We start from the raw sequence: 143504 nt of genomic DNA, 5'->3' as shown, positions 1-143504 counted from the left end.
AGTGCCTTCCACTTCTGGTGTACGGCCGAGCACTGAGGCTTCACATGAGCAACCTTTGTGAAGGCTTCATCCTGTTTGTTCGTTTTAACTCATGTGTATGCACATATCTGTAATTTCTCTGGGATATTAATAGATAAGCTTTATTTCATTCAATGTATTGTGCTAACTACAATAAAGCATATACTTCACTAAGATGTGGTACTTCTGGACCAAACATTAATTTATCTTTACCCTCACGAAGATAAATGATCTTTCTTAGTGTCTACATCGTTTGAGTATTCAACTCATAATCTTTAATCCATATGGTTCTTTTAATATCATAGACATCATGGATAAGATTCGTGTTGGTAGATTGTTCGATCTGCAGCTCGAGACAATATTTCTCTCAACACTTTATAATCTTTCTTGACTCTTCAGGAGTCCCAATTTAATATCATCAACTCTTCAGGAGTTCTAATTTAATGTCATTGACTCTTGCAAGAGATTTTAGTATGTTGCAACAATATCATAATGATAGTACTCGCTAAGGTAATTTATACCATCCATTGGTATTGAGTAATAATTTATGCTTTACCCTTCGGGGGCTTACTTCAAGCAATTTGAATCCTTTAGGGATTTTCTACACTTCATGACACATTTTCCTTTGGAATTTATACAAAGCAATTTTCTCCCATGTATACTTGAGGGATTTACTTATGGAGATATGATGTGGGTGACTCACGACCTTTCGTATATAATTCTCCATTCATATGAACTTGTTTACAAGAGTATAATTTCAGGTTTCAATACCTTATGTCATATCATGTGAGTGTATTTCATTGTATTACAAATGCCTATATGTAACCTCATTGGTTCAACATAATTTGGCTATTCAAATATATATAGGTCCATTTTTTCCACGTTCTTACAAAATTGTAATGGAATTGTCTTTCTCCATTTTTTTGCCAATAATTTTGTTGACGAAAAAGAACGAGACTCAATATCAACACAGCTTATTGATGAATTTAGTAGCTACTTATAAAAACCAAAATTACCATTGGTTATCATCAATATGTGATCCCATATTCTCATGTGCATGCGCATGCATAAAAGCTTTTTATTTCTTTGGATATCCATTGCCTTTTCAAGGACATTACACTATCTTTTCCAGAATAGTCGTAATTTAGAGAATGCGGATCATAACCTCTTCTAGAGTGTTATAGAGCTTGGAATTTAATCTCCACTTCCGGGAGTTGAGTCATTGGAACCTATATGTCTATCATGCTCCATGCATGAGACATCAACATTCCCATGTTCACGGATTGTCCTTTCTGGGACGTATATCCATGTGGCGACTGTCATGCTTCTGGCATGCAACATTTATGTTTTGGGAATGCAATAGTTTAGTAGTGCCATATTCTTTTTCTTTCGAATGAATGAACCTTTTGAGTCTAAAGGTCTACCACGCTTCAGTCGTGCAACAGATAAATCATTTACTGCCATATTATTTTGTCCAACAGGGACATCAATTCTTGTAGGCACATTTGCAGCAAGTATATATGATTTGATCACTTTCGTTGCATCATTCAATTATTCTTCATTTTCATATTGATTGCTTCGTGAATCAAAATAAGACAAATTCTATTCGTTCTTCTGGAACGGTCTTTTCTTATCATTCTTATGGAATGATATTTTCTTATCGTTCTTCTGGAATAATGTTACTTTCTCCCCCTAATGGCGGGAAAACTGTCTTATCAAAATCATAGTCCGCAAATCATGTGGTAAATATATCCCCAGTCAAGGGTTCCAAATGTTGAATGATCAATGGTGGATAGAGTTCAACATCAATTCTCAGTTTGTATTGATGCCTTATTTTAGTACGTTGTGGCAGTCTTACAGGCACATAGATAACACAACCAAAAACTCGTAAATGTTAATGTTTGGCTGGTGCCCAAACACGAGTTGTACTAAGAAATATTGATGGTTGGCAACTAGCCTCCACCAAACTTAATAATGAATTATGTAAAATGACATGTCCCTATGTCAAAACTGGCAATTTCGTTTTCATGAGCAGAGCGTGGGTAATCAATTTCATCCGCTTAATAAATGCTTCTGCTAAACCATTTTGAGAATGGACATAAGGAACTTCTGGTTCTTAATAAATAGTCTATGGACTGAGACTCTTAGGACCTTTATTACAATTAAGTTGAGGCACTGCGGCACTTCAAACTTAAGGTACTTATCAAGAAACTTCATGTCCGATCTTGAGGATTTAGGGACTTCATGCCTGATCTTTTTGCATGATGGAACTTCGGGTCCAATCATTTTATGTGATGAGGATCAAGAAACTACAGGTTTTGATCTGATCAAGGAACTTCAGGTCCAGTATGTACTTATCGTAACAAAAATAAGTATAATAAATAAATTAAAGCAATAGGCAGTAATTCCAACCATAGTAAATAAATTGCATTTAAGTAAATCAAGCTTGTGACAAGGGCTTTAATTCAACACCATTCACATAAATCAAAACTTAAAGCAGTAGGTGGTAAAACCGTCCATGGTAAATAATTTCTTTAAAGTAAATAGAACTTGTGAAATGATTTTAAACCAACATCATTCACATAAATCAAAACTTAAAGCAGTAGGCGGTAAAACCGTCCATGATAAATAAATTGTTTTAAAGTAAATAAAACTTGTGAAAGTGTTTTAAACCAACACCATTCACATAAATAAATTTTTCTTTCTTTCTTTCTTTTCTAATGGTACAACACCATCCAAAAGCCTTTTTTTCAACAAGATTCCACCCTTTTTTTCATATAGCACCAAAACCCTTTTTATTAATTTATTATTTTTCATTCAAATGGTGCAGATGCATCATTAGAAACCTTTGTCCAAAAATTCCACTTTTCCAATTCCTTTTCACACGGTGCTTGAAACACCATTCCATAATCCCTCCTTCCTTTTTCTTATTTGTCTGTCTGTACTAGTCTCAAACCCAGGGCCATCTGGGTTGTTGTGGAGGTCACACAAAACCAATTCAATCCAATAAGGCTACCAAAGACTGGCGTTGTTCTTGCATGGCCCAGAGAACATGGCGTCGCAAAGCAAGAACTTCCCTATAGGGACATAGATGACAACGGAGTTGATGGAGGTACAAGAGAGGGAGGCATATGTGGAGTCAGTTCTGCCATCACAATCTTAGACAACTGAGTATTCATGGGAGTTCTCGAGATCCATAAAAAACGACGCGATCTGGGTTTCCAAGTCTGATGAGATTCTTCTGGATCTCTGGAAACCAATCGTCAAGTACGAGTTTTCTCATCTCATGACGACTTCAGGTCGTTGTAAATTTCAATTCTCATTGGAATTTGGTAGGGTGCTTCAGGCGCAGTGGGCGAGATAGAAAATGGACATACCTTTTATTCTGTGATATTTTGGCTAGCAGAGGTGAGAGGTAGGTAATGCTTCACCGAATTTATGGCGCTGTGCTTTCCACTAACATGAGAGCTTCTCGTGCTGTAAAATCGACGGTGGGTGCAGTGGAATAAATGAAACAAGACACAAAATTTACGAGGTTCCTCTACAGTCAGTGTGACTGGAGTACGTCATCGGGACAGTAGTGGTGCTTTCATTATAATTTAGAATAATAGGAGTACAAAGATAACTTTCTCTATTATCTCCTCTCCTCTTCCTCTCCTTTCTCTCTTCCTTTCTTCCTTCTTATCTCTCCGTGAGTCTCTCAAACTTCTTCACTTCTCATTAATTTTATAGACAAAAGAGAACATTATTCACTTTACAAATTTTCCACAAATGAATAGTGAAAATACTGTATATAAATAGTAACAAACTATTCATGTGGGTCATCCACATATTATTCACAACACAAATAGCAATATGTGAGAAATTTGGAAAGATAACCATTTTGAGAACCACCTAATGAAATATAGCCTATGTTTTCCATTGTTTTAAAATTAACCAAAATTGAAAGTGTAAAAGACTTAATTACTCTTCGGTTAAAACTCTCATCTCCTACCTCTGCTGTTCGTCTCCTACCGTCCCGGAGGTTGAAGAAAGAGAAATCATTCCTTTTTGCATTAGAATATCCCAAATCCAATCCAACACAACAGCAGATTGGTTGGTTGCCTCAATGCTAATCTCAATCCCTCAAATCGATTCCGAATCAAAACCTTCAATCGGTTGGTTGTCGAGAATCTGCACGCATGGAAAAGAATTGTAGACTATTTGGCTGCCGAGAAAACGCCAGAAAACAATAGGATTACAGTTACAATTTGAAAATCCAATCCAATCCAGTACCTACTGTATCCTGAAAGTTACGGGCCGGAGATGAAAAAGCAATACATGCTATAATCCTGAGCTGAATGCACTAGAATCCACTGACTACTAAATAGATTATCATAATCTAAATTATCTAATACTTAGTATTGTGTGGTAACGGAATTTGATCTGGAATTCAAGTAGATTCTAGTCAAATATATTGACTAGTTAATTAAGAATTGTTGGTTTCCTGAGCAAAATTCGTGCTAAAAAAACTAGGTTAATGTTGATGGACATGGTATCGCAACGGTATGTCTTAGGTGGTTTAAAGTATAACCAATGAGGGTGGTTTGTTTTTAAGTAGAATTATTAGAAACACAAAATAAAGATTAGAAGCAAATAGGTGTTAATTTTCCATTAATTTGGTATAGACTCTTAATGATCTTTCTTGTCTATGATATCTGAAATTCATTAGTCTTTAATATTATGTTGTAATTTTTTTTAACAAACGATATCATCTATACTAAGGGAGTGGAAGAGTGCGCTATGTCTTACGATGGGCTACCAATAATGTGCCTTTGACGAGAGGAAAAGAAATGTCACTAGACCGTAGTACTAAGTGACTAATATGGTGTTGTATTTAGATACAATAATATGATGGGTTAGTGGGAATTTTGGCACTTGGTTTCTCTTTTCTTTTTATTTTATATATTTGTTCTTTCTTTGTTTGGCTTTTTTTGATCAACACGATTTTTTATGGTTTATTTTGTTGTGTTTCGATTTAGTTTCGCGGTTCCATGATTTTTATGCCCACCTCTAGATGTGTATGTCTTGGACACAAGTAAACTCTTTTCTATATGAATTTTGAATTATCTGTTATTTTCTGCTTCATGTTTGATTGAGTATATTTGTTGAAATGGTCGTAAATCAGTTCTAGCTTGATTTGCTCCCTTACAGTATCACTCCAGTGGATGGAGCTGTCGGTTACAGCTGGGTCTTCACCTCCACCTGGATGTTGCCATACAGCTACCATGGTTGAGAAACGGTTGCTTGTTTATATTAGCAAGGGTAAAGTAGCATGCTTTCACTATGTTTATAATTGGGTTTCATAACAACTCTTCCTTTCGAGTTTGATTTTGTTTTAATTTTTAATACATATGATTGAAAGGAATGCTATTATTTAAAGAAAAAAGCGATAAGAAAATTGATATGATTGAAAGGAATGCTATTTTGTGAAAGGTTTTTCCCCCGTTGTTTAGTTGAAGTTGAGAAATAAAGACAACTAATTCTAAAGAGTCTTGTCCTAATTGACTCTGCTATTTTGATGTAATTTCTTTGATGGCTGTTTATTATTTTTATAGATTACTAGTCAGGATTTATGGAGAGCTTGCCCTCTGCTTTGTATTCTTTCATTTCCATTAAAGTTTCTTATCAGAACAAACTATCCTGCAATTTCTCATGCCCCATTAGACCAACCTAATTACTTAATTGGGGAACAATGAATTAATTGTTACTTTCATGCAAGTCCAATGTAACTCAGAAGACCCATCATCCCTACAGTGACGGAGTCAGCATGGGTCATTGGTTGATTTTTACTCCAATAACTCCAAAAAGCCCTTGTATATTTGTCTGTATATTATCTTTGATCCCTAAGGCAAACTAAATTTTAACCTCATCCTCCTACTTCTTCTATTTTCTTTAATTATGTGTCTTCATTTTCTCTCTTCTTGTATGAAATATTTTAGCTGAAACCCCCTGGTCATCTTCAACATTACTTCATAGTATCCTGCATCCACTCTCGACAAGCCTCTACAAAAAATAGTAGTTGTCGACATATGTTAGCATATATAAACTTTCGGCATATGTTGACAGGAATTGACAGATGTCTACTAGATGCTCGACGAAATGGCCAATGAATGATATTATGACCATATTATTTGAAAATCCTAGTTACGCCATTGCATCCCCAGAAAATCATTCCACACGTCTTCCCATGAAATGTACTTGGGAAGGCAGACCATTCTTTCCATACCCTTTGAAGATAATTTAAGTGCCTATTTTCTTGCATTAGCCATTCGTGGTTTTCCGTATTAAGTGATAATATTACTACATTGTGTCCGCAAGCATTTTGAATGCTTGAATTATTTGGTGTGACGAACTTCTACTGTCAACTGTTTAACTGGCCCCATGACTACCTGGAATCTTTTGGACTAAAGGACAAGGAGATACAAATTATCAATAGAAATCTAATCAGTGTTCAAAGTCCGCTGATTCTTTTTTTTTTTTTTTTTTTTTTTGTGTGTGTTTTCTTTCCTCCTTTCCCTTTCGTTTTTTTGTATTGGGTTTATTTATAGGGAACTTTAACGAAAAGCACCCGGTACTGTTCACTTTAACGAAAAACCACATTTTTACACTAAAAAGTCAATCTTGGTACTATTCACTTTACCCTTTATTTTGTCCTTATCATTAAAACTCAAAGTTTTCAAGCCCTTTTCATTAGTTTTCCTAATAAGCAATTGAGCTGACATGAATACTTGTCTTGACTTTCATAGGAGGTGAAGTTCCAATAATTGGTGATTTATGGGTTTTGAAGGGTCTAATCGAAGAAGGTTAGCAGTTTATCCCCTTTTTTTATGGTAGCTTACTATTTCGTCATGGCTTATCCTTTTGGTTTTACTTGGCTCTCACTTTTTTTTTTTATTATTTATTTTTAATTTCTCTATTTTGTCACATTATTTTATTACATTTTATGTTTCCTCTCTTGATAACTGGCGTGTTCCCTCTTCGAGCACTTGTCAAAGTGATGAGTATTCTCTTTCTAATGCCATCCAAATTACAATTAGTATTTTGCTGCATCTGTTTGCGCTGGCCAAATTGAGTTTTAGCGACCCAAAGATACAATCATCTTAGTTTTGTTATTAGCTCGGAGGCAATATTGACATTGTGTGCACCTGCACATGTGTTGGCTAACATTTTTCGTCTCTTTTGTTATTTTAGCTCGACATTTCTTCTTATCCATTGTTTTACTCAGATTCATGAGTTTAAGCTTCAAACATGTCGATTCAAAACTCATTATATATGTGTTTGTGTGTATATTATTACTTGTTTTTCAGTTGTTTAACTAAATTTTTTGATTGGTCTTTGTTGTGGAAGGTAGAGAATGAAACACCTGGGTGGACCCAACTGAAGCTTCCAGGACAAGCTCCTTCTGCTCGTTGGGGCCATACTAGACTTGGCATTCGTGTCGTGTTTTCCGTGTTCGTGTCGTTTTCGTGTCATACCCGATATCTTAACGGGTCGTGTCGTGTAACACCTGTTAAAATAAACGGGTAAAATGACCCGACCCGAAATCGACCCGATAATATTAACAGGTAATATGACCCGACCCGTTACCCATTAAGGAAAATATATTTTAAACCAATAAATAATCAAATGAAAAACATAATACTAAATAAGTATATACATTCCATATTATCACATCCAAAACATAAAAACGCAATTTTGTTTTAAGTATATTTTCGCTTACCTAAAGTCTTTAATAGTTTTTTAATTAATGTAGAAGTGTAAAAAAATATAGAAAAAATATATAAACACTCGTAATGATAAGCTTTTTTCAACGATCCAACCGTCAAACTTATTTGTACACATTCCAAGATTGCATACGTAAAAAATTGTAAAAAAACAAACATTCAGAGATTACGTAACGGAACAAAAGTTATCGACGGTTATAAACAAAAAATCACAATTTAACGGTTATTTTTGCTCTGATTTTGATGATTTTTTTACAGATACACTCCTCGACCCTATAAGAATGTAATGAATAAATTTGATCTTTAATTTAAAGTATTTACACTAGTAGATACCACAAAAACTTATTTTATACTTAATAGAAGTATAATATTAACTCTAAGTGTTTGTTTAATCTACTGTTTTGACGCAATATGCATTCTACGAAACTTTTTTCAACGATCCAACCGTCAAACTTATTTGTACACAGTCCGAGATCGCATACATAAAAAATCGTAAAAAAACAAACATTCAGAGATTACGTAACGGAACAAAAGTTTTCGACGGTTATAAACGAAAAATCACAATTTAACGGTTATTTTAGCTTCGATTTTGATGATTTTTTACAGATACACTCCTCGACCCTATAAGAATGTAATTAATAAATTTGATCTTTAATTTAAAGTATTTACACTAGTTGATACCACAAAACTTATTTTATACTTAATAGAAGTATAATATTAACTCTAAGTGTTTGTTTAATCTACTGTTTTGACGCAATATGCATTCTACGAAACTTTTTTTAACGATCCAACCGTCAAACATATTTGTACACATTCCAAGATTTCATACGTAAAAAATCGTAAAAAACAAACATTCAGAGATTACGTAACGGAACAAAAGTTATTGACGGTTATAAACAAAAAATCACAATTTAACGGTTCTTTTAGCTCCGATTTTGATGATTTTTTACAGATATACTCCTTGACCCTATAAGAATGTAATGAATAAATTTGATCTTTAATTTAAAGTATTTACAGTAGTGGATACCACAAAAACTTATTTTATACTTAATAGAAGTATAATATTAACTCTAAGTGTTTGTTTAATCTATTGTTTTGACACAATATGCATTCTACGAAACGTTTTTTAACAATCCAACCGTCAAACATATTTGTACACATTCCAAGATTTCATACGTAAAAAATCGTAAAAAAAAAAACATTCAAAGATTACGTAATGGAACAAAAGTTATCGACGGTTATAAACAAAAAATCACAATTTAACGGTTCTTTTAGCTCTGATTTTGATGATTTTTTACAGATACATTCCTCGACCCTATAAGAATGTAATGAATAAATTTGATCTTTAATTTAAAGTATTTACACTAGTGGATACCACAAAAACTTATTTTATACTTAATAGAAGTATAATATTAACTCTAAGTGTTTGTTTAATCTACCGTTTTGACGCAAAATGCATTCTACGAAACTTTTTTCAACGATCCAACCATCAAAATTATTTGTACACATTCCGAGATTGCATACGTAAAAAATCATAAAAAATAAAGATTAAGAGATTACGTAACGGAACAAAAGTTATCGACGGTTATAAACGAAAAATCACAATTTAACGGTTATTTTAGCTCCGATTTTGATGATTTTTTTATAGATACACTCCTCGACCCTATAAGAATGTAATGAATAAATTTGATCTTTAATTTAAAGTATTGACACTAGTGGATACCACAAAAACTTATTTTATACTTGATAGAAGTATAATATTAACTCTAAGTGTTTGTTTAATCTACTGTTTTGACGCAATATGCATTCTACGAAACTTTTTTCAACGATCCAACTGTCAAACTTATTTGTACACATTCCGAGATCGCATACGTAAAAAATCGTAAAAAACAAACATTCAGAGGTTACGTAACGGAACAAAAGTTTTCGACGGTTATAAACGAAAAATCACAATTTAACGGTTATTTTAGCTCCAATTTTAATGATTTTTTACAGATACACTCCTCGACCATATAAGAATGTAATGAATAAATTTGATCTTTAATTTAAAGTATTTACACTAGTGGATACCACAAATCTTTTTTTATACTTAATAGAAGTATAATATTAACTTTAAGTGTTTGTTTAATCTACTATTTTGACACAATATGCATTCTACGAAACTTTTTTTAACGATCCAACCGTCAAACTTATTTGTACACATTCCAAGATTGCATACGTAAAAAATCGTAAAAAAAAAACATTCAGAGATTACGTTACGGAACCAAAGTTATCAACGGTTATAAACGAAAAATCACAATTTAACGATTATTTTAGCTCCGATTTTGATGATTTTTTACAAATACACTCCTTGACCCTATAAGAATGTAATAAATAAATTTGATCTTTAATTTAAAGTATTTACACTAGTGGATACCACAAAAACTTATTTTATACTTAATAGAAGTATAATATTAACTCTAAGTGTTTGTTTAATCTACCGTTTTGATGCAATATGCATTCTACGAAACTTTTTTCAACGATCCAACCGTCAAACTTATTTGTACACATCCCGAGATTGCAAACGTAAAAAATCGTAAAAAACAAACATTCAGAGATTACGTAACGGAACAAAAGTTTTCGAATAAACGAAAAATCACAATTTAACTGTTATTTTAGCTCCGATTTTGATGATTTTGTACATATACACTCCTCGACCCTATAAGAATGTAATGAATAAATTTGATCTTTAATTTAAAGTATTTACATTTTTTATATATGAGTGATTGTATATATATATTTTTACATTTTTTACACTTCTACAATAATTATTATTAATTTTATTAATTTTTCCCTCAAATAAAAAACATTATTCATGAGGGTTTGAAGGATTTTAAGAATCTAAACGATAATATAAGTGTAACAATTATCTATTTGTGGAGGAATAATGATAAATCACGAGTGTTTATATATTTTTTCACATTTTTCATACTTGTATGTATGTATTCTTAGTTCTTGCATATACAAATACTATAATAGTATATTTTAATTTTGGACAAGAATATGTTATGTAAAATTTATCCTAGTAATGATAATAAGGAACTCTCATAATAAAAATAAATAATGACTAAAAATTTTCTTTATTTTTTTATAATTTATATAGAACAATAATACAAAACTATATATTTAATATATAATATATTGTATATATTAATATGACTATTGTATTTTATAATAAATCTTTTAGTAATTAAACTTTAAAATTATTAAAATAATTTTTTTCTTAACGGGTCGAAATGGGTTACCCACGTGTTACCCGCGTGTATACCTGTTAAGAACCCGTTATTAACGGGTTCTTAACGGGTCACCCGATAGTGACCCGATAAGTTATCGTGTTGACCCGAAACCCGTTATTTTCGTGTCGTTTTCGTGTCGTGTCACCGTGTCGTGTCAAAAACTGCCAAGTCTAGGCCATACTATTACATCTGGAGGGCACTATGTAATTGACATATCCATATTTTTTTATTAGTATCTTCAATATACTTTCTTCATGGACGACTTCTACTTCATTACAATTTAATATATTTATGTAATGTTGTTATTATGGACAACCTGGTTAGGGTAGATACCCTTGGTAACAGCATAAGGATCGTTCAAAGCTTGATTGTTAAGTCACATACATGTGATCTCAGCTTGGCATGTTTGATCATATAAGCCTTTTTTTTTTTCCACGGCGATAGATATCCCTACTAGAAAAAGTAATATCGAACTTTTCCTTAAGTAGCATATTTCATTTCTTGGCTATTTTTACAACTGTGTTGCATAAATTGAAAAAATAAGTACTCCAGTCCTGTATTGTAGGGTTCTTGATTACAAAAATCATATTTATATTGATGACAATGGAAATTATTATATCATATTATTTGTTTGTTTTTCTTTATCGTTCAATTTCACACTATTTTATTGATGCCCTTTTGAAGCTGTTGCTCTTTGGCGGCCATGGAACTGGTGGTGGTTGAGTCGTTATGGCATTTATCACAATGACTGCATTGTTCTTGACAGGGGTAATGCTGCCTTTTCTGTTGGACTATTGGATGAACTTTGCTGAATGCGCCTTGATAGTATTGTTGATAACTATAATATGTGCATGTGTGTGAGATGGTTAGGATGTATGTGAGGTAGTTAAGTTGGTTAAGAGTCTATGGTGTAAGGTTGTGACAAGTGTCAACATCTTAAGAGTCTTACGTTAGCTTAGTATCTAAGCAATGTAGCTAGATATATACACAATGTAATCAGTGTTAAAATGTTGTTGAAAAGAAAAGGAATAATACATATGTTTTCTTTCTCTCTCTATATCTCTTTCTTTCTCTCTGTTTACATGGTATCATTATCCTGAAAAGCTTCGGCTTGAAGGTTTCTCGATCTTGTTCTTCTGCTTCCGCTCTATACTCTGCATCAACGGTCTGTCTTCTTCTTCTCCGGGCCTTGATTGCTCTCTTTGTCTTCAACTGGGTGCATCTTTCTCTTTGCACACCAAGTGTTTGTTATAATTCCTCTAAGAAATTCTTCATTTAGGTTTCTTCCTTCTTCGTCTGCAATGGTGACTTCTGCTCAACTGCAGATTCTTCAATCTCCTATCACGTCTCTCATATCCACAATTTCTTCTTCTGTGACTGTCAAACTAGATGATTTCAATTATCTAACTTGGAATTTCCATATCGAATTGCTACTTGAAGGCCATGGCCTTATGGGTTTTGTAGATGGGTCTCATCCATGTCCTGCTCGATTCAATGTACCTATTTCTGAGGGTTCATCTGTCCCTTCAAGTGATGTTTCATCTTCGACTGAAAGTGATGAATTCAAGGTTTGGAAAATGCACGATCGGGCATTGATGCAATTACTCACAGCTACTTTATCTCCTTCAGCAGTTTCTTGTGCAATCGGTAGTTCCAGCGCTTATGATATGTGGCAGCGTCTCAAAGAACAATTTTCGATTGTCACTAGAGCAACAATCTTTCAGATGAAATCTGAATTACAAAACATCAAGAAAGGTTCGATTTCGATATATTTGCAACGCATTAAAGAAGCTCGTGATTATCTGTTTGTTGCTGGAGTTCAGTTCAATGATGATGATATTGTGATTTTGACCTTGAATGGTCTCTCATCTGAATATAATACTCTGAGATCTATTATTCGAGGCCGTGAAAATGTCACCTCCATGAAAGATCTATGATCTCAGTTACTTGCTGAGGAAGCAATGGTTGAAAACATTCCCATTACACCTTTCTTGTCTGCTATAGTTGCTTTAAATAATGGCAGTGTCTCTAAACCTGAGGGTCATTCAACTTATACTCCTTATGGTGGTTCTTCTCCGTCTACATTTTATTCATCTGGTCCTTCTGGGATCAGGCCAAACCACAGCAAGAACAAATACAAAGGGAAATTTCAGTACAATCCTCAGTCTCGCTTTGGAACTTCCAAGTCCACTTATGGAAATTATAATGTGAATTCAGCTCCTGGCCTCCTTGGTTCTTCTCTACCAAAGCAACAGGGTGTTTCTAGTAACTTTTGTCAAATTTGTGGCAAGTTTGGACACTTCGCTCCTACCTGCAGATTCCGAAATTCTGATAGTGCCATTTCTGAGGGTTGTCAAATATGTGGGAAGAAGAATCATAGTGCTAAATATTGCCATTTCAGAAACTCTAACCCTTATACTCAAGCTCCAACTGCTTTGCATGTTTCTTCATCACAACATCATCAGCCAAGTGCTCCTCCTCAACAATTTTGGCTCACTGATTCTGGAGCATCTTCCCATATGACAGCTGACTTGAGTAATATGTCCCTGGCATCTCCATACCCTGCCGATGAAACCATTCAGACTGCGAGTGGTGCAAGTTTATCAATATCTCATATTGGTTCCTCCACTCTTCATACTCCTTTAAAACCATTGCAATTGAATTCAGTTCTTTGTGTTCCTGGATTATCTCAGAACCTTTTATCTGTGCATAAATTGTGCTTAGATAATCATTGTTGGTTGATATATGATGCCTTTTGTTTTTGGATCCAGGACAAAGCCACAGGGAAGATTCTCTTTCAAGGCAAATGCAGTAATGGATTGTATCCCATACCACTTCCAACAAGAGTTCGAGTTATCTCTTCTCAGCCTCAAGCTGCCTATCTTGGCCGTCAAGTATCTTCTAGTCTTTGGCATAGTAGATTAGGTCACCCATCTAATTCTGTGATTTCTGTCATGTTAAAGAAGTGTAATCTGTCTGTCTCACCTGATTCCTTGCCTGTAATGTGTCATACATGTCTGGAAGGCAAGTTTTGTAAATTGCCCTTTGTTAAATCTGTGTCTAAGTCTCTCCACCCATTTGAAGTCATTCATAGTGATGTATAGGGTCCTTCTCCTTGTACTTCGATAGATGGTTTTCGGTACTATGTGACATTCATTGATGAATGTACTAGACATTGTTGGTTGTTTCCCATTCTTAATAAAAGTGATGTTTTCTCTACCTTTGTTGGTTTTTCTAATTTTGTCCCCAATCATTTTTCCACTTCCATTAAAACATTACAAAGTGATGGTGGAGGAGAATATCTTAGTAAACTCCTCTATATCAAACACACTGCTACAATCTCAGACTTGGCAAGCTACACTCTGAGATTGAGGGAGGATGATAACTATAATATGTGCATGTGTGTGAGATGGTTAGGATGTATGTGAGGTAGTTAAGTTGGTTAAGAGTTTATGGTGTAAGGTTGTGACAAGTGTCAACATCTTAAGAGTCTTATGTTAGCTTAGTATCTACGCAATGTAGCTAGATATATACACAATGTAATCAGTGTTAAAATGTTGTTGAAAAGAAAATGAATAATACATATGTTTTCTTTCTCTCTCTATATCTCTTTCTTTCTCTCTATTTACAATTGTAACTATTTATATTTACAATGTTAATACTCTCATTTAGTATTTATGTAGTAACTAATACAGAAACCATAGACCTACCATTCAATAGACCATAGTTGCCAGATACGGGTATGATTCGAGTTCGCAGTTCGGTTCGGATACAGGATTCGGTAGTAACATAAAATATCATTTGCCAGAGAGTAGCATAGACAGTACGGTTTTCAGTTTGATTCATTTTAAATTCGTTAAAGAATGTAAATTAGTTTGTATATAAAAATATTGATAATAATACATTTATAATTATACTTTATAATATTACTGAGCAATCATTTTTATTTTGTAGCATTGATGATTTGTAAGCAATTATTTGTAACATGGTTGGATGCATGGCAACGAACATGGTGGGATACAAGAATCCCAATAAAAACAAACATGGTTGGTAAATACCTCAAAATAATAAATAATAAAAACATGGTTTGTACATCCATCGAAACAAAAACAAAGAATATGATTGGATAAATGCATAAAAAATAATATGGTACATGTATCGAATGGTTAAGGTCCTTAGGCATAAGTATTACCAAATACATTTAACCTAATAAACAAATATGAGTATATATTTATGCACAATTGTTATTTAGAAAACATCAAATTGCAAAAAAATCCACACCAAATCCTGAAGAAAAAAAAAAGGATTTTGGCAAGGGAAAAATAGAGGAACCAGAAATATCCCAAAATGATATCAACTCATTCTCGTCCGACAGGAATGAAGAAGATGTAGAGATTCAAGAATCAAGGGAAATGCCAAGTCAACCTCAATCATCCAGGCAGACTCCACAACAAACTTCACTATCCGAAAATCGTAAAATAAAGGTGAAACCCTTGTTGGTCAGTGAAGTTACTTTTGAGACGTTGGGTAAGACAAAACAATGGAGATGCAAATACTGCAAGAATGCATGCAAATCATCCACTCACAAATTAGCTATCACCTCATAGGCACTATTATATTACTAAAATTACTAATTATTTATTTTTGTTGATTTTTTTTTTTTTTTTTTTTTTTACTTTAGGTCCTCCAGTCGGAAAAAGTGCAGATATTGCTCGTTGTGGTGTAGTTCAGAAAAAACTTTGAGTTACTTCAAAATTTGAGAAACAAAGAACGAGAGGAGGAAAAGATCAAAGGTGGTGGCAAAGGTAAAACAACAAACCCAATGGAAGAAGTGATGCAAACTATGGCTAGAAAATCAGTTGATATGAAGGTTATTAGAGCGTTTTGTGCTAATGGCATACCGTTCAATGTCTTGAGGAATCCACAATTCCATGAGATAGTCACTGCCATAAACAATAGACCTAAAGGGTACAAGGCTCCTGGGTATGAAAGAGGTAGAACCACTCTACTCGATGCATGCAAAACTGGTATTGAAAATGAGTTAAAACCTGTTAGAGAGACATAATTCACACACGGGGTATCCATCGTGTCAAATGTATGGTCAAACATGAAGCACAATTCACTCATTAATGTTGTTGCAATAAACAGTCGAGGATGCATGTTCTTGTATACGGATGATTTTTCAGGAGTAACAAAAAGTGGTAAAGAGATTGTTGATTATTTGCTTAAAGCAATTGAACAAGTGGGGGGAATCAATGTCATTCAAGTTGTAACAGATAATGCAAAGAATTGTGTTGCTGCGGGACAAGAAATTCGAAAGGTACACAAACATATCTTTTGGTCTCCATGTGTTGTTCATACATTGAATCTTATTTTTAAAGAAAATTTTGATTTGTTGCTAGACAAGATAGGTTGCATGCTCCTAAGCCAATCAAAATTTTCTGCTAGATCTTTAAAATTGAGATTCAATGTATGAACAACACATGGAGACCAAAAGATATGTTTGTGCACTTTTCGAATTTCTTGTCTAGCAGCAACACAATTCTTTGCATTATCGGTTACAACTTGAATGACATTGATTCCCCCCACTTGTTCAATTGCTTTAAGCAAATAATCAGCAATCACTTTACCACTTTTTGTTACTCCTGAAAAATCATCCGCATACAAGAACATGCATCCTCAACTATTTACTGCAACAACATTAATGGGTGGATTGTGCTTCATGTTTAACCATACATCTGACACGATGGATACCCCGTGTGTGAGCCATGTCTCTCTAACAGGTTTTAACTCATTTTCAATACCAGTTTTGCATGCATCGAGTAGAATGGTTCTACCTCTTTCATACCCAGGAGCCTTGTACCCTTTAGGTCCATTGTTTATGGTAGTGACCATCTCATGGAATTGTGGATTCCTCAAGACATTGAATGGTATGCCAATAGCGCAAAACGCTCTAATAACCTTCATATCAACTGCTTCTCTAGCCATAGTTTGCATCGCTTCTTCAATCCGGTTTGTTGTTTTACCTTTGCTACCACCTTTGATCTTTTCCTCTTCTCGTGCTTTGTTTCTCAAATTTAGAAGTAACTCAAAGTTTTTCTGAACTACACCACAATGAGCAATATCTGCACCTTTTTCGACTGGAGGACCTAAAGTAAAAAAAAAAATCAAAATTAAAAATCAACAAAAATAAATAACAAATAAATAATTAGTGATTTTAGTAATATAATAGTACCTATGAGGTGATAGCTAATAGTGGAGGTTTTGTATGCATTCTTGCAGTATTTGCATCTCCATTGTTTTGTCTTACCCGATGTCTCAAAAGTAACTTCACTGACCAACAAAGGTTTCACCCTTGTTTTACGATTTTCGAACAGTGAAGCTTGTTGTGGAGTCCGCCTGGATGATTGAGGTTGACTCGAGTTTTCCCTTGATTCTTGAATCTCTACATCTTCTTCATTCTTGTCGGACGAGAATGAGTTGATATCATTTTGGGATATTTCTGGTTCCTCTATTCTTCTCTTGCCGAAAACCTTTTTTTTTTCTTTTCAAGATTTGGTGTGGATTTTTTTTTTTTTTTTTTTTTTTTTGTAATTTGATGCTTTCTAAACAACAATTGTGCATAAATTTATATTCATATTTGTTATTAGGTTAAATGTATTTGGTAATACTTATGCCTAAGGACCTTAACCATTCGATACATGTACCATATTATTTTTGATGCATTTATCCAATCATATTCTTTGATTTTGTTTCGATGCATGTACAAACCATGTTTTTATTTTTATTGGGATGTACCAACCATGTTTGCTTTTATTGGGATTCTTGTATCCCACCATGTTCTTTGTCATGCATCCAACCAAGTTACAAATCATTGCTTACAAATCATCAATGCTACAAAATAAAAACGATTGCTCATAATAAGTAATATTATAAAATATAATTATAAATGTATCATTATCAATATTTTTATGTACAAACTAATTTACTTTCTTTAACGAATTTAAAACGAACTGTCCATGCCTACTCTCTGGTGAATGATACTTTATGTTACTATTCAATCCCATATCCGAACTGAACTGTGAACTCAAATCGTACCCATATTTGGCAACTATGGTAATTAGCAAAAGCTGATGATGACTCACCGTGCTCCGGAAACCATCACCAAAAGGGAAGGCTTGGACAATTGGGCTAGAAAAGTCTATAAAAGCAATTAACGGCACAAGCATAAACTATCTCTCAACCAATCAATCAAACAACTCTCAATACACTCAACAACAAAACCAGAAAAAGCTTTAATTTGTTCACCCCTTGTCTATTTCAAGTTGTAAGTCCAACATAGAAAGCTTTCTTTTGTCTAGTTTTAATAGCTCTGCTACCATTCCCTTTGTTGTAGTATCAAATCCCTTTAGTAAACCTCGTTTATATTTCTTTTTCCAAGATTTCAATCACTGTAAAATACTAGGAGAGGTGTCTGTAAGAGGACGAACCTTGCCCGCCAAGGTTGTAATCTTGCCTTAATTTCCTTTATTTGTACTTATGTAAAATAGACCTGTTGTTTTTGTATCTTCCATTATACGATATGTCATTTTTAACTAATTTAGTTCAAATTTTAGTTATGATTAACCTTGTTAAATTAACTACTCTTATTTATGTGTTGTCGGCCTAAACTAATAACTAAGAAATTAACTTAAATGACCTTGAACTACTTTATAAAGGAATATATGATATTATAAATAAACCTCTTTGGTCAAAAGGTAAGAAAAGAAATTAATACAGACTTAACCCATCTGTGAACAATCCTAATAATCCAAGAAGTTAAAGTGACTTATGGCGCAAGAAATCAATTAACTGAACAACCAAGTAAACAATCTGTTAACAAAAAGAATAGTGGCACGCTCAAATTCATTTTATTTTTTATTGTGAGTCTTAAGGCCTAACAAAGGCCCCATGAAGGCACCCTTCAAACTAATAAATATATAAAGCAACAAACTCTGGCCAATAGGCAAGACAAGGAAGAGCTATGTAAGGGACAGATTCAGCCTGAACATAATTTTGGCATGCCCAGTGGGATCTTGGCTTGTAGTATTGTATGCCAAAATGAAGGAATGATCAAACGTTCTGGTGGAAGGAGGAATTCGGGCAACCTTTTTGCCTGACGGATTAGCCCGTAGATTTTCCATCCCTACTCAGTCCCAGGATCATAGAAACCCCGACTTCTTTTGAAAAGTCTGAAGGAAAGGTGACTAATGAAAATATCTCCCTAAAAACTAGAGGGGAGGTTAGCAGGCTATGTTCTTTAACAGGGACATTGTAGAGAAAATTGGAGTTAGAATACTCCCCACTAGAGGAGGAAGCTACCAACAATGGAGGTACAGTGTTAGATCTAGAGAAGGAACCAACTCTCTCTTAGTTTCCCTTGCTAGGGAAGAAAAAAGATAAAGGAAAGAAGAATGAGTTGGCAGAAACCAGCCACCAAGGAGAAGTTAGAGATGAGCCATAAGAGTTAGGCTTGTAGACCTCTTGCCCCAATACCAGAAGCTTGCTCGTTGATAGAGGAAATCCTCCTCCTTATTGACCACTACCATTAGTTAATAAAATGGGAGGATAAGCTAATTGAAGGCAGCCTGATGCAATGAGAGAAGCTTTCTCGGGCATAAATCATGGCCTAAAGTGGGGGAATTCGTCTTCCCCAAATAATAATGTGGTCAATCAGCAACTTAGGAATGAACTAGCAGAGTTAAGAAGAATGGTGATACAAAATGCTTAACCTCAAGCCCGCCTGATGTTCATAATCACGTATTATAAGCCTTACCATGCTTATATGGATGAGCATAATCCTTTCCCTCTTAATTTTAAAATGCTTGCTTTTCCAACTTTTAGTGGGGGGGATTGCAATGTGTCTTCCAGAGATCACATTTTCAAGTTTTCAAACTATTGTGTGGCTTTTGAAGGCAATCCCAACTACAAGTTAAGGTTGTTTAAAAACTCTATGGTGGGGCTGGTTTCCCGGTGGTATTCTTTATTGCCCCTTAATTCCATTGCTAATTGGGGGCAGATGGATATGGCTTTTCACAAACAGTTCTATATAGTAGAGCCAGAGATGACCATGAATGACTTGGTAGAGGTAAAGTAGTATGAACATGAGTCTATAAAAGACTTCATAATGAGATTCAGGAAGACCAGGATGAGGTGCCAGTTTCCTATTAATCATTAACTTATAGCCATTGCACATAAGGCTTTAAGGTTGCCTCTGAGGAAGAAGTTTTACAATGTACAGTTTAATGAACTCTAAGAATTGGTGATTGCGGCTCCTAAGTATGAGAAGTTGTTGATAGAAGAACAACAAGTGAAGTATTCATCTAAAACCCCTATGTTTTACAAAAATAAAGTGTAAATACATCAGTTGGAGTTTGAAGGTTTGGAAAAAGAGGAAAGTAATGATGGCTTGGGAGAAGGAATAGAGTTATGTGCTGCAGAGATGACAACTATTTTTAAGCCCTTGATAGTGAAGGGTTTAGTTCAACCAATTAAATGTCAAAAGATTGTGATGAATGATAGGGGATTTGTTCCTATCAAGCCACTAAAGTATCAATCATATTCTTTCGACTTAACCAAAGCTGCTGACATATATGAAGAGCTGGTGAGGGCTCAAGTAATCTTGCCTGACAATACCAAGAAAATGCCTAAGCCTAAACATTGAGGGGAAAAAAGTATTATAAGATTCACTGCACTTTTAATCACTCTATCACCAATTGTGTGCAGTTCAAAGACTGGATCCAAAAGTTGATAGTCAAGGGGAAGTTGTTGCTAGAAAAACCTCAGGCCAACATGATGATTGACATAGATCATTTCCCATAAGCCCCTATTAATATGATAAACCTTAATTGGGTAGAGAGCGGGAAATGGAAAGTTACCCTGAATATAGGAAAAGAAATGAGAGATATAGATAGACCCGTTAAAGGTAGTAGAAGGTTGCCCGATAGGCCTCATACAACTATGATCAAGGAAGTAGTGTTGTGTAAAAAGTGCCAATGTGAATGTAGGTTAAAGGTGCCGGCACCAGGTGCCATTATTAACCAAGAATTAACTAAAAGAAAAGAGAGAAAAAGAACAAGAAGCATGCAGGGCTAACCTCTAAGCTTCTGAGTTCAAGAAATAAACTTCAAAGAATGTGTTTCACAGGCTGGGAAGAGATTTAGAACCTAAGAATTTGTCCGAGGTGTTGAATCTTCTAAAGAGGTAGAAGATAAGGATGGAAGATTGCCACATTAGAGAGATGTTAAAGTACCATGCTCAACCAGTCACAACAACACAAGATCAAGGACATAACGGACCTCGATGCTACCAGTCACAATGGTAAATTTAGCCTGACAAGGCCGAAAATGGTATGTGGTAGGTAAAGATAGAAGGCATGTGAGAGAGATGGGCGCATCCATGATAAGAATGGTGCAGAGACAACATAAAACACATATGAATTCATTACAAACCCCTACTTTTTTATAAGGCTCTGGGAATGTCAAGATCAAAAAGTTTATCTAGGGAAGTGAGAGGCAACCAAGCTAGAGAAGTAGAAAGAAGATTAAGAAGGCTAACAACACGACTAAGGGAGGAGGAGAACATGTTCCTTAGACACCTCACCCTGGGAAATACAAGGTGTTGAGGAGAATGCAAGAAAGTATGGTTATGGTACCTATACTAGGTTGGAACCCGGTGCCTATTCGTTTTGGAACCATATATCTTGAAAGAAGGGTACCTCCACCACCAAATGAGGGTATTCCTTTTGGGACTCCAAAATAGCTACTTGATTTCAATTCATGGAAGAAGAGGAAGCACAAGAGTTAATGTTAAATGAGGAAGCCCAAGCTTGGATGGATCAGTTTCTTTGCCAGATTAAGGATAAGAAGGAATGTGCACCTAGACCTAGCAACTTTCATGTTAACATGACGTATGTGTTGTCCTTCATGTTTGTACAGAGCCATATCAACCAATTATGATGCAAGAAGATTATTTTTCACAAAAACCAATGGTGGCCCTTATGAACCTTGAAGAGACAAGCAGAGAAAAGCCAAGAGTGTTAGTTTTGCCCAATCCCATGGAAAAAATGCCTGAGAGGGTTCACACTGATGCAATGGTGTTCAGAAAGCCAAGTATGGCTTTAGCAAACCATTTGAAACCTATCTATCTAACAGCTTATACAGAGGGGACTCATTTTAAAATAGTGCTAATAGATGGAGGAATAACAGTTATAGTACTACCACTTAAGCAGATGAATAAGCTTGCCAGGGGTGAAGATGACCTTATTTTAACAGACCTCATAGTGTCTAGTATTTATGGGGCTATTACTAAGAAACATGGTATATTGCCTTCGGAAGTAAATCTGGGGTCTAGCAAGATCATGATGGCATACTTTGTAGTGGATAGTAATTCCACTTATGGTGATTTATTGTGAAGATATTGGATACAACAAAGCTTGTCTATATCATCTACCTTGCATCAACAAGTTGCTGTCTACCATGAACTAACTATTATCAAGCAAGGATCATGGGAAACAGTGAAGGCTTAATCATGGCCATTTCTCCCTATAGCCAATATTGCTGAAGCTAACTTCTACAACCCCAATGTTGGAATTTTACAATGTTTAAGACCTTATCAAAACGGCCACCTTACCAAGGTGACGGCCCATAAGCTCTTGGAACAAGGATTGTTGCTCACTAAGGAAGAATGAGATAGACCTCACATTATCCCAGCCCACCACCACCAATGATGATAGACCAAAAGAAAAAGGACCAAGTAGTAGCAGTCATGTCTTTAATCAAATGACTGCTAGAGTATGGAAGGGAAAGAAGGGAAATCAAACAATGCTCAGTCAAAGAAATGGCAGAGTGAAAAGAATGAAATTCTAACACAAAAGATAGTCAAGAATGAAAGTTTTTTTAAGAGAGTATATGAGCTTCTGTACACATGGAAAAATGTATATATGACCTGGATTGGCCCGATGATGTGCCCGAAGTCCCAAAGTCAACGGAGTTTTTGTCTACAAAGCCTGATAAGTCGACACTTGAAGTTCAAGACCTCTTGGAAACCATTAATCTAGGAACTGAGAAGGATCCAAGGCCAATACAACTTAGTAGCCTATTAGAACCTGCAAATCGAGCCAAAATAGTTGATCTTTTGCATGAGTTCAAAATTGTTTTGTGTGGCATTATACACAAATGCCAAGACTGGATTATGAGTTGGTAGTACACAGAATGCCTATAAAATAGGGGTACAAGGTAGTGAAACAAGCCCCAAGAAGGATGTCAAAGAGATAGAAGAAAAGGTTAAATAAAAGATTGAAAAACTTGTGAAACCAGACTTTATTAGACCTCCAAAATATGTAGAATGGTTGGTAAAAATTGTACCTATATTGAAAGTATTAACTAATGCCATTCGATGTTGCGTGGATTATAGAAATATTAATGAAGCAACTCCTAAAAACGAATACCCTATGCATATGGCTGACCTATCCATTGATGCAGTAGCAAAACACAAAGTGTTGTCTTTCATGGATGGAAATGCTAGATATAACCAAATAAAAATGGCTAAAGAGGACATGCATAAAATGGCATTCAGGTGCCCTGGACATGTAGGGGCTTATGAATATGTTGTTGTGCCTTTCGGGTTGAAAAATGTTGGTGCTACATATCAAAGGACAATGAATGCTATCTTTCATGACCTCGGCATAGCATGGAGGTATACATTGATGACATTGTGATGAAGTCTAAAATTGAGGAGCAATACTTAAAAGATATCAGACAAGCTTTATTGAGGATGAAAACCCACAAATTGAAAATGAAGCCTAGAAAATGTGCCTTTAGAGTCAAATCGAGCAACTTTTTAGGATTCTTAGTCCACCAAATAGGTTTGGAAGTGGACAAGAATAAAGCTAAAGCCATAAAAGAGTCACATGCACCTACCAATAAAGTATAACTACTAAGATTGCTAGGAAAGATTAATTTCTTGAGGAGATTCATTACTAACCTGGCGGGCAAGATCCAACCCTTATCTCCTTTGCTAAGGTTAAAAAATCAAGACATGCTTTAGTGGGGACCTCAACATCAAAAAGCCTTTGATAAGGTAAAAGCCTACTTGGCATCTCTTTCGGTATTCATGCCTCCCTAGAGGGGGAAACCTTTAAAGCTCTACACTCAGCATCTAAGAAGTACATAGGGAGTTTATTGGCTCAAAACAATGAAGGAGGGAAAGAACAAGCAATGTACTATCTTAGTAGAATCCTTACTAAGGTAGAAACAAGATACACCCCCATTGAGAAGCTATGTTTAACCTTGTATTTCACTGCCAATCAATTGAGATATTACATGATGCCTTGCCATACTCACATAATTCTTAAGACTAATATGATCAAATACATGTTGTCCAATATCAGTTTAGTTTCTAATATGTGCCTCAAAGGGCTGTGAATGGGCAAACGATTGTAGACCTTTTTGACAGAACACCAAGAACCTGAAAAAGAGTTGATCAATATTCCTGGTACTTTGGAAGCTGCAAGTATATGGTTTCCCCCAAGAGAAGACAATTCGGGCAAAGAAACTTAGATCCAGCAAGAGATAAAAAGGATATCTAGTATATGTATCACTCAATGGAAGCTATATTTTGATGGATCATGCACAAAGCGAGCTGCAGGTGCAAAAATAGTCATTATCAGTCCACAAGGTGGTCACCTTTTTTATTCATTTCTCTTGGATTATGACAATATCACCAACAACAGAGCAGAATATGAAGTATTAATCATTGGCTTAGAAATTATGATAGAATTAAAGGCAGAATAACGAAAGGTCTTTGAAGATTCAAAGCTAGTGATTGATCAATTGAATTGAGAATACAAGTGCAGACATATCACAGTGGCAGGATATTATATGGCTATCACTCAATTGTTGGCATATTGGCAAAGTGAAGTCATAATTAATCACATTCCTAGGGAATTGAATTTGGCTGCCAATGAAATGGCACAACTAGCTTCTTGAGCACATGACCAGGGAATGACACCTAAGATAAAAATGAAAATACAAACAATGAGCCTTCCTCGATCTTTGAAGGGGATTCAATTTGGACGTAATGACAAAAGAGCCCGAGATAGAACATTGGAGGTCTCTCATCCTTCAGTACTTAAAAGATCATTCTCTCCTTGCTTGCAAAAAGACCAGACAACAGGCAACTAAGTTTGTTCTGTGGGAAAGAAACTTTGAAGAAAACCTCATATGGGCTTATGTTGAAATGCTTAGGTTTGGAAGAATTAATGAGAGTAATGGCTAAGGTACAAGAGGGAATTTGTGGAGCTCACCAAGCATGAACAAAAATGAAATGGTTGCTAAAAAGATACGGTTACTTCTGGCCGAATATAGAGAAAGACTGTAAAGCTTATGCTAAAGGATGTAAAGAATGCCAGAGGCATGGCCCTTTGCAACATACTTCATCAGTGCCTCTAAATCCAATTGTAAAGCCATGTCATTTTAGAGGGTGGGCTATGAACTTCATCAGGTACACCTTTATAATTGTGGCAACTGATTACTTTACCAAATGGGTGGAAGCTTCAGCTGTGATGACTATTAATTCAACTATTGTGAAGAGATTTAGTGAGACCAAGATCCTACATAGGTATAGAGTGCCCAAAGTCATTGTCATATATAGAAGACCATCATTTGTTTTAAAAAGATATAAAGGAGTTTGCAGAAAAGTTCAAGTAAAGATGATCCAGTCCTGCCCCTATTACCCCCAATCTAATGGTCAAGCAGAGGCCAACAACAAAATTGTAATGAATATCATCAAGAGAATGGTTTCAAACAACCTATAAAAATGGCATGAGAAGTTAGGAGATACTATTTGGGCTTACAGAACTTCAAAAAGGGCAAGAACTAAAACTACTCCTTATGCATTAACATTCGGGCAAGATACAATGTTTCCTATGGAAATTAATGTATGTTCTTTGAGAATACAGAACCAATTGTAAGTTCTTTGAGAACATAGAACCAATTCGGTCTACACAATGATGAGTTTGTGCAGGCCATGTGTCAGGGGATAGAAGATTTAGATGTTGCCCACATTGAGGCTGTAAACAAGATCCAAGAAGGAAAAAGAGTTGTTGCCCGAGCTTATAATAAGAGGGAAAAATTGAAGTCTTTTGAAGAATGAGAGTAGGTGTGGAAAACAATTCTACCATTGGGAGCACAAGTCAGAGGATTTGGAAAGTGGAGTCCTACTTGGGTATGCCCCTTTATAATTATCAAAGTATTAGATAATGGGGCATATTACTTGGTAAATCTAGAAAGAGATTCACAGAAACACCCAATCAATGCTAAATTCATAAAGAAGTATCATCCCACTCTTTAGGATGCTAGAGACTGTTATATTGATGAAGTTTGACACTTAGAGGTGTTATTTGAAATTCCTTGTATAATTGAAGGAGTTACTTTTAGAAATTGTAAAATAAGCAAATAAAGGTGGTACACCAAAGGAATTTTTTTTTTTAATTCAATAATTAAGAGAATACATAAGCCCTAAAGATTGCAAGTTTACATCCTAAAGCAACTATCCTAGAAATATAAGTCTGCATTATGGTGGAAATGCGATTTCGCTCCTCTAGAGCTATGTTGCTTTTGGCTAATTGGACCTTTGATTCTTCCAACTCTTGATTCACTTTCTTCAGCTTTCAAAGCAGAAAGTCATTCCTCCAACTTCTGAATCTCTGTAGCCACCACCATGATCTTATCCTCTATGGTCGACCATTATTCCACAAGTTGCTGAAGGTTAATGGAAGTCTGGGCATGCATGTCTTTGTAGCACCTCACCCAGTTGGCTTGCCTCTCAGCCCTAAGGTGCTGGTCTTTCAAAGCCCTTATGCTCTCAAAGAATGAGAGAAATGACTCATACTACACCTTGGTCATCTCCTAGAACTGATACAACTCAGTTAGAGTTTTCAGACCATCTTGAAGTCTATTAGAGGATGGACTAAAGAGGTCGAGGATGGACCACTTCACTCACAGCAGGCTGGGAAGATTTTGCCCGAACCTTTACTAGAAGTCTATTAGATGAAAAAAGACAAGTTAACAGGGCTAATCTCAAATCAAATTAAAGAAAAGGAAAGAGAGACAAGTTAATGAAATGATCATACCTTAGCTAAACCTTGAGCCATGGTTGGGAGAATTTTTATTACAACTGCTTTGGGAGAAGATGGATGGCTTGCTGGGGATGAAGCATAAGAGGCCCAAGAACTGGTCACCTCTGAAACAACTGGTATCTCAGGGACTATAGGTTCCCTAATAGTCGGTGTTGGGAACTTGGCAGCTTCTAGAGGAAGTGAAGACTGGCAGAGATAAAGTTTAAAACATCAGGTCCAAATCAAAAAGATCTTAAGAATTAAAATTGTATGAAAGAAGAAAACTTACGGAGGTGCTATCATCTTCCACTAAATGAAGCATCTCTCCAGTTGTAGGATTAAACCTGATGAAGGGGTGAAACACTCCTTGGCAAGCAAGTTGCTCTCCACAGCAACAGGAACTTTGGGGGTCCAGGCAAGTCCCAATGAATAGGCCTTATCTTCAAGAAAGAAAATGGGAAGGTTGAAGCCAACCCGAGGGCGGTGAAGGCCGTTGAGACAGCGGCAAAGAGTGACAATGTCCTCTCCAGACTCACATGCAAAGCGTGATTTAGGAGCCATTACTAAATTCGAAAGGTGAAGAAATTAGCTAGAGCTAAATCAGGGAAAGATTAAAATTCGAGAGAATTTGGTGGCTCTAAGAATAAAGCTTGTTAAAGGTAATGGTCGAAAAGAGTAATGTGGAAGTTCTATAACGGGCAGGTAGTTAATGTAGGGAATTGTGGGTTAGTGCAATGGTTTATTTAAAATGGCTAAGTTAAATGGCACTAATACCTAGTTTCAACAAGCATTCAATTTTAATCATTATCAATGTCTTGATTAGCAAACTTAATAATGATTAAAAGAGGCACGGCTTGGGTAGATATTTAATGTTGAGCTCAATACAATTAAAGACCCAGGCATGCAAAAATCAGAAAAAGATTGGGCTCTGATAGTTGACAGCCCAAGATGAATTTAAAATCATTTTTTGGTAACTGATAGGTAGCAAGCCTATGGGAGAAGTGACAAGCAACAGAGGGCAGCTCACCCTCAGCAAAAAGTACTTTTCCATGGCATGGGTAGGTGATTAGCAAAAGTTGATGATGACTCACCATGCTCTAGAAGCCATCACCAAAAAGGAAGGCTTCGACTTAGGGTAGAAAAGTCTATAAAAACAATGAAGGGCACAAGCATAAACTCTCTCTCTCAACCAATCAATCAAGCAACTCTCAGTACACTCAACAGTGAAACCAGAAAAGCTTTAATTTGTTCACCCCTTGTCCATTTCAAGTCGCAGGTCCACCATATAAAGCTTTCTTTTGTCCAGTTTTAGAAGCTCTGCTACCATTCCCTTTGTTGTAGTATCGAATCCCTATAGTAAACCTTGTTTATATTTCATTTTCCTAGATTTCAATTACTGTAAAATAAAAGGAGAGGTGTCTGCAAGAGGACGAACCTTGCTGATCAAGGTTGTAATCTTGCCTGAATCTTCTTTATTTGTACTTATGTAAAATAAATATGTTGTTTATGTATCTTCCATTAAACCATATGTCATTTTTAACTAATTTCATTCAAGTTTTAGTTATGATTAACCCTGTTAAATTAACTACTCTTGTTTCTGTGTTGTTGGCCTAACAAAGGCCCCATGAAGGCACCCTTCAAACTGATAAGCGTATATTGCAGAAATCAAACAACAAACTCTGCCCAACAAGCAAGACAATGGGAAGTTATGTAAGGGACAAATCTAGCCCGAACACTAACAAAATTATAACGTAACCCTAGTACTAATTCTTATGAAAAGTGAAGTAGTAGATTTTGTTAGTACATGTAATAATTCTCAATTTTTAAATATTTACCAAAAAGAACGGAAAGGTATATTGATATGTGCAACACAACAGATGGTCGACTATTATGAGTCAGCAATACTTTTACATATGCAATTACATCTTTTATGTATGTAATTACTTCGTGTTTAAAATGAAGCTTCTAGGTATATTGATTTGTGTGACACAAAAGACGATCAACTATATGAGTCAGCAATACTTTTATGTATGCAATTACAACACCTAAACACCAACGTAAAATCTAGGTCTAAAGTAAGCCATGTAAAGAAGAAGAGATACATAATAATGATTAAAAGAGGCACCAAAATTTAGCAAACATAATAATGATTAAAAGAGGCACTGTTTGGGTGGATATTTAATGTTAAGCTCAATACCATTAAAGACCCAAGCATACGAAAATCAGAAAAGGATTGGGCTCTGACAGTTGGTAGCCCAAGATGAATTTAAAATCGTTTTTTGGCAACTAATAGACAGCAAGCCTATGTGATAAGTGACAAGCTACAGAGGGCAACTCACCCTCAGCAATAAGTACTTTTCCATGGCATGGGTAGGTGATTAGCAAAAGTTGATGATGACTTACCATGCTCTGGAAGCCATCACCAAAAGGGAAGGCTTGGACAATTAGGCTAGAAAAGTCTATAAAAGCAATGAAGGGCACAAGCATAAACTCTCTCTCAACCAATCAATCAAGCAACTCTCAGTAAACTCAACAGTGAAACCAAAAAAAGCTTCAATTTGTCTACCCTTGTCCATTTCAAGTAGCAGGTCCACCATAGAAAGCTTTCTTTTGTCCAGTTTTAGAAGCTCTGCTACCATTCCCCTTGTTGGAGTATCGAATCCCTTTAGTAAACCTCGTTTATATTTCATTTTCCAAGATTTCAATCACTGTAAAATACAAGGAGAGGTGTTTGCAAGAGGACAAACCTTGACGGCCAAGGTTGTAATCTTACTTGAATCTCTTTTTTTTGTACTTATGTAAAATAGATCTATTGTTTTTGTATCTTCCATTAAACCATATGTCATTTTTAACTTATTTTGTTCAAGTTTTAGTTATGATTAACCCTGTTAAATTAACTATTCTTGTTTATGTGATGTCAGCCTAAACTAATAACTAAGAAATTAACTTAAATGACCTTGAACTGCTTTATAAAGGAATATATGATATTATAAATAAAACTCCTTGGTCGAAAGGCAAGAAAAGAACTTAATACAGACTTAACTCATCTGTGAACAATCCTAATAATCCAAGAAGTTAATGTGACTTGTGGCACAAGAAATCAATAACTGAACAACCAAGTAAACAATCTGTTACACAAAAAGAACAGTGGCACGCTCAGATTCATATTAGTTTTGATTGTGAGCCTTAATGCCTAACAAAGGCCCCACGAAGGCACCCTTCAAACTAATAAACATATATTGCAGAAACCAAGCAACAAACTTTGCCCGACAAGCAAGACAAGGGGAAGTTATGTAAGGGACAAATCTAGCCCGAACACTAACAAAATTATAACGTAACCCTAGTACTGATTTTTATGAAGAGTGAAGTAGTAGATTTTGTTAGTACATGTAATAATTCTCAGTTTTTAAATATTTACCAAAACGAACGAAAAGGTATATTGATACGTGCGACATAAAAGACGGTCGACTATTATGAGTCAGCAATACTTTTACATATGCAATTACATCGTGTTTAAAAAGAAGCTTCAAGGTATGTTGATTTGTGTGCCACAGAAGACGATCGACTATATGAGTCAAAAATACTTTTATGTATGCAATTATGACACACGATCGACTATATGAGTCAGCAATACTTTTATGTATGCAATTACGACACCTGAACACCAACGAAAAATCTAGGTCTAAAGTAAGCCATGTGAAAGAAGAAGAGAGACGCAAATTGAAGGACCAGTCTCAGCCGCAACAGCAGCAGTAGATCCAAAGCATCTGTGTGCATATATTCCAACAGAAAAAGCACCTGTGTGGTGTGCTTTTACAACTTACCTAATACGGCTATATTGCTATATAATATTTCGTGTCAATAAAACAAGAAATATTTATAATATGTTACATTAAATAACGTTTTATGTTAATAAAATAAAATTTGTGTAAATTTTTTTTGTAAATATTTTTTTCATAGAATGAGACTTGATACAACGGAGTTGCATATATTGCGAGGAGATAAAAGAAAAATAAGTCTCTCATTTAAATTTTTTTTTATATACAAGTCATGTTCTAGAGTGTGCCAAAAGATGCTTCAGTTATAAAAATTAAGACATATCTTTATTTTATATATAAGTCATGTTCTAGAGTTTGCCAAAAGATAAAACCGCATCATGCATGGGCCCCTCCGCTACGTGCCGCTTCACATACTAGACTTCAAGCAGCTTATATTTGGTTTGTATTATCTTGTGTGCCACGTCACTGCCCACCTCTATCAATATCGATCTTTTGTTTATGTAACAGAGAAAGAGATGGTCCCATGCATGATGCGGTTTTATCTGCTTTACATTCAAGCAAGGTGAAACGCTGAGGGAGAGTTGCCACCTCCTCATATGCATGATGCGGTTTTATCTGCTTTAGTCCTAGTCTTATAAGAATTTTTTTTTAATGAGCAATGTCATATTATATTTTGTACCATCTTTAGCCGATCAAAATATAACCCTTTGACAAAAATACCCATCTTCGACCGAATGGGACTATTTTTCAGCCCCTCAATAATTTATTATTTTAACTGAATTAATATGGTTAATTGAGTCAAACTACCATATTAAATTAAGATTTTCGGACATATTTTGTGCCACTTGTCGCTAATAGAATGTGAAGAATTGAAATAAAATGGGGTAAGATAATATGAAATTGTGGAAAAGGATGTGAGAAATGGTGTAGAAATGGCTTAGGTATTAATAGGAAAAAAATTAGAATTTTTTTTTAAATTTTTGCCTAAAAAAAATTCAAATTCCAACTGTAACCTGACATCAGGTAATCATTGGAATAGGTTGGGCTGGGTGAAACGGGCTGGCTGGCTGGCTCATTTTGGCCAACCCACTACTGGTTCATTTTGGCCAATGTTAAACCACTATTGGTGGATGAGATATAGCCTAGTGGGGCCCACAAGCCATTTGGCCTAGCCATCGGTTGAAGACGGTTTTATATTTTGGCCTACGGCCCCTTGGCTGGGTCAGTTGGAGATGGCCTAAGCACCCACAGCATGCAATAACAAATACTTAATTAAGCCGATGACAAAGATTGAGTTTAAAATTACTTAATGATACGATACTTAAACCATAATTACGATATTGTGAAACATAATTATACCAATCCTGAAACCATAATTACGATACTTTGAACCGTGAAACCATGAGTACAATGCTTTGAAACCTTGAAACCTGGTTAGAGATTAGAAGCAACTTTTTATTGTTATTATTTTTTTTGACAATTATTAAATAACTTTCATCTAGAGACGGAAGAGTATTTGATTTGAAACGTGATACCTAACGATTTGGACCATTCATCACCTCCGATTAGAAGTTTAATTCCACTTGTGAAAAAGAGTACTATGTGAAAATTAAATGTCCAGCTAACTAATTGAAGGAAGCCAAGTTTAAGCTTCTTTTTTCTTAATTCATTGGCCATATATGTCTTTTTCATAAAACTTAAACCGCAAATTCCTACTACTTACACGAACCATCCATATGAAGGTTCCAAGTATTTCTTCAAATTCCACATATCTTGCACTATATAGGTATATATATATATATCCACCAAAATTTAAAGTAACTACGGGCCTACAATCATCTACAACCAACAACAAAAAAAGAGTCAAATTTAGGGGGGGGAAATGGTTTATTCTGATCAGCACAGAAGCATTAGCATCCTTATGCTTCCATGGTTAGGTCACGGCCATATTTCTCCCTTCCTAGAGCTAGCCAAGAAACTCACCGATCGCAGAGATTTTCACATCCTTATTTGCTCCACACCGGTAAATCTCAGCTCCATCAAGCCCAAACTCCCTCAGAAATACTCTCACTGCATTGAGTTTGTGGAACTTCATCTTCCACACGATGAGTTGCCACCTCACTACCACACCACCAATGGCCTCCCACCCCATCTCATGCCCACTCTCAAAAAAGCCTTCGACATGTCCAGCGATAACTTCTCCCACATCCTCAGAACCCTAAAACCAGATTTGCTCATATATGATTTTCTCCAGCCATGGGCACCCTCCCTAGCTTCGTCGCACAACATTCCGGCCGTCGAGTTCTTTACCACCAGTGCTGCCGTGATTTCATTTTCTGTTCACCATCTCAAGAACCCTAATGTTATATTCCCTTATCCTTCCATCTATCTTCGGGATTACGAAACTAAGAAGTTCAGCAGTGTGCTGGAATCTTCAGCAAATGGCATCAAGGACGTAGAAAGCGCACTGCTGTGCAGTGATCGGTCTCGTAACATCATTTTGGTAAAGACTTCTGGAGAGATTGAATCAAAATATATTGATTCTCTCTCAAAGTTAATGGAGAAGAAGATTGTGCCCGTCGGTTCACTTGTTCAAGACCCAATGGATCAAAAAGTCGATGAGGAATCTGTAAACCATTGTATAATATTGCCAAAGATAGCTTTACAGAGAAAGAGAGAAGAAGAAAGGAGAATCAAGAGTTTAGACAGAGAAGAGAATTTCAGAAATGTATTATCTTTCTTGTTAGTTACGAAATGATTGTTACAAAGCTTATATAGTTTGCCTTTGTGGCTTACACTCTAAGCTACATTATAACAAACTTTAACTAACCTTGTAATCTCTTGACACATGTCTAATTCACAGCCATAGGATCTTCATACTCCTAACATCCCCCCTCAAGTTCAGGAGCAGAGAAATGCAGCCTGAGATTGGCACAATGAGTCCGAAAAAGAGAGGCAGAGAGACCTTTGGTAAGGATATCTGCAAACTGCTCAGTTGAAGACACAAAGTGCACCTGTAGTTGTTGTGTTGCTACCCTTTCACGAACAAAATGGACATCAACCTCAATATGTTTTGTTCGTTGATGTTGAATTGGATTGCAAGTCAAAGTTATCGCAGACAAATTGTCACAAAAGAGGAGGGGTTGCTCAGTAATAGGAATCTGTAGAAAATGCAGCAGAGACTTGAGCCAATCCAGTTCAGCAGCTGTAGTAGATAGTGCCCGATATTCAGCCTCTGTTGATGACCGAGAGACTATGGTTTGTTTCTTAGACATCCAGGAAATAGGATTAGAACCCAAGAACACCACCATGCTCGTAGTTGACCGTCGATCATTAGGGTCTCCAGCCCAATCTGCATCACTATATGCAGTTATATCAAGAGATCCTCGGACATAGTGAATACCACAGCCTCGAGTAGCCTTTAGATACCTGAGGATCCGTTTCACAGCCACAAAATGAGATTCCATCGGTCTTTGCATAAATTGACATACCTGATGCACTGCAAAAGCAATGTCTGGTCGAGTAAACGTCAAGTATTGTAGGGCACCAACCAAGCTCCTATACAAGGAAGGATTATTGTACGGATTGCCATCATCGATGAGCAGTCTATTGTATGGCAAACATGGAGTAGCACAGGGTTTAGAGAGAAGCATGTCCGACTTAGTTAAAAAGTCAGTTACATACTTGTCTTGGGAAAGAAACATGCCATCCTTATTCTGCACAATTTGAATCCCCAGAAAATAGTGAAAGGGTCCCAAATCTTTGATTTCAAACTCCTTAGCAAGAGATTGAATAACTTCAGTGATAGCTTGCATAGCACTCCCTATTATGATTATGTCATCCACATATAAAAGCAGGATCACCACAGAATGATCAACAGTTTTCACAAACAAGGATGAATCAGCATATGTAGACTTGAACCCTAAAGATGGTAGAAAAGTTGTGAACCTCTCATTCCAGGCCCGTGGTGCCTGTTTTAAACCGTAAAGTGATTTATGTAACCTGCACACATAATCTTCATGCTTTGGATCAACAAACCTAGGTGGCTGTGTCATATAGACTTCTTCTTGCAATATGCCATGGAGGAAGGCATTCTTCACATCCAATTGTCTCAAAGTCCAGCCAAAATGTGCAGATAAAGCCAAGACTAATCTCACTGTTGTTGGTTTAACAACAGGACTAAAAGTCTCTCCATAATCAATGCCCTCTTCTTGACTAAAGCCTTTTGTCACCAGCCGTGCCTTATATCTCCCAATTGAACCATCAGCATTCTTTTTGATCTTATACACCCATTTACACCCAACTAAGTTCTTGTGTTGAGGCAATGGAACCAATGACCATGTACCTTGATTATGGAGAGCAGCAATCTCATCTTTCATAGCATCATACCAAACTGGAGATTTGAGTGCAGATTTATATGTTGCAGGTTCCACTTGAGTCAAATCCACACCGCCATTTTCATGAACAGCAGCAAGTAAAGCAATTTTCTTCACAATCCCACTCTTTGACCGTGTCTGCATTGGATGTAAATTAACTGGAGGAATAGAGAAAACCAATTGTAGTTGATCAGGTTGGAATGCAGGTACCACAGGGAGTGTAGAGGATAAGGGTTGTGTTGTTGATGAAACAATGAATTGACCATCCAATGAACCGTCTGGACTAGAGCTTGAAACTGTACTTGGGACTGTAGAAGAATCTGCTGAAGAGTGATGTAGACCAGTATTTGGCATAACACTAGATATAGGTAGGGCTGGAAAAAAATCCCAAAAATCCCAAACCAAACCGAAAAATTCCCGAAACCAAACCGAAAAATTCCCAAACCGAAATTCCCGAAAATTTCGGTACCCAATACCGAACCGATCCCAAAATTTTGGTATGGGAATCGGTCTCAAGTTTTTGGGATTTCGATATTCCCAAACCGAACCGAAAAAAATATATATATATTATTTAATTTTTAAATATATATTTAGATCGACAGAGTCCATAGAAAATGAAGGCTTCAATAGTTGCACATATTTATGTATGAATGATTTAAATCGACAGAGTCTTGCAATTGTAGCATCTACATTTGAATCCAGATTGGCAGTCTTGCAATTGTAGCATCTACATTTAAATTGACATAGTCTTGCAATTGGCACATATTGCAACGGGTTTCTTAGCAGATTGCAGCCCAAAAGTGTCAAAAGGTTCAATTTTAGCCCAAAAACATAATATTTTTATCCAAAAGCCCAAAATCATTTCGGGATTCCTGATTTGTCCTGAAATCCCGAAACTATTTTGGGATTCCAGAAAATTGGGATTCCCGAAAATTTGGTTTGGGATCGGTATTGAAATTGGGATTCCCGAAATTTTTGGTTTGGGAATCGGGACAAGGGTTTCGGTATGGGATCCCATACCGAACCACCCCTAGATATAGGAACTGAATCTAATGGTATAGAACCTGATGATGAACTCGAAGTTGAAGGGGAAGATGACTGTGGAACCACAAGAACATTATTTTGATCTGGAACAGGATGTGGGATTGATATATGTGATGGTAGTGGTGAAAAAGAACTAGGGTGAGATGTAGACACCAGAGAATGATAAGGGAACTCGGTCTCGTCAAATAAAACATGTCTAGACACATACATTTTGTTTTTCGAAGCATCATAGCAAAGAAAACCTTTATACTTTGATGCATACCCCAAAAACACACATTTGGTTGTTCTGGGATCTAATTTGGTACTAGTGTATGGCCTCAACCAAGGGTAACAGGAACACCCAAACACTTTCAGATGTTGGATTGTAGGGATAGAGTTGTACAACAGCTGAAATGGAGACTTATGTCCTAATGCAGGAGATGGCATCCTATTAATCAAATATACGGAAGTTTGACAAGCAAAGGACCAGAATAAAGATGGTAAAGAGGCAGATTGTAATAAAGTGATGGATGTTTCAATGATATGTCTGTGTTTTCTTTCGGCTATCCTATTCTGTTCAGGTGTGTGAGGGCAGGACAATTGATGCTTTATGCCTTTATCGGATAGAAACTTTTGAAATGCTTTGCCAATATATTCACCACCACCATCACTGTTAAGGATCTTAATGGAAGTTTGAAACTGGTTGAAGATAAAATTGTAAAAGGAAACAAATGTACCGGAAACATCACTTTTATTGCATATGGGAAAAATCCAGCAAAATTTTGTACAATGATCAATGAATATGACATAATATTTGAATCCTTCTAGAGAAACACAAGGGGCAGGACCCCATACATCACTGTGAACAATGTCAAAGGGGTGTACAGATTTGTCTCTTGAAGAAGAAAAAGGTAGTTTACTAAATTTGCCCTCTAAACATGGTTGACACACAGAAGGATCTTGATCAGCAACACAAGACACTTGAGAGGAATTTAAAATTTGAGAAACAATGGTATTAGAGGGATAACCTAGTCGTTTATGCCAAATACTGACTGTAACTTGTTTGCCCAGAAAAGCTGCAATTGTCCCTTTGTTGATAACCGAATGAGACCTTGATGAGATAATAGGATACAACCCATTATGACACCGCCTTTTGTAGAGTATCCTCCATGTGGTTTTGTCCTGAATCCAAAATGAGAAAGCATCGAAAATCATCCAACAGTTATTATCCAAACAGATCTTATGCACAGATAACAAATTTTGAGACAGTTTTGGCACATAAAGAATAGAATTAAGCCTAATAGGCTGCATTGGAGTTCGAAGAATACTAGAACCAATATGGGAGATAGCTAAACCTGCACCATTAGCTGTTTGAATGATCTCATTTGAAGGATATGGAGTGGACAATGAAAGATTTCCCATTTCAGAGGTCATATGATGATTTGCACCAGAATCAGTTAGCCAAACTTGCTGCTGAGATGGTGCTGATGGAGCTGAGAAAGAAGAGTAAGAACCATTGGTTGTGGCAGCATGCATAGCACTCATTTAGGAGGTTCCATTCTTCTGAAAACAGGTTTCAGCAGTATGATATGGATTCCCACATACTTGGCAACCGGATGCACCACTCATATTTCGAAATCGACAGGTGTCAGCAAGATGATTGTGCTTACCACAAATTTGACAACCTTGAGAAACATTGGTATTCCTAAACCGACATGAAGATGCCAAATGATTATGTTTCCCACAAATTTGACAAATCTGAACCTGAAAACCATAGTTCTGGGGTCTTGGTGGTGAAGTACCAAGAATGCCAGGAGCCTGACTTGCATTAAGGTTCTTACTAGGACCATATTTCGGATTGAAGTTGGTTCCAAACCTATTTCTACCTTTATTCTGATTAAAGGACTTATATGGATTGGAATTAGAACTAACATAATTTCCTCCAGAACTGGAAAAAGATTGAGTCTTGGATAGGAATCCATTGGTTTGCGCCATTAGTGCAGAGAACACCGGCACTGAAGAATTAGAATCAACCAAAACTTCTTCAGCAAGCAACTGAGACCGAAGATCTTTCAATGATATCACAGTTTCACAACCCCTAATCACGGATCTTATAGTGTTGAACTCAGCCGGCAGACCATTTAGTGTGAGAATCACTATATCATCATCATCAAAAAAGACATCAGCAGCAGACAACAAATCTCGAACTTCTTTAATTTTCTGCAGATACACAGTGATAGAATCACTACCTTTCTTAATGGTCAGCAGCTCAGATTTGAGTTGAAATATACTTGTTCTTGTGACTGTGGAGAATTGTTCTCGAAGACGACTCCACAATTCTTTGGAGCTAGAATCACAGCCGAAGACAATGTTGAAGTGATCAATTGCATTAACGCTTTATCATGCATTTTCCACACCTTGTAGTCATCAGATTGAACCCTCGTAGCCAAATCACCAAAAGAATCAGGTCAAAACTGAGCAGGACAAGGTACCGAACCATCAACAAAGCCAATTAAACTATGGCCTTCAAGAAGCAACTCCATCTGAAAATGCCAAGCCAAATAATTGGTTTCATCCAATTTCACATTTACCGAGCTTGAGACTGAGGGAATCAAAGACGCAATCGGAGATTGTAGAATCTGTAACTGAGCAGCGGTCACCATTGTTGTCAATTATGTAGAAATCTTGACATAGAATTAACCACAAACACTTGGTGGGCACACTTTTGAGAAAACAAAATCAGACGAAAGAGTATAGATGAAATACCCCAATTTATCAGAAAACGATCACAAATCCACAGAGAGAAGTTCAGATAGAAGAGTACAGAGAAATTAGAGAAGCGGAAGCACAGAAAACCAAGATCGAAAGACCACCAAGATGATATGCTTGTTTAGGAGAATGATACCATGTAAACCATTGTATAATATTGCCAAAGATAGCTTTACAGAGAAAGAGAGAAGAAGAAAGGAGAATCAAAAGTTTAGACAGAGAAGAGAATTTCATAAATGTATTATCTTTCTTGTTAGTTACAAAATGATTGTTACAAAGCTTATATAGTTTGCCTTTGTAGCTTACACTCTAAGCTACATTATAACAAACTTTAACTAACCTTGTAATCTCTTGACACATGTCTAATTCACAGCCATAGGATCTTCATACTCCTAACAGAATCGTCGATCATCAAATGGCTAAACGAAAGGGAAAGAGCTTCAGTCGTGTTTGTGTCCTTCAGGAGCGAATACTTTTTGTCCAAGGAGGAACTACAAGAGATAGCTCTTGGATTGGAGCTTAGTCAAGTGAGTTTCATTTGGGTTATTAGGTTTCCTAAGGAAGAGAAAAGTACCAGGGTTGAAGATGTTTTGCCAAAAGGGTTTGGGGAGAGGGTAGGAGAGAGGGGAATGATAGTGGAGGATTGGGCCCAACACGTAAAAATATTGAAGCATTCTAGTGTTGGTGGGTTTGTGAGTCACTGTGGATGGAGCTTGGTGTTGGAGAGCATCAAGTTTGGTGTTCCGATTATAGCCATGCCTATGCAACTTGACCAGCCATTAAACGCCAGACTGGTGGAGGAGGTTGGCGTTGGTGTGGAGGTTATAAGAACCGGCGGAGGAGGCAGTTTACTCCGGGAAGAGATGGCGAAGGTGATCAGAGATGTGGTGGTGGAGAAAATTGGAGAGGGTATGAGGATAAAGGCACTGGAATTAAGTGACAAAATGAAGAAGAAAGAGGATGAAGAGATGGATGGGGTGGCGGAGGAGTTGATGCAAATTTGTACGACGACAAGGGAATCAACTAGTACTGACTTTTGAAAGTGAGAGATCGATGTCGACACTTGCAATGATCATTCTTATGATTTTAAAAGCTGACATAGTCTGTTTTGTAAAATCATGTTTGTATATGTTCTTGATTATTGAATCATTATAATGATTTTAGTGATCTATGATTCATATAGTCGATCTTACTAAATAGAATAAGAGTTTATTATTGTTATTTGCAAGTATCGTGTATGTTATGTATTTGATAAAACAACATAGTTTGTAATAAATAATACTTGTGTGAGAAAAGAGAGGGACGGCAGAAAGAATGGAAGAAAAGGGGGCCATCTCCAAAACTAGCCCATGAAATGTCGTGCACATCTTTGTAGAAGGGCCTAACTCCATAAGTACGATCTTTGATGCTAAAAAGCCCATTACATACCACTCTGGCAGCTTTGATCGCTAATCATTTATTTGAAAGAAAACTAATGAAAATGATTTGAAAATTTTAAGTTTTAACGATAAAAACAAAATAAATGGTAAAGTAAATAGTACCATGATTGACTTTTTAGTGTAAAATATGGTTTTTCGTTAAAGTGAACAGTATCGAAGGCTTTTCGTTAAAGTTCCCTTTATTTATTTGCCATAAATCAATAGCTCATCATAAAAACTTGAAACTGTGGCAATAACAAGTTGAAAGACTCACGAACGCCGTCCATTTAAAATTACTGAAAAATTCGCTTATTTGCTCACTTGTTTGTCTAGAAAAGATTTGCATGACTTACAATAGAATTATTAACACAAAGTATCAAAGTTCTTACAAAATAACAACTAAATTAATATTAAAAATAGAGTAAAGTATAGAACAAAATCGACCCATCAATAATCATAATTAAAAATCAAAATATTATTAATAAGAAAAGAGTAGAAAACACCCTTGTAAAAAGTTGTCAAAAGCTCCTAAGAGGAGATTTCCAATGTCATAAACGTTCTACCTTCTAAGGGCTCCAACCTCGGGCGATGAATAGAATAATAAATTTGAATCCTATTTAAAATACGTCTGCCACAAATTCTGAAAATCCAAATAAAATAATAAACTAGGAAACACAATTCTATTTATCAGATAATCTGGGCAGCCACAAAACCACACATTTTAGGACCAAATCTGCTCCAAATAAGGCCTGCGAGGTGGCGTTGGAAAGATAAAGGTGTTCCCTACAACTTTGTAGAAGAAATTTTCCTCACGAAAAGTCATCTTCAATGACTTATAAGCCTAAAACGTCAAATCCGTTAGCACTGCATGGTCAACCTTCTTTATTCTCCACAAGCAAACGGCTAAAAAATAAAATATGAGATTGAACACAATCATCTTGAAAGACAAACGGACCCACTTCAATTGGAATTACTCCAAAATTTCTCCCTTTAATCACTTTTTGCCCAAAGTAGATTCACCTATCCTGTAATTGAAATATGCAACAAAGTATCAAAATTTTATCAAAATAACAAATAAGTTATAACTAAGATTAGGTAAAAATATAGAATAAATATCGACTTATCAAGATTCCTACTTCTAGTTACACAATCACATTCTTATTATAATATTAGCTGCAACATTTCTCCTTGAGTGTAGAACTAAATAAGTTGTTCCATTAAGTCTTCAGGCAAATGTAGAAGCATTTGATGAAGTCTTCTTGTCAGGAACAAGTCATGCATACGTGAGTCTCACAAGTAAGGATGCACTTAGGAGTATAGTCTCACCAAAACCTGGCTCTGGTAAACTCAATGGGACAAACTCTTAGTCTAAGGAGAAAAAAAAAAGTGAGTTAATACAATGTCGATGCTTGAGATGATCAAGTGATGGTAAACGCACATGTCAAGGGTATGACTAGCCAGATGTGGGTGACTTGTTAAACCCCGTCAGGTTAGCAAAACCCCAACGGGAAATAGTGTTCTTGATTCAAGGGAAAAAATTACATTAAGGCCAAGAGAATATATTATTGAATACTCACCTTGAGATCGACAAAACTCCCTATAAGAACAATCATGCAAATTGTACTCAGATATGGAACTTTGTATTCTACAACCTCTTCAAAGGTCTCACTTTGCACCTAGCGTATGGATGATCATGGGTAGTTAGACTGGCAACTAGAACACCATCAAAATAATGCTCGAACCTCAAGCCAAGAAATGGATGAGTTTTCCTAGATCCTTCATCTCAAATTATGACATCGGTTGTGAGTTAGTTTTCTCATGCTCTTTTAGAGTCTTAATGAGATTCATGTCAACGACATAGGTTATAACTCTAACAAGTCCATAATGACTACTTTAGAGAACACACAAAGGGCACATATCCTTGATTTATCAAATGCTCACTTATAAAGTGGATGCCTAGATCAAATTGAGAGGGTGTTCCGTAGTTTAGAACTATTTGAACCAGTCTAAGTTCCTCGCGAACTTCTATTTCCGTATCATAATCCCATGGTGATATGCTATAACCAAATTCATAATGTTGCGATCAATCACAGGGCGAATAAGAGAAGTCTTGCGCCAAAAACGTGTCTAAGCACATTTCATTCATCTCATCCCTTTTCCTTACGCATACCCATTTGGTGGTGTTGACACTACATGTCCAAATACTCTTTGCTAAGGAATCCTGGATTGTTTTTTTCCATTTGGCCAATCTGTTTTACGTTGTCATTTTCCAATAGAACATGGTTAGGTACCATTGTTTTTCATTAATGTCGATAGCTACCATATAAGTGAAACATCATCAACAATAATCTTATTCTAATTCAACATATCATCCAAACTAGTATAGTGGACCAAGAACTTCTTGTCTTGAAAATACGGCCGGTTTGGGTCGGGATCTTGAACCGAAACCCAAAGCCCGAATTCTAAACCAATCCCTTTTGGGACAAAATTTCAAAACCCGAAACCAACCCAAAATTGCGGTATTCCCGAAAGTCTTTTGAGATTCCGATATGGTTCAGGAAATAGATCAACTACGAAGCAAGGGTGTTCCCCTCCTTCATAGAGAAAGTTTCATACATATTGCTTTCTTCCTCTTCTGTTAAGATTAATTGACATGCATACTCAGAAATTTAAAGGCATGTTTGGTATCCTATTTAAAAATTTTTATTATTTCTCAAAACATTTCTTAAAAATATTTCTTGAAAACATTTTTCTTTAAGACTCAAAAACTTGATTGGTTTGCGATTTAAAATTTTTAAATTTTACAACTTAAACTAGATAAAAAGATCTAAAAAGAGGGAGTTGCAGGAGAGGGAGAAATAGGAGAGAGGAGAAAAGAAAGAAATAGATGATTGAAGGAAAGAGAAAGATGAGTAAGAGAAAGAACCGAAAACGGATTGGAGGAGAGACGAAAAATGTTTTAAAAAAAATGTGAGAGAAAGAAGAAAAGAGAGATAGAGAAAGAACCGAAAACGGATTGGATGAGAGACGAAAAATGTTTAAAAAAAAGGTGAGAGAAAGAAGAAAAGAGAGAGATTTGGTGTGAAAGGAGAAGATGGAGAGAAAAAAAAATGAGTGAGTTTAAGTTTAAAAACTCTAAAAACTCATTTTTTATGTTTTTAGATAATGACTATATTTTTTAGTTAGTAATGAGTTCAATTTTTGAAAATAATCCTACCAAACAAGTTTTTAAGGCCTAAAACTTGAAAATTGTTTATGAGTTTAAAAAGTTGAATTCAAGTAGAGTAACAAATAGGTCTTTTAAGTTATTCAAATTGACAAATCCAAACCAAATCCAATTGCAGAAATATAATTTCAGAAATCCCAATTTTCACAAACCCTAAAAATCAACGACAAGAAAAAAAAAATTATTCGAGTCCTAGAAATTGTCGGCGGTGGCTCCCTAACGACGCCTCTCCATGAACGAGGCGTCTCGTCATACGAATTCTAAGCGAGGATTTGGACTTTCAAGAAAGAGAATCAAAGTTTGTGACTGGTGTGGGTGGTAGATTTGCGATTCAGGCAAGGATTTGGATGGTGTGGCACTCTCACAGTGGGAGGACTGAGGAGGAGACTAGTCGAGAGAGAGAGAGATTTGGGTTTGGGTGGAGAAAGAGCGAAGTAAAGTGGAGAGAAAGAGACAGTGAAGATAAGTGACTGGAGAGAGTTTTAAATATAAATGAATGATTGACATTACCAAATCCAACCGCCTATAATAATTAGAGTTGTATATTTACTAATATAATTTGATTAAAAATATTATAAATATAATTTTTGGTTCAGGACAGGATTACCGAAAGAAGGCTTATTGGATCCCAAATTCCATACCGAATTTTTTGGGATCGGTTTGGGATCGGTATCGAACGGTTCGGGATTTTCAGTTCAAGAAGTTTTCGGTTTAGTTTTAGGATTTTTTCGATTCGGTTCGAGAATTTCAGGAATTTTTTTTGCACCCCTACTTAAGTGTAGGAAGTTGTTTCTTCTAGGATGCTTCCATATCCAGAATTATCTCATGTGGTAGAATGATTGAGATAGCGATCGAGTGGTGGATTTATTTGTACATGATCTTCCTCTTTCAAAAAGAAAATTCTATAAACCGTGTGATCTGTCTCGCTGTCTATCCATTAAACATTCTTTGTTATTTCTATTTGTATTTGTCCTCATTAGTCAATTTTATCAATACAACGATGTGTAAACATCATGTAAATTTACTAAATTTAGATTTTAACGTTGATTAAATATATCAGTTGCTAAATCATGCATGTAGTATTAAGATGTTGTAAAATTAGTAGTTGCACGCATTGGTCTTTTAAAATAAAACTTTGAATAGTCTCTGGCTTTACACGATGAAACAAGAAATTTGAGCAAGAATGTAGGTTCCTCTTTTGTCTTTAATCTTTTACATCTGATAAATTCATAGTGTTGGTTCTATGTTCTTGCTCAGCTCCTCTAGCTTCTGCATCCTCAGCTTCTCACTCTCGGTCAACAGCTGCTAATTAGCAGATTACAACAAATTGTAAGAACAAGTTCCAATTAGTGCAGAGGGCCATGCATATAATACTAGTTAAATTTGGGGACTGGACAATAATTAACTAATAATAATTTAATTATTATGTTTAATTACCTCCATAAGTGTGCTTACAAGTTGAGCCTTTTCTTTGTTCTTTTCATTGAAGCTTTCCAGGGCTTCTTTGTATTCTTTTTCCTGTTTGTTGACAAATAAAATAATGTTTATTTTTCACATACTTTTCAAGCATATATATATATAATATAGTATATTCATGCCCTAATGTTTATATTGGTGTCAAATGCTAGATTGCACCTTCTTCTGGCAGCTCAATCCCAGCGGCTTCAGCTCTCGATTAGCCATGTCGATTTTCTTCCTTACATTTGCAAGTTCCTTCCTCATGGGATCTCCCAGCACTTCCAGCTCCTACTAGATTGTAAAGATTGTGCAATATATATCATAACTTCATCAGCAAGTGATCGATTTATGTAAGACTTGCATCTCAGGTAATTAAGAACATTCCCATTACACCCGAGGTCCCAATGTCGCAAGCATAAAAAGCTAAAAATAAGAGTAGAGTTTGTAGAACTTACTTCCCAAATCTGCGCCAGACGCCTAGTTTCTTCCTCGGCGCGACCCAACTGAGCTTCAACTTTCTCCTTAACCTCCATCTTCTTCCTCTCAATCTCTTCCTCTCTAGCTTGGTACGCCGATATTGCCAGCCTCGAAATCTCCTCATCGTCGTTCTCCTCCGTCGACAGCCTCCCACTACTACCGGCAAAGGAATTACTCCCAAGGCTCTTCATTTTCTGCATTTGAATTGTTTGTCACTCACAGCAAAGTTTCAAATCCAATCGGCCTTTTTATCTCTATCTGCTTCCACCAATGAAAACCCCCCACCTCGTATATATAAATTCTACTCTACAAGTATTGCAATTGCTTTTGCTTCAAACTTGTCTCTCCCCTTCCTTTTCTGGTAGGCCTTCTCTTCTCTTGCTTGCTTTTCACGACATGATTCTCCATCAAAACAAAGACAGGACGAATTCTAAGTGCTCGTACCTAAACATGTTTGTATGCCTAACTTAACAATCATACCGTTTAACTGTTTTGACTTACTTTTCTTGGTCATTTGATCCAAGTCTATTGGCTCCCATCATTATCTAAATCCAATCTCTAGAATAGATAACCGTATAAGCACTTTCCTGTAAAGAAAAGGCAAGTGATTTTCGTAATCCTATTTCTTTCTCATGCACTCTAATCTTTTTTTTCTTTTTCTTTAGACTAAATAAATCAAATGAGAATTAAGACACATAAACAAGGTGAAGAGTGCAGCAAAAGAAAATGAACTGTGAAAATCATTACTATTATTACCTTAAAACATGTTCGCATCATGTGGAACTATACAGCGATAAAGCAATCCACTTAAAATAACACGTGTAAAAAACCGTCATCATTCAAACGTATGCACGTGTCACATTTTTACTAAGCCATTGTCACTTCAATGTGTAATGACAATATGAGATGCTCTGTTATGTAAATGTTTGGTTCTTTTATGTTTTCTCATTATGCTATATGTTTTTGTATTATTCTGTGTTCATGTGTCAAAATTTTATTGGTGGTTATAGCTGACAAGTAATTATTAATGATGAAATAACTAATTTGCCCTTGAATTTGACGGAATTGATTCCGCAATCTAATGGCAAGGGGTAAATTCACTGATTTTAAATAATTCAAAAGGTTAATTTACCAAAAAACTAGTTTAGAGGGTCAATTTCAACTAGGGTGATAGTTCAGGAGGGTCAATCGCAATGTACCCCTTTATACAAAGGTAGTTGAAATGTCAAATTTCAGGTACGCAAAGAAACTACGGCAACAATAAGCAAAAGAGTGTATGAAGCAACACCGTATGACACAACAACAAAGGCACACATTTGGCTATCAATCATAACAGTTCAAAACAACACAGAATTTCCAGAGGAACCAAACAAACACCCAGCAGACGCAGGGTCAGCCTGCTTTGGTAGCAAGATGAAAATTAGATCGCATCATTTCCGTTGAACATGTGAGATCGAAAACATATCCAAAGCAAGCTATCTTTTATATTCCTCGAAGGAAAATTGTTTCTCACAGGACATGAACTGTCAATTACAAGCCGTATATCATTAAGAGAAAATAAAAGGTAAAGGAAAGAACCGAGGGCAGGGCAGGGCAAACTGTAATTCATAATAATATCTGCTGAAAGCCAAATCAACGAATTGGAACTATGTCTGCGGAATGAGGAAGTAAAAGCACAAGCAACACACACAAATTCTCATTCAAACAAAGTTCACAGGATGCTACACTATAGTATAAACATTCTCTGCCGGGATGTGAAGATGGGAGCATTATGGTACAAACGCAATATCTTTGAAGTACTCGTGCTCAAGAGCGCTCCTGGCCGTAATCCTTTTGCTCGGATCCAAGCACAGCATTTTCTGGAACATTAAAAAGAAAATACTTAAACAATAGAAAACCGCAGTGCAATATATTCTTTTATATCGTGTTTAGCATTCATTTTCTTCCTCTATGAAGCTCTTTCTAAATTTTCTAGATGTCATGTGGACTGGATTCTTTAAACCTTAGGAATTGACAAATCCTTCCAACTCGTCAATCTGTAATGTTGCAGGATTCGGCTCATTAAAAGAAAATACCAAATTATCATAGAACAACAATGGACAACAAAAACCATAGGACTTTGCTTCCAGGCTTATTAAAGGTATTTCTCTTTTGAAAATACGGAACATACTCTCGTACTCCCCCCATATACCATTAGAAACACCTTTGTGGGATCAACTAGGACTTAACAGTAACACCCACAATTTAATCACAGTGTAGGTGAACATATGAACAGCTTTTCCCCATTGAGGTGCAGAAATGGAATCTGAACTTACAGATAGAAGATCAACACCAGCTGAATCAAGATTTGGAACTACACTTGCCAAATCCTACAAAGTAAAGGATGCTTTACTTAATATTGTCAAAAACACAAAGGTTGACGATTTTTACAATCGGAGTAGATAGCAACTTTATAATCGGAGTAGATAGCAACACACATAAAATATATTACCTTAGCACCCCACTTGGGAAAGGAAGATCTAAAATCAGGCAAAGAATTCACTCCAGGCCATGTATCCTCAGTCGGAGTACCCGTGATTCTTCATATGAAAAGCAACAGTGTGAGTAGGATAGGACATATTGAGGATGATGAAATACATTACATGGTTTACAGACATCTAGATGCATATAACTTCCAGGAAAAGTACAACAAAAATAAAAGGAAACAAAAGCATAGATTTGGTTGGGAATCTTTCACCTAAATATCTTGAACAATTCATCAATCTCAGAGTCCCCAGGAAATAAAGGCCGTTGGTTTACCATCTCAGCAAATATACAACCCACTGACCACACATCAACTGGAGTGGAGTAATGGCGAGAACCAAGCAATATCTCTGGCGCTCTGTACCAGAGGGTCACCACCTATGCCGAACCACCATAATTAAATCATTTTCTTTAACATTAAAACACACACTCACACAAACCAATAGCTCTCAGATGTTAACATATCAAACAACCCAAATGTTTTAATTTCAGTACATGTGACTGCAGCATGTTGATATTGCCAACTGCCACATCTTTTTTTTTCACATTCAAATGCTCTTGAGTAAAATGTGAAAGAAAAGAAAAATATCCAAATTTTACTGCAAACAGCTAAATGTCATGATCTACTAGAGACGCATTCAGACCTCATGAGTAAATGTCCTAACAGGAATACCAAATGCTCTAGCCAGTCCAAAATCTGCAAGCTTTAGTGCATTGGTACGACGATCTATCAGCAGATTCTGGGGTTTCAGATCTCTATGAAGAACTCTATGTGAATGACAATAAGCAATGCCTCTGAGAATCTGGTAAAGAAACATCTGCAGAAAGAGGACACAACCAATTACATTCCATTGTAAGCTTATTATTTCAATAGTTTATTGTCTAAATCGGGATGGATTACATAACAAAAGAAAACTCCAAGACTCAGTAGAAACTAGAATCAAGGATCACAAGCATACACTACTTGGGCCTTAAAAGTACTTGAAATCTGCTTTGCAATCTAAGAGAAGAATTGCACAGGTAAATAAATTAAAAATGTAGCAGGAACTAAATACAAAGCTTCCAGATGCTAGCCTTATATATTTATTTCGCAAAGCTAAATTTCTTAAAAACAATTAAAAAACTGCACCTGATATGAAATACTATAATTTTCTGACCACATAACTACTCAATGGACACCAATTATATCATGAGGTTTCTAGAAGTAAAAATCTCTACATCACAGAATCACACAGTTTAAAGTGCAGAAAGTAGTCACTCACTTTTATTTGGCGAGGGTCCTTTGCAAATTCAGGAGTAGAATCCATATGCTTCTTCAGATCCAAGTCCAGGTACTCAAAAACCAGATACAAGCGCTTCTCACTGTGCACTACATCCTGCAACCTGTCAAGCAATATCCATATGTATTTGTAAAATCTAATTAATTTTGCAACGAAAACCAAGCTTTAAGGAAAGATGATAGATGCCTACAAAACCAAATTCCAAATTTTTTTTCTCAGTAGTATAGTTTGTTTTTAATTCAACAGAATGATTGTGTTTTAAACATCTCTACGAGGACCTATGTCACACTATTTTATTTTTTGGGTGCTCATGCTGGGAAATCATGTGTTCATTAGACATTGAAAAAAAATGCTAATTCCTTGGTCACGCTCAGACAATCCAGGAAAAACAACATGCTCAGAGTGAAGTAAAAGAACGGTGATTGTCAAGCTCAGTCATGCTATATTCTCCGGTTTTGAGAAAGTTTAGGATAAAGTTCAGTTTTTGTCTGCATTGTGGGCATCATTATGCCAATAATCTAGAGGAATTTCAGTCTCCTTAATTCCCTAGATTGGAAGGCAGCTATTTTATGGTTCATCTTTTTCTTTTGTCATCTCTGTGGAGCTGTTAGTATTTTCCTGAGCTGTTGTTGTGTTTTTTTCTGCTCGGGTTGGTCTTCTTGACAAACTTCTGTGTATTTTTTCTTCTTTTTTTCAATATAATCGTATCCTTTTCACTCAGAAAAAAAAAGGTTGATCGATTAAGTTTTCATTAAGAAGGGAATGCAAATAGGAAGAAGCACATGATACAACCAAAAGATAATTGCAGTCCAAAAATAAAATATTAACTTGAGATCAAAGTCTTAGATTGATATGTCTACTTGTTTTCTCCTCAACAACAGGTAATACCTTCAGCAGTTCTATTAGTCAGAAAAGATGAATGCCCAAACATGTAAATTCAATCTGTAAATTGGGAAAATTCATCAATCTCTTGATCAGTGAGCGAAATTTTTCTCATCTTCCTGTTCTAACACTCCGATAATTATATCATAAACTACTAAAATTGATGAAATTAGCCCCCATACACAATGAAATGTATACCTGACAATGTTTCCATGCTGCATTTCTTTCAAGAGGGAAATTTCGCGTATAGCAGTGCTTGGCACTCCCTCATCTTCCTGCTCCAAGCGAATTTTCTTTAAAGCTATAGTCTCATTAGTGACACGATCACGAGCCTTGTACACAACTCCATAAGTTCCTTCACCAATCTTCTCAACTTTCTCGTACTGCAAAACCGCAAACATCACAATCATAGTAAATTCTATTGATACAAAAATAAACAATAATCAAAGATCAGAAGCCAGAAAAATGGCACAACCATCACTAACCTGGTCCATACAGTCTCTCTGCTCAAATCCAAGCCTTCAAATCCTAAAGCAAACAGCAAAAGTACCCGTATCAATCGTAATTTTCAATTAAACAAAATCAAACAATCCCAGTTCACTAAAACTTGCTAAAACCTCACATTTTCATCTTACATACCCATATCATTTCTCAAACACCATCAACATTCGTACCGTAAAATAACAGTTACTTCACTACCCATTACACAACAAATCAACTATCAAATCAACCCCCATTGAGCATACATTGCATTACAACCATTAGATCAACACACAAAATCTCAAAAACCAATCATCAATACAAACGCAACAAATCAGTGGCTAGCGAGGGTCAGTGAGTTCGATTTACAAAATTAAGCATCCACATTACGCAAGCAAGCAATTTCAGGAAGCATAAGAGTAAGCAGATAATAAGCACTTACCGACGGATCCTCCTTTGAAACCCTAAGACTCCGATTCCTCTGTCTCCTTCTGTGCCGTTGTGCTAGTCCCGATTGCAGAGAATGGAGGAGGAGGAGGAGGATGAAGAGAGCCCTAATTGCTTGGAAGGACTCCTTTTGTGTTTGGGTTCCACCACTTCTTCAAAGTCTAGCTTTTATTATTTTCATTTCTTTTTTCAATTTCTTTTTCTTCTTTTACTTGTAACCTATAATAATATAATTTCTTAAAAGAAAATATTTAATTTGGTAAACTAGAAGGATGAGTAAAATTAGAGATTTTGCCTCTAATACTTACATGAATGATATCACATTGCTAGAAAGCGTCGGAACGTTACCATTTGACCGTCGAAAGAGTGATTGTATATAATAATTATATCTGATCATCAAATGATAATTATGTTACATGCATTTAATTACTTAAATATTGTAGATAATTTCGAAATTGAATTTTTTTTGTAATAACAAATAATTCTTAACGAAATGAAGGGGACTGGATCATTGGAAGATCTGCTGGGAGATTTGTTTCCATGTATGAATTTTAAAAAACAAAATAAAATAAAAATATACGTAGATATTTAAATGAAAAGATAAAAGCAAATAAACAAATACAGAATTTAGACCATCTCTAATCATGCTCTTTATTTTTAAAACTATCCAAGAGTTATTTTAGGAGCTCTCTAAAAGAATTATACTCCACCTTTGAGTCATGATGATTATGAGTCAATAATTAGCTAATAGGTGCTGGAACCAAACTTCCACACCACCGTAGATGGTTGAGTATGTGAATACGACCAAGAGAACAAACAATTGTATTTAATCTTAGGTATCGGTTTGGTATCGGTCAAATGCCCTCCTATAGTCGAGTTTGTATAAAGATCTTAGAATATAAGTAGTGAGCAAGAGAGCGAAGCATGTGTTACCATTGACATGGCCTACGCGGTATATTATGTTAGTCACAAAAGAGTCATTTTAGGATATTGAATCTATATTAAATCGAGAGAATATCTAGCTTACGATATTGTTGAATTATCAGAGAGATAGGTTAAAGACACACTTCCAACAACACCGATATTGTGCCCAGCTTGGTAATTCCACTTGCAAAATCTGTCAAGTGTGGGGTTTTGTCACAAAAAGTTTTGGTGTTAGTTGGAGCGGGTTGGGAATATTTAAACACTTCTTTTCTAATGGATATAGTCGATGTGGGATGTTTCAATAAGTATCGTCATGTGAGACCTAATTAGTGGGTCACACGTGGGAGATCCACATATCGACAATCACGCGGAGCCAAAGGAACTCACCCTTCACACAAGGCCAAGGGACTCACCATCATTGCGTGGGGCCAAGGTGACCCACCCATCATGTAGCAGTACGAGTCCACTCACTGGCTGTAATATTATGTTGAATATTCAGAGAGACTAGTCAAATGTCCACTTCTAACAACATTGATATTGTACCGAACTTGTTAATTATCACTTGCACAATCCGTCAGGTGTTGGGTTCTATCACAAAATGACTCGGTGTTAGTTTGAGTAGGGCTAAGATATTTAGACTAATTTTTTCTAATAGATATGGGCGATGTGGGATATTTCAACACGCTTAGTCATGTGAACCCAATTAGTGGGTCATACGTGGGAGATCCGCACATTGACAACCACATGGAGCCAAAGAGACTCACCCTACACGCGGGGCCAAAGGACCCACCATTATTGCGCAAGGCCAAGGAGACTCACCCAACATGTAGCAGTATAGGTCCGCTCACTGGCTCTAATAGCATATTGAATTATGAGAGACGGCCAAATGTCCACTTCCAACAACAGTGAATCCGTCAGGTGTGGGGTTTTATCAAAAAAGGTCTTCATGTTAGTTAGAGTGGAGTTAATATATTTAAACTCTTTTTTTCTCATAGATATGATCAATGTGGGATATTTCAACATATATTCCTTCATTTTAGGATTGTGACTACTTGCACACACGCTAATTCCTAGATTATAAGAATTTCCAAGAATATAGGATACCAATCTGATCCCTAGTTGGATGTCGTGGATGATGCATAACAAATCATTTAAAAAATTTGGAGTTCTTTTTCTATAAACCCTTTCTTTAAGTTAAACTTTCTATGATGTTTCTTTCACTTTTTCAGCAGAGTCTAGGTACTTACCTTGGATGCATCCTTGTAGAGTTAGTTAGAGATGCCTTCCCTACAAGCAACCTTTAATAATTGACTCCATGCGGGCCTTTAGGTGAAATGATTGACTCCGGGCATGTCCTTGGATAAAATTACAATCTTTCTCTGTAGTTGGAAATGGAATAGTTAAAACAGTAAATTACATTTTGCCCTCAAGTTTGTGTTCCATTGCAATCTTATATAACACTTAAAATCATTTCAGTCACATATGTTTACTTATTATTTCATTTCAATGTCAAACAACAGTTAGTCACCGTTAAATTTGCCGTTAAGTGATGGTATGACAACCTCAGAGCCCACATTTTGTTGATTTGCAGTCCAAAAGTGTGCCACATGATTAACTTTGTTTATACATTACTGGCTCTCCCCTTATTTCCCCTAACCACCAAAAATCATCCATTCTCATTTCACTCTCCGAATCTCTCAACCTTCACTTAGAGAGCATAATCCATGATTTTGCTTTGCGTAAATTGTGTAACCCCGTCTCTATTTCCTACCAACAACATCGCTAATTAGCTTCCTCCCAAATTCTTCAGGAGTTTCAACTCATCAACGATGCAGATGAATTTCTTACAAGCACCTTCCACCATTTTCTCCCTCAATAAGGACCCACATCGACCTTTGACCAAGTTGAGGTGGGGATAAACCTCGTCAGTGCCGTTAATCGGGAGATCAAGAACAGGGTGCGAATCAAGGTCCGACAAGAATCCCAAGAGACAGGGTTCGTGGGTATTCCTACAAAGTTCTGAAGCTACCCTTGTTTCTAAAGCATGACAATTCGGTCGACGACGTGCTTGGGGATGGAGCCAGTGCCGAGGCCAAGGACCATGCCAATGACGACACATAATCACGTCTTATACGATGCGCACTATGTCCACATACTATGCACACACTAAGCACACTGAATGATCTCCTATGGTCTTGATATGCACACTCCATGCTACGTCTTGAATACTAAAAACATATAAACTTGAATTGGAAAAATTAATTCTTTTTTCCAAAACCCTTTTGGGTCAAATTAAGTACTCAAACAAAACATTAATTAAAACCCACTACTTTTGTGATATATTATTATTAAACATTGCGAAATTTATGAGTTGACATGAGGAAAAAGCACATGTTGCACATATTGAATGCAATGCACACCTCAAGTTGTCATGCCCCGATCTTGACCTACGCCCAGGATCGCCACATGACGTCACTAAATACTCGAACATCCAATATACCCCTCTCCAGGACATGAAATAAGACCACTCAATGTTCATAATAATTTTTCGTAAGCTTTATGGCTACATCTAACATTCTTGTTAGACTGCATAAGTACCCTTATTTGGGATCAAGCCATCCGTAGTTCGTCACTCACAAAATCAGACATGTATCACATTGAGTTTAAGCAAAAAAGCATAGCATTCCTCAATCATTTATTAGAACCTAACCAACATAAAATTTATGGACTCAGGGCTACATAGCAAACCCTTATGAAGAATCACGATTTGTCTTCCATCCAACAAATAAATCATTATGTGTCAACATGATATCGCAATTCACAACATATATCATATTAAAGAACTGACGAAGCACAAACCGTTCTCTAGCCACATTAATTAACTAATTTGATCAAAATACTAACAATCATTTCCATATCTTCCGAATTCATACTTTATTAATTCATAATTCATCCATCAAACATATGGACTTGTCAAGAATGAATTATTCGATTCAAGCTACATAACGAACCCACATGACAATCAGGGTTTCTATTTCATCCATCATATAAACAATTATGTTTCAACATAAAATCACAATTCATAGCATGTAATATATCAAAGAATCGACAAAGCACAATAGTATCCTCTAATCGCATTGATCACTAATCTAATCGTATTAATAACAATCATATTCAACATCATTCCACAATCACCTCAAGTAACCCAATCCATGAATCAAGGAGACACAATATTAACATTTAATTACGTTAATCAGTCAACCAGATCACATATCAGTGCAAGAAATTTAATAAAGGAATTATACATAATTCCCTGCTTGGATTCCAAGTACTAACTTGGTAATTCTAATTTATATTAACAAGGTCTGTTGTGGGTAATTCGCATTCACTCGAATCCAGGGTTCTAGACTAACTTTATGGAAATGAGCAAGAGCAAGGATTCCAGACCACTCAACGGAATCCAAAATATCAAGTGGTTTCTAGTAATCTATCCAAATCTGTCACATGTAAAATCAATGCCTACATCATGGAAATGGTACATCGGGCCAATCAGACACTTAGATAAACTGCGAGGCTCGGGTGAGTGACAATAATACAAGTATGTGATATTTAGTAAAAATAGATCATCAATCACAATCTATAAACATTGAGTATAGAATCATGCTTTATGAAATCATAATCAAGTCGCTACAAACTCCGAATGAGTTACCCAGACCCCCAACATCTTTTCTAACTCAATTCACAAGATTCTCGAAACCATTTACACAAATATATATATAAAAAACTAAGGCTAGAGTGACCCAGTTAGGCCAAGCCTACTTCTCCAAATAATGGGATTTCAGACCACTTTACGAAATCCAACAATCTCGGGTTCCGGATCACTCAATGGAATCGCCTATCCAATTTACCAAGTACAACTAATTATCATTCCTCTAGAATGCATATGGTCCCCCATCGCGGATATACCAAGCAGAACCATAGGCATAATCTCGTCGTGCAGGCAATGATCACCCATCGTGGATACATCAAGCATGATCACCCCTGAATACATATGGTCCCCTATTGCGGATATACCAAGCAGGACCACATCCTAACTCTAGGTAGTGATCACCCATTGTGGATATACCAAACATGATCACCTCTAACAGTCCCCTATCGTGGATATACCAAGCAAGACTGTATCATATAGCTCTAGGTAGTGATTACCTCTAAGTGTGTGTGTGTGTGTGTGTGTGTGTGTGTATGGCCATACAAAGACATAAGGATCGCCTATCGCGGATTAACCAAGCAAGATCCATAGAAAATATGGTCCCTTATCGCGAATTAACCAAGCAGGACCAAGATAACTAAGTAGGTAGTGACCCCCTATCACGGATTAACCAAGCAGAGTCACACCTACGGAACTGTTAGGTAGTGATCACCCATCCCGGATTAACCAAACATGATCACTCCTAAGTATGTATAGCCATAAGGATCGCCTATCGCGGATTAACTAAGCACGATCCATAAATAATATGGTCTCTTATTGCGGATTAACCAAGTGGGACACTAGTGACCCCCTATTGCGGATTAACCAAGCAGGGTCATGGTCTCCTACTAGCTCTCAATTTGACGAACATTTCAATACACAAGTCAAATCACATAAAATAAACAAGCATATAACAATACAATGTTATTAGTACGTAAATCAAGGTGCACATCAATCAAGGAGACACGTCATCACGATGAGCCCATCAAGCTCCATAACATCTCATCTACACTCTAAGATCAGCAGCATGCTAGAAGAACTTAAGCTAGTTGACTGAAAAGTCAACCATCAATCATGGTCGAGAGTAGGGTCCACAACCTTATAAATCTAAACCGGAAGATCCGCCTATCATATTCTTGATCCGTAACTTCCCGAAGTTCACATTATGTTTTTAAAACCACATACTAAAATTTCATTACGATCCGACACTCGGATCTCCGCCAATTTCAAATTCAAGTGGTGGTCGACATTTGATTTTACAAACTTAGAAATCCAATTAGGAAAGATCTGTACGTCGGATTCCCGATCTGTAAGTTTCTATGATCCAAAAATATTATGATCTATCACACATTAAGGTTTGGTGATGATCCAACAGTCGGATCGTTGATTCATATTTTGACCAAATAAGGTATCGTAATGAAACTAAGTCCAAACAATCAAATTACGTCATACGGATATCAATTATGAAATTAAGGCATCTATTTGAACTTAAAAGGATATCGTCGGCCCACTAGCCAGGGCACCGTCTCACGCGCCACCGCGGGTGGCGTTGGCCGTCTCGACTTGTCGGAAAAATTCAACTATTTTTTAAAATTACCAAAATTTACAGAAATGAAGATCTCAATGAGAGGGAGTAATTTGCATACCTATGGATAAAGCCAATTTGGCCTGGAAAAGCCTCAATTCTCCATGAACCCGTAGTAACCCTAGAGAATTGTGTGCTTCGATTCGGCTTCTATATGAGCTCTGACGCATCCACCACTGCTTGGGCTTTGTTCTTGGGATTGAAGGGAGTCTATTGGTGGTGGTAATTGGAGGAGGTAGCTTCAAATCGTGGCGGAATGGAACCCAACCCGTGCGCCCCCTTTTGTATGGTTTCACCCAAAATTCACCAAATTTCCACCAACTTTTCACATGAAAATGGAAGAGGGATCAGTTGGGCCTCATGGTAAGGGTCATTTTGACACTAACCTTGTCATCCAAGGTGGCCGGAGATGGGAGAATCCACCGGGTCGAGTCACGGGTTGAGGGAAACCCGGTTTCCTTCCTTTTTTTTTTCTCCCCCTTTCCCTTTCTTCTCCTTTCCTTTTCTTTCCTCTTTTCTGATTGGGATGTCCCCCCCCCCTTTTCTCTCCTGCACTCTCTCCTTTCTTCCTTCTCCCTTGCTGCCACTTGGCAGCTTCTAAACATTTCTTTATTTATTTCCCAACAACTAAAACGTCTCTAATTTCCTCGTTATAACTTCATTTCACAAATGGTTTTCGCCTACGCATCTCTATTCGAAAATATAACTTGTGACCTTGAACGGTCTACGAATTTTAAATAATTAATTTCCAAACTTCAAACTTCGTAACTAATCTAATTAAAATCTAAATTCAAACAAATTAAAATAAATTCTCGAAAAATAATCTAAAATCTCAATAACACAAATACGTAGATTATAACAGTGAAATCCAGGAATGGGATTTCACACAAGTAGGTTAGGACAAGACATGAGGGTCATATACACCAAATCTACACCGCATCTACCTTGTCTTGTAAATTTGCTAACTAGTTTGTCAACCAATCCATTTAGAAACAAAGCATGAAAGGAAAAATTTGTTATTCAATTTGCACTTTATTGTTTGGGATTTCACTAATATGAGGATGGTGTGTTTTCGAAGATATGAAACCCTAAAATAATGGGGTAAGTCTCATCCCTTTTGACGCCTAGTCTTGAAGAGAATCCCAAGGCCAACATGCTAATGTCGACTGGGTTTATAGTAATGTGTGGGAAAATTTTGATTTTTGACGAAGTACAATACTGGTATGTTCCAATTTGTGTTTCAGTTCAATTGCAGAAATTTCACAAAATTTTTCTAATGAGTGCATCGACGTGCATATGTTGTACAAGTTGCGTACATAAGGTGTGGATGTCTTGCGCATGGCATATTATGTGCATATGATATTAAAATGTGATATGCATATTGTGTGCATTTAATGTGCATTCTGTGTGCATGGTATATGTATATAATAAGGATACATAGTACATATGTTTATTATCATAAAATACTTAGCTAATACATTGCACAACAATAAAATGTCATATAATCCCATTATGGTTGACGCGGTTCTTTTCCCTTCGCCAATTGACGAAAATTCTCAAAGCCCTTGTTGCGTTCCTCCTCTATTTAAGCATTTCCCTCCCGAGAATGCTCGTATGACTCAATATGACCCCGATGCTTCTGGAACAATTCAAAATTTAGGAATGTGATCCTTTCTCCACATATGCCAGCCTTCGTTTTCTGCTTGCTTGCACTGTAGAGCCCTTCGTTGACTTCACCATTGAGGTCCACAAGCTCTTTTTCTGCCTTTATTAGCTTGTGGTTCCAATACTCGGCAACGCCAGTCTCAGAGTCAAGTTTATCGCGGACCTGATTTATACTTTCAGTGGCGTCTCTGAGTCCACATAACTAAACGATGACATAGGATTTGCCTTCGGCAACCTCGGAAGTAGAGGAGGTTCCATGTTGTACCACTCGTAGAACTCTGAGTTAAAGCTCTTAGTTTCATGTGAGAACTTGGACATGTTTGTGATCTCAATTGTTTTGGCTATCTGAGCAATCTAATTTTTTATGAGGGTTAATGGTTATTGCAACTATATGTGAGAAACATATTTATACACAAGTCTATCATGATGAGGATGAAATCAGATGGGCAAAAGAGAGAATGTGTTGAATGTGTTTATGTGGTGAGGATGTGATGCATGTAACTTTCAAACATTGTAAGAATCCCCACCACTACTTTTTTGTCCTCTAATTTGAAGGATGCTTCCAAATGTTGTTACTTTATTTCCAATATAAAATTTAGTGTGCTATAATTCAATACATCATGATGTGCATAGGTTGGCCCAGACATATCTAACTATTTTGTAATGGTGGGGACTATACCTTCATAGTTTCAACAAGACATGGGTTCGAAACTTAGAGGTTTTTACATTTTTTGTTTTTTCAAAACCCATTGTTATGGTTTTAACTCACCGTCTGAATGACCTTTTAAAACCCATAATCCAACACCTTGCATATACTGATAACATTCTTGACTTCTCTCTCTTGGAAATCGGAGCTCAAAGGTTTGAGCTCAACCTAGAAATCTAGAGCTCATAGAGCTTCCTCGGCATCCACTCTTCCAAATGATAAAAATGATGAAATGAGTAAGGGTTTTTGGTATTTATATGTGGGCATTTTAGTAATTTTGGTTTTGTACATGGTGTGCATGACTTGTGCATGGCCGGTTTGTCTTATTTATGTCCCAAGATTAAGAAAATGTCTCATTTGAGAGTATTTCCCTAGTTTTTAACCACTTTGCACAAGTTTAGACTCCAAATCAGCAAAATGTGAGTTATGTGCTTGCCGCACCATTACTTAACGACCAATTTAATGAATTGGCTAATGGTTATATGACATTAAATAAATATTAAGTAAAAGTATGAGATTGAAATATTGTATGGGGTTGGAATTAAATACAAACTTAAGGGGTCAAAATATTGTTTTCCTTAATCACGAAGTAAGTTTAAGCAACGTCTTTTTTCTTTTCTTTTTTTGGGTCAAAGTAAGTATAAGCGACGGTTGCGATGAAGCCTAAACAGTCGTAAAGTTATATCCTTTAAAAAGTAATCCTCCAGTCAAGGTAGATGCAATTGAAAAGTGCTCCCCACTAACAAAACCGCATCGTCTTCTTCCCAGTTTCCTTCCAACTGCGTCGATTTCTCAGAATACTCTCTCAGCGACCAGCCCAGAAAACCAAGAAATTTAAATTCCCAGTGGAAGAACGACGGTCTTAACCCATCAGTTTCTCTTGCCCGTCGGCTCCAATCACAAAATTTGAGAAGAAAAAGCGGCAAATTTCTGGTTTATGATCGAGAACTGAAGGAGTCTGAGAAAGATCAATCGTATTCATGTACAGAAATTTCATGGATTCCCAGCGAAAGGTTTGAAATTCTCACTTTTCATGGAATTCAATTTCCGTTCGGTGATCTCTGGTCGAATAATATGAATGTTTTTCTGATTAGGGGTTTCCCATTTGCACTGTGATTGGATGGGTTACTAGGGTTAGGGTTTTCGAGCTCTTATTATCATATTTTTTCAATTATATGAAATAAAAATTTGAGGATTTTTAGCTGTGAATCTCAAAATGCATTCTGGGAAGCATGAAAATTTCAATAAAAAATCTCCAGCTTCTAGATTACATGCCCCCCACCGATTTGAATTGGGTCCTGACCCGTATAGTAATAGTGGTAGGAGGAGTAATATGCGACTCGAGGCGGCTGATCAGTCTATTGGGAGGAATTTGAGCCCTCGGGGATTGCCAGGGGATGTGGGTTTGAGTCAAAGGACTGATTCTGTTGAAAGGAGGGACTATGGTTGGCATTTGGGTCGTGGAAGGACTGATCGGGTGAGGCGGAGGTCAAGATCCAGGTCACCACTGCAGCCTTTTGGTGACATGCGGAAAAGGCCACATTTTGATGAGGGAGTCGGGGTTTTGCCTAGGAATTATTCGCCACCTCTACTTGCACCTGTTCCTGTGGAGTTGCAACACAGACCTGGATTGGCTGAGCCTGCAATATATAGTGTGAATGACGTTTCAAATAGTAGACGAGTTTACGGGTCTGAGAATAATGACTCTAGAATCAGTAATGAGGAATTGAATGGAAGCAGATTGTCAGTTGGCGGTACACATGAGGCATTGAGTAAAAAATCAATGCATGTGGAAGATGGTGCGGTAAGAGGATCAGAACCCGCACTTATCCAAGATAACACTGTACTAGGAACATATTGGCCACCTCCGGACCTGCATCCTGTGACAACCCCTGCAGAAGGCAGTGAACACCTACCATCATCATCACGGACTATGAATGTACGCCACTTTCAGCAAGAAAGGCCTCAGTACATGGATCCTGTTGCTTTGGATAGATTACCAGTGACAGAATCCTACAAAGGAGAGAAACACATTTTTCCTTCAAGGGATGGTTTGTACCCAATGATGTCAAGTGCTCTTAATACGGATTTTCATGCTAGAACCTCCACAGACATAAGGAGTGACTTTCAAGATTCCTACCGAGGTGGCCATCACTTACCTTCTATGGATGAGTTTTCAAGTAGCAGCCGGAAGTTTATAGAGTCCTCGAGCATTAATGCATATAGGCAAAGGCCACCAGCAGATTATTCTAGAGATCCTGATTCTGGCAAAAGGAGTCTGGCAATTTACCAGAGTTATAGTCCTACTAGAGGTGAGCATGATGATTATTATTTTCCCAAATCAAGGGGAATGCCAGTTGATGATCGCGGATATCCATCTGATGACTTACATAAAATGATGCCTCCACGACCTCAACTTGACTATGATCATACTCGAATGGTTTATGAGCATCAAAATTTGTCAAGACCTAGTATTATGAACCCTGTTATGGATAGAATGGATGATACTGAGGGATTTTCTGGAAATTCAAGAAAGGGCATTATGATGAATAATCCTACTTTGCAAGGGCAATCTTTAATAGACTACCCTGATTCAAGAAGAGTATCAGAGACATCAAAGCACGGTGCAGAATATTTGGGTTCAGGACGCACACATGTCAATTTAGGAAGGAGAAATCCACAAGATTATGAACTATCCCATTTCAGGGCATCCCAAGATTTTCAGTTCGCACATCCAAAAGAAGATTATGGTTTTGAAAGAGATGTGAATATGAAGTATCAGGACAGGCTGTCTCCTGTATCAAAATATGAGTCAGAAATGCGTGGACATCCTGCTGGAATGCAGATTATGAGAGATAGGATGCTCAAAAGAAACTATGCTACTGAAGAACATATGAGTACACATAATCCTAGAACTATTATGTCTAGTAAGTGGACATCTAGTGAATTCCAAGATTTATATGATAGTGGTGAAGAGTGGAATGATGGAGATGTAGGCAGTTTCTGTACATCTGCATCAGCTGGATTTGATCATGATAGATACAGTAAGGCTAAGAGGGTATTTGTTGGGCGCCGTCATGATGAATATGAATATGATGATTGGTTGCCATCTCAACACTCTTTTGAAAATGCGCAAAGGCATTCAGTCAGATTCTATAAACAAGGTGATCGATATATCAAGGGTCATCAAAAGTCTGGTCCATTAAGTAGGCATAAGCCGCGCCACACTGATATAAAAAGTGGTGTTCACAAACAGCACCGAGTTTGGAAAAGACATGATAGTTATTTAGAAGATGTCCATGCAAGTGATGGTACTGATGTTGATTTATCAGAAAATGGGCTGAGCTCTGCAGGTCCTGAGCCATCCGAGGACTCTGAGGAGTTTATGCAAATGGTAAATGAAGCCTTTTTAACATTTTCTAAAAAGCTAAATATGAACTCGGCTGTTCGAAGAAGATACAAGGAACAAGGAAAGGCTGGAACTTTGTTCTGCATCGTATGTGGCCGAAGGTCTGTTTTCTTTTCTGTCATGTTCTTTCTAAGTGGGACTCCAGTTTTCATCTTTTCATTCAGGAGGTTTTTAGTATTGCTCGTATTGATGCAGTCAACTGCTGCAGTTATTTTAAGCTTTGTTACTTAGGGTTCTTTAGTATTACTCAAATCACTTGTTATGACCTTAAATTTGTGAAAGTTATGTGGTCTTTTGATTCTTTCCTTATTGTTCGTTGGGTGAACATCTACTAATACGAAATGGTGTTTGCGGAGTTGTTCATTACCAATCATGGTTGAAATTTCCAGGAAACATGGTTTTTGTAGTGGGAAAGACAGACACCATTTGATGAAACAAGGGTCGTCCTAGTCCAGCAGAAACTGACACAGGACCTGTTAGTGTTTTTTAGTTCCTTGTTCACTAGCAAAAGTAAATGTGGATCTTCTATACATAGTTCTAGGCTTTGGTGCTGCAAAGAGTTTATGCAAATTGGTTTATTGTTTGAGGTGGAGGGATAGGATGTACATAGGATGGATTGTAGAACAAGATTGAAATGAGGTTCTTGGTTTGAAATGATACATTGATTCAATTAGGCCTCTCAGAAAGGGAAATCAATTTCTCATTCCACACTCTGATACAAACTTAATTGCTGAAGCCATTTTGGTATCCAGTTATTGGCATCCAGGTCGAAATGCCTAGTGTGTCATTACTCATACATGTATTTATTATACCTGAACATTTTAGGAAATATTCTCAGGACTTTGAAATGCCTTTGGAGGACATTCATTCATGAAGGGACATTTTTTATTTTTTATTTTTGTAATGCATGCAAAAAATGTGATCATAAAGCATATCTGTAGCTTATGAAGCAGTGTTAAGTTCCATAGCTTCTCACTTGGAGTAAGTTTATCTTTGAGGTTCTGGAGTCCATCATTGTATTTTGTAGATCGACAGTATGAAGAAACTGGCCAGTTATGTAGAAACTAGTTAAGTAGAAGTTAGCTAGTTATAGTTGGTAAGAAATGGGAAAGAAGATTTGCAATGAAAATTGGAGTAATAGGTTCTGAGGGACTATAATATGTGCATGAGTAGGTTTAAAGTTCCCTTTCACAAGAGCGCACGGAGTGATCTACGAAGTCAGTGACATTGAGATCAATCATTTGGTTTGGTAACAATGCAGGGTAATAATATGATTTTTCATGTTGTTATCATGGGAAGACCAAATATTTACTTGATTGTAAAGTTAAATGTGTGGGCTACTTCCTATATGCTCTGTGGAAGATAATTTTGAGCTTTTAGAAAAGATGACTAGAACCCAAATTAGAAATAAATAATAAAATGTCATAAAACTTCTAAGGGTGAAATTAAGAAAGCATTCGTTGGACAAAGTTGTATTGAGAGTTAGATGCGCATTGGTTTGTTTAGTTACTGCTCCAAGGTTGATGCGTACTTACTTTTATGAGGATATCTACTATGTCAGAGAGTTGTGTCTTAAATTGATACAAGTCCGTTCCAAGCCTGATAATGTGGTAGTTTGTTGCTGGTATAAAGCATCACACCTTATGAATGTGTATATTACTGGATATGAAGGAACGAAGCCCTGCCTCAAATGAGAGGCAAGATGATTAATTTGAATCAACCAATACTGTAGCAGTTGAGGGTCTTAAAATTGCATATGGTTTTGTATTCACTGTTTTTTTTAATGAAGTTTGTCTTTAATTTTTGAATTTTTATATAGGATACTGATTAGGGCGTGAAATTTGTATATGATTCTACTTAAATGGGATATTGTAGATGTTTCTGCCTTGATTTTATTTTTTCTCTGGTAGAAGTGGTACTCGCGAATACTATACTTTTTCAATTTTTTATTTATCTATGCTGTGTTGCAGCTTGTCGAAGGAGTTCATGGACACTCAGCGCCTGGTAACACATGCATATATGTCTCACAAAGTTGGGCTGAGGGCACAGCACTTGGGTCTTCTAAAAGCAGTTTGTGTTCTGTTGGGATGGAGTACCATTGTCCCCCCTGACACGGTCACTTGGGTTCCCCAGGTCCTGCCCAAGGCAGAAGCTTTGGCTCAGAAGGAAGATTTGATTCTCTGGCCTCCTGTAATTGTTGTCCACAATATTTCTATGTCCGACAACAATCCTGAATGTTGGAAGGTTGTATCCATGGAGGCGCTCGAGGCTTTTCTAAGAAGTGAGTGACTTCGTTTTTATTATTTTTAGTTATACAGTACTTACTGAAGCTATTAAATGCTTGAGCATAAAGTTAGACAAAATATCAAATAAGTAAACTAGAAAAGAAGGTAATCACGTTGTATGCAGGCTAAGCGGATATCAAGGCAAGGTACCATTTGGGTTTCTGGATCTTTAAATTATTTGGAGTAAGGTGGACAATTTTTTGTTTTGAAACTTTTGAGTTCAACATGACATGGCAGGTAACGGTTTAATCAAGGGAAGAATCAAGATTTGCCTGGGCAAGCCTGCTGACCAAAGTGTTTTGGTGGTGAAGTTCTTGGGAACGTTTACTGGGCTTGGGGACGCGGAGAGGATTCAGAAGCATTTTGCAGAGCATAAGCGTGGCAGAGTAGATTTTGAGCGAGCAACATCCTCGAATGGCAAAATTGTGGAAGCAGCAATGCAGGGAGACAACCCGGAGGAGCGATTTCTATATGGGTATATGGGCATCGTAGAGGACTTGGATAAAGTGGATTTCCATACCAGGAGCTGGACTGTGATAAAGAGCAAGAAGGAGATTCAGGACCTGGCCAATGCTCCCGTCAAACCTGGTGAGAGGTAGTTCATTGCTGTGCACAAATACTGATTTAAGAATCATGCTTTAGGTTTACCCTTGTAGAACATAAAGAGAACGTAAAAGAAAATGTATCGTGTAAAGAACTCCAAGTCACCTATAGCTCGTGTTATTAGTGCAATACTGTATTCTGAACTCCTGGAATGCCGAATAGTTTGCTTGTAATTCGTTATGTAAACATACTAATGTACCGTGTATGTGTCAATTTCGTAGTCATGTTTGTGAGGCGGTTTCAAAGATCGTAATCCAACTCACAATGAGTGTGTCACCATGTGAACTTTTTGATGATCCGAGAAGATCGACATTTTGTTAAATTTAAATTCTCGGTGTTGGTGTTTGATTTGTTTTGGAAGTAGATTATATGGTTATTTTTGGAACAGATGGCGATCTCCGCACTTGGAATGTCACAAGTCCGTAGACTGTCCAAGCCACCGGCGATATCGGAATTAGCTGCAAAACGAGCATATCATAATAGTTGAACGGATTCAAAGTAATTCTGTCAGATGCTAGTGCCGAGTCCTAAGTCACACAAAAGTGATTAGCATTCGTGTCGTGCTGCAGAATTTGTAAGGAGAAAATCTTTTAACATATTACTGGCTTGAGTTGCGTTGGATGCTTACCAAGTTACCATCCTGGGGGGAGATTCCAGAAGCTCAGGAAAAAGGACATCACATTGGCCGCAATTTGGTGGCCTGGCGGAGAAGAGTACGTCCCTGCTGCTCTTTTGCGGTAAAATACTGTTCTTTCAACTTTGCACTGGGCAGGGACGTATCGAATATTTTGGAGCCCTTGTGCGAATTTAATAAAAAGGTCTTCCGTATTTAAAAATAAAATAAAATTTTAACAATATATTCAAACTTAGTAGGTCTATTGTGCAACAAATACGAAAGCAAGGTCTATTGTGCTTGATTCTTGTTATGTCTTACGTTTGATCTCCTTTGTTTCAGAAAATTAGTCTGAAAATAATACCAACTATGGTCAGAAGGAGCCGGATGGCGTTGTATGTATGGTTACTTCAATACGACTAATGAGAGTTACTGGCTTGACATTTAAGATTCCATGCAAATACACATATTTGATCATGTTTAAAAAAAAAAAAAAAAAAACTTATCTCTTAAGCTATTTCCTCCAAATGTACAGATCATTAATATAATCTTAATAGAGTTATCCACGAACTCACCAAGGAGATTTTTTAATTAATTTATGTATGATGATCTTGCCCGGTAATTAGCTTATGTGACTTGTGGCAAAAGCGTCCTATGCAGTTTAATTTTATTAATCTTTTGATTGCTTTTAGGGCATTCTTGCAACAATATTCGCATCGTAGTTGGAGAAAATTTTCTACGTATCTACGTATCTACTATATAAGTTGACTTCAAATTCTTAACAGATAAAACCTTGACACCTGGCAGTTTAGTCAAACTAAATGCCAATAATTTAGAAATATCCAGCTCCATAAATGACGGGAGAGTAAAATCCCGCTTCAATACTGTCAAGGTCATCATCAAAATGTCAAGTAATTATTTAAATTGATTTATCATACAGAGCACCCAAACAAGAAGGTTAAATTTTGCTATATTTTCACTTTTTCTTTTTTTTGTTTTTTTGTTTTACACCCCCAAGAAAATCGACTATTTCGACCCGTACACTATCTGATAATTTGACGATGTGAGGTTTAATAATACAAATGTACATCCAATTAAAACCTGTACAAAATTATAGCACTCAATCCATGACCTGTCTTCCAAAGGCGGAGGGGGGCACCAACGGCTGCAAAATCCTTCCTGTAACCAGAAAACTGTTATTTCCGACTGTCATCAGGATTCAGAAACCACCTAAATTGGTCAATCAAGAACATAATCAGCAGCGGCATCCGGTGATCCGAGAACCAGGGCAGCTTCAGCGATTCTAAATGCCATCGTCGCTTTATAAGTTGACAAATCTGCGTTCTGCATGAGTAACTGAGCCCGTTGTCGTTTGCGGATAGCAAATTCCACAGATCTCTGGGCCGCAGCTTTCGCTTCTTCAACTTTATACACAGCATTCTGCTCTTGCATCGCATCTTGTTCTGCAGCCATAGCTGTATATCAATACAAGCTCAGATATACAGTTCTCATATAATAAAAAGCCAAGCTGAGAAATCAGATCTTTTACAGAAACAAAACAGATAACACTTAAACCCCTAACCGAAATACCTTTGCCCAAACCCGAAGTCAAGGTTTTATTTTCCTTCAGGGGGTGAAGCTTATGTTATTTTATTTTATGCTTTCAAAAGTTTGTCCTTCTATGTAGCTTATAGGAAAGAAATTTTTTTTTTAAAAAAAGGCAGGATTAGCATTACGATGGATTCTACGAGCGACACTCGACAAAAATTGATGCGGGTACTTATAAAAACTTCAATTGGTTTCAGAAGTTTGAGGCCTCACATGATATCAAGTGTTTGTTGCAGGCACTGGGAAGCTGATGAATTAATTAAAATTCAAGTGCCAATGCCATGTAGGCTACCCTGTAAATTTATATTAACAAGGATAGTAAAATTCACTGTACAACTAGGATTGTGCAATAAGAGATTTAAAATACCTTGCAAGAAACTTGGTTGTTTTCCTCTACCAACTTGACTTGGCTGTCGCTTGAATGATCTTCTCTTGCGCATGATAGGCTTTGGGTCTAGCAGAGATCTCTTCGACTGATACGCCTGTTAAAAGAAAAGGTTCAGTAATGCGAACAAGCAACAGAATATAAGAACTTAAAAATGCAGATCAGATTTACTCCGAGAACTACTCTACAACAACAACAAAGCCTTTTCCCACTAAGTGAGGTCGGCTATATGAATCCTAGAACGCCATTGCGCTTGGTTCTGTGTACTCCGAGAACTACTCTAGCAAAAGAAAATGAAGCATAATGTGGCAGGTACCTGGAACACCCTAAGCAGTGATGATACTCGCTTCTGCTTCCGTTTATTCATCCAATAACCATATACAGCCACTATTACTTCCCTCCTTCCCATCTCCGGACAAAGATTTGCAGCTGGATTGTCATCAGAGAAATCATATGGTCTATAATAAAATGCCTTCTCGATTGCATCGACAATTAATTCAAAGTTATCCTCGGAAACATGGTCATCAAGTTCATCCTCAGCAACAAAGTCACTGTTGAACTTCTTCAGCCACTTCTCATCATCAGAGTCCATGTCATAATTTGCATCTCTCTTTCCCACGGCTCTAGACAACTCATCAACATTCATAGATATGTACGAATCGGGCCTGTGGAAAGGAGTATGGTGACCATCTGCATATCCTGGGACTTCATGCACACCGGGCACGGGGATGAACTTGACAGCTGGAGATGGGACAGAACGATCGGAGCACTCCTTGTAAAGGTCCTTGAAAATATACCAATCAGATCGATTGGGAAATTCTAGCTTCCAACCATTATCCCCAATATTATCCGCAGACCACGTTTTAACATTCGTAAGACGGTTTTTAGAGCAGGGCCTCATTACTTTCTCTGCCTTGTGGGTGTAACGGGTTAATCCATCTTTCTTGATCACAAGAAGCCACTCTCCAGATGAAGAGGTTTCTAACATGACGGTTGCTCCATCTTCCCTGTAACATTTGCCCGCTTCAGTGATCAATATATTTGCCGAGCAACATGTAGAATCCAAATCCCGTGCTGATCCCTCCATGGTTGAACCGTCTTCTATCAGGTTACCTACAGGGGAAGTTGGAACTGACTTCCTACGCTTATTATTAGAGGCTACAGAAGAAAAAGGGTGGCCTTTCTTCCTAGAACTGATTATCTCAGAAACTAAGGCTCCATTGGGCTTCCGAAAGGCAACCAGCGAAGGATTTCTAGATCGCCTTCTGCTCAATGAACTCCGCCTCTTTTGAATACCACGGGAAGTTAAACTGTTCCTATACTGTGAGTTTCTACAAGCTAATTTTGGAACTCTTGCACTGGAATGCGAAACCGGTATGCTTTCAACACAACCCACATGGGAATCCAGCTCCCCGCTCGTCTTCCTCCTCTGCCTCCGAAAAAATCTCCGCCCATACATTCTATCATCGGAACCACCTTCCTTCTCCACATCCGCAGTGGTGCGCTTCCTCTTTCGGGTATACACAATCCCATACATCTTCTTCTGTTTAAGCTCATCTGCCATAAGCTCATCTGCCAAAAGCTCATTACTTTCAGGCTTCTTAGCCACTGGAACTTTCGAAACGACGGGGGTTTGCTTCGAACTCCGGATGTGGTGGCTCCCGGGCCATCTCTTGGGCTTCAAAGAAACAACAGATTCACTGGCATGGCTTTTCATGACTTTGAGCCAGTCCTCATCGCCACGGTGGGCCCTCTCGAGCTTGGACTCGGACGACTCGGGCCAGAGGCGGCGGCCGGACCGCAAAACCCGAGCCCCGTCCACACCGCCCTTGGCCGTCCCCATCCCGAAAACCCTCGTGGTCCGCCTCATCTCCACTGATGGCATTTCCGTGCTCAGATTCCGGAGCAGCACCACTCTGGGCGCACTCCTACTCGTCGTCCTCCTCCTTCTCCTCCTCGACTCGCTGAGTCGCCTAGTCGATCTCCGAGTCGACTCAGTCCCAGACTCGGGGTCGGGGAAAACGCGGAACTCTATGCGCTCGGTCAGACTCGGGGTTGGACTCGGAACTCGGAACGAGTTGGGTTCATTAATTACAAGAAAAAAAAGAAATTAACAGATTTTTCCTATTATTTAGAAAAAATTATCAACAACAAAAGGAAAAAGAAAGTGTTTGGCAGTTGAGAAAATGAATCAGAGAGAGAGAGAGAGAGAAATTAACAAGTACGATTAACAAGAAGTACACAACATCAACAGAAATACATACAGAGAGAGAGAGAGGGAGAGACTAATTTACAGGAGACGCAAACCAGATCTAAAACTAAGAGAGAGAGAGTAGAGAGAGAGAGAGAGAGAGAGAGAGAGAAAGCGGGAGTGCTGGAGGGGGCGGACTGGTATCGGCTAGGGTTTATGATAAAAAGCCACAAGGGGAAAGAGGGGGGAAAACCAATCGCCGACTCAAGTTAACCGTTGGATGGAAGTTGAACGGTTGGGATTGCGATTTATTTGTTGGTTTTTATAGGGATTCGATGGTTCCAATGAGAAAAAGGAGGAGAGAGAAAGAGGAGAGTGGGTGAGTGAGGGGAGAGAGGGGGGAAGAAGACTGACCGAGACCGAGGGGAGAGGGTTGATATTTTACGTAATGTGGGTAGGTAATTACTGAAATGGCCTTTGATGTGACGGGGGCATGGGGGGGATTTCAAAGGATTGTGTGGAGGTGTTTGGTCTTTTTGCGGCCGTAGGGATTTCGCATATTTGGGGATAAAAAGCCGCGACTTTTGCTCCCGTGACTTCGGGATTTAAACTACGTAAATCGTGAATGGGCAAATTTAGAGGGATTTTTAATATTACGTAATATTGAATGATAGAAATAAATAATTGAGATTAAAACAAAAAAATTTAAATAGTTATGAAAATTAAATTTTACAGCTAAATTATATAAATCATTGAAGAATATGAACATTGAGTCACACTTTGAAACTACAAGTCCGCTATAATTTTCACTAATTTTTTGTCTTTTGCAAAGTTGCAATTCTGGTTGGGTCATGTCACATCCCGGTTCAGGCCCCCCACCACATCCTAAGCTCGATTCCGTCGTAGCATAATATTGTCTGCTTTGGGTCCCGACCACACCCTCATGGTTTTGTTTCTGGGAACTCACACGATAACTTCCCAGTGGGTCACCCATCATGGGATTACTCTCGTGTGAACTCGCTTAAGTTCGGAGTTCTGATAGAATTTGAAACTGGTGAGCTCCCAAAAGGCCTTGTACTAGGTAGAGATGAGAATATACATATAAGACTTATAAGATCCACTCTCCTGGACGATGTGAGATGTTACAGGTCAACTTAACAATTCGACTTTTAAACCCGTTGAGCATATTTTTTTTTAATCAAAACAATATTTTTATTCTAAACTACATTAAGAGGAAGGGAAGGGTTTTGATCGGAGACTCACTAGGTTAAAGGGGAATGCGCTATCCATCACTTGCAGAGCAAAGTTTTTTTGTTTTTTGTTTGGAACAATGCAGAGCAAGTTAGAATGAGGTAAAAACTTGAAAGAATCAAACTTGATCAAATTCTTTTGTTGAGTTGGGTCGATTCATTATTTAATCATGTTTATTGTTTTTGTTTATTTAATCATCACAACCTAAAATTAGATTGTGTTGAGTTGGGTTGAGTCAGAAGAATCGCCTTTTTTTCTCTACTATGATAATAATCATGTTTATTATTTTCTTTTGATTTATTCACTATGATGGCCAGAATAGAGGTGTATAAAAAAAATAGTGTGTGCATGGATACAGTGACTTTAAATGTGCTTGAAATTACTAAGATTTTGAGGCTGATGGTTTTTGATATGTAAGTTTAGAAGTCCTAAATATTTGGTGTATGTTTCATCTTTCAAGATAACTATTAGATTGTGAAAGCAGGCACAAGTACTTGAAATAAAACACTCAAAAGCATTGATATTACCTCATCAACTCTTGGGTGGAAATTTTTTTCATAGAGCCAAGTATTCAAGCAATAACTCCACGTGTCATAAAATAAGCAGAGAGACGCACCTCCTCTTGTATTATGACATGTGAAATAGCGGTTGAATGCCAGGTACTTAGAAAAATCTCTCCTCACAAGTGCAAAGACACTACCACATAAACAGGTACCGAGCGAAAAAAAGGCAGTCAGAGACTCAGAAACAGACGACTAAACTTGTGCAGGCTCCGCTCGAAAAGACCCATATCTTAACAATGTGATTGTTTTATTGACAAGCTTTTCAAGCCCAACATACGACGAGATGCTCAATGACACATCATTTCTTTTCTTCTATATGGAGGCTCATCAATATGATCAAATTATGAATTCTTACATCCCAAAACTTTGGGAAAATTGGGGGAAACTCTACATATTAAATTTCTTTCACCTACCCAGATTATTACTCTCTTGTATTCTCCAATCTTATTGTCCACATTTCGACAGTAATGCCCCGATAAAACGAAGCAATCGGCTTTTCCTTCAGGCTACCTGTCACGTACGAGCAAAGAAACACAGCTTTCCTCTAATGGACTTCTAAGATGTATTACTTAGGGTAGGTCTCGAAAAATAAACCATCTTACACTGTACAAAGGGTTAACTGCAGATGCCAAGCAGGGTCAGCTCATTGCTTTATTGGACGTAGCTCTCAGTACCCTAGCCGACCAATGGTTTGTGATTCCGGCATGTCGACTCATTGCTTTATTGAACGAAGTTCCCAGTTACCCTCACCATCAATGAACCGTAATTCCAGGGAATGGAATGGTATTAGAGCAGGACGCTGAGAACACGTGAAAGCAAAAAACAATAAATAAAGTTTGTGACTCAACACTTACCCTATGGTGCTAAATTTCGAGAACTAACTCACACTAATGTCCGGCAGAGAGGCTCCAACAATAAAACCAGATTAATGTCCTAAAAGGTTCATCTCATGTACACCAAAATGCAGAATGATATACAGCTACATATAGTTATAGAAGTACTTACTTGTGAGGAGGTAACAACTGTGATATTCATGTCTTTCGCGAGCCGATAAAGTTGTTCTTCGACATCAACGCTCGTAGCACTGCCAGTTGTTCAAGAAATAGAAAAGGAAAACGGAAAAAGAAGAAAATGTAAGAAAAAAATTTGTGTAGAAAAGATATTAGATAGTGACGGACATCTCTTTAGAGTGAAATAAGAGAACAAACAAATGGGGAGTTATGCCACATACTTGGTGCATTCATCAAGGATCGCAAATTTAGGCTTGTGGAAAAATAAGCGTGCCTTCAAAATGTAAGATATCATGTCAGACAACATAGAAATCCTTGAAAGAAAATAAAACAAATTGCTGCTCAAGAAAGAGTTGAGACTCATATTATCATACCATGCCCAATCTCTGCTGTTCCCCAAGAGAGAGCGTGTCCTCCCAATTCAGATTCGCATCCCAACCACCTTCCTCTCTTCCCAAAAGATAACTCAATCGAACATTCTCCAGAATAGTTCTTAAACGCATGTCTAGAATATTGGTGTTGTCAGAAATTTCTTCACCTGAATTAGAACAATTAAAATCTTCAAAACCTGGTAGTTGAAAAGTCATTTATTTCCTAGGGTAATAGTTAGCACTTATATCTCATAATCCAAAATGAAACATATGACCCATACTAACCCACATCTATATAAGAGAGAAGAAATTTCAGAAAGAAATTTACCTTCTCGATACAACTTCAATGCCCTTAACTCAGCCTCCTCACAAGATAGAGGATAGATAATTTGATCCCTGAGTGTTCCCAAACATGTATACGGTCGCTGAGGAACATAAAACACTCCACAACCAGAACCAATATCTTCCTTAACATGTTGCGACGGTTGAGAGATTCTTCCACTCGTGATGGGCCAAAGACCTCTAAGAACTCTAAAGACAGAACTTTTACCACTCCCATTTGGACCTTTAAGAATCGCATACTTCTCAGTTGTAGATTCCACAGCATATTTAAGAAATAGTAATATGTGAAAAAAGAAAACAACATTAAACACTAACCAGTAACAAGCAAGCTTTTCCCAGGTACTATATCACATGTTAACTTCCTGGCCAACATTTTCTGTGATGGGGTGATAATATTAACTTCAGAGAAGGTAATGGCATCTTCAGAATGAAAATCTCTCCCCTTAGATGGTGACAGAGTAACAGTTTCGGAAGCCCCTGAATAACCAACAACTATGGATACATGAATGAAGAAATGTCAGATAACTCTAAAATAGCTACATTATTTTATTCTAATAGATTTATCTTATACAATACTAAAAGAATATTCAACTTGGCAATTTAAACACACAAGAAGCATATACTAACTAATGAGAAAATCAGAAAACAGGCTTAGACAAAGGTACATATGCACAATTCATCTATGCGGTGGTAAGATCTTGATGTTTTTTTTCAAAAATATCATTTAGGTCATTTGTACATATGTTTCAGTCACAGAAGCCACCATCGCGAAAACAGGCTTAGACAAAGGTACATATGCACAATTCATCTATGCGGTGGTAAGATCTTGATATTTTTTTTCAAAAATATCATTTAGGTCATTTGTACATATGTTTCAGTCACAGAAGCCACCATCGCCCAAGGCATTAAGTTGTAAGTAGCATAATCTTGTTTGATCAGTATACTTTTCTAGCAATGGAAAGTTCTCAGCTCTAATGCACCAATACGATAAGTATTCTCTATCCCTACAAAATGCAGACTAGTGACTATATGTCAATACCCTGATACACTTGTTTTTTTATGCAAGATTGTCAGTTTACCATGCACTACGCTTTTTTCTTTTGGGTTGGCACATAGACTTTACCATGCATCAGCCGCTATCTGTCGAATTACATTGTGGGCTATGTAGGTTTAATTCTCATTAGAACCCATAATACCATTGGGCAAGAACAGGCACAAGAGTACGTTTTTCTATTACAACCTGGATAATAGGTTCTAAATGGAAACAAACCTCTAACTAAGTGGGACTAAGGATGCCCACATATGAACCTTCCCAGAAGCCAAAATGTTGGGAGACACAAGCAGCAGATAACTTTTTTTTTTTTTATCCATGGTATTCACATCAACAGAGAGACTCATGGAATGGATCTTAATTGCTACACTAAAAAAGATGGTTACCATCTGACTATGTAACAAAGCGCTCAAGAAAACCTCTCTCAATGGCCAAAAAATGTTATACCATTAGTAATTTGAATTCATAAATGTGGTTGTCATTGAGTGGGGAAGATGAAAATCAATAGGAAAATGATGCAACTGTGACATGATTGTCGAACATAGAAAACGTACCAGATTGTGCAACATCTAGAAGCTCTTCAAGCTCAAAAATTCTGTTGATGCCGCCAGACAGTTCAAGGAACTTCCTATGCAATTCCAGAATGTCGCCGAAAGCTAAAAAGCTTTGAGATACAACAGATGCTAAGAAACGCAATGCATGTGCCAGCTCACCTGAAAGTGTTATAACATGTGAGAGATAAGAGAGATTATTATAAATGCATCTATATAATAATCATAAATAAACCCACCTTGAGTGGATATCAATGCTCGGTCTCCCTTGTGTTCCATGGCATATAACAAGCTCAGCCCCCACGTCACATTATGTGGAAGTTGTTTTGTGGTAAAATCATCCAGAATACCAAACAACCACTTCTTCTTCAAAAGAGACGAGGAGTGATCAAGAAGTTCCTTGAACTTAGATTCAACCATCTGTTTAGTAATATAAATGTGAATCCGTTAAATTAAATTACCATGCATACATAAGTGGGCACTCAAAATACAAACATTGCACAATAACGTTCAAATTTATTTCTAAACTTGCATTAATTTCCAATTTTGGTAATCAATATAACTGAGTCAGAGATGAAACAACTCCTACATATTGTCATTTGGAAGAAAATAGGCATTTGATTTGTTTTTCTTTCCTTCATTTTTTTTTTCAGGAATGAAGGGATACCGAAGAACACTTTATGAAGACAGTATGACATGTACCATTTCACTTTATATATGATATTATGATTTGGACCAAGATTGAGGATTTCAAAAGGCTTACAGCTTTTTCTCTAGAACCACCTCCAAAGAAAGCAACAGACTCGGCATGAGCACGCAATCTTTCATGCATAAACCTAATTCATGAGAGATATCATATCTGAGATTCGCATTTACCACAAATGACTCAACATCAGCAATATAGGAATCAGAAACTAAAGTTACCTGAACGTTCCTTCAAGTTGTTGTTCTTGACTCACTAGATCACCAAATTCAGGGGTAACAGCCCTCAGAAAACCTAGACCCAGTAACATATAAGCATATAATATAGCAACTCCCCTCCGCCCCGTCAAAAGCTTCATTCTCCAGGTGAACCTTATAATACCAGTAGCACACAAAAGTAAGAACCAAGAATAGAAGAAGCTAGTCCAACTTTCAGAAACTTCAACAAAGGATAATAAAAGAAACCGAGCCTTGCACAAATTTCAACATGGCTAAAGAGCTCAGAGCTCACCAGAGAATGTCCACAGATGGCTTGACCATTCCTGTAACCAGTCCCGACAAGTCAGAGGTTAACTTTTCTAGGTCCTGAGTAATTCTCTGATCTGCATCTATCTTCTTACTTGACATGTGGAAGACCTACAGCGTATATATTGATAGAATTGAATATCATTCTCGTACTTTTGACTAAACAGCTTTAAAAAAACATACAAATTGCTGCCAACTGAACAAAATAATATGAGCATGTTAAAACATTTAAGGCTGCTAGACAACTTCAACCAACAGTTTCACAAAATTCTCAAAAAATAAAAAACAAAAGTAAACACTTTAAGAATTAAATGAACATCAAAAAGACCTCCAAGAAAAAAAAAAAAAAACTGATCAAATAATTTCGGTAAGGCTACCTTGTAAAATGCATTATTTCTCAAGTAGTTCTTGAGTAAATGTTGAGTTAAACGGATCCTCCACCCAAGAGCCAGCCTGGCTGTCAAGTGCCTGTGCAACAAAAACATAATTCGCATTACCATAAGAGCATTGTCATTCAGTTCCTTCGCAAGCTTTAAACATGCATGTAAAAAAACATATGCTAAGAGAACCCTCAGGTTGTGGCACACATGGAGTCTTGTGATTAGACCCCCTTCAAGGATCATCCCTACAAATGATAAGCCAAATCGGATACGTGAGTCATGTTTGTCTGACACTATGTTCATCAACCTATTTGACCACAATTAGGTGACCAAGAGTTTCCAATATGGCTGACCTAGTGAAGGGGGCCTAATAACCTAGTTGACTACGCACAGAATGGGACCAACAATGTTTTCCTCTTTTCGTAAATTGAGGTTCCCTCTCTAGAATTTTTTTCTACAGACTAAGAACACAATAATAAAATATTATGGTTCGGCTTCAACATCTACACTAAAGTAATACAAAAAGTGAACAACTTTATCCAACAAAGCTCAAAAACTATAAATAATTGAACACAAATTTATGTTTAGATAAACACAACTAGGGAAAAAAAAAAATCAGACAAATCTATGTGGTTTAGAACGTTTTACATTCCATTGAGTAATGAAACTACCTTAAAGAAGGTGCAATGAAGGACGATGCAGCACTCTGAAGCACACTAATGCCAATTAGACGAATAAAGGCTGCCTTATCCTGCTCTAATACAAATTTCACAGTGGTTCCTGCATAAAATAACCACACATTGGCCATGGAACAGAGAAGTTACAGGAAAGAGTTCAGTTTTGGCGCTCACTAGGGGCTTCTGTTGTGTTTCGTTTTAGCATTATCTAGCATTTGTATTACTGCTCTGATATTAATTTCTATGTAGTAGCCATACTTGAAACTTTAGTGTTTCAGCAGTAGTTAAATTAAGAAGATAAATGACATGTCTACTCAAATAAATAACTTATAATTAAATTAACCACAGGTTACTCAAATATTCTTGTGCTTACTAAAGGAAGAAAAATACCATTTAATGAAGCAATACGATCTGAAATCCATGTTCTCGATACCACGAGAAGAGCAACTGCAAGCAGTTGTGCTCCTTGTTTATCAAGGACTGTGGGGATCTGGACAAGTGGTAAGGAGTTCAATAAAATAAATATAGCTTCACGATCTTAGAAAATGGTCAGAAAATAGCATGATATAAATAAGGTATGATGGGCAAAGGAAAATGCAGTGTCCACATTAAGAATGTATCAGTAAGAAGTGATACCGAACAAACAAACTTCAAAGATACAATAAAACAGGACAGAAGACTTTTAAAAGATCTGATGTCCCCTCATGTCCCCTATATTGATTTCATGCCACGTGTCCACCTACTTAACTATAACATATCTTGTTAACCTTCCATAGATTAGAAAAATAAAAACTACATTTTAAAAAGAGAGAAAAAAACCTAGCAGCTACCACCGCAATCGCCCACCCAACCCCGACATCCTACCGGTGCAATCACCCACACCACCGGAGGCAACTCCCTCCACTACCTGCCGCCAGCCAATGTGAGGGCCCCAACAGAGGGAACGCAAAAGACGGGAACGGAGGATACTTGCATATAGTTAAAAAAGTACAAGAGACTGCAACTATGTAAAGTCCTATACCCTAAGAGAACAAATAAAAAATTTTCTTTTAACAATCCGTATATCTTCATATATATTGAATTTAAAGTGATTGAGAGAATTTAAATGTCACTTTTTGGCCAACAGAAGAACTTTCACATAACAGCCATCTGTAACGTGATTAGAAGTAACAGTATAAAAACTCACCAGTACTTTGAACATAGCTGCTATTCTCACTGGCAAAGCTCGAGGTGGCCTTTGGAGCTGTGGAACAAATGGAACTATGGCACACTGATCCTTAGAAGGAGACACTGCTATCACCTCACCAACGTATGATTGTGCCTTCAAATTTGAGATTGTGGAATCCTAGAATTGAATTAACAAACAAATTTGTTAAACAGCTGGGTAAATATAAAAGGCATTATATCTAACACTAACATAGAAGTAATAAAAGTAAAAAGTAAAAATAAAAATAAAAAATTGAAAAACACGGACCATTTTAATCGTGGTGAATGCACGTTGAACTGTCATTGCATCACTTAGCCTGTTTGACTCAGACAACATCATGTTTCTCCCACCTTCATTAAGGAGAGAAGAATCCTCCCTGGAATAGTACAGGGAAATTCTAATAAACAATTCTCTAGTATTTTCAAAATTAGCAGACACAAATAGTGCAAGATAAAAAAAAAATTGCAGTCCAACCTTTTGACCTGAACACTCCAACCACCTTCACCATCCAAGGACAACACCACATCATGAAATGCAACTAGTGCTGGACGATGGGAGATAGTAATGCATGACGTTCCCATTGCTCGAACTTTAGCACAAAAACGTTCCTCCATGTCAGTTGTGACAGCACTCGTGCACTCATCAAGAATTGCAAATTTAGGCTTATGATAAAAAAGTCTAGCCATCCCCAGTCTTTGTTGCTCCCCGAGAGATAATTCATCACCCCAATTTATCTCTTTCTCGGGTGGATACCGGTCTAATAAATACTCAAGGTCAACCTTCAAAACAGAACACACAAATTCCATCCAATAATTATGACAACTATAAAGTTCCAATAAAACCATCAGAATATTTACAACACATATATACAAGGAAGTGACAAGGACAAAAAGGATAAAACGGGAAAATCACATTTCTCAATAACTCCACCATTCCACTGCGTGTGAGTGGTTCAACCTCTTCATCCGCAGTAAGAGGATAAATCAACTGATCCCGTAGTGTTCCAACAGCTGTGTACGGTCTTTGTGGTACATAGAAAATTTCTTTATTGAGATCAGTTCCAACACCAGGTTTCACAATATGGCCAGATACCAAGGGCCAGAGCCCTCCTAGAACTCGGAAAAGTGAGCTCTTCCCACTACCATTTGGACCTTCAAGAAGATTTCCATAAAGTATAAGTTCAATGTATTTCCCAACACACTCAAAAGTTCAATGTGTCAAAATCAGCAGATACTTTGATGGACACACACTCACTCATCCATCTAAAGTAGAGCATGTAAGAATCAGCAGATACTATTTTCTGGTCGAAAAATCAGCAGATACTTTGACATACACACAATAGGGCTTGAAGCACTATTTCTGCACTCCCCTTGACCAAATCCACCCATATTAGGATTACTCATTAATGGTTGATCAAGTTTGATATGTTCACTTTCTGAAAAAAGAAGTTACAGTCCTGGAGAGGAACTTTAAGAGGGGAAATGCACTTGGCACATACCTAATCACGTAGCTGTAGAAGAATACGTACAAGCCCAAAATGAGGGATATGAGAAATGGTGCCCTTAACTAGCGCCTACTTGTGGATGGAGGTCAAATTTGATTAAACCAATGGATGCTTTGTAATCCAGTAATCAGTAGTTACTTCTCGTTAACTCTCTTATTGAAGGGAGAGACTTATATCCCCACAAACAGAGTTGGACTCCAAGCCTCCAAACTATTTTTTTCATAACTATGAAACCAAACATACTGATATATTGGCAGCATTTTGAGTACTGGAGTTCCACTGGAGGTCCTCTATCCCAATCTTAGTTTTCTCACAAGCCCCACCCCACACTCAGTTAAATAATACAACTTAGCTAGACCCTACCCTTCAAACAACCTACTAGACAAGACCCATCATAACTACCAGAGTAAAAATCAATGTTCCAAATGGAGAGGCTGCCAAACCCTATACATAAATAATATCATGTAAAAACAGATATTTTTCTTTTCCACTTAATAATGAAATTGAGCAGATGGTGGCAAGAAACACAAAAGATAAGAATGAATGATGGCAAAGAGATAGGAGACAAGTACAAATAATATGAGGTGGCACCATATGAAAATAACCTTGAGTCCCAGTACTTACCTGTAATCAAAAGATTAGATCCTGATTCGACCCTAAGTGACAAATTATCCACCAAAACATTACCCGTGGGCGTGACAACCTGGACGGCACCTTCAATATCAAACCATATAATGCACAAAAATGGTACAACCAATGTAGAAAATTCAGTAAATTATACACACCTTGACACCTGCAAATTCAATGTAATCAGCTTGACTAAAGCAATTTCTCGTCCCAGAAGATTTACTATTAGCCACACTTAACTCTCTTGATATGGCCAATAATTCATGAATGCGATCCGCGTAACCACTGTAGAAAAAGAAAAAGGAGTCAAATTTGAAACAGTTGGGCACAGGACATGCTTTATGACAATACATAACCATAGAAGACCACTTTGAGTGAAATCTCATATTTATAAGAAAATAAAATGCAACTTATCTTATTCATAGAAAGAGTTTCGTTATGGAAATTGCAAGAGTTAGCAGAGACAAATTTCTATTTACAATCTAGCCAATTACCTGAGCCGATTTAGTTTTCTTGAACTTATCGAAAGAGTTCCCAAAGACTGAAATAGTGAGATTATGACACTAGTATGATATCTTAAATTGCTTAACATCTCTGCACGGCCTAAAGTTGAAGTGTCGGGCCTCAGATGTCCCGAAAAGAAAGGCTCAATAATCAGTATAACAGCAACTGTAGCACCAAGATACTTCAATAGAAAATCTTGAATCATGCCAAACCACCAATGGTCATGAAGGACAACACGCATATGCCCAATCAGCGTCTCAAACTTCTTCTTAATATGAGATTCTTCTCTATTCTCCCCACCATAAAATGCCACACTTTCTGCATGGGTCCTTAATCGAGAATGAAGCTGCCGGTACTCCCCTTCCAATTGCTGTTCTTTGGACATTAGTTTCCCAAAAGCAGGAGAAAAATTTCTTATCATGGCCCCAGCCCCTAATACATATGCCTGAAAGGTATCACAACACGTTCAGCTGGCAAACTACAAAAGTCACTATTTACCATCTTAAATTGCAAGTTATGAGAAGGTGATCAGATTGTGCCAAGACATCTATCTATATATGTACCCCTGCTAAGATTCAAAATCAGTGCAATGGAAAATTACCAATATCCAGAAGACATATTTTGGACTGGCATATGAACATAACCGCCAAGTATAAAGTACACCATCAGTGACAGCTGTCAAATCATCCTGTACAATTTCACTCAACTCTGAACAGAACTTTGGCACATCACTTGCAATTCGCTGTTCAGGATTTGTTATGCGACCATCAACATGAGACATTTTGTAGTACGCAATATTCTGTGATTCAAACAAGAATCAAACACAACAATAGAAACCACAATACAAAGAGAAAGCCAAAAAAAAAAAAATGCATACAAATAAAGATTGATATTTTCTTGGTCAGCTTAGGGTGAGCAACAAAACAAATTAAATCAAATTTGCATAATTTTTTATGAAACATGAGTGCCATCTTTTTGGCTACAGCTAAAGATTGTTGACCATTTTATTCCAAACGAAGATCAAAAGTAAAAGCAATCAAACTCGCATGAAAAATTAATATAAGACCATACAAGAAAATTGCACCAGTAAAATAAAATATAACCAATGCTAAAAGAAACTATATTCATTATAGTAAGATTCAAGTCGCTTGGGTGTCTCATTGTTGATGACTTCTTTACAGTTCTTCTGTTTTTCAATGTAATGGCACCAGTATAATAAAACACAACCAATGTTACTCATAATCTAATGTAATCAGTTATGAAATTGATATGGTTACCACATTCGTTGAGTATAAAGATGTGAAGCAATTTGAAAGAAAATGCAGAGAAGCAGATCAAGGTGAAAGGAAGATTAACTCGCAACATACTATCAGGTAATAAAGATAATAATAAGAAAAACCATATTCCAATATCATTATAGTAAAAATAACTACCTCAAAATAATGGGAATGGATAAGTTTTGTCAATATTTTTCTGAACCGCAGACTTAAGGTTCCTGTGATGTACTTTGAAGTAGAATGCATGGTTGATACAAGAAAACATAATAAAATATTTTCAGAAATCAACCGAAAAAATAACGGCGCACGTCGAAGGAAAGCTGCACGGAATAGAAACCCTTGGACTTTTGCTAGTCTGTTGCTCAAAGCAGCTCGCAACACCTGCAAGTAATACACGTGGTGAGATAAACATAGATACTTCAAACTGAGAAGACTGACTCAATACATGCTAAAAAATATAGGTGTTTCATAAAAGCAGGAAATCAAAATTTAGCTTGCATTGCATTAAGAGTCTCTTTTATTCACATCTCGTCTAAGAATTAATAATACATTAAACCTTTATTTTAAACATCTAATGATCGTCCTCCAATCAATGTTATAATATACATATTTGTTTCTTATAAAAGTACAGGTGCATGTTATTAGATTGTACAAGGAAAATGGGCATGCAACGGGTGTGCAAGTATATGCATACATGCTTGTTCGAGTGTACTTAGGTAAAAATCGTCAATCGAAATGATCAATGTAAATAATATCATGTTAATGAAGTGGGGACCACTTGCAAGACAACAAGGCCAGCTTTTGGATATCTCCATAGATCATACACTTAAGTATGATATACTAATATGGATCAGTTACATTTATATATATATATATGAAAGACTTTTCATTAGTAAAACAATAAACAATACAGGGGGCAAGTTGTCCACAGGTGTAGCTATGAGATGCTAGCTAGTCAATTGAATAAAGACTGCAAAACAGAGCTAAACAACATGGCAATCATACAATTTTTTGATTTGGTAGTGTTTGGTTTTTGGGGTTACAATTACTTCAAGGAGCAGTCAAAATCTGTACTTTTGGGTTTGAGTTTCTTTTACAAGACAAAATTCAACAAAGTTGATTAACAAAATGTTCAGCAACTATGCTTACTTTTAATGCTGATAGCACAGTAAAATTCTTCAACTTGAGACTCCTGGAAGCCTTAATGTGATTCTAAAGATTCTTTACATTTCATTAACATTTTTTTACTGCCAGGCCACCCAACCCAACTACAAAGCCAATTCAACATAACTATCCTATTTACAAATACTAACACAACCACCATTAACTTTTATTTTCATAGGTCAAAACAACTTTGAAAAGATGATTCACCTAACCAAGTGTTCTCTCAAAAAAAAATTTTATTCCTGTTACTCCTCATCCCTTGTTCCTTCAAAAATTATTATATCTGTCTCCATCCATGCCACCCAAAGATTGCTAACACAGCATATCTCCCTAACACCATACCCCTCTTTCTTTCACCGAATAATAGTTCAGAAGCATTTTTTTTATATGCATAGCAATAAGACGGTCTTTTCTGAACCATATAAGAAGTATTCACCCTCCCATCAGCCATAGTCTAAAGCTCAAGTGTAGATGGCCTTGAGGCGCGCCGGCCTCAAATGCTCCAAAGGGTGGAATCAAATAATTTGGTGTGTCCCCATAATTGGTGCTATTCAGAGGCCATCTAAGTGAGTGTGCCATAAATGTTCAAGTGTTTACCCTTAACAGCACCAATTTGATAACTAATAATGTAATCCTTCAAGGTTCAAATGCCAACAGTAAGTTAAAAACTTAAAAGTTTGTTGGAGCTACAGTACACACAAAAACTGTCAACTAGGAAAAACACTCGTTAAATGCTCAAAAGTCTGGAATCAAACACTCAGGTGTGTACCCGTAATTGGCCCTGTTCAGAGGCCATCTAAGTGAGTCTGCTATCCAAGTGCTCAAGTGTTTACCCTTAACAATGTAACCCATCAAGGTTGGAATGCCGACAGTAAACACTTGAATGTTCAAATGTGTGGAGTCAAATACTCAGGTGTGTACCCGTAATTGGTGCTATTCAGAGGCCATCTGAGTGTGCCATCAAATGCTCAACTTGTTTACCTTAACAGTAACACTCGTTATTAGAATAAATGTAGTATAATTCTGGAAACAGGTTTGACTTATGAAATTTGAGTTGAAATAATCACTAAAGATTATTACTAACAAAACCTATTATGAAGAGAAACTCAAGGTGCTTTTCTTCTGTCCACGAGGGGGGGTGTATTTGGAGCTTGTCCAAGGTTTTTGTATAGTCATATTATAGAGTAATGGGCATTATCCACAACCAAAAACAGAAAACAGAAAGGGTATTAAAAGTAAACGACAAAGTAAATCGAGCTTTTTTGCGTATAATGTTTACAAACCAGAAGCTTACCACTATGGAGAGTAAAGATAAAAGATCCCTCACACCCATTTGCCCCATCTCAGATAAGAGAATTGCAGCAAGGACATGAAGAGACTTCAATCCCCCTTTCTTACGTGGAGGTTTCTTTAACTTGTGATCGTTCAACAAGGCCTTATCCGTTGTTTCTTCACTATCATTAAGCCCATTGTAATGACCATGAAAAGCATGTTTTTTATGGTTTAGTCGCGATTGAACGTATGCAGCCGTCCCCCCAGCAACTACGATACCAGTGGCAAGTAGTAAAGTTTTCCTGTGCAGCAATAACATTAGCACAATGCCATATCCACCTTCGCATATTTTCCTCAAATCATACAACATGAACTGCTAAAATATATTTATGCCAATCGGAACCACAAAACGCAGAATTGCAAAATTAAAAGAAAAAATTCAAAATTTATAATCCGGTACAGAATTCCACTATTAAAACATCAAATTAAGACAGAAATCTCGCAGAAAATCGGATCTAGCAACACCCAGATACCAATTAATCAAAAAACCAAAAACCCATCAAAATTAACCCCAGAAATGAACCATGCCAAAATAACTAAATAGTAAAAAGCTGATGAAATTGTGTAAATACAGTGGAGAATGTGGAACTAAGAGTCGGTTAATACTGAAAAGCTTCGATACAGATTGATCAATTGATCGAATAATACCTCCTCGACGCCATGAAATTGCGGCCATGCTCAGTCAATTGCAGCAGCTGAAGCGACGGCATGGCTGAACCAGTGAAGAATTAAAGATTCGGAAGCAATAACCACAACTGAGCCGGCGGGCGGGAGGGCGGGCGGGGTGGTTTCAGGTTCTTCTTCCTCTTATTCTGCTCTGTTTCGACCTCTTCGACTCCCGAGCTCCATCCAAATCCAAACGGACCGACATATGAAAATTGGGAAATTGACCCAGACCAATTGCTAAGAAATTGTGACGTATGATGATCATGTATGATGCATGAAGCCTAGGGAAGAGTAATGCATTTCTTTGCGTGGACAGTTTGTCTACCCTACCCAACCAACTGGGTCCTCCGCCTCTCTCTCGACCTTCAAATTCCACCCCACACGAAGTTTTTTCGTCCGAAATGGTTTTTGGTTAGGAGTGAGGATCCTCGTCGGATGAGGATTCCGATTCTTAAATCAATATATTCTACGGTCATAAATTATTATAATTTTTTTATTAAAAATTAAATATAAACAAAATTTGACGAAAACTGACCGTACCATATATGATGAACAAATGTGATTGGAGAATCTTCAGAATCCTCACAAAGAGGATCCGGTGAGAATCCTCTCTCTTTAGTTAGCGTGATATAGGGTTAGGATTTGAGAGTTAGGGTGTGTTGTACTAAATTATTTCGAATTGAACTAACTTTTAGGACAAAGTTGGACTAGTTAAATATTGTAGTTTTTGCTCCTTTGTATTAAAAAATAATTTGTTCTCTAAACTTTTTAAGTTATTGTCAATTTTAAACAAGAACTTATATTTCAACTAATTATCCTCTGAATTTATAAATATCCAATTATAAAAGGGGATAAAGCATTGTTTTCCTCTCTCGGCCCAAAATTCAAACAAAATAAAAGAAATTAAACAAAAAAAGACATTGCTTCATCTCTCACTTATAACCAAGGAGGAAAAAATCGATAATATCGGCGAAATATCGCCGATATTATCGTTTTTTTTAAATTCCGAAATTTTTTTAACTATTCAACCTAATTTCGTCCAAATATCGCGATATTATCGATAATATCACGATATTTTCGAAATAAACGACAATATCACAATATTTTCGAAATTATCGCGATATTTTATTAAAAAAATACTTAAATATGTTAAGAAAACTCAACACATAGTTAACTTGATCATCGCCCAAAGGCCAAACAAGTTTTGGTTATCTCATCAGGGGAGTGTGAGTTTTATAGGAAAAATTCATTGCTCACTTCCTTGCATGGGCGATGTGGGACTCGCCCAATGGGGGAAAAAATCAAAATTTCGGCCGAAATTTTACACCCACTTTAAACGGCCATAACTTTGTCAAAACTCAACGAAATCAAGCAAGACAAAAACGAAAGTTGTAGCACTCGAAGAGACAAAGAGAATGGTACCTCACACGATGTCTGAATCGTAGTGGTTTGGCCGGAAAATGCCTCGAAAGTCACTGAGGTCGCTGAGGTCGTCGGAAACTGGGCAAGATTCAAATGAGTATAACTTTTTCAATACGCAACAAAATTGAGTGAAACAAAAAGAAAAGTTGTAGCCCTCGAAGAGACGAAGAGAATGGTACCTCAAAAGATGTCTGAATCGTAGTGGTTTGGTTGGAAAATTCCTCGAAAGTCACTGAGGTCGCTGAGGTCGCTGAGGTCGTCGGAAACTGGGTAAGATTCAAATGAGTATAACTTTTTCAATACGCAACGAAATTGAGTGAAACAAAAAGGAAAGTTGTAGCCCTCGAAGAGACGAAGAGAATGGTACCTCACACGACGTCTGACTCGTTGTGGTTTGGCCGGAAATTGCCTCGAAATCTACTGAGGTCGCCGGAAACTGGGTAAGATTCAAATGAGTATAACTTTTTCAATACGCAACGAAATTGAGTGAAACAAAAAGGAAAGTTGTAGCCCTCGAAGAGACGAAGAGATTAATACCTTGCACGTCAGCCAAAATTCAATTGACACACTCCTAGCTTCCAAAATTCAATACTTTTACTTTATATCAAGTTGAAAAAACATAATCGGCATCCAAATTAAAGTTTAATCTTATTCAATGTATTGATTTTCAATCGTTAATTGATATACTATAATTTGGAACTTCAACGCCTAGACGCATGCTTATGTATAAGAAATTTAAATTGTCAAATTCGGCACATTATTCTTCATCATTTTATTCACTTCCCTTTTTTTTTTTTTAATATCCTAAATAAAACCTCCAAATATTGTACTAATTAATTATATATAAATGATTATGGTGTGTTTAAACTTCTTTCATTAATTACTACATATTTTCTACACTCACAATGTTTGCCAGCTCGCTATATAATCAACTTAAATCAGTTAAATCCATCATGCAATGCATTTCCTTCCAATTTTTTGTGATAAACTAATAGATAATTGACTAAATAAACATCCTACAAAGTTTCATTAAAAATTTCCAAGTTTTTCTTACAATTTCCGTGGTTTCCATGTAATTTTTATCGATATCGATATTATCCCGATATTTCCATCGATATTTCCGTGTTTTCGGACTACCGATATTTCCGATATTACCGATATTTTCTTCCTTGCTTATAACAAGCCATTATTCTTGAATAATGACATAATATTATTTTGTTATATAATGTTAAAAATTAAAGATTATTGAGTAATCTGAAAAATGAACAATGATTAGTGATTATAAGAGATTAAACCGTAAAAGTTATTTAAATAGTCAAACCAATTGGTAGACAAACAAACCCACATAAATAATTTATCTTATTAAAAAACAATGCTACAATGCTAAACAAAATAAAACAAACCCACATAAATCATTTATCTTATTAATAAACAATGCTAAACAAAATAAAAAAGGAAATACGAACGTTAAGAAAAGCAAAAAGAAAATAAATTAAAAAATTATTGAAATTATTTTTCAGATTAAAAGAAATTAAAAAAAAACATTGCTTCATCCCTCACTTATAACGAGCCATTATTCTTGAACAATGACGTAACATCATTTTATTATATAAATGTTGAAAATTCAAGATTATTGAGTAATCTGAAAAATAAACAATGACGAATGACTCTAAGATATTGAACCGTAAAAGTTATTTAAATAATCAGACTAATTGGCAGACAGACAAACCCACATAAATCATTTATCCTATTAAAAAAACAATGCTAAACAAAATAAAAAGGGAATTGTTATTGTCACTCCAAAAATCTCATTCTACACTCCAAACTTTCTATATTTTGAAAGAAAAATACACTTGTGAAGAGTGTATAATGAAATTTTTGGAGTGCCAATAACACTTCCCAATAAAAAAAAGAAAATACGAACGTTAAGAAAAGCAAAAAGAAAATAAATTAATATGAGGCTAAAACAATTTGTGCAGAAAAAGGTTAAAAAACACATACCTCAATAAAAAAAAAGAATAATTGGGAAAATAAAATAAAAAATTGGAATAAAATGAAGCACACGAGGAAAACATAAAGAAAAGAAGTGAAATGCGTGGGAGGAGAGAACATACATGTGATTTCCTGCTTTGCATAAACGAAATAAAAATCAAATCCAATTTTTCTGTCGTTAATGATGGGTACCAAATTCCTGCACTGGGAATTCAACCTCAACAAGCACAATAATGGATGGAGATAGAGGAAGAAGAAGCACTGAGAGTGTGCTTGTATTTTTTTTTAATATATTTTTTATCAAAATACCGTTACAAACGAAAAGAGACTATCGCTCCATTTAAAGGTGCTAGACCCCAAGGGTAGCCACTCAGCAATCCACTAATAGAAAGGACAAAATAAGCAAAATTAGCTAAATAACTAAACCTTCAGTGATTTAGAAAAACCACTTATTTTAGGCTCCTAACATTACCTTCCCCTTACAACAACCTTGTCCTCAAGGTTCAATTTGAAACTCAGGATACGCAGACTTTAATTCATCATAATCTTCCCAGGTTGCATCCTTAGATTCTTAGCCTGCCCAATGGATGAGCAATTGAACTCCAGCCATTTGCCCATTCTTGTACATCCTCCTAGCTTCACAGCTTGTGGAACTTTGGGTAGTATTTCCCCATTTTGAACTTCTGGTAACTCAGTAATTGGTTGCACCAATTCCCCAATTTGTTTCTTTAAACAGCTTACATGGAAGACTGGGTGGATCTCTGTGCCTTCAGGAAGCTTAAGCTTGTATGCCACTGGTCTAATTCTTTCCAATATTTCATAAGGCCCATAAAACTTAGGAAATAGCTTGTGGTGCGAGTGAGCATTTAATGCCTGCAATTGGTATGGTACCAACCTGAGATAGACCATGTCACCCACTGAGAATTCCCTTTCAGTCATTTTCTTGTTAGCCTGCATCCTCATTTTGTGTTGAGCCATCTTTAGGTTAGTCTTGAGTATGGCAAGTACTTTATCTCTGTCTCTCATGTCACGCCCCAATCCCGACATACGTCCAAGATCGACACGTGACGTCACTAAATGCCCGTAACTCAACATAACCTGCCTTTATCATATGTACCAAGTATAATTCAAGATCCAGATGCATGATAATTTTTCGTACACTTTATGGCTGCATCTAACATCCTCGTTAGACTGCCTACGTACCCTCATTAGGGATCAAGCTATTCGTAGTTCGTCATTCATTACACCTCGACGTTTATCACAATACGTTCAAATCGAAAAGCATAGCATTCCTCAATCAATTATTAGAACTTAACAAGCACGAAGTACTAGATTCATGGTTACATAACAAATCCACATGACATTCAAGGTTTCCATTCCATCCATCATATAAATCACTATGTTTTCAACGTGATATCTTCATCCACAGCATGTAACTTATCCAATAACCAACGAAGGACAATATTATTCTTAAGCCACATTGATCACTAAATAATCATAATAATAACAATCATATCCAATGTCATTCCATAATTCCCGTCAATTAATCCCTTCATAAATCAAGGATGCATGCTCTTAGCATTTAACCACGTTAATCAATCAATAAGATAACATACCATTTCACCAATTCAATTGGAGAACTCTATATAATTCCCTACTTGGGTTATGAGTAATAATATGGTAATTCTAATTTATATTCACAAGGTCTACGGATAATTCTCATTCGCTCGAATCTAGGGTTCTAGACTAACCTTTTGGAATGTGCAAGAGTAAGGATTCCGAACCACTCAACGAAATCCAACCACATCGGGTCCCAGACCACTCAACGGAACCAAAATATCAATCGGTTTCTTGTAGTCTATCCAGACCTGTTGCATGTAAAATCAGTGCCTGCATCATGGAAATGGTGCACTGGGCAATTCAGAACTTGGATAAGTTGTGAAGCTCAGGTGAGCGACAATAATACAAAGTGTGATAATAGTGATAAAACCAACCATCAATCACAGTTTATAAACTTTGAATATGAATCATTCATAATAAATCAATACCAAACCTTTGAAAACTCTGAAGGAGTCACCCAGACATCCAACGGTTCGTCCGAAACCAATCACAACATCTCATAACCATCTTCTCATACAACATAATGAAAAGTAAAGTCAGAGCAACACAGTTTGGCCGAAGCCAACACCCTTGAAGCCATCTCAATTCAAATTCAATAAACCCCAAGGTGAGTACGATCCCGGACCATCACTCAACGGAATCGCGAAATATGAGGGATTCCAGACTATCTCTCAACGGAATCCAAGTGGATACGATTCCGGACCCTCACTCAACGAAATCGCTAAATACAATACGTAACAATAACTAAATGAAACCCAATTTATATACGATTCTGGAACATCACTCAACGGAATCACAAAATAGAAGGGATTTCGGACCATCTCTCAACGGAATCTGAGTGGATACGATTCCGGACCATCACTCAATGGAATCGCAGAAGACCAACAATCAGAATGTACGGCGTCTCAAAGAAATGAGACAAGCACATGCTACTTAATTTACAAAAACTCAACAAAGAAAGATTATGCACAATTACTAAATTTAGAACCAATCACCGAAGCCGAAGGTGAAACCATATCGAAGCAACAAATCCCCATCATAATGGTTAACGGTCCATTACTAGTCCTCACATTAATCTCAACATGCCAATCATACACATCAACCCATATTTCAAATATACATGCCACACCCCATTTCATAAACATAAATTGATGTCGACGCATTGGAATAACAATTCAATAGAACATATTCATAAAACCAATTCATATCCACATAGGATTATAATTATGACAACCTGGTAATTACCAATATCACATATATTAAAGTCACTCACATTTTATCATATCATACCATCTATGCACATCAACCACCCTTCAAATATGCAAGTCAAATCACATATCACAATCCTCATCAGTACACAAGCCAAATCATGTTTAATAAACATAGGTCTATGGCTAAATATATAAAATTCACATTTCAATAGAAATTATATTTATAAGACCAAATCATATTCACAAATGATATTAATGTAAGAAATTAAGATAATAATCATATTTCATATATTCAAGTCGCTATCTAACCAATATATGCCCACTAGATTTTCACTAATAATTCCCTAAGGTCCATAAACAATATCTACAATAGCATATTAAAATTTGGTGTCAATTCAATGGTAAGATCATCAATTGTTAGAATATTCAAGTGGCGGACCTTATCGAAAATATACTCAACCAACAACATTTCATAAATTGAATGTCATACATCGGAAAATTCGACTTTTTTCCAAAAATTCTCAAATTTTACAAGAATAAAGATCTCAACAAGTAGATTAAACTTTATACCTGTGGCCGAGTCCAATTTGGCCAGGAAGGCCCTCAAATTGGCTCGCACCCAACGAAACCCTAAGGTGGGTGTTCTACAATTCGGCTTCCTTGGTGTTCCAACACCCCAACCACCAGTTGGGTCTTGTTCATGAGTCCAAAGGAAGTTGATTAAGGGTGATGGTAAGTGGTGCAAGTTGCCGGAACGACGGAATCACCGTCGAACTCACCTGCGAACCCGATGAAGTTCTTCATGAAATTGGGCCTAAAAACTCTCAAATATGGGTGGAGATGGTAGAGGGAAGGTTGAGGAAGAGGTTGCAGGTGTTGTATGGTGATGATTTGACGGAAGAAATGGCGAAATTTGCCGGAATTTGTTGGGTTGGGTGTGCGGGTGCTAGGACCAACGGGAAGGAAGCTTTCCTTCCTTTTTCTTTTTCCCTTCTTCCCCTTTTTCTTTTCTCATGCCACCCCCGTGGCTTTTTTTTTCTTCTTTTCTTTTAGCCATTTCCTTCTCCTTTCATTTTTTTTTAGCAACACAACTTCAAACGTCCGTAATTATACAGTTATAATCCGGACTCACAAACGGTTTTTGCCTATGCGTTCGTGATCTCGATATCTATTCAACAATATAATTTGTGACCTCGAATGGTCTACGGATTTCAAATAATTAATTTCCCGAAAAAATATAAAATCTCAATAATATCAATACGTATAATATAACAATGAAATTCAGGAACGAGATTTCACATCTCAAGTTATTTTCCATAGCCTCCAGCTTGGCAGTACCAATTTCATGAGAAATCACCAATGGATAAGGATAGCCATAAACCAATTCAAAGGGTGTGAATTTGGTGGATGAGTGATAATCTGTATTATAATTCCACTCTGCCCAAGCTAACCAATCTACCCATTTTTTTGGCTGAGTACCTACAAAACACCTTAAGTAAGTCTCAAGGCATCTGTTGACTACCTCAATTTGTCCATCACTCTGAGGGTGGTATCCCGAACTCATGCAGAGTTTAGAGCCAATGACCTTGAAAAATTATTTCCAAAATGCACTGAGAAAAATTGCATCTCAATCACTCACAATGGTTGCTGCCATTCCATGCAGTTTAAACACGTTGTCCACAAAGACCTGTGCTATAGTTGCAGCCGTGAATGGGTGTGCGAATGCCATGAAATGAGCATACTTACTGAGTCGGTCTACTACCACAAATATGACAGTCTTCCCCTTGCATGAAGACAATCCAAGAATGAAATCCATACTGATATCTTGCCAAATTTTCTCAAGAATAGAGAAAGGTTGAAGCAGCCCTGGAGGAAATTGGGTTTCATACTTGTTATGCTGGCAAGGTTGGCACTCAGCAACATACTTCTTGATATCTTTCTTTAAACTAGACCAATAGAAACCCATCTTGATTATTTGATAAATTTTGAGAACCCCCATGTAACCTGAGGCAGGAGTATTATGATGCTCATACATGATCTTGCTTCTCCAAGGTGAAAAAGGACTAAGAACAATATGAGACTTATACTTCAAAAATTCATTTTCAAACTTATACTTGGATTGAATAGCATTGTCACCAGAATTATTACTCTTTGCTCCGAGCTCCTTGATTTTAGTTTGAATCCATTCATCACTTTCATTATGAACTCTCAGGTCATCTAACCACCCAAAATAGGGATATGAGATGGCCAAACAACTAGGGGCTTCGCTGGTGACTTCCAACAGTTTTGGATCTAATGGGTTTGAATCGGGTAGTCTAGATAGTGCATCAGCTACAAGGTTCTCACTACCCTTCCTATATTGTATCTCATAATCAAAGCCTAATAACTTTGAGACCCACTTCTATTAGAAGGGAGCATTAGCTCGTTAATTCAAAAAATACTTCAGGCTGCTGTGATCTGTCTTTATAATAAAATGCTGGCCTTGTAGGTAGTTTTGCCATTTCTTGATGGCATACACAATGGCAATAAACTCTCTCTCATAGGTAGAGAGTGCTTGGTTTTTTGGACCAAGCGCTTGACTAGCAAAAGCAATGGGTTTGCCTTACTGTTGCAAAACTGCTCCAATGCCTTTATCGGAAGCATCACACTCAATGGTGAATGGCAAGGAAAAATCTGGTAGTGTTAGTACATGTGGAAAAGACATTGTATCCTTGAGTGTTTGAAATGCTAGAGCGGCCTCAGTGTTCCAACTGAAGCTGTCATTTTTGGTTAACTGGTATAGAGGTTGACAGATTTTCCTATAACCAGGGACAAATTTTCTATAGTAACCAGTGAGGCCTAAGAAACCCCTAAGTTGTTTCACATTTGAAAGAGTAGGCCTAAATAGGATAGATTATATTTTGTATTTTGGAAGGATCAACTTCTACCCCTTTACTGGAGACAATATGCCCCAAGTACTCAATCATATTTTGACCAAAAGCACACTTTTGCTTTTTTACAAAGAGTTGGTGCTTTTGTAAAAGTGTGAAAGTAATCTGCAAATGACTCAAATGATCAGCCCAAGATTTTCTATAAACCAGAATATCGTCAAAAAAGACTAAAACAAATTTTCTCAGGTGGGGTTTGAAGATATCATTCATAAGGCTTTGGAAAGTGGTTGGGGCATTAATAAGCCCAAAAGGCATTACTAGGAATTCATAATGCCCTTCATGGGTCCTAAAGGCTGTCTTTTCAATATCTGAATGATGCATGAGGATTTGGTGATAACCTGAGCGAAGATCAAGTTTAGAGAAATACATAGCATCACAGAGTTCATTAAGAATGTCATCAATGAGAGGTATAGGGTATTTGTCTTTAATGGTTATAGAGTTTAGTTCTCTATAGTCCATACAAAGTCGCCATGTACCCTCTTTCTTCTTGACAAGGAACACAAGACAAGAGAAAGGGATGTGACTGGCTCGGATAAACCCTGCATCTATTAGTTCCTTCATTGCATTTTCAATTTTAGTCTTTTAAAGTGGCCTATAATGGTAAGGCCTAATGTTATGGGGTTTTGATCCTAGTACTAAAGGAATGTGATGATCATGTGCTCTAGGTGGATGAAGATGAGTAGGCAGGGCAAAGATTGTCTCAAGGTTGCCTAAGAAAGTTTGCAGTGCATTGAGTTGCTCAGAATGTAAATCACAAGCTTCCATTTTCTGAGTCTCCAATGAGTACAGGAAAAACCCAAGATTAGAGCTAGAAATTTCCTTATCCATTTGTTGGAAAGACATTTCTTGGATGGAAGGCAAAGCAGTCTGACAATGAGTGAGTTTGTAATGAGAGTTGCCTTTTGAGAATTCCAATGTCATGAGTTGGAAATCCCATAAGACATGATTGATTCAAGAAAGCCATTGTACCCCCAAAATGATATCACAACCCCCCAAAGGAAGTGCAAAGAGATTCACTGCACAATTATAATTTCCTATAGTTATGGGAGCATTAGCATAACAACCAGAACTTCGAATTGTACCCCCATCTGCAATCATCACTTCAAAAGGTTTGGTAGCCTGAAATTGCCATCCAAAAAGCTTGAGAAGTCTTGAATCCACAAAATTATGGGTGCTACCAGAATCCAACAAGAGAGTGACATGCTGACCATTCAAAATCCCATGAACTTTCATGTGCGCACGGTTTGCCTAGCGGTGGTGCCATAAAAGGCACACTTACTAAGCTCCATGTTTTAAAGAGTAGGCTGATACTTTTCCTCAAATTCAAAGGTAACTTCCTCTTCAGGTATAGCCATATTAAGCATAAGTAACTGTTTGTTAGCACACTTGTGACCATGAGACAATTTTTCATCACAAAACCAACAATCGCCGCGCTCTCGTTTTTGGCGGATCTCCTCAGGTGTCAACCTCTTAACAGGAAAATTAAAGGTTCGAACAGGCTGAGTGGGAGCATGGAAAGTATTTACAGGAGATCTAAATGTAGGGGCAGGTTTTGTATAACCAATTTTAGATAAGTAAACTTAGCATCCAACTGAGCAGCAAGAGAAATTGCTTTATGAACATTATTAGGACGCAACAATTTAACATCATACTTCAATTCTTGTTTAAGACCCCCTAGGAAACAACTCTTAAGAAGTATTGGACTCAAATCAGTAGTACAATTAGCCAACTTTCGAACTCAAGCACATAATCCTTAAGTGTGCCTGTTTGGCGTAGCTTGAAGAGAGATTCAGCACTGTCCTCAAATTCGTTAGGCCCAAATTCTCTGCAAAAGGCACGAGTGAAATCCTCCCATCGAGGCGTCGTTTGTAAACAATCCATCAACCGGAACCATTGAAGAGCTTCGTCATCGAGGTGGATTGAGACTGTGATGACTTTCTGGTGTTCAGGAGTTGAGTAGTAGCTGAAGAACTGTTCAGATTTGTAAATCCAAGCGAGACGATCCTTGCCAATCACGTATCGAGGGAAATCGATGTGATGATGCCACTGAACAAGCTGGTTACCTCCCCCGTTGATTAAATCATGCTGAGGAGTGCGATTGAGTTCGTGCTTTTGATGATCAGGAGGATCGGCGATGATTGGAGGTGGATTTGGATCAGTGAACTACGAAGAGCCATTTCTCCCAGCTCGACAAGCTTGTTCCCACCAAAATTGCTCGAAATAGGCGGCAAACCGTTCATCCATGGAATCCATAAAGGCGGCGAAAGAAGATTCCAAAGCAGAAACACGGGCGTCCATACCGGTGAGGCGTGTGTTATGGTTGTGGCGGGTCATGCAAGGAGGGATAAATCCAGGATCGGAAGGATGATACCAATGATGGGTACCAAATTCCTGCATTGGGAATTCAACCTCAACAAGCACAATAATGGATGGAGATGGAGGAAGAAGAAGCACTGAGAGCGTGCTTGTATTTTTTTATCAAAATACCGTTATAAAGGAAAAGAGACTATCGCTCCATTTAAAGGTGCTGGTCCCCAAGGGAAGCCACTTAGCAATCCACTAACAGAAAGGACTAAATAAGCAAAATTAGTTAAATAACTAAACCTTCAGTGATTAAGAAAAACCTCTTAGTTTAGGCTCCTAACAGTTAACCATTCATTTCCATTGAATTACCCATTTGGAATTGGAACCTCCGCAGAAAATACCCACTTGCTTAAACTCTCCGGTTTTCCTTTCCGGAGGAAATTTTGGTAAGCAATTCATTGTGTTCTGTTTTTAATTTTTGTTGCAATTTTTTAAATTTTAATATCTGGGTTTTTGATTTACTACCCATGTTTTTGTTGCCTGAAAACTTAATTGCAATTGTATTTTGTTTAATTTTAATATTTCTCTAATTATTATTTTTGGATATGATTAGCTTTTAATTTTGGTGTGAATTGTAGATTTCTTATTAATTTTTGCATGCTTAATTCAGAGAGTTGAAGAGTTAGAAAACTAAGAAAATGAAATGCCTTTTTTTTTTCTTTTTTTTTTTATTACTGTTATTATTTTCACAATGCCAGAATGCAGCTTCCATTTTCCTTCTGTTTGTTTTTGCTTTTTATGTTTAATGTTTGTCTGGAAAAGATGATCACTTTGTTTGAGCAAATTTGATTTCTCCGTTTCAGATTCCGGCGTATTACATTCGCGGTTTTAAGTTGGAGTGGAGGTGTTGGATTCACTTTGGTTGGGATTATCCGTTTGATACAGGTTGTTGGATTTCGTTAGATTAATCTGATGGCAACTTGTGAAGCAGTTGTTCAAGTTTTTAGCGGTGTTGTGTTGTGCCCCGCCTTTGTACTGCCGATTCATGTTTTAGCAAATGCGGTCCAGTGATTTCGTCTAAGTACCATGTAAAATGTAGGAAAAGAAAGGTCTCAAGATATATGGAATTACTCAGTTCAGGTATGCAACAAACTCGTGGAGGAAATCATCGATTTCATGGGATAGGAAGTGTTTTGATTGGAAACATGACAGTAGGTGATTCTTGGATTCGGAGTTACAAGTGCGAAGCTGAAAGTATAAGTGGGGCAACTACAAAAGATGAGAACGGAACATGGTTTGTGGATAGTGCAAAGAAATTTAGCACAATCAACAAGTGGTGAATTCGCCGAGTGGTTTGGAGTTTCAAGATATCCAAGAGTTGAAACAGGATAATGAGGGTTTGCCACCTAATGGAACAAATGGAACAGTTTGAGATGCCTTTCACAATGCTAGCATTGATTCCCTTGAGGATGAAGCGTGGGATTTACTACGTGAATCTATGGTTTACTATTGTGGCAGTCCTATGGGAAATATTGTTGCAAAGGATCCTACCAATTCCAATCCAACGCGTTAAATTATGATCAAGTCTTTATCCGTGATTTCATACCTTCTGGCATAGCTTTCCTATTGAAGGGGAGTATGATATTGTTTGGAACTTTGTCCTTCATACACTTCAGTTACAGGTAATATTGTACTCTGGTAGTACAGACCTTCTGTTCCAAAGTAAATATTACTAGACGGTGCATTCCTTTTCTCATATCTTAAATTATTTGACTAGAAACACTATGTAGTTGAACTTTCGTGGTAGTAGTAATTGCGAGATCTAGTCCCCAGTTGTCTTTGGTGTAAGTATATATATGAAATTTGTTGATGCACAAAACCGAAGGGTTCTTGGAACAACATAAATCCGACCGTAAATCTGCAAGAAAGTAAAGAACACAAGATGTATCGTGGTTCACCCCAATGTTTGGGCTACGTCCACACTAATGTTGATATTGTTTCACTCTGAATGGTGAATATACAAGAAGGCTAGAGGCAGTGTGCTCTCTAGCCTATTTTCTGTGTTTGCCCTCTCTGAGATGTTTTCTCTCTTCCCATGACCTAAACCTTGACCTCCCCTAATGAGGAGAGTGAGGAGCCCTCTCCTCACTTATTACATATTCGCTCCTTCATTTATTACAGAATTACATTTGAGTCCTTATAGTATTTATACGAGGTCTAAATACGGAGGCCTTAAATATGGTACAAACAAAATTCGTTTTAGATTCTGGATGCAAGTGTACGGGAAGCTATGTTAGAGCTTACCCTTGAATGTTGTCTAGTGGAAAGAATCGTCTATTTTTTGTTATCCTTTAAGGATCGCCTCGCTAAAAGTCAGCCATGTTTGAAAACATAGCCGAATGATTATTATTACAATTATTTTAGTGCTTATTGAAAACACTGTTCCGACAAAATAAAGGGTAAAGTGAATAGTACCAGGATTGACTTTTTAGTGTAAAAATGTGGTTTTTCGTTAAAGTGAACAGTACCGAGAGCTTTTCGTTAAAGTTCCCTTAAATTTTTAAGTGGTTCCGGTTTGACAAGCTCTTTCTAGGACGATCCTTTAATGGGACATAGAACATAGACGTCACAATATAGACTACTGGACCACATTGCGGATGGGGTTCTCATTGTGTGTGTTTGTGTGAACAACATTCCTGTATGACAATATTTAATTACAATCTTATTGAGCGTTGTATTTTTTCATTCTTTTCTTCCACTTGTTTGTTACCACTGTCAGTCATGTGAAATTTTGTTGTCTGTACTTGCTATCGTAAAAGTAAGTGTGACTTGTTACATTCGGAGCTGGGAGAAAACAATGGATTGCCATAGTCCTGGTCAGGGTTTGATGCCTGTTAGTTTTAAAGTGCATATTGTTCCTTTGGATGGCGATGAATTTGCAACTGAAGAGGTGCCAGATCCGGACTTTGGAGAGGCAGCAGTTGGTCGTGTTGCCCCGATAGATTCTGGTAAATTTATTAACGAGGTCAAATGATTAAAGCTAAAAAGATATGTTTACTTTACCACTTCTTACATTGGCGAAGTCTTCTTCATACTATGAATTTTCAGGGTTATGGTGGATAATCTTGACGTGCATATGGGAAATGCTCGGATGATCTCTCAGTTCAGGAGCGAGTTGATGTGTAGACAGGGATTAAGATGATTCCAAGGTTATGTCTAGCTGATGGTTTTGATATGTTCCCTACATTGTTGGTGACGGATGGTTCTTGTATGATAGATCGACGTATGGGAATTCATGGCCACCCTCTGCAAATTCAGGTATCATTTTCTTGAATTACTTTTGTATGTGGCATTGAAATATGAATATGATGGGGGAAAAACCGAGTCAAGCATTCTTCTTGATGGTTGACATCTTCGAGGAACCGTTTTTCTGTGTCAGTTTGTTGTAACTTCTGTATTGGAAGCTGGAAATGCCTATTTCATGTTGGGAGTTTGATGGGGATTTGGTGACTTTGTTGTGACTAGAAAACAAAGCAGAGTTTGTTTGTAGTAATGGGGAATGATGGCCAAGAAACAAAAAACACAACCAAGATGGCAGAAAAAAATAATTAATCGTTTTGATATTGTGATCTTCATAATTCAGTGACTCACACAATAGAAATAATAAATAATAACTTTCCACATACCCCAGAGAGAACAACCAGGTAAAGAAGCTGTTGCGGTGTCAGGTCTTGCAAACATTTGTAGCATGTCATTCTTTTCCCACTTAGTCCCCTCTCCTCCTTGCGTGATCACAGGGATAATTTGAGTTTATTTGTTGGTCCATGCAGGCTCTTTTCTATTCAGCATTACTTTGTGCGCGAGAGATGCTTGCTCCAGAGGATGGATCAGTGGATCTTATTCGAGCACTCAACAATCGTCTGGCAGCTCTGTCATTTCATATCAGAGAGTATTATTGGGTTAATATGAGAAAATTGAATGAAATCTATCGATACAAGACTGAAGAGTACTCATATGAAACATTTTCCCAGATCAAACTTCTTCTTGGCTGGTGGAATGGATGCCCAAGAAAGGAGGCTATCTAATTGGAAATTTGCAACCAGCTCATATGGATTTCCGATTCTTTTCTTTGGGGAACTTGTGGTCTGTAGCGAGCAGTATTGCGACCACAGATCAGTCACATGCTATATTGGATTTGATTGAAGCCAAATGGGGAGATTTGGTGGCAAACATGCCATTTAAGATTTGGTATCATGCTCTTGACGGTCAGGAGTGGCAGATTATCACTGGGAGTGATCCTTTTTTTTTTTTTAGTACATCAATATTTTTACACTAAAGGGAGGGGGAGTTCTGCTAAGCCACACAATGGACAACCTAATTTGGTATCAAATTCACCATTCACGAGATTCAAACCTAAAACCTCTCACTTCCAAGCAAAGAGAAATACCACTAGACTGTAGTACTGAGCAGCTTCTGGGAGTGATCCTAAGAACACATAATATGTCTTAATTTTTATTCGTCTATTGGTTTTTTCTCACACATTTTTTTTTATTCATATGCAGGCCGTGGTACTGCCATAATGCAGGTTCCTAGCTGACTTTGTTGTGGCAGGTCAGTTATTGTTGCGTTGCTGGGTATTTCTAACAGATAGATGAACCCAAGAGCCAATATATTGACTGTTCAGTTGAAAATTTGTATATACCCATTCGTGGGGATATATAGTATATAAACCTGTTGCTTTGACCTGACTGGGCCATAACCACCTCGGTTGCACGCTGAACTTCAGCTATATATACTTACATTGACATGACACTAAAAATGCATGTCACAGCTCACTGTCGCTTGCATAAAGGGGTAGGTTCATTGGAAAACAAGCAAACCTGTTCCGGACCTGGTCAATTGCAGGACACCCTGTCGCAAAGCTCCTGCTCGCTTAGCCTGGTAAAGCCAAGCTTTTTATAACCGGATTCTGAACTCGTGAATGCCTTCTGCTGCATGATTAGTGCTAACCCAAGAAGAAAGCGAGGTCGAAAGAATTTGAAGCAGACCTACATTGTATGACTTCTGGTACGACAATTTGTTATACAAAAGACAGCTGATATCATTGGTGCCGCTGGCTATGCAGACGATTCGCTCTCTCTGAGTTTGGTTTTCTCTGCCAGTTATATGTATATTTCTACAATTTCTTCGACACTGCACGCAGTTTTTCGTGCTAGAAACCAAAGCATATATCGACTATTTGAGGTAGATTATCACTATATTAGGGAGCTAATCACTCGCTAGGGCTTGATACCAAATCTCTTCCTAAACCAGGGTTTCGTTTTCTTGAAGTACAAGTCATCAATTCGGTCCCCTCCTTTCAACTTCAAGTTTGCTATTTTGATCAAACTGAAAAAGAAAAATAAAATATTTAGGGGTTTTAGCTTAATCTTAAAATTAAAATTTACAAATAAAGTTAATATAAAATATTACTAGGATTTGATGTCAGCATTTGACTAAATGTGAACTAACAAAAAGAGTAATGTGAAACAACTTTTGAAATGAACTTTCTTACACCGTAGTTTATCAAATAAGCATAAATCATGTCCTTTATCAAACAACTTAGCAATCCAAAACTTAAAATAAAAAAAAAATAAAAAAACAGAAGTACCTCGAAATAATAAACAGAATACATCATAAATACAGATCGATCAAGAGAAACAATGAGCATTGTTTTTCATGTTAATGGAGACATGATTATGGTCAAAGACAACAACGTTATGATCTGATCTAGCTAATCAAACAAAAGGGTTGCCCCACCTTAATCAAAAGGGAAACAAAATCCAAACAGGGAGAATCTTACATTCATATACGGATTTAGATCCTCTCTGGATCCCTTCATTGGGGATTCGTGCGGTCACAATTTTTTTTTATATATATTTTTCACGTAAATCGAGTTTGCTTTACTTTTAAAAATATAAAACGCATTCAATTGTGACCACACGATCTTTGATGAACAGTTATTATGCATTGATCTCCAGGATCCCAGAGAGGATCTAAATCTACCACATATCCTTCCCATTTATTATTTAATTTCCATGAAAACTGTTAATTTCTTATTACGTATATTAATTTAAATATTAATATTAATATATTCACGCGTAAACAGCTACACTAGATAAATAACAAGCCATAAAATCCAAAATTCCAGACATGGAAACAAAAAGCCGAAAAGAAAAACCAGTAATTGGGCCCACTGTGGGCCCTCACAACACATCAGCCAGCCATATGGCCCATTTCCAAATTTGGCCGGCCCATGACTCTTTCCACCTCCCTTCAAAAGGCTCCTCCTATTTTTACTTCCAACTCTTCCTTTGGAGTTTGTCTCCACGTCCACCCTAATCACCATCACCATCACCACTTCCACGGTTCCACCACCGTCAACACAACCATGCAGCAATGTGTCGACGACCTCGTCGACAACATAGACAACCTTCACGTTGAGTATGCTTCTACCGAGGCCATTGACATGACCATTACTACCGAAACAAATCATAGCACAAGTTCGAATTCTGGAACCGCCATACGGACCACTTCAAGCCACATAACATCCACCACCAAACCCCACGCGCCGCCAAGCGATCCATGCTGGGATGCTATCCAATACAAGAAGTCCGATGGCACGGGGCTCAGCCTCGATAACCTCGGCCTCCTGCGCCGTCTAGGGAGCGGCGACATAGGGAGCGTGTACCTTGTGGAGTTGGAGGGTAGTGATGGGTGCATGTTTGCTGCCAAAGTGATGGACAAGGAGGAGTTGGCGGTTAGGAACAAAGGAAATAGGGCAAGGATAGAGAGGGAAATACTGGAAATGTTGGATCACCCATTTTTGCCCACGCTCTACGCCTGGTTGGAGTCCGATAAATGGTCTTGCTTGTTGACTGAGTTTTGTCCCGGCGGCGACCTCCATGTCCTCCGCCAATGCCAACCGGACAAACGTTTCCGTGAAGCTTCCGTCCGGTGAGTACAATTTGCACTATGACATATGCAATTTAATCCTACTATGTATGCATTTGTGACGCATAAATGTGCATATGTTTCAATTTTCTTAATTATATTTGCAAATTGGTAATTATAGTAAGTGGGATCCAGTATTTGCTTGAGACTATTGATTATTCTATGCGGGTTTCATAGGCTTTATTTTATGTCTCGAGTTTGCAAGCAACTTATACAATATTTATAATCGTAAATTGAAGATATCACGTCAACTCGCTCTAGTAGTTCTTAACTCAATTAAGTCCATTATTAGAAATTTAGATTTCAATTGAGTTTTTTGAAAATCGCTCATTCCACTGCTAATTAGTCTATTTTTACAATGATGAAATATCTCTATGAATAGTTAGTGTTTGTTGTTGCTGCTTTAGTGCAGCGTTGTTGGCAACTACTTTTATGTTTTTTCTGGTGGTTGCAGCTCTTTTCTGTGTATTAGTAATTTTCTTTTTTCTTCAATATTTTATTTACCAAAAAAAAAAAAAAAACTTACACGATACAACAGATAATTTGTTATCGTGGCAACGTCTCATGGCAGCAACACTTGATCATGACCATGATCAATATTAATTTCCGTAATTATATGCCTTAATTAGGGCAAAATTTGATTAGGTTGCTGCTTTTGGTTACCACTCCAATTAGGTGACATTTTAAAGGGTTTTTAATTGATTGTTAGTACGGAAAATCACCCATAAACGGACCAAGTAATATGCAATCAATTTCTTCACCAAAAATAAAAAAATGCAATCAATTAATCATTTTTATTTGGAAATTAATTTTTTATTTTCTCTGTTTTCATAATTTTCCAATTTATGTCCTTTTTGTGGTTGAAGATTCTATGCATCAGAAGTAGTTGCAGCTCTGGAGTACCTCCACATGATGGGAATAATATACCGTGATCTCAAGCCCGAAAATGTACTCATAAGATCAGACGGCCATATCATGTTGACCGACTTTGATCTCTCATTAACAACCACCGATCCAACATCAACCGCTCAGGTTGTTTCTGATCGGGACCCACCAGTCACCAACCGTTCCGATGATCCCAACAAGCCAAACTTTGGCATATCATCATGCATCCTACCAAGTTGTATGGTCCCGGCCGCACCAAACACACACCCAAAACGCAAACGCAAGAAGAATTCCGGCCACCGCGGGATGCTCGAGATCGTGGCGGAGCCTATCAATGTCCGGTCAATGTCATTCGTCGGGACCCATGAGTACTTGTCGCCGGAGATTGCATCAGGCGAAGGGCATGGCAATGCAGTAGATTGGTGGACTTTAGGTGTGTTCATATTTGAAATGTTCTACGGTGTGACACCCTTCAAAGGAACCAACCATGAGTTAACCTTAGCCAATATCATGGCTCGAGCACTTGAGTTTCCTAAGGAGCCCACCGTGCCCGGGCCCGCCAAGGATTTAATCGCCCAACTTTTGATCAAGGACCCATCAAGGAGACTGGGGTCCACAATGGGTGCAACAGCAATCAAACACCATCCATTTTTTAATGGGGTCAATTGGGCACTACTGAGATGCAATACCCCACCCAACATACCCCGGCCGGTTGCTTGCCGGGACTTTGCCCAGGCCGAGAAACGCAAGGACAATTCAGTAGAATATTACTAGTCAGATAAGAAACTCAAGTTTGTTTCAAAGCAATTGTGATATAAAATTTCAAATATACATGTAGCTGGAATTTTATTTTGTGGATTTTAATTTGAACAATGTCACAATTTTGTTGATTTAATACGATATATAGTTCAAAAACAAAAATGATTTCCGCTGCTCAATTTTTTTTAGCCACCTCTGTTCATTTTTGTCCATCGCTTTTCTTTTGATTTATTCGATTCAAATGTTTGGAATATCAAGGATGTGCGGGAGAAGAATAGAGGCATCTGAAAACCACTTCCCCTAAAAAAATCACTTGGAGGACACTTGTGCATGATGCATCATGCATGCATGCAAATTGATTTTTATCGAAAGCAATTTGAGGGTTCATTTCTTATTTTCAAGATTATTTTATTGATATCGTGGTCTATTGGAACAAACAATTGAATTGAATTGCACTTATAGACAGTTTTGTCAAATTTTATAACTGACGTCAATATTATTCAAAATTTAAAAATTGAGTCTAATCTTGAGTATGGGCAGCCGCGACGCGTTGAAACTAAGCACCAGCTGATCAGATTACTCCATGACATGACTCTTGGTTGAAGGGTGGAGACCACTGTCTACCTCTTTGCAAAAATTTCAACGTTCGTGTTGTTTGTTGCCACTGCAATAATGGTACCACCCATTAATGGGGTGTGTGTGACCAACTTTATATCCATCCCATAGGTAACCAAACAAAAAAACTGCTAACTGTTGCAACATTTTTGTAACAATGGCTGAGCTTTCTCTGGATTGCTACCACGGTGCATCAGCGACAGTGGTGGCGGTTCCTCATCACACAAGTCACGGCCAGGAATCAACGGCGGCAGTGAAGTTGCAAAAAGTGTACAGGAGTTATAGAACCAGGCGTAGGCTAGCAGATTCGGTTCTTATTGCTGAACAGCTATGGTAATTAGTTTTCATGTGAACATTTTGATCTCGTTTTCTACTTATAATCTCAAGGTTATATAATATGTTAGTTTTTGGATTAATTGGAGGTGGCAAGCCATAGATTATGCAAAGCTGAATCGGAGTACAGTTTCCTTCTTCGATTATCATAAATCCGAAACTGCAGCGTCACGGTGGAGTAGGATCAGTCTCATTGCATCGAAGGCGTGTTTCCTTATCTTCCTCATGGCACATAAACTTATTACTCCTACATTAAATCTTTCTAAAGCTCGAAAGGAGAAAAATTAACGGTTCATGTTTGATTAATTCTTTGTAGCTGGGGAAAGGATTATCTAAGGATGCCAACGCACAAAAGTTAGCGTTCCAACATTGGATTGAAGCGGTAAGCTTGTAATAGTTAGAGTAAACGTTGATTTCTCGTGCAAAGACATTCATCTTCGCTGCTGATTATCATCATGGTTGTTGCAGATTGATCCAAGACACCGTTATGGCCATAATCTGAACTTCTACCATGATGAGTGGTGTAGATGTGATGCTGGGCAACCATTTTTCTACTGGTATATACATGATTCAAGATCCGCAGTTTGTATCGATTCAAGATCCGGAGTTTATCATGTTCAATCAATGCTTTCTAAGATACTTGGTACATTTAAGCTTAGATGATTTAGAAAGAAGAGTCTCTACCTTTTGTAGGTTGGACATTGGAGATGGCAAGGAAGTTGATCTCAAGGATTGCTCAAGATCAAGGCTGCAACAAGAATGCATCAAATATCTAGGACCGGTACCATACTTCCCTCCGTGCTGCGTATTTTGTAACTTGGAACAACTTTAGCAGCATTTCATTCGGAAAAGCATGGTTATGCTTGCCACTCACCGATCCACGATAAATATAGGCATGACAAGTTCTAGAATCTGATAAAAAAATGTAGTACCAGTACTATAAAGTACATTCACAAACACAGGATTAAGATTATAAACCCTTGTTTTTGAGCTCCGCATCAAATAAAATATGCTAACATTCTCTTATGCACCTTGTGGTGATATTTTATGCAAACAAGCAAGAGAGGGAACAATTCGAATATATCATTCATGAAGGGACATTGGTGCACGGAGGAACAGGACATCTTCTTGATACAAATCTAGGAATGCAAGATTCTAAATGGATTTTCGTCATGAGCACCTCGAGGAAACTTTATGCTGGTGTGGTAAGATCTGATATGGACGTCAACTGTGTTTAGCTTTAGTGTTCGCTACTTCTATTTGCAGAAGACTGATGCTCTTCTTGTTCGTCCTTCAAGAAGAAGAAGGGATCATTTCATCATTCCAGCTTCCTTGCGGGAGGGGCGACCTTGGCTGCTGGAAGACTTGCAGTAGAAAATGGAAGGCTCAAGGTACATATAGTAATGCATCAATCAGAAAATCTGGTACTCTAAACTCTTAATATCAGTCTGTTAACTCGTCCTCTTAGATATTTAATTTATTATGCTTCTAGCTCCTAATTCCCCTTGTCGTAATTGGAAATCCTTACCCTTTTTACATCTGAATGCTATATGTCCTTTTGACTTCCAGTCCGTGTCAGCATACAGCGGACATTATCGTCCAAGCAACGAAAACCTTGGCAACTTCCTCGCCTTCCTTGAGGAAAATGGAGTCACCCTTGATGAAGTCCAGGTAGAATGCATGCTGTTCATATTTTTTTTTAAGTCCATCAACGATCAATAAACTGTATAATGTATGCACATTTGTGCATGCTTCTAGTCTGGTTTCCTCTGAGCTTTCCCCATCTTATTCAGGTACTTTCTCCAATGGAAGGCAACAAGAGCTACGATTTGAGCAAAATGAACCAAGCAGGAAGAACAATTGGACAAACAAAAGATGAACAGCCTGAACTTCATGCTTCCAGAGTCGAAGAACTAAATCAACAGTCTGAATCCTGTACATTTACACAAACAAAAAGAACGGTCACTTACCAAAGAACTGTAACTAGGAATCTCCGCAACCTCCAAATAATTGTGCCGACGAATGAAATATTGCAGAGGATCAAGCCCAAGAAGGAAGCAAGTTCATGCCAATTTCAGGACCAATTATGTTCAGAATGGTCAACAGGAGTAGGCCAGAGAACTGGATCTGTTGCAGAAACCCTCTGAAGTTACAGTCACAAACGCTGGAATTTGCAAACCTCTCGCCTAGGGTTCCCATCATGGCATCGAGCTCTGAACCTCCATCGGGATCACAGCCTTTACATCGTGCAGGGTAATGTGACCGGGATTGTAAGCCCGTCTCTTTTTTATGCAAGTGATATTGGAGAAGGAATTGAACCTCGAGTGCATGTGTGAATGCTGTTAAGTGCTTGAGCAACAAGAAACTGGTATTGTAAGCCTCTCTTTCGTAAGGGATGTGATTGCAAGTCACCGCCGTGGAGGTGAACAGTACTTAACAGGATTCGCGACGGAGGGGTAAGTAATCTCAGAATGTTACAAATTAGGGAAAACTATCTCAGAGAACATTAAACACCGAAGCAGTAAAAGAAATTAAAAGAAGGCTTCAAACAACACACCGTCTCCCATTTATTTATACAGGAAATCATACAAGAAGTTCAAAGGGGATCATTGTGATTGTGCTTACGAACTAGTAAAAGTTTAACAAGGACTTCATAGTCTATCATGTCGGTGTTCACCGATGAAACACATATTAAGCGAACTACATCCACATCCACATTAAATAGGCAAAACACTAGGCTAAGCAGCCGCCACAGCTTCTGCAGGCTTAGCTTCCGGTTCTGCTGGTGCTTCTGCTTCCCAATAAGCAGTCTTCTTGCCAGTTTTGGAAACAGTTTGCAGCACTGTCTCGGGTGGTAAATTGCTTTTCACTGTCACTTTCTGCGCATCGAAATCAATGTCATATGATTCCACACCTGAGGATGAGAAGAAAGAACATCTTCCATCATTATCAAGATAAACGAAATCCAAACAATTATGGACTCTATATTTTGTTAAAAGTTAGAACAATGATTAATAGCACAATTCCTGTTCAACCATACTTACTCCAAAACAACCTCTCTATTTTTAAATGGATTAACATGTAGGAATCGGGATAATATGCAATGCACTAGACCACCTACGGGAACAGGGACGATTTCATGGCCTCTAAACCCAGGGTGAAGTATACACCCATCTCTAAGATATAAGAGAACCATGACCTATTTCTTCATTTTTCTTTTGAAGGCCACCGAAGTGATAATCAGTGCACAGAGCTTCAGTGTCAACGTATACGACAAAAATATATCGGACTTTCACAAGATCAAAGCATCGCAACGCTTAAATCCACATTCGTGGACATATTCACATGATTACGCAGTTTGCCTATTGTTGTAACTTATAGCCTCAATTGAAATAGAATAGGTATTAAAGAAGATTCAAATGATTTTCTTATGCTAGATTAAAAAGACCGTAAGCACGGCACTGAAGAGTAGGAAGATCAACACAATTGAAGCGGACAAACACGAGCTATAAACAAACCTTCAAGCTTGCCAAGAACCCGTTTGACGGCCCCAACACAGCCTTGACATGACATACCAACCTTGAGGACCGTAGTCTGCACCGAAAAACAATCAAACATTGAATTAAATACTGAAATGAAACAAAGAACCAACATATACCGAAATTCACAGAACCAAACCTATGCTAACATATCGCCATTCTAACGATGATTTCAAACTCCCCATCAATTTTCAAGATATTCTCTTCACCTCAAGACATAATCAGTTTCTTTTGATTCTCTCAATTTTTATGCAATTCATTCCTATAAAAGCAAGAGACTTTTCAACTTTTCAATCAAATATATATCTTTTCTTCAATTGCTTTTGATCAGAATAAATTCCTAGCTCAGCAGCAAAAAGCAAAACTGAATAACTTGAAAAAAAATATATTTTAAGCTGGATAACAAGCTTAAGCAACTAAATTTCCAAAAAAAAAAAAAAAAAAAAAAAAAGCAAGTAAAAGCATAATCTTGTACATAAACTGAGAATATTATTGTAAAACAAAATAAAGTGACAGATTAAAATTTCAAATCAAACCCAACATTGGTTCAACAAATTTATGTACAATCGTACCCAAATTTGACTTACAAGTCCTTAACTTTACATCCAGCACCAAAAACCCCAATCCAATCCAATCCAATCTATTAAATTTCAATAAAATCCCAGATATAAAATTGAATTGAAAGCAAAGGAGAAGAGGAGCAGAGGTACATACCTGAGACGCCATGTTAGGGTGTTTGGGATTTCAAGAAAGCTGAGGAAGAAATGAGAAATTTTGTTATGGATTGGATGCTGTGCTGGTGTGCAACTGGCGAAACCCAATTGGTATTTTTATAGTAAAAAATAAATAAAAGCAAAAAAGGTAATGAGGAAAAGGTTGACTCGGATTTTTGTTTTTATTTTCACTAGGCGACGTACGTAAAAGCGATAGCACGTTTATTATTCTTATGTTGCTTTTCGGTTACGATAATATTCCACCGAAAGAAAACTCAACGAAGATGATTTAAAATTTTTGGATTTTAACGATAAGGATAAAATAAAAGAAAAATTGATTAGTATCAAAATTGATTTTTTAGTATAAAAATATAATTTTTCGTTAAAATGAACAGTACCGAAAATTTTTCGTTAAAATTTCCTAAAATAAAAGAAAAGAAAAGAAAATTACTTTTATATTCCTCTTTCTTTCCTATTTCTTGGCTTTATATTTCTTTATTTTCTATTTCTTGGCTTTTCTTTTTTGGCTTTTAAATGAAAATAGAAAAATCACTTAGTGTTACTGTCTTATAGACTTGTAAGTGAGAGATCGTAGACTCGAATATTACTAAAGGTGAAATTGAACTAGTTTATTATGGCTAGTCTGTTGTGAGATGATGGTCAGGGATTGAGGACGAATTGCACGATGTTAGATTTTTGGAGCTGATGAATCGTATGATGTTGGCTAGAAGAGACTGAAATGTTTCTGCGAGTCTTTCTAGCTCCTGAAATGATGAACTACCGTGGCGAAGCCACTAGTTGACCCTCTTTTTAAAAAAGGAAAAAAAAAATTGTGGGATTAGTCCACTCCTCTATTGTGAAGTTTATGAGATTAGTGAACCTTCAACAGAGGTTTAATTAAAGGATTTAGTGAACCTATTCAGTAGGTTCAGCGTTCTTAGAACATAGCCATTGTTTTATCCAAAATAAAATTGACATGTATTGCAATACAATGAAATCAGACAAAACCTTGGAAACAAATAAGAAGATAAATTCAAACCTCTTGTTAATCTTTGTAATTGTGGTGTGGGATTCTCTTTTTTCCTTCGTTTGGGTTGAAAGTTCTGACAAGATTTTATCGAAGCTCAAAAAAAGCACCCTATCTTCTTTGTACGAATTATGCTATGTCATCAATAAATATCGTACTTCTCTTAAAAAAAGTTCAAATTAATTGGATGATAAAAATTGCATCCAAACATTAATTTAGAGAAATCCAACCTCAACCAATGAGTAACCCTATCTCATAGCAAACAGGCAACAGACCTAAACTGATAACAAAAAAAAATCTTGGATTAATCATAAAGGATGATCACATTTCTGGTTTAAATCTTTCTCAAAAGAGTAGAAATCGGAGTTATTCATTTAAAATTTCCTTTTTGGTGGCGAATAATACGAAAGCATCCATATGGGAAGAGTGATTCATGAGGAAGGATGGAAGGAGGAGGTCTGAAAACAAGACGCAATGTACTAATTATTAAGACATTTAACCACTTGCAAATGAATTTTATATACTAAATAAAAGTAATATATGGCATTCTGCAATTCAATTACATTATGCGGAATTAACGATTTTAGAGAAAGTACATAGTAGTTGAATCAACTGAACAACTTCAACCACTACAGTTAGTGGTTGGGGACGAATTTCAAGTCCATATCTCACACGACACATCTTGTGTTCAATTTCTAGCGTTGGTAAATCGCACAATGATAGTCAGGGAAGACTAAGATGCATTTGTGAATCTTCTTGACCCTCGAAAAAATGGATTACTGTGACAATACTAATAGTTGATTCTTTTAGAAGAAAAAAAATTCCAACTGAAGTTGACAACTTCTCTAGGAAAGTAGCGAGTGGTTTTAGGTTTAGACATGTCAACTAATTTGACGCCACAAACACTAAAAGCTTGTATGGATAATGGATGTGGCAATCGTTCTTTACAAAGCATCCTAACGAGCTTTCCACAACATTGTACTAGCTTATCCCTTTGTGTTTGACAGAAATCATCTTGTTTTTGGTCCAATAAAATTTGTTGTATTTATTTTTTTCTACACAATGATATATTTACATTAAGGAAGTGACAAATTTGAGCTAAACCACGTAACAAGCTCTTATTCGATGAAAATCGAACTTAAGACCTCTCGTTTACAATTACAAATAAAAATGAATAATACTGGACCATAATACTAAATGATAAGTTGACAATTAGCGCATCACATGCATAATACATAATTTGGTTTAGCAATGTGATTTCAATACATTGGACGTTGACATTAATGGGTTGGGCAATGTTGTCCACCCACCTATTTTTACTTCTCATACACCTTTTGTAATTTATGTCCTTTGAGCTACTACAATTCATTTGATCTGGCAATCAGAAAATAAAAAGAATATGCGAGAAGTAAAACGGACTGTGTGGATAGCACATCCTTAGTAGGTTATTTTATGCATGAAAATTGTATTTTTTTTGCAACAATCAACAAACATGCATGTACCACCTCAACCATTCACGTTGCAGCATTAATCACCAATACAATTGTATTTTTTGGCTTTGATAATGCATAGTTGTTGACATTAAACAATCATTATTAAATCTAAACTTGTTTATTATCTTATTATACCACCCTGAAAGCATTACTTATTACTTGATATTCTTAATCCCAATTATCTGGAAGATTTAGTTGAATCTTACTTAATATATAATGAATTGATCTAGTCAATGGCAATTTGACTAATTAAAATGAATGGAGCTGCCAAAGGCGTGCTTGTGTAATAAAAGACAAAGTTACCAAAAAGAAAAAATAAAATGGTTATCAAAAGGGCCTAACATGTTAGTTTTTCAAGGTCAGCCTGCGACACTTCTTGACTTTTTATAAGTAAGGAGCTATTATCTAAGAACCATAGTATGAGAATTACATGAAAAACAATAATAATAAAATTTTGCACACATGTCAAATTGTAGTTTAGCTGTAAAGGAGCCCAATATATGGTAACTTATTTTAATCATTCCGTGAAAAATCTCTATTAAATAAGGATAAAATAATAAAAATATCCTCAATTTTGTCAAATCATTTTGATCCATTGTTTATTTAATTGAGAATATTTTTGTCATTTTGGTCTTTATTTAACAGAATTTTTCATGGAAGAACCAAAATGATTGATGGTGAACAAACTAAGAGACCATTTCTATTGATTTCAAATCTCATGATCAAAGTGAGGAGTTATGCCAATCTCAAGGATCATTTTGGCTAAAAAAACCTTCATTTTTTTTAACAAACGATATTATCTATGTTAAGAGGGAGGGGGATAAGCTTAGCTTCATAGTAGATTAGCAATAATGTCATTTAGACGATCTGGGGTTGATCATCTAGATGAGCCAACTTTATTTTCTTTTATTGTTTTTATCCCGTACTCTTATTTCCTATGTTTTTACTATAAATTTAATTTCCTGTCTTTAATAACTTTAGATTTTCAATTTTTAAGTTAAAAAAATTGTAAAACGAACTAGAAAAATTGAATCAAAATTAAATCAAACAGACCAAAAAATCAAAAAAACCAAACCCGTACATAAATTTTGTTATGGTTTTCAGTTTCGACAAAAAAATCGAATGGATTAGAATCGAACCCACACCTAACGACTAGACCATAAGGTTATCTGCAGGGGCTAAAAACTCAAATTTAGCATCGCATTTTCAACTATCTAATTCACCTATGCATGAGGTTAGACAATTTTTTTTCCTCCGATGGTAAGAGACCTATAATTCCCACTTCCAACTTTTGTATTTCATTGATTTTTTATTTTTTTTATTTTTGCTAATAATTTTGGAATTAAATTCTATATAATCTATCTTGTTTTATTTTTGTGAACATTTTTATGTAAACAAATTCAAATTCCGAGCAAAAAATAATTAGTGAGAAAATTGATTTTTTTTTTATTGATTAGTAAACAAATGGATGTGTATGTATAGTGTATTGGAGTTGGATATGATATGGATTAATTAATAATATTGTTATGATCGTTTGATTTAAATTTGAACCATCAGAATTTTTTTTTTTACTGTTATTGAATTTGAGCCATTGGATTAAAACTGTTGGAAACTGATGTAGCTGGGCATACCTCATTGGATAAAAACCTAGAGTGCGCTGCTCTGATGCCTTTCTTGCACGGAGCTCGCATGGGTTGTCTTCACATCGTCTGCCTCTTGCGATTGGGTCATCGGCCCACTTGTTTCTCTTATCCATTTGGGGTGGGAAGCAACCCCAAATTCTCACCTCATACCCTAAATCACAAAATTCCCACCCCCAAAATACATGGCTAAAGGAAGTTTTGGCCCAAATTTTAGGATTTTTGTGTTTCCCACCTCTGATTGGAGATAGCCAAATACCAAATGACAAGTTGATACTTAGCTCATGACATGTGATGAGTCGATTTAATACTATAGATTTTCCTCTATTCTTGGTATATTTTGGTGAGATTTTGATGTTTTGTTATGTATTGTTAATGTAGGACATGCGAATCATTTATGAGCATAAAGTATTGAAACAGTGGAATTTTTCAGTGATTCCAATTGGAACAAGTTCGTTAGTCTATCAAGAAGGTTATATCAAAATTTCATAATTTTATCCCAAAACATTTGATCGTGGGGAATTAATTTATACCCAGCGTGCAATGCTGATAGATTGGACTATAGAGCTTGTTTATGACTTTCCGGTTGGAAGATGATGGATTTTGGACTTGGGCTCTTCTTGGGACTTGAAGAGGAGGTTCTAATCCTTAATTTAAGTCGTTTTGGACTTGTTTTGGAGCCTTAAAGGTAAAAACAAATGTGGCTATTTCTTTGCTGGGTAGATTTCCTAGTCAAATTTGGAGTGTGTTTTTAAGTTATCATTTTGTTATTATATTTCCTAGTTTTTGGAATACCTTTTCTAGCAAGGGTTTTAATTTGTAGTACATAAATAAGGCTATTTAGTCGTTAAGGTTGTCTACACACTATTTTGGAGAATTTCGGACTTTTTACCTACAAGGTGCTTTCAATCATTTTTTTAGTTAATGATAAAGGTTTTTATTATGATTGTTCGTAACTAGTCATTTTGATAAGGTGAGGCCATGAGCCTTAGCATGAATATGTGATTTTATTAATTTTCTTATGAATGCATGCTTGCTTTGAATTATTAATCACTGTGATTAAACTATCTAAATGTCTTAATGATCTACGACCACTAAGGTATTGAGACAAGTAATTTGATGCAATTTCTGTTGGAACATCACCCTGAAATTGAGGAGGGCTTCTTGTGATTTGTAATTGTAAGTTCACTTAAGACGAATATCACGCTCTTCAGGGTTGCATGGTTTTTCAAAGGGTTTTCACAAAACTTAATGAGTTTTGCATGTTTATATTTGATCTGAACATCATAGATGGGTTGCATGTTAGATATACGTTTCCACTTGAACATCACAAGGAAAATATGCATTAGGAAAACCGAAAGCCTAACCTTCAAAGTATGTATGTGGAAATTCATAAGTAGTAAAAGTGCATGTGATTGTTAGTGGTGACGGTGGAACCCTAATGCTTAAATTGGTTTTCCAAAACCGTTTTCTTTTGTTTTCTTTACTTTGCTGATTTCTTTAATTGTTTTTATTTAAATTCATTTTTATTACTTTAAATCACAAAATCAACTTTTTCCAACCTTTGTTTTAAGTAGTTAATTAAGAATTGGTTTAAATACAAATTATTCATTCAATCTTTGTGGAGAATGACCTTGCTTGAGTAGCTATACTACGATAACCTTGTACTCTTGCAAGTATTTTTAAATGTTTTTATCCCTACTTTTACATATGGTAAAAATCCTATCAACATGCATAATACATAATTTGGTTTATCAATGGTGATTTCTCTTACCGTTACAATCCATTGGCCGTTAACATTAATGGATTATTTTATGCATGTGAATTGTATTTTTTGCAACAATCAATAAACATGCATGCACCACCTCAACCCTTGACGTTGCACCAATAATCACCAGTCCCGTTATATTTTAAGGCTTTCATAATCCGTGGTTGTATTATTAAATTAGATGATCCTAGTCAGTGGCAATTTGACTAATTAAAATGAATGGAGATGCCAAAGGCGTCCGTCTCCTTGTGTAAGAAAAGACAAAGTTACTAAAACTATTTAAGTGATTATGCTGATACACCATGCATGCAAAGTTGCCTTTTACCGTAATCTATTGTCTCGAGACAAAAAATGGATCAAATTATTAGACAAATCCAAATATTTAGATTGAACTCAGCAATTTTCTACCTACTTAAGAAAATGTCGCCAATATTACAAGATAGTAAACTCAACTCAAGCCTACAGAATTATAAGGCTTATTATCATCGAGGGAAACGACATATGCACATCGTTTTTTAATTAGTATCTTAAAAAAAAAAAAAATTAAAAAACTAATCTCTATCATGCTTGAGCGCTTTGTATTTGTTTTTACTGTTGTTGGCCAAAACCTTGAAATTATGGGGCTCAATAGATAGTGAATACCAAGTTCATTCTTCTTCATTTGTTCTCATCTCCTACCACCCTCTTCATCATACTTTCGTCGTATATAAGCACAGAAAGTGAAATAAAAATAAAAATTGAAATGGTTATCAAAGTGGCCTAACGTGTTAGTTTTCAAGGTCTAAACCCGCAACACTTCATGACTTCTTATATGTAAGAACTATTACCTAATAATCATAATATGAGAATTACCAACTCATTAAAATGAAAAACAATAAAGATAAAAATTATACACACATGTCAAACTGTCCCAATATTTTTCTTGGGGAAGTACTTTTACCATCCTAGATATTAAAGAACCTACTTGTCCACCCATTTTTTACTAGTGTTTTATAAAATCGACAATATCACTGAAATATCGACCAATATTTCAGTTTTTCCAGCCATCGACATAAATATTGTTGGGGGCTAAAACAATAACTTACTAAGAGCATCAGGTGCGAAAGAAACCCACACGATAACCCAATCCAATTTTCTCACAATTCTCCACTAATTCAACCTTTAAATCACTACACTTTGTACGATTGGAAAATGCTAAATTTTTGCAAACTAAAAAATATTTTGAATACCTCATCGCTTGGGTTGGTTAGGTGAAGAAAACGAGCATTGCGAAATATGCAACAAAAGAAGGATTAAACACAAGACAAATATGTAAGATATATTGTTCTCTTTACGTTTGAATGAGTTGTAGAAAAATGAGTTTGTGTTTTTATTTTATCAATGGGTGTAAAGATAAACTTACATATTGAATTGGGTTTGTGAGGATAGTTTAGGTTGTAAATTTGGGTTTAGAGAGATATTGATGGTTTAATTAAAATTGATATGGATGTAGAAAGTAAGTTTGATGTAGAAATAGGTCATATGAGTTTAAATAAAATTTCCCGATAGAATTTTATTTCGGTTTCTATTTTGGATCTGATTGCGGTTGTTCTAGATCTATTTGGATTAGGCCCATCATTTAATGGTCTAGTTCTATTTAGGCTCATCATTGCGGTTGTTCTAGGTCTATTTGGATCAGACCCATCATTTAATCCGGTCTAGATCTATTTAGAGCAAGTCAATCTCTAAAAAAATGCGCTAGCACCCAGCCCATTTAATCCACTCAATGAACAGTGATAGATTCTAATGAACAGTAATAGGCCAAATGCATCTCCACCCCTAAAAAATGCGCTGGCACAAAGTCTAAAAAATGTGATGGCACAAACAATCTCCACCCCTACAAAATGTGCTAGCACCTAGCCCATTTAAAATATTATTAATTTTTTATAAAATAATAAATAATAAAATAGTTTTAATTTCGGATAGGATTTTTAACCAATCTCGTCATGCCACGTGTCATTATCCGAACGTATTATTTGGTGAGTTTATGTAATCTTATTTGATGTGTTTAAATAAAGTACAAAAAATTAATTTGAAATTACATAAAGTTTTAAAAATAAATAAGAAATTACATAAAGTACTAATAATAAATAATAAATTACACAAATTACTAATAATAAATAAAAAATTACATAAAGTACTACCAATAAATAAGAAATTGCATAAAGTACTAAAAATAAATAAGAAATTACATCTATTAATAAAAATAAATAAGAAATTTCATAAAGTACTAAAAATAAAGACGAAATTACATAAAGTACTAAAAATTAAGACGAAATTAAATAAAGTACTAGAAATAAATACGAAATTATACAAAGTCTGTAGAGCTAGGATATGTGGTGCTAGGATCTGTGTAGCTAGAACCCCCTCGACTTGTTTCCACATCTCTTGCACACCTCCTTCACACCACGTCTCTTTTTTCTGATGTCCAAAAATATTTTGAATTCGGAGACAGTCCTACTAGAGGCTTGTTCATAGTGTCACAATCTGCTTGAGCCATTCTTTCTTCTCTAAGCATCTCGTTTTCTCGATTAAGTGATTCTTTAATCATCTTGTTTTCTCGATTAAGTATTTCTCTTTGTCTTTCAGCTACCGCATCACATCTCTTAGTAGCTGCTAATATTGCTGCCATAGTAGCATCTTTTTCCTCATCTCTAGCCGCTTCCTGCTCCATGTTCAATTCACCTTAGCGAGCAAGTTCGTCCATATATTTAGTGCAGTCATTTTTGGAAGAACTACCTTTTTTCTTTGGTGCCTTTTAACCTTGAGGCCTGAGGGACTGACGAGTCGGTTGGGTCTCCGGCACTTCTTCAGGCGTCCCTTCTGTCTCTTTAAATGTGTCGCCTTCTTGTTCAGCCGTGTCTGCTTTTGGCGAACTATGTAGACCCATGTCGTGCATGACAACTTTTGGACCGGTTGCCACAATTATGTATTTGGGGCAATCTTTGACAATTTGCCAACATTCTCATTTTTGCTGAATGATTTGTTGTGGTTCTTCGCATTATAGAATGCTTGTGCTTGTAGTGTCTTTAAATGTGGGATAAGAGAGTATTATAAAATGCGGGTGTAACACAAATAAATAAATTAAAATATTGATGCGGATGGAATACATATAAATAAATAAAAATATTGTCACTTGATCCCCTAAATTTATCCCACTAAGCAGATTACCGGAAGCATGAGAGATAGCGTTTTTCCAACAAGTAAATGATGCATTGTGTTTTTTCCAACAACCTTGAAGACCTTGACTACTTTTGGCGTCTTTTCCATGTACATCGCAAAATGCTTTTGTAATTTTACTCCACATTTCTGGCTTATCCATCTCATTACCGGTAATCGGGTCATGAGTGGTGTGAACCCAGCATTCACACAACGTAACATCTTCGATGAGCTTCCATGCAGTCATTTTTTTCTCTAAAAAATTATATGAAAGCTTTGGTAGAAAGTGTTGAAAATATTGAAATGTGGTGTAAGGTGGAAGATGATGATTAGGTATTTATAGAAATTTATTTTTTTAAATTTATTTTCTGTATTTTTTAACAAATTTTAATCATTTTTAATAAATTTGTTATAAAATTTAATTTAGTTAATTAATCTGGACCGTTGGATTTGAAAAAGATTCAAATCCAACAGCCTATACGTTGACACGTGGCCAATGGTCATAATTCTGACTGTTGTGCCTTTTTTTTTTGGGGGGGGAACGTGGACCGTTGATCTCTGGATCGAACGGTCCAAATCAAGCCACATTACTAACCATTGGATGTCAAATTCAAATTTTGTTGACAGTTAGAAATCCAACGGTCCAAAAAAAACTAGCCGTTGGAAATCCAACGGCCCAGGATGGGCCACGTGGCCTCCCCATCATATCGGGCCCTACGCATGCGGACCCCGCCTCTGATTTCTTGTCGGTGACACGCGCCCAGTCGCTCGTGCTTCCCACGTGCCTGGCACAAAAAAAATTTAAAATGCCCTCCGACGTCACGCTGGCGTCAGCATGACGTTAGATGGGCCGTCCCATGGGTCTGTCGATTTTGGGCCAGCCTATGGCCTGGCTTGGATTGGGTGCTAGCTTATTAGGCTGGGGTGGAGCAAAAAAAGGGGAGGTTGGTCCATTTTTCAAGCTGGGTGCTAGCCTATTAGGTTGGGGTGGAACTGCACTTAGCCTCATCATTTGGACCTGGCGGGATCGAATCCCTGTAATTATTATTTTATTTTGGAAAACACCTAACTCTTCAATTTTCTATAAAATAAAATTATATTTATTCCCATATATACAACTATTGTAAAACACGGTGTTGAACAAGTTAATCGTTCTCACACACCTTTTTTTCTTTTATTCTGAAGAAAAAATACAATGGAGGAAGAAATCGACATCATGGTGACTATGAAGTCGAAAAGGCAAATGTACTTTGTATGTATTTTCAAGTTTTAATTTGACTCTTTGACGAGAAAATTTTGCTGGATCGCAGCTCGAGCGATGAACCAAAGCCGTAACCCACCTGATTCTGGGTTTTAAAGGTAACCGCAAAATGAAACCATGTGCAGCTGCACAAGCTGCAGGAAAAAGAGGCAATTTGCTGAAGTGATCGCTCTAATTGTATCTCCACGTTTTAATTATTTTATTTGGGTTGCTAACTTCACGGTAGAGTACTCGGCTTTTAAGTGCTGCTAGCATCATTTACACATATGTATGAAGTAAAGATTCATCCATACCATCTTTTACACATTGGTTGTAAAAATGATTAGTTTTTAATAACAACGACATATTGATCATATCTGGACCGAAACAATGATGACATAACAACCACACAACGATGATAAATGACGACATGCTAAAAAATAATCATTTCTGCAATCAAATGTAAAAAAGTGACCATTCCAGCTAATTTTCAAAAAAGAAAAGGTCTGGTATGTGTGACAGGGTGCCAAAGCATATTTAGATCATGTTGAGAGTGATGTTCAAATTTTATTTGTAATGTATAAATTTTTATAACATTCATGTCAGTGTAGAATTTTTAAGTTGTATTGGAGCTGATGTCGCATCACATTGGCTTTGATCTAGTAATTTGTTTATTGGTTGAATTATACGGCAACTAAATAGTTGAGATTTAAAATAGAACATTTTATAATTATAGAAATCAAATTTAACAATTAAAATACTTGTACCATTCAACGCTATTCAACATTAAAGTTGGACGCTCCATCTAGTTGCTCTTTATTTTATGTTATTTTTATTCTCGGGCATTTGTTAGCCTCAAATACACCGATACGGTGACAATTCATTTGGTAAAGTTGGTGTTCTATATTTTGTTGAAGTTTCTTTGAATTATGAACCTCTTGAATTTATCCAAAATGTCCTAGTTGAGGTTTGTACCAATTTTTAATATTCTAATATAATCGCTACCATAGGAGACTTTTTTTCTTCTTGTTAGTGCAATGAATATATTTGGAAAGATTGTTTCAGCTGGCTCACATACGTGTCCACTCAAATCGTCATATGCTAATATAGACATTGGGTCAAGAGACTAAAAAATAGTTTTGAATCTTACACCAGCTTTTAGTCTTAAAGTGATGTTTTTTTTTTGTTAAATAAAAAGTGAAGTGTTTAAGGATTAATATGAAGTTTTTGTAATTAACAAGTAAAATTCCTTAAATTTAGATAATTATACATGTTTCCTTCTCTTTTATTTATTTATTTTGTTTTGTTCTATTTTATGGCTTTTGTTCATTTAATTAAAAGTTAACTGATTAGGAGTGCTTGTGTTTCTAATTGAAAGTGGACGGTGAATATCTGAATGAATTTTTTGAGAAAAGATACAAAACTTTGAAAGATACAAAGTTATCGTGACAGCTTACATACATATAGTGAAAACGTGCCCCCTGATTTGGGTCTGTGCATGCATGCATGCTTATAAGCAAATTTTATATAGTAGCATGAACAAGAAGCAAGAATAAGCAAATTTTGAGCACTGTTAAAAACAATTCCACCGCTTAGGGCAATAGTTATCCAAGTAATTGAGTAACAGAAATAAATTTCTTAGTAAATACATAAGTGCATTTTCACCGAATTAATTGATATTAAGAAATTATTTAAATATAATAATAATTAAAAGATAATATTCTGTTTAATTTCGGATAAAATGTTTAACCAATTTTGTAACATCACTTGTAATTTTTTTTGTTCAATTTTCGATTAGATTTTTAACCAATCTCGTAGCGCCAAGCGTCAATGATCCTATAAAATTCTTGTGAGTAGATTTCCGATTAGATTTTTAACCAATTTCGTCGCATCACGTGTCACTATTCATTTAGAATCTTTGTGAATAGATTTTTGATAAGATTTTCAATCAATCCCGTCATGCCATGTGTCACTATCAATTTAGAATCTTTGTGGATAAATTTTCAACCATTCATGGCGACAAGTGCCAATATCCATTGTAATTGGCATTTTGAATTTGCTGATTGTGTTAAATGGGGATATTCTTTAGCATATGCATCCATTCCCATGTATGTCACCTTGCGTGCGAGTAATTGGACGGATGAGGGCCACTCTGTAAAGAATAAATGGTGTCTTTGGTGGTTGAGCGATAAAACCCTATGCTAAAACCGTGCGTATATTAGCGAGAGCTCCTTGCATTGAAGAGAGAGACCATAAACTCTTGGCTATAAAAATTGCAACCAACCCATATATCTCTGCTTGTGCGTGATAACGAGACAAAGCTAGAGAGAGAATGAGAGAGAGCATAAGAAATTCCTTCACCGAGGAGGGAGAGGAAAATCTCAAAACCTTCAAACCCTCTCACTCTTTCATAGCCAAAATACACTGCAAAAGAAAGGTATTGACTCTTATAATTACTTGTCTCTGCATTTTATTTTTGTACATGTTTTTTTAAGCAATTTCTTGTTTCAAATAATCATGTCCATTCGGAGGATCCACCTCGCCTGACGTATTTTTCCAGTAATGTTTTACTTTTCACGTCAAAATGTCATCCTCTTGTGCACCCAAAACTCAAAATGATCTAAAAATTATCTGAGACGCCCAGAATAAAACCCTTGAATTTTTGGTCCTCCCACCCCAGTGGCCAACGGCGAACCAACAACGAACCCAGTCGCCATCCTCTATGTTTTCTCTCACTGTCCAAACACTCATGATCCATTAGCCGACAAACCACAGACAAATCTCTAAATTTTTTTTCTTTTTCTTTTCACAAAAATACGTGAGGAAAATTAACAAAGAAATCTCCAAATCATCATTTATCTCTCTTCTCCACTCTCCTACTCAGCAAGACGCACTTTGAATTGATGCTGCACTATGAACTGATGTTGCACTTTGAACTAATGATGCACTTTATACTGATGTTGCACTTTGTAAATTAATTCTGGTTTTACTTTCTATTTGTAAATTGATTTTTAAACATCTGAAAAAGAAAATGAATATGCGTCTAAATTTTGTGATTAAAAACATTAACCGTCTAGCTTTGATGTTGCACTTTGTAAATTAATTCTGGTTCTACTTTTCGTAAATTGGTTCTGCACAATTATGCATCTACATTGTGTGTTAACAACCAATTATGCATCTACCTTGTTTGCTAAATGATGATGCATCTACTTTTGTGCTAAGTGATATTGCATCTATTTGTTTGCTAAGTGATGTTGCATCTACTTGTGTGCTTAGTGATGCTGCATTTAGCTTGCGTGCTTAGTGATGTTACATCTAGCTTGTGTGCTTAGTGATGCTGCATCTAGCTTATGTGTTATGCATTTGCCCTTTGCATCTTATTTGTCATTTATATTTCTTATTATTTGATAATTTATTGTATGCATGATCGTTTCATTTTTTTTTTATGAAGATGACGACAAAAGTAAAACATTTTGCAATAAAAAAGAAATCAGCTCCAAAATTTCCTGCTGTAAAGGGTCGAGTAACAGATGAGAACTATGCTCAAATAAGACTAAATATCTTGGCTTTTGCAGAACTAATACAAGAGCTCAAGCCAAAACTTGAACAAAAACCAGAAGTCTTGGCATTCATATATAAGTCACCTTTTGGCAGACTAGTGAAAGCTTACCTAAAAGGTGAATTACAAATGTAGAAATCAAATTGGGATATCATACATATAGTGAACTGGTATGACATTGAAAATGGAATCTTCAAATTCAAAAATAGATATTGCAAAGTAAATGCTGATAATATCCAACGCATATTTGGGATCCCAAACCGAGGCAAAGAAGCCCCTTAGTCAACCAAAGACTAAAGAATCCCAAAGTCGAAAGAAAACACATTTGTTGACAAATACTTCTCGGAAATGACAAGAATTGGTAGAAGTGAAATTGCACAAGCAATTCAAGTTGCATTTGATACTGGGACAACAGAAGGAGATTAAGATGCAGGCTGCCTTATAATTCTATATTTGCTTAATACAAATCTGCTTGGGAGCATAGCGGAGAAATTTCCTTTGAGTTTGGCCAAGAATTACAACTCCATCGATAACATAAATCAGTACAACTGGGCCAAGGAAACATTGGGGAAACTCCTTTGTAGAACCAAGTATCTTGCTGTTTCCTTGGTCCAGTTGTACTGATTTATGTTATCGATGGAGTTGCAATTCTTGGCCAAACTCCAAGGGAGTTTCCCCGTTGAGCTCCCAAGCAGATTTGTGTTGAGCAAGTATATAATTATAAGGCAGACTGCATCTTAATCTCCTTTTGTTGTCCCAATATCAAATGCAACTTGAATTGCTTGTGCAATTTCTCTTCTACCAATTCTTGTCATTTCCAAGAAGTATTTGTCAACAAATCTGTTTTCTTTCAATTTTGGGATTCTTGAGTCTCTTGTTGACTGAGGGGCTTCTTTGCCTCGGTTTGGGATCCCAAATATACGTTGGATATCATCAACATTTACTTTGCAATATCCATTTTTGAATTTGAACATTCCCTTTTCAATGTCATACTAGTGATGTATGACATCCCAATCTAATTTCTTCATTTGTAATTCACCTTTTAGGTAAGCTTTCACTAGTGTGCCAAAAGGTAACTTATATATGAATGCCAAGACTTCTAGTTTTTCTTCAAGTTTTGGCTTGAGCTCTTGTATTAGTTCTGGAAAGGCCAAGAGATTCAGTCTTATTTGAGTATAGTTCTCATTTGTTGCCCGACCCTTTACGGCAGAAGATTTTGGAGCTGATTTCTTTTTTATTGCAAAATGTTTTACTTTTGTCGTCATCTTCATAAAAAAAATGAAACGATCATGAGTACACTAAATTATCAAATAATAAGAAGTAATATAAATGACAAACAAGATGCAAAGGGCATATGCTTAGCACACAAGCTAGATGCAGCATCACTAAGCACACAAGCTAGATGTAGCATCATTAAGCATACAAGCTATATGCAGCATCACTTAGCATACAAGCTATTTGCAGCATCACTTAGCAAACAAGTAGATGCAACATCACTTAACGCACAAGAAGATGCAACATCACTTAGCAAACAAAGTAGATGCATAATTGGTTGTTAAATCACAATATAGATGCATAATTGTTCAGAACCAATTTACAAACAGAAAGTAGAACCAGAATTAATTTACAAAGTGCAACATCAGTTCAAAGTGCAACATCGAAGTTAGATGGTTAATGTTTTTACTCACAAAATTTAGAGGCATATTCATTTTGTTTTTCAGATGTTTAAGAATCAATTTACAAACAGAAAGTAGAACCGTAATTAATTTACAAAGTGCAACATCAGTATAAAGTGCATCATCAGTTCAAAGTGTAGCATCGAAGCTAGACGGTTAATGTTTTTATTCACAAAATTTAGACGCATATTCGTTTTTCCTTTTCAGATGTTTAAGAATCAGTATATGTACAAACTAAAAAACGAAACCGAAACATCTAAAACACTAAAATTGTTTTTCACGAACTAGAGCACTGAATTTTTTGTAAAATCAAGTGCAAAACACACTTAATAATGCATGCGTTTTTTTACAGTTTTCTTTTGCAAACACAAGTGCAGAAACACTTGATAATGCATCCAAAACTTTGATAATGCATTCGTTTGTGACAGAGTTTGAATTATAATCATGCAAAAGGACGATTTTGAGTAGTAAGAAAATCTTTGAAACACTGATCGTTTTGGAAATCCGATTGAACTTTGGGAATCACTTACTTAAAATCTGGCTTGAAAGTGTCAGAAACAATAGAGATTTTAGGGTTTTTTGTCTGGGGAAGTATCTTTTGCGTGAGAGGGAATTTGAAATGATAGGTTTGGGGAAGAGGAACGAGGGTATTGAATAAGGGAAAAGGGGAAGGAACTGGTTAGTTTTTATGATTTTGTCGTGTAGTGGTTAACATGGCCGTTTATTAACGGTTATAGTAGAGTGGCATGGACCGTAATTTTAGTTGGTCCCTTTCTTTTTGGGTTGGGCTTAGTTTTCTGTTATTGGGTTTTTTGTCCCTCCTTGTAATGTTCTAAAATGTGTGAAGTTGTGTGAAATATGGTATATATTTGTGTCTCTATAAGTAAGACTCCTTTAATTTCAAGAGAAATTTTATTCTACTTAAATAATATATTTTATTTATGTTATATTACTAAAAAAATTATTATATATTTTTTATTTTTCAGCCATATATATATAATTGCTGTATGTGCGGTTGTATCTGCACAGTGCTTCATCCACACTAAAAAAATGCATATACTCTCGAGAGAGTATTGCATCGGCCGTGTTTAGAGAGAGGGCATTCAAGGAGACGAATATTAAGGAGAAAAATGAAATCTTTTGGGATACGGGGAAGATGACTTGGTTGTGATATATTTAGTTAACCAATTACTGGTTGTACTGGTTTTTATATTAATTTATTAACTTCTATTTGTAAATGGGATCTTGAGCTGCATAAGATAGCGGATTACATGAACATTAGTGAAAAAGATGGTGTAACGATCAAACACGTGTTGCATCATTTTCCTTTGACATGTAATGTATTTGTGGGTCGACCATTCGATCACTACACAACGGTAAGTATCTAAAACTCTAAGCCATGATATTAATATGTGACGTATTTATGGGTCTACAATTCGATCATGGCTTAGAGTTTTATATACTTACAATTGTGTAGTGATCGAATAATGGACCTACAAATACTTCACATATTAAAGGGAAGTGGAGCTTGTAATCCGCTATCTTAAGATCCCTTAAAATAATAAATTAATATAAAAAACAACACAATGAATAATTGGTTAACTAAATAAAATGGAATGGCAGTCTATTACTCTTACCTCTGGTCGAACACTGGCTAAAGGTTATTTTTGTTTCAGAGGTTTGCCAAATCTTGAGGCATATCTCAACCCATCCTCTATTGATATATCACAATCAAGTCATCTTACCTGTATTCCAGAGAACTTCAATTTTCTCTTTAACATTCGTCTCCATCCGGACCTTGAACCCCTTCTCTCTAAACACTCCCGATACAATACTCTATCGACACTCCCGATACAATACTCTCTCTCGACAGTATATGCATCTTTTTAGCGTGAATGAAGTCCTGTGCAGACACAGTGCAACAAATACATATATGGCTAAAAAATAAAAAATACAATAATTTCTTTTAGTAATATCACATCAATGAAATCTATAATTGAAATTGTTGTTGAGTGTCATTGTAATACCTTTCCCTTGATTTAAGGGAGTAGACTTGCATAAGTTAAGTTTAGATAGGTTGGCAGCTTTATTCCTTATTTTTTTATTTTCTTGTTGGCTGCTTGCAGCAGCTTTATTTTCCACTTTCTTCCTACTACTTTCTCCCCATTTCCTGATTTCTTGTCGGCTGCATATAGCAGCTTTCCCTCCCTCTTCTCATATATATCATCTCTCCCTCTTGTACCAATACACATGAAATACATATGAAAACTTTAAACCAGAAATTCTATATGGTATCAGAGCAGGTTTTGTAACCTGTCTCTGGCCATTCTTCCCGCTGCATTTTTTTTTTCAATCGTAAGCCATGGCTGAAGAAGATTCAATAAACATTGAGGGTGACATCTCGCATGCCTCTCCTTCAAATTTCTCAGACGTCGAGGTTAACACCAATCAACGTTTGTGTTCAGTTCTCTTGAATGAGTTTAATTATCTCCCTTGGTCTCGAGCTGTGTCACTAGCTCTCGGAGGCAAAGGGAAATTAGGATTTGTAAATGGAAGTGTGGAAGCTCCAGACATCTCCTCCCCTTCATACGGTGCATGGCTTTGCAAGGATCAACTTGTCATGTCTTTGCTGCTCAACACCATGGAGAAACATGTTGCTGAGATTTTTAGCTACTACAATTCTTCATGTGAGCTTTGGAAAGCATTGCAAGATATGTATGGAAATCAAAACAACTATGCACGTGTCTTTCAACTTAAGAAGGACATAGCCAGTGCCCAACAAGAAGGGAAAGCATTTGTTCAACATCTTGGAAGCCTCAAAGCCATGTGGAATGAGTTGGATGTATACCTTCCACATACCACAGATCCTATCATTCTCCTTAAACGAGCCGAGGAAGACAAAATCTACCAACTGTTGGGGAGTTTGAACTCCGAGTACGAGGATCTAAGGAGTCACATCTTGATGAGTCAGGAGCTTCCCACGTTCAACAATGTCTGTGCAACTATCCAACGAGAAGAAGCAAGAAAGAAAGTGATGAATGCTGAGCACAACTCGAGATTGACTGAGACTCGTGCATATGCCTCAAACTACAAGACCTCAGAGGCAAAAGTGTACAAGGGTAAAAATACACACCTGAAATGCAAATATTGCAATGGCGTTGGTCATGTGGAAGACAAGTGTTGGGAACTTCATCCTGAACTCAAGCCTAAGTTCAGCAAAGATGGAAAAATGATACCAAGGTCCTCACAGCAATTTCAACCTCACTACAAGGCTCAACTTGCCAATGCTCATCCCTCTACTATCTCACAAGGATCCATGGAGTTCACTACCAACCCATTGTCACTCATCAATGAGTTTGCAGCTTACCTTCAAAGTAAGGAACACGAAGGAGGTTCACAAGCTCGAGGCAATGAAAAGAGCAGTCATACAGCCATGTTGGGACAGTTTGCTGGCTTTCTTGCTGGAAATGAGAAAGTCCCAAAGGATGAAGCACCAGGTATACTCAAAGCTTTCACTACTGCCCTATTAACTAGTACTGAAAATGATTGTTGGGTAATTGATTCAGGAGCCACAGATCATATGACAAACAAAGTCACAAATTTGAATCATTTTAAACGTTTTTTAAGTCCCTCACATGTGTCTATTGCAAATGGAAAAAATGTCTTAGTTTTGGGAAAAGGAGAAATAAACTTACTCTCACACAAAACACCTTCCACTGCCTTATATGTACCAACCTTTCCTTTCCAACTTCTGTCAATTGGAAAGATCACAAACACCCTAAATTGCCGTGCCATTTTCTCACCAGATAATGTGATGTTTCAGGATGTTCTCACCATGAAGATGATTGGTGAAGGGGTCTTTATAAATGGACTTTACTACCTGTGCAAGAATACCTGTTTTACTCAGGCCCTTCAAGCTCAATCAAAGTCCGTAGATGAAAACCAACTTTGGCATAAGAGATTAGCTCATCCCTCTGAAGTTATCTTGTCTAAATTATTTCCAAATTTTTGTAAAAATCATGTTACTTGTGATACTTGTCAACTTTCTAAGTTTACTAGACTACCTTTTGGTAATTCAATGTCTAGGACAAGTAAACTCTTTGAAATGGTGCACACCGATGTATGGGGACCAACAACTGAATCAATAGAAGGGTTCAAGTACTTTGTTCTATTTATCGATGACTTCTCTCGAATGAGTTTTGTGTACCTTATGAAATCAAAGAGTGAAGTTCAAACTATTTTCAAAGATTTTCATATGCATGTTAAGACACAATTTCAATCAGACATTAAGGTGTTAAGATCTGATAATGGCACTGAATTTCTATCCAACAACATGCTTCAATACATAAGTTCTCAGGGCATAATACATCAAACCAGCTGTGTAGGGACTCCCCAACAAAATGGAGTAGCCGAGAGAAAAAATAGAGATATCTTGGAGAAGACTCGTGCCCTCATGCTTCATATGCATGTTCCAAAGAAATTTTGGTCATTTGCTATCCTCACTGCCACCTACCTCATCAACCGACTCCCAAGTCGTGTGTTAGGGTTTAAATCTCCCTATGAAGTACTCAAGGGTAGGAAAATTAATTTGACACACCTCAAGGTATTTGGATGTGTTTGCTTTGTTCACATTCAAGCCTTGAACCGTGACAAATTAGATGCCAGGGCAACCAAGTGTGTGTTTGTGGGGTATTCTTCCACCCAAAAGGGATACAAGTGCTACAATCCAACCACTAAGAAATGTGTTGTGTCAAGGGATGTGAAGTTTGAAGAAGATTGTTCTTATTTTACTCACAATGGAAATACTGCAAGTCAGAGGGATGAACTGTTTGAAATCTTTCCACTTCCTCAGAACATTAATAATCCAGTATTGGAAGAGAGTTCAGTTACTGTGATACCAGATATTGAAGAAATACAAACTGACTCAATCACTGATAGCAGTATCCCGGCCAATGAGAGAGACGAGGAGTCTCATTCTGATAATTCACAATCTCCTACAGAGCCTCAAGGGCTTAGAAGAAATCCTCCTCGAACCAGAAAACCTCCAACTAGGCTGCATGACTATGTTACTTATGCCTCACGGTATCCTATCAGTGAAAACATCAGTCTTGGTAAGTTCTCAACATCTCATGCTACATTTCTCTGTGAAATTGATAAACACAATGAACCTAGAAGCTTTCAAGAAGCTTTTCTCCTCCCACAATGGAAACAAGCCATGGCAGATGAGCTTAGTGCTCTAGAAGAAAATAAAACTTGGAGCTTGGTTCAACTACCACCAGGAAAAAAGGCTGTTGGAAGTCGTTGGATTTACAAGATTAAATTCAAGGCTGATGGTTCTATCGAGAGACACAAGGCCAGGCTTGTTGCTCGAGGTTTCACCCAAACCTTTGGGGTAGATTACAAGGAAACATTTGCTCCTGTGGCCAAGATGAATTCAGTGAGGGTTCTACTCTCAGTTGCAATCAATTGTGTGTGGACTCTTTATCAAATGGATGTGAAGAATGCTTTCCTTCAAGGAGAGTTACAAGAAGAAGTGTATATGCAGCCTCCTCCAGGTTTTGATGGTATTAAAGGCAACATGGTTTGTAAGCTACACAAGGCAATCTATGGATTGAAACAATCCCCAAGAGCTTGGTATGCCAAGCTCAGTTCAGTTCTAGAGAAGGCTGGATTCCTACGAAGTAATGCTGATTCCTCATTGTTTGTAAGAACTGGCACCAGTGGGAAATTGGTGGTGCTCATCTATGTAGACGATCTCATCATCACAGGAGATAGTGTTGCTGAAATTGAGGCACTAAAAGTCTCGCTATGCCAAACATTTGCTATCAAAGATCTGGGGAAACTAAAGTATTTTTTGGGCATAGAAATGGCAACCTCTTCAAAGGGGCTATTTCTACATCAACGGAAATATGTATTGGATCTTCTTCAGGAAGCAAAAATGCTTGATTGCAAACCTGCCATCACTCCCGTGGATTCTAAACTAAGGCTCAACACAGATGGAGAAGCCATGCATAATGTGAGTTACTATCAACGATTGGTGGGCAAACTTATATATCTCACCATCACACGTCCGGATATCACATATGCAGTGAGCCTGGTAAGCCAATTTATGCATTCTCCTACAGTTGATCATCTTAACATGGTTAAGAGAGTTCTGCGTTATCTCAAGGGTTCGATAGGGCAGGGAATCATCATGCGTAACAACAATTCCACTGCCATCAGTGGCTACACTGATGCAGATTGGGCAGGGAATGCTCTTGATAGGAAATCTACCACGGGTTATTGCACGTTTATTGGTGGAAATCTTGTCACTTGGAAGAGCAAGAAACAACATGTCATTGCTCGCTCTAGTGCAGAGGCTGAATATCGAGCCATGGCAGCCACTGCATGTGAACTTATATGGCTTAAAGGGCTTCTTTCAGACTTAGGGTTTACTAGCACTACTCCTATGTCTCTTATGTGCGATAATCAAGCAGCCATGCACATCGCTGCTAACCCTGTGTTCCATGAAAGAACGAAACACATTGAAGTGGACTGTCATTTTGTTAGAGCTCAAGTGCAAACTCAAGTCATTCAGACCATCTTCACGCGAAGCCATGATCAACTGGCAGATCTCTTTACCAAGGCTCTGACATCTACTCCATTTCATCGTTTTTTGGGCAAGCTTGGCTCGATTAATCTACTCGATCTAGCTTGAGGGGGAGTGTTGTTGAGTGTCATTGTAATACCTTTCCCTTGATTTAAGGGAGTAGACTTGCATAAGTTAAGTTTAGATAGGTTGGCAGATAGGTTGGCAGCTTTATTCCTTATTTTTTTATTTTCTTGTTGGCTGCTTGCAGCAGCTTTATTTTCCACTTTCTTCCTACTACTTTCTCCCCATTTCTTGATTTCTTGTCGGCTGCATATAACAACTTTCCCTCCCTCTTCTCATATATATCATCTCTCCCTCTTGTACCAATACACATGAAATACATATGAAAACTTTAAACTAGAAATTCTACAGAAATAGAATAAAAATGTCTTTTAAAAGTTAAAGATATTAATGAACTTGTCGAAAATTAGAAACATGGTATATATTTGTGAAAAAACAACAAAAAAAATGTTAGTTGTCCAGACAGAGGTCTCTGGTATTCCAGGAATACAAGCAAAGTGGGGGGTTGGGAAATATTTGGAGTTAACTAAAGGGCTGATGTTGAATTATTGAAAAAAAGAAGTGTTTGATGACAATAAAGTAGGTGAGAAAGTAAATAGATGGGCAAAGCCATTCTTATCAACAACCGGGAAAAAAACTCTTATTAAGGCGATTGCGCTGGCCTTACCAAATTATATATGCTATGTCTTGCTATAAGTTTCCGGTGAATGTCTGTAAGAGATTGAAAGAGTGTTGGCAAAATTCTGATGGAGTGGACAAAAGCAACTGATGTGAAAGTATCCAAATTGGCTAGACAAATTTGGATAAAAGCAACTGATGTGAATGCACGGTCCAAATTGGCTAGACCAAAGAAAGATATGGATTGAGATTCCAATATCTCATGCATTTTAATCTTGCCTGGGTTGTTAAAATTGGATGGAGATTTAATTAAATGTTCTGATTCACTGCTGGCTCGAGTGTAAAAGGATAATTACTTCCCGAATACGGAATTTATGAATGTTAGTTTAGAAGGGAATCGTCGTGGGGTTGAAAGGGTATTATACAAGCACGACAAGTTTTGAAGGCTGGTTTGCATTGGAGAGATGGTGCGTATTGAATTTTGATGTATATTTGCTTAATGAAACAATTACAAGATGAAACATATATATAGGGAGGAAAAAGATCATAAGCCTAATTTTGCCTAACTTACCTATCTTGCTTGACTAACCTAACTTGCCTAACTTTGAACAAGAAAGTTGACTAGCCTAATTTCAACATTATTCCAACATGTTTATTTCATGCATTTTAACACTCCCCCTCAAGTTGAAGTGTGAATGTCGATGACACCCAACTTGCTAATTAAGACCTCAAATTGTGCCAAGCTTAGTGGTTTGGTGAACAAGTCTGCAGGTTGATTCGAGGTCCGTATGTAAGCTGTTTGCACCATTCCCATTTGAATCTTCTCACGTACTAGGTGACAGTCTATCTCTATATGCTTCGTTCGTTCATGAAACACTGGGTTCGAAGCAATGTGCATGGCAGCTTGATTATCACAAAACATTGTGACTGGTTGTGCATGATTTACTTGCAAGTCCTTCAAAATGTTTCTTAGCCATATAACTTCACAACAAGTAGTAGCCATAGAACGGTATTCTGCCTCTGCACTAGAACGAGATATTGTGCTTTGTTTCTTCGTTTTCCAAGATATCGGTGCTTGTCCAAGGAAGATACAATAATCGGTTATTGACCTTCTAGTGTCTTTACACCGAGCCCAATCAGCATCACAAAAGGCTTGTAATTGTAGTGAACCTGTAGAAGGCAAAAGAATTCCCTGTCCAGGAGATTGTTTGATGTACCTGAGAACCTTATGCACCGCTTCAAGGTGTGGTTGTCGTGGCTTGTCCATGAATTGGCTCAACATATTAACCACATAAGTCAGGTCAGGCCGCGTGATGGTTAAGTAAATCAGCCTCCCTACGAGTCGCCTGTATGAAGAAGGATTATGTAGGAGCGTCCCATCAGTTTGTGTAAGGGACAGGTTTGGTTCCATTGGTAATCGTGAGGGCTTCACACCAAGGAACCCAGCATCTTCTAGTATCTCCAACGCATATTTGCGTTGGCACAAGGCAATCCCTTGTTTAGATCTTGCAACTTCTATCCCCAAAAAGTATTTGAGTTTTCCCAAATCCTTTAGTTTAAAATGTTGGGAAAGGAAGAGTTTAGTCTCTTCAATTTCTCTCAAATTGTTACCTGCAAGTATCACGTCATCAACATACACAAGTAATGCCATAAAACTGCCTTGACGGTTTCGGACGAACAATGAGTAATCTGACCATGATTGATGAAAACCAGCAGTCTTGAGAGCACTAGACAGCTTGATAAACCATTGTCTTGAGGCCTGTTTTAAACCATAAATGGATTTGTGTAATTTGCATACTCGTGTCTCCCCCTTTCGTCCGAACCCAGGAGGCAAGGACATATAAACCTCCTCGTATAAGTCACCATGCAAAAATGCGTTGTTCACATCAAGTTGATGAAGATGCCAGCCTCGTATGGAGGCAATACTCAGGAGGATGCGGACGGTGGTGAGCTTGGCAACTGGAGCAAAAGTTTCCCGATAATCAAGCCCCTCAATTTGACTGTAGCCTTTAGCAACGAGACGAGCTTTGTAGCGTTCAACACTGCCGTCAGGTTTAAGCTTCACCTTATAGATCCATTTGCAACCGATGGGATGTTTGTGAGGTGGTAAGGGCACAAGAGTCCAAGTGCGATTGTCATGAAGGGCAACAATCTCTTTTTGCATGGCGTCACGCCATTTTGGATCCTGAACAGCTTGCGAAAAACTGGTGGGTTCTTTGATATTGGTGAGGGTGGTGAGAAAGGTTTTGTGAGTGGGGGATACATGGTCATAAGATAAATAACGAGATATGGGGTGAGATGTACCTGATGACTGGACCATGCTTGTGGAAGATGTGGGAGCAACACGGGAAGGGAGAGCCACCTCAACATGAAAGTCCTGCAAAAATGTGGAAGTTTTGGTCGGTCGAGTGCTACGACGGAGTGGAGGTGGTTGGTCTGGTGATGGAGTGGTTGGAGGTGGTGAAGAGTGTAGGGTATGTGAAGGTGTTGATAAGGTATCTGGTGGTGGAGTTGTAGTAGGTAAAGGAGATGAGAGTGGGGTGATGTCGGCAAGTGTGGGAGAGGTGATGTTTATTTCTTCGGGTGCAAGGCTTGAGTGCGACTCAATGGGAGAGGTCAAGTCAAACGTGATGGGTGAGGGTGTAATGTTTGATGGAGACGGGGCAGCGGAAGTGGTATGATTTTGGAATGGAAAATGATCTTAAAAAAAAACAACATCCCTAGAAACAAAAGTCTTATTGTGTTTTATATCAAACAATTTATAACCCTTTTGACCATAAGGATACCCAAGAAAAATGCATTGGATTGCACGGGGGTCGAATTTAGAGGGCCTTTGGGCGTGTGTAGAAGCAAAACATAAACTACCGAAAACCTTTAAATGGGAATAGTTAGGTGCTTTGTGAAACAGTTTTTCGTAAGGTGTTTTACCTTGGAGAAGTGGAGTGGGTGTTCTATTGATGAGGTAGGCTGAGGTTAAGATTGCATCCCCCCAAAAACGTTTTGGCAAACAAGCTTGAAAGAGCAAAGCCCGAGCAACATTGAGCAAATGCCGGTGTTTACGTTCGGCAACACCATTTTGTTGTGGTGTGTTGACACAACTAGATTGATGTATGATGCCTTTGAGAGCATAAAATTGCTCAAGCTTAAACTCAGGGCCATTGTCACTTCGTATGATTTGAACTCTGGTATTGAATTGAGTCTCAATCATTTGAATGAATCCGACTAAAATGTCTTTTGTGTCAGATTTATGTTTCATCAAATAAACCCAAGTGCTTCTAGTGTAGTCATCTACGATGGTAAGGAAATACTTGGCACCTGAAATAGAAGCAACTTGATAACCACCCAAAATATCAATATGCAATAATTCAAAACATGATTTGGTAGAAATAGAGCTCAAAGGAAAGGGTGATCTTGTTTGTTTGGCCAATGGGCAAATTAAACATTTTTCCAAATCACAAGCCTTATTGTTAAATAAAGGTAATAACGAAGTGACTTTATGAGATGGGTGTCCTAGGCGTTGGTGCCAAAGCTTTGGTGAGACGGTTTGAATATTGTTGCATGTTCCTTTCTTTGATGGGTCGAGGTAGTAAAGTCCATCCCTTTCAGTTCCTGTCCCAATCATCTTCCCCGAGCGAAGGTCCTGAATGACACAAAATTGGGTGAAGAAAATGGTGACATATAAGGAATCATAGGCTAGTTTACTGATAGATATTAAATTCAACCTAAAGAACGGCACACATAGGACATTTTCAAGGATAAGATTATGAGAGAAAACAACTTGTCCAATGTGAGTGACTTTGGCAACGGAACCATTTGGCAGTTCAACTGTATGATTTTCAACAGCTTGTGAGTGTGTAAGGAGACTAGGACTGCAAACTATGTGATCCGTGGCACCACTGTCCAGGATCCAAATACTTTTGGTTCCTTTACATGAAAAAGAGAAGGCTTTACCTGAAAGTTCTTCATGACTAGGAAGATTACTGACTTGATTGGCAAATGATGATTTGTTCTTGTTCAACATCTGAAGGATTTGCTTGCAGTCCTTCTGAGAGAACGGGAAATTAGGCACTGTCTCTTGCTTGTTACTTTGTGAAACTTGATTCCCCTTTGAAGAAAAGAGACGATTGGATTCAGTCTCTGTGGCTGCTTTCCGTTTTCGACAGAAATCGAAGGTGTGGCCTTTCCATCCGCAAAAAGTGCACTTGAGATGTGCACGACAATTTTTGGTGATGTGATTGGTTTTATTGCACTTTCCACATCGCATCTCCTTGTCTTCAGGTGTAGGTTCTCGCGACAGATTCTTCACTGCAAAGACAGCAGTTTCTAGTTGTGTGCTTTTCCCATTGGAAACCTCTGCCTGGCGTTCATGTCGAAGGACCAACGCATGTGCCTTGTTCACCGTAGGCAGTGGTTCAAGAAGAAGAGTATTGCTTCGAACCGTAGCATACGATTCGTTCAGTCTCATAAGGAACTTCATGGTTTTCTGAGTTTCAACATATGAGCTCATCTCATTCTTTGTTCCACAACTGCATGCTGGAATGGAACACAAAGTATCACGTTCATCCCATAAACTTTTAAGTTTAGTGAAGTAAGAACTTACACTCATATTGCTTTGGACGCAATCATGGATCTCGTTCTCAACATGGAACAACTGAACTATATTCACATGTGAGAACCTCTCCTGCAGATCGGTCCACATTTGTCGAGCATCCTTGTAGTTGATGACACTCCCTGAAATCTCCTTTGACATGGAGCCTAGTAGCCATGTCTTGACCAAGTTGTTGCAGCGATTCCATTGCTGCAGCTCCTCAAAATTATCCTCACTTGGTTTGTTGATCATTCCATCAACAAAACCAAGTTTGTTCTTGACCGTTAAGGCCATACTCATGGATTGAACCCATGTGTTGTAGTTGTCTTCCACCAATGGTTGTGGTACGAGGATTGCACCAGGTTGATCCGAGTGGTGGAGATAGAGCGGGTGGTTGGGATTTTCCCATTTTGAATGAGAGGCCATGCCTAGAATGGTTGACCTCGTGGCTGCTTTAGAGCTGTGTTTTGTGGTTTTTCCCAGATCACAGCTCTGATACCATATTGAATTTTGATGTATATTTGCTTAATGAAACAATTACAAGATGAAACATATATATAGGGAGGAAAAAGATCATAAGCCTAATTTTGCCTAACTTACCTATCTTGCTTGACTAACCTAACTTGCCTAACTTTGAACAAGAAAGTTGACTAGCCTAATTTCAACATTATTCCAACATGTTTATTTCATGCATTTTAACAGTGCGAGTTCGAGATGATCCTTGGCTACCAATCCTAAGGACATTCAGAGTTCAAACTGCGAATCCTGAAGTTCCCATGCATGATAGTAGCTGATCTGATTAATTCGGATACGAAGGAATGGAGACATGCAACAACTGTTTCAGCCGGAGGAAGCCAAGGCCATTTTGGGTCTACCACTCAGTAAATTTGGTTTTACATGCAGATAAGTTAAGTTTGGCATTCCAACAAGAAGGGACTTTATACTGTTAAGTCCGGTTATGAGGTAGCTATGGAGATGCAGCAGAATGGGAATTTCGAAGAAAAAGAGACGGGAAACAAGCTCTTTTAGAGAAAATCAAAAGCTTTGGGCTGAAATTTGGAAGCTTGAGGTGCCATCAAAGTGACAAAACTTTATATGGCAAAATAAAACCTGAAAAATGGGGAAAGGGTAAAGCATATCTTTCCCCAATATCAAAGATATATCGGCAGATATTTTGATATATCCACGAAATATATGAATTAGCCAGACATCATGCATTGAAAAGGAGAAAGATATGCAATTTTTTTGCTAAAAAATGGCATTGGCATGACTTGCAGAGTAACCCTCGCGAAGAAGGTTACAACCCTATTTTTTTGCTGCCTTCACAGCGTCGTTTGAGAGAACTGCCTTTTAGTCAAACGGAGCGTTGCATGATTTGTTTCCTTTTTATACGTGGCATGGTTTAATGACATTTGTTCCAGCTAAAAATAAAAACAGAAAAATAATATTTCATAGAATCCTAATTATGTAGTTTTATATACTGAAAATATGACTTTAGCCCCTCAAACTTAATTTTCTCCACATAAAACCCGACGTAAATTTTTTGCTCAAATAAAACCCATTGACTAGACTCCACATAAGCAAATTCATTAATTATGTTTGACTTTACCCATTTAAATTTTTTTGGATGCCTAAAACACCCTTATTGAATGTTTAATGTACACAATTAATTCTATGCAAATTGTAAGGGAGAATTAATGATTTTACAAAAATAATATTTTGCATATAAATGTAGGGATTTGTTGGTTAGTTTGGCTCTCGAATTCCAATTTACCATTACAACGTGTCCATATTATATATAGATAAATTATTGTACTTTAAAATATATAAAAAAAATTGTTGTCAAAGTAAAAATATATAAATTAAAGGAGATAAAAATTGTAGGTAAATTAATTTTAGGACAAAGAAAAAGAAAAGAACCAACTATAGGTAAATTATTTACATATACAGTCTAGATATTTGATTCACATAAAAAATGTAGGTAAATCACGTGTGCATAATTTACCTACCATTATTGAAATTTACCTACTTGCATAATTTTCCTACTATTATATTAATTTACCTACTTGCATAATTTAGGAAAAATGGCAACAAAACATGAGAATAGTATTCGCATATATCATAGGTAAATTGCCAAAAGAAATATGAGAATATTTTGTTTATATATTGTAGGTAAATTACAGACTATAGGTGTCACATCCCGATCCGGGTCCACCACATCTAGGCCCGTTCCACCACCGTAGCACGATATTGTCCGCTTTAGGCTTACCACTCCCTCACGGTTTTGTTTTTGGAAACTCACGAACAACTTCCTAGTGGGTCACCCATCATGTGAGTGCTCTGACCTCTTTCTCGCTTAACTTCAGAGTTTCTACGAACCCGAAACCAGTGAGCTCCTAAAAGGCCTCGTGCTAGGTAGGGATGTGAATATACATTTAAGGATCACTCCCCTAGGCGATGTGGGATGTTACAATCCACCTCCCTTAGGGGTCCGACGTCCTCGTCGGCACACTTCCAGCCAGGGATTGGCTCTGATACCAATTTGTCACATCCCAGCCTGGGTCCACCACATCCCAGAGCCGTTCCACCACCGTAGCACGATATTGTCCGCTTTGGGCTTACCATCCCTCACGGTTTTGTTTTTGGGAACTCACGAGCAACTTCCCAGTGGGTCACCCATACTGGGAGTGCTCTGGCCTCCTTCTCGCTTTACTTCGGAGTTCCTACGGAACCCGAAGCCAGTGAACTCCCAAAAGGCCTCGTGCTAGATAGGGATGAGAATATACATATAATGATCACTTCCCTAGGCGATGTGAGATGTTACAATAGGGCGATATTATTTATATACATAAAGTAGGGACGTTTAACTATTATATACAAGGAGAATAATTACACCAATAATAATGTAGTCCTTATTTAAAGTAATGCACTAGATTGTTGTAGAAATTAAAAATAAATAAATAGAAAAAAGGTCAGGATGATTAATTAGATTTTAAGACCCATCCTTGATTGAAGCTAATTTTCAAGCGTGGGTTGTGGCAAAAATTGTAAATAATTAGTATTAGTAGGTTACTTATATTCTTATGTGGTAGTTTATTTGACTTTTGGGTTTTTGTTTGATGTTTAATTATATGTGGGTTTATGTTTAGAAATCATGAATTTTCAGGACCAATATCTAATGAACCCTTTTATATATAAAAAATCTTGTCACAATATCCGTCGATATATTCGTAAATTGAGTTGTTGATATTTCTGTGAAACCCGACGATCTGCACTAAATCTCCACCTATTTATGTCTTTCGTCATATATTATTCAAACCCCCCCCCCCCCTCTCTCCCACAATGAAAAAAATCAATAAAAAGTAGAAAGAACAGATTCAATTCCTTGATCCATCTAAGTGGAAGCCTAAAGCCAATGAGAATACTGATCTCTTAGGGATTCTTTCAATGTGCATGCATCACGAATAATGAACAGTTGATCACGGTTCTCAGTTGATCAGCGAGAATATCATGATCTTATCGAATGCATAACTCTGCACATCCAATAGGTGGTAGTTTAATTTCAATGGCCAATTTGTCTAACGTAGTAGTAATGCATGGCATCAGGACCTTCCAACTTGACCAGCAAATTGAGGCACCATATATGATTCAGTACTATATACGAGTAGTTAAATAAATTAGTGCAGAATATATGTCGACGCATGAGGCATATATCCAAGTGCAGTTGGATGCGTGCTTTCTCTCCTTATAAAACGGTCTGCATGTTCTGCTTATTCACCAAGAGTTGATGAGAGAAAACATCCGGCTAGATAGGTGGTGAAGTTATTGAGAGAAAGAGAGACATGTCAAGGCCATCAAGTGTCGTAACTTTGCAGGGCTCTGAAGCAGCACCACCGCGTCTTGTGCGCGTGGAGCGGAGGCCTACTTTCGGAAAAAGATTGGAGACCATC

General features: G+C 37.0%; 12 protein-coding genes and 2 pseudogenes across 23 annotated transcripts; 9 read left to right on the top strand and 5 right to left on the bottom strand.

Annotated features, from left to right (window-relative positions):
• Window positions 1–5113: 5113 nt before the first annotated feature.
• Window positions 5114–11940, top strand: LOC139197533 (protein GLUTELIN PRECURSOR ACCUMULATION 3-like). Of its 3 annotated transcripts, none has more exons than XM_070825187.1 (5): window positions 5114–5322; window positions 6807–6863; window positions 7412–7474; window positions 11234–11262; window positions 11826–11940. In XM_070825187.1, exons 1-5 carry the CDS (start codon window positions 5226–5228, stop codon window positions 11829–11831), a joined length of 252 nt encoding a protein of 83 aa, XP_070681288.1. In that variant the 5' UTR covers window positions 5114–5225; the 3' UTR covers window positions 11832–11940. The 3 variants fall into 3 exon arrangements, 1 of the variants encoding a protein (XP_070681288.1); XR_011582997.1 differs by having other exon boundaries at window positions 5182–5322; window positions 7408–7474; window positions 11826–11859; XR_011582996.1 differs by lacking the exon at window positions 11826–11940 and having other exon boundaries at window positions 5182–5322; window positions 7408–7474; window positions 11234–11374.
• A 420-nt stretch (window positions 11941–12360) lies between these two features.
• Window positions 12361–12996, top strand: LOC139197651 (uncharacterized). Its single transcript, XM_070825588.1, has one exon. The coding sequence runs from the start codon at window positions 12361–12363 to the stop codon at window positions 12994–12996; it is 636 nt and encodes a 211-aa protein (XP_070681689.1).
• A 19880-nt stretch (window positions 12997–32876) lies between these two features.
• Window positions 32877–33752, top strand: LOC103438843 (UDP-glucosyltransferase 29-like). The gene has a single exon (XM_070825587.1). The coding sequence runs from the start codon at window positions 32877–32879 to the stop codon at window positions 33750–33752; it is 876 nt and encodes a 291-aa protein (XP_070681688.1).
• Window positions 33753–39426: 5674 nt separating this feature from the next.
• LOC139197650 (UDP-glucosyltransferase 29-like) lies at window positions 39427–40202 on the top strand. Its single transcript, XM_070825586.1, has 2 exons — window positions 39427–39449; window positions 39536–40202. Exons 1-2 carry the CDS (start codon window positions 39427–39429, stop codon window positions 40200–40202), a joined length of 690 nt encoding a protein of 229 aa, XP_070681687.1.
• A 4724-nt stretch (window positions 40203–44926) lies between these two features.
• Window positions 44927–46059, bottom strand: LOC103438805 (uncharacterized). 2 transcript variants are annotated; one of them, XM_070824544.1, is made up of 4 exons: window positions 45720–46059; window positions 45442–45552; window positions 45244–45324; window positions 44927–45111 (listed from the first exon to the last, which is right to left on the bottom strand). In XM_070824544.1, exons 1-4 carry the CDS (start codon window positions 45939–45941, stop codon window positions 45034–45036), a joined length of 492 nt encoding a protein of 163 aa, XP_070680645.1. In that variant the 5' UTR covers window positions 45942–46059; the 3' UTR covers window positions 44927–45033. The 2 variants fall into 2 exon arrangements, with proteins under 2 accessions (XP_070680645.1, XP_008375580.1); XM_008377358.4 differs by having other exon boundaries at window positions 44927–45108; window positions 45720–46052.
• A 1144-nt stretch (window positions 46060–47203) lies between these two features.
• On the bottom strand, window positions 47204–51530 carry LOC103420570 (cell division control protein 2 homolog). 2 transcript variants are annotated; one of them, XM_070825184.1, is made up of 9 exons: window positions 51349–51454; window positions 50912–50955; window positions 50625–50809; window positions 49527–49647; window positions 48909–49082; window positions 48479–48642; window positions 48233–48320; window positions 48057–48110; window positions 47204–47600 (listed from the first exon to the last, which is right to left on the bottom strand). In XM_070825184.1, the coding sequence occupies exons 2-9, from the start codon at window positions 50918–50920 to the stop codon at window positions 47511–47513; spliced, it is 885 nt and encodes a 294-aa protein (XP_070681285.1). In that variant the 5' UTR covers window positions 50921–50955; window positions 51349–51454; the 3' UTR covers window positions 47204–47510. The 2 variants fall into 2 exon arrangements, with proteins under 2 accessions (XP_070681285.1, XP_028961207.2); XM_029105374.2 differs by lacking the exon at window positions 48057–48110 and having other exon boundaries at window positions 50912–50954; window positions 51349–51530.
• Window positions 51531–60699: 9169 nt separating this feature from the next.
• On the top strand, window positions 60700–66623 carry LOC103438801 (uncharacterized). 2 transcript variants are annotated; one of them, XM_008377353.4, is made up of 4 exons: window positions 60700–60994; window positions 61299–63491; window positions 65361–65671; window positions 65913–66623. In XM_008377353.4, exons 2-4 carry the CDS (start codon window positions 61315–61317, stop codon window positions 66272–66274), a joined length of 2850 nt encoding a protein of 949 aa, XP_008375575.3. In that variant the 5' UTR covers window positions 60700–60994; window positions 61299–61314; the 3' UTR covers window positions 66275–66623. The 2 variants fall into 2 exon arrangements, with proteins under 2 accessions (XP_008375575.3, XP_017188900.3); XM_017333411.3 differs by lacking the exon at window positions 60700–60994 and having other exon boundaries at window positions 61058–63491.
• Window positions 66624–67845: 1222 nt separating this feature from the next.
• On the bottom strand, window positions 67846–71486 carry LOC103438802 (uncharacterized). 4 transcript variants are annotated; one of them, XR_529883.4, is made up of 4 exons: window positions 69201–71483; window positions 68867–68981; window positions 68713–68792; window positions 67846–68366 (listed from the first exon to the last, which is right to left on the bottom strand). XR_529883.4 is itself a non-coding variant. In XM_008377354.4 (3 exons), exons 1-3 carry the CDS (start codon window positions 70767–70769, stop codon window positions 68131–68133), a joined length of 1920 nt encoding a protein of 639 aa, XP_008375576.3. In that variant the 5' UTR covers window positions 70770–71486; the 3' UTR covers window positions 67846–68130. The 4 variants fall into 4 exon arrangements, 2 of the variants coding, with proteins under 2 accessions (XP_008375576.3, XP_008375577.3); XR_001790501.3 differs by having other exon boundaries at window positions 67846–68354; XM_008377354.4 differs by lacking the exon at window positions 68713–68792 and having other exon boundaries at window positions 69201–71486.
• A 1631-nt stretch (window positions 71487–73117) lies between these two features.
• Window positions 73118–87216, bottom strand: LOC103438803 (ABC transporter D family member 1-like). Of its 3 annotated transcripts, XR_011582995.1 has the most exons (26): window positions 86762–87212; window positions 86076–86355; window positions 83774–83998; window positions 82942–83139; window positions 82331–82785; window positions 81995–82121; window positions 81834–81912; window positions 80618–80856; window positions 80180–80484; window positions 79973–80081; window positions 79685–79843; window positions 78889–78988; window positions 78493–78601; window positions 77819–77909; window positions 77428–77552; window positions 77139–77288; window positions 76978–77050; window positions 76454–76634; window positions 76218–76376; window positions 74928–75104; window positions 74599–74835; window positions 74274–74437; window positions 74121–74173; window positions 73895–73973; window positions 73492–73688; window positions 73118–73399 (listed from the first exon to the last, which is right to left on the bottom strand). XR_011582995.1 is itself a non-coding variant. In XM_029105372.2 (25 exons), exons 1-25 carry the CDS (start codon window positions 86821–86823, stop codon window positions 73602–73604), a joined length of 4023 nt encoding a protein of 1340 aa, XP_028961205.2. In that variant the 5' UTR covers window positions 86824–87216; the 3' UTR covers window positions 73118–73601. The 3 variants fall into 3 exon arrangements, 2 of the variants coding, with proteins under 2 accessions (XP_028961205.2, XP_070681283.1); XM_029105372.2 differs by having other exon boundaries at window positions 73118–73688; window positions 86762–87216; XM_070825182.1 differs by having other exon boundaries at window positions 73118–73688; window positions 74928–75089.
• Window positions 87217–98383: 11167 nt separating this feature from the next.
• On the top strand, window positions 98384–100105 carry LOC114825819 (uncharacterized; annotated as a pseudogene).
• Window positions 100106–101025: 920 nt separating this feature from the next.
• On the top strand, window positions 101026–102781 carry LOC103438839 (neutral/alkaline invertase 3, chloroplastic-like; annotated as a pseudogene).
• A 1836-nt stretch (window positions 102782–104617) lies between these two features.
• Window positions 104618–107057, top strand: LOC103438840 (serine/threonine-protein kinase AGC1-5-like). The gene is made up of 2 exons (XM_008377384.4): window positions 104618–105254; window positions 106118–107057. Exons 1-2 carry the CDS (start codon window positions 104689–104691, stop codon window positions 106908–106910), a joined length of 1359 nt encoding a protein of 452 aa, XP_008375606.3. The 5' UTR covers window positions 104618–104688; the 3' UTR covers window positions 106911–107057.
• Window positions 107058–107509: 452 nt separating this feature from the next.
• LOC103438841 (IQ domain-containing protein IQM3-like) lies at window positions 107510–110254 on the top strand. Of its 2 annotated transcripts, none has more exons than XM_029105371.2 (9): window positions 107510–107843; window positions 107933–108047; window positions 108160–108225; window positions 108312–108400; window positions 108537–108624; window positions 108902–109048; window positions 109145–109234; window positions 109413–109514; window positions 109637–110254. In XM_029105371.2, the coding sequence occupies exons 1-9, from the start codon at window positions 107668–107670 to the stop codon at window positions 109988–109990; spliced, it is 1227 nt and encodes a 408-aa protein (XP_028961204.2). In that variant the 5' UTR covers window positions 107510–107667; the 3' UTR covers window positions 109991–110254. The 2 variants fall into 2 exon arrangements, with proteins under 2 accessions (XP_028961204.2, XP_008375607.3); XM_008377385.4 differs by having other exon boundaries at window positions 109142–109234.
• Window positions 110255–110386: 132 nt separating this feature from the next.
• LOC103438800 (copper transport protein ATX1-like) lies at window positions 110387–112301 on the bottom strand. Its single transcript, XM_008377352.3, has 3 exons — window positions 112097–112301; window positions 111362–111437; window positions 110387–110757 (listed from the first exon to the last, which is right to left on the bottom strand). The coding sequence occupies exons 1-3, from the start codon at window positions 112106–112108 to the stop codon at window positions 110582–110584; spliced, it is 264 nt and encodes an 87-aa protein (XP_008375574.1). The 5' UTR covers window positions 112109–112301; the 3' UTR covers window positions 110387–110581.
• Between the last annotated feature and the right edge of the window lie 31203 nt (window positions 112302–143504).

The sequence above is a fragment of the Malus domestica genome, chromosome 07 (genome assembly GCF_042453785.1).
Source record: "Malus domestica chromosome 07, GDT2T_hap1".
Lineage (NCBI taxonomy): Eukaryota > Viridiplantae > Streptophyta > Magnoliopsida > Rosales > Rosaceae > Malus > Malus domestica.
Note: the sequence above shows the minus strand (reverse complement) of the source record. Positions and strands in the feature narration are given on the sequence as shown.

Bases quoted from the DNA above. Each gene is read 5' to 3' on its own strand.
- LOC139197533 (XM_070825187.1), top strand. From the start codon at position 5,226: ATGGAGCTGTCGGTTACAGCTGGGTCTTCACCTCCACCTGGATGTTGC. The intron at 5,323-6,806 runs GTAAAGTAGCAT...TGACTTTCATAG, and splicing joins GCTTGTTTATATTAGCAAGG to GAGGTGAAGTTCCAATAATT. The intron at 7,475-11,233 runs GCCATACTAGAC...TGCCAAGTCTAG, and splicing joins AGCTCCTTCTGCTCGTTGGG to GCCATACTATTACATCTGGA.
- LOC139197651 (XM_070825588.1), top strand. From the start codon at position 12,361: ATGGTGACTTCTGCTCAACTGCAGATTCTTCAATCTCCTATCACGTCT.
- LOC103438843 (XM_070825587.1), top strand. From the start codon at position 32,877: ATGGTTTATTCTGATCAGCACAGAAGCATTAGCATCCTTATGCTTCCA.
- LOC139197650 (XM_070825586.1), top strand. From the start codon at position 39,427: ATGATTGTTACAAAGCTTATATA. The intron at 39,450-39,535 runs GTTTGCCTTTGT...TCTAATTCACAG, and splicing joins ATTGTTACAAAGCTTATATA to CCATAGGATCTTCATACTCC.
- LOC103438805 (XM_070824544.1), bottom strand. From the start codon at position 45,941: ATGCAGAAAATGAAGAGCCTTGGGAGTAATTCCTTTGCCGGTAGTAGT. The intron at 45,325-45,441 runs GTGCAATCTAGC...GTCAACAAACAG, and splicing joins GATTGAGCTGCCAGAAGAAG to GAAAAAGAATACAAAGAAGC. The intron at 45,112-45,243 runs GTAATTAAACAT...TCTGCTAATTAG, and splicing joins TTGTAAGCACACTTATGGAG to CAGCTGTTGACCGAGAGTGA.
- LOC103420570 (XM_070825184.1), bottom strand. The intron at 49,648-50,624 runs GTATACATTTCA...ATTGCTTGACAG, and splicing joins CAGCATGGAAACATTGTCAG to GTTGCAGGATGTAGTGCACA. The intron at 47,601-48,056 runs GTAAGTTCAGAT...TTAATGTTCCAG, and splicing joins CTGGTGTTGATCTTCTATCT to AAAATGCTGTGCTTGGATCC.
- LOC103438801 (XM_017333411.3), top strand. From the start codon at position 61,198: ATGCATTCTGGGAAGCATGAAAATTTCAATAAAAAATCTCCAGCTTCT. The intron at 63,492-65,360 runs GTCTGTTTTCTT...GCTGTGTTGCAG, and splicing joins TGCATCGTATGTGGCCGAAG to CTTGTCGAAGGAGTTCATGG. The intron at 65,672-65,912 runs GTGAGTGACTTC...ATGACATGGCAG, and splicing joins GCTCGAGGCTTTTCTAAGAA to GTAACGGTTTAATCAAGGGA.
- LOC103438802 (XM_008377354.4), bottom strand. From the start codon at position 70,769: ATGCCATCAGTGGAGATGAGGCGGACCACGAGGGTTTTCGGGATGGGG. The intron at 68,982-69,200 runs GTACCTGCCACA...TTCTTTTAACAG, and splicing joins CACTGCTTAGGGTGTTCCAG to GCGTATCAGTCGAAGAGATC. The intron at 68,367-68,866 runs GTATTTTAAATC...ATTGATATACAG, and splicing joins ACAACCAAGTTTCTTGCAAG to CTATGGCTGCAGAACAAGAT.
- LOC103438803 (XM_029105372.2), bottom strand. From the start codon at position 86,823: ATGCCGTCGCTTCAGCTGCTGCAATTGACTGAGCATGGCCGCAATTTC. The intron at 82,786-82,941 runs GTAATTTTCCAT...GATACCTTTCAG, and splicing joins AATATGTCTTCTGGATATTG to GCATATGTATTAGGGGCTGG. The intron at 77,051-77,138 runs GTAACTTTAGTT...CTCATGAATTAG, and splicing joins CAACTTGAAGGAACGTTCAG to GTTTATGCATGAAAGATTGC.
- LOC103438840 (XM_008377384.4), top strand. From the start codon at position 104,689: ATGCAGCAATGTGTCGACGACCTCGTCGACAACATAGACAACCTTCAC. The intron at 105,255-106,117 runs GTGAGTACAATT...TTGTGGTTGAAG, and splicing joins TTCCGTGAAGCTTCCGTCCG to ATTCTATGCATCAGAAGTAG.
- LOC103438841 (XM_008377385.4), top strand. From the start codon at position 107,668: ATGGCTGAGCTTTCTCTGGATTGCTACCACGGTGCATCAGCGACAGTG. The intron at 109,235-109,412 runs GTACATATAGTA...TTTGACTTCCAG, and splicing joins TAGAAAATGGAAGGCTCAAG to TCCGTGTCAGCATACAGCGG. The intron at 109,515-109,636 runs GTAGAATGCATG...CATCTTATTCAG, and splicing joins TCACCCTTGATGAAGTCCAG to GTACTTTCTCCAATGGAAGG.
- LOC103438800 (XM_008377352.3), bottom strand. The intron at 110,758-111,361 runs GTTTGTTTATAG...TCTCATCCTCAG, and splicing joins GGTTCTTGGCAAGCTTGAAG to GTGTGGAATCATATGACATT.